This window comes from Chiloscyllium plagiosum, unplaced genomic scaffold, assembly GCF_037043375.1.
Source record: "Chiloscyllium plagiosum isolate Xiang-an unplaced genomic scaffold, Cpla_swu_hap1 HiC_scaffold_11, whole genome shotgun sequence".
Classification (NCBI taxonomy): Eukaryota; Metazoa; Chordata; class Chondrichthyes; order Orectolobiformes; family Hemiscylliidae; genus Chiloscyllium; species Chiloscyllium plagiosum.
In genome coordinates, this window is record NW_028270149.1 from 13,643,770 (window position 1) to 13,787,948 (window position 144,179).

Genomic DNA, 144,179 nt, shown 5'->3' on the forward strand with positions numbered 1-144,179 from the left:
AAATATTCATTTAGTATCTCTTCTATCTCCTGCGTTCCATACATGGATAACCTTATTGATTTTTAAGGGGCCCTATTATCTCCATAGTTACTCTTTTGCTCTTAATGTTCAATCTATTTGGATTTTCCTTGACCTTATCTGCCAAGGCTATCTGCTATCCCCCTTTTGCTCTCCTGGTTTCCTCTTAAGAATAGTCCTGCACCACATATACTCTTCAAGAGATTCACTTGATCCCAGTTGTCTATACCTAATATATGTCTCCTTCTTAGTTTTGACCAGAGCCTCAATATTTTTATTCATCCATTGTTCCTTATTGTTACTGGTCTTACTTTTCACTCTAACAGGAACACACTGCCTCTGAACTCTCGTTATCTCACTTTTGAAAGCCTCACACTTGCCAGTTGTCCCTTTACCTGTGAACAGTCTACCTCAATCAATTTTTGAAAGCTCCTGTCTCAAACCATCAAAATTTGTCTTACTCCAATTAAGAGCTTTAACTTTTAAACAATGCATATCATTTTCCATAACTATTTTAAAAGTAATAGAATTATGACCACTGGTGCCAAAGTACTTCCCCTGCAACACTTCAGTCACTTGCCCTGCCTTATTTCCCAAGAGAAGCTTAACATTTGCTCCTTCTCTGGTGGGTACATGTACGTATTGATAAAGAAAAAATTTGTGAACACTTACAACAAATTCCTCACCATTCAAGCATTTAAAATTATGGTAGTCCCAGTCTGCTTTTGGAAAGTTAAAGTTCCCTACTAGTACAACCCTATTACTCTTACAGACATCTGAGATCTATTGACATATTTGCTCCTCGGTTTTCCCCTGACCATTGGGAGGGGGGCTATTATACAATCCCATCAAGGTGAGCATCTCCTCCTTATTTCTGAGTTTCACCCATATGGCTTTACTGGACCATCCCTCGGAAATAATCTCTCTAAGTACAGCAGTAATGTTTTCCCTCATCAAAAACACAATACAGCCTCCTCTCTTGTCTCCCTTTCTATCCTTCCTCTAGCATTGAAACTCCAGAACATTGAGCTGCCAGTCCTGTCCCTCCCTCAGCCATGTTTCTAAAATAGTCATGCTGTCCCATGTACCCATACATGCTCTGAGTTCATCTGCCTTACCTGGAAGACTCCTTACATTGAAGTAATGCAATTGAATTCTTCAGCGTTACCTTGTTCTCTGACTTGCTCTTTCCTGTCTTTTCTAATTAACTTGCTCTCTTGAACTTTTCTAATTAACTTGCTCTCTTTAACTTCAGAATCACCCTTGTCTATCTGTCTATTTCCATGACGACTAAGATTCCCTCTCCACCACTCCAACTCCCACTACTACTTTAAAGGCTCCTGAATGGAACCAGCAAATCTCCTGCAGGGTATTAGTCCCCCTCCAGTTCAGGTGAAACTTGTCCCTTTTGAACAGGCAACTTCTGCCTCAGAAGAGATCCTGATCATCTAAAAAAAACATTAATTTCTTATGGAATAATTATTGTGCCTTTGTTGCTGCTGCTACAGTTGGATTCATGCTGGTTTACTCAGAAGTAAGGTTCACTGAAAGAGTCAGAGAGTCTACAGCATGGAAACAGACCCTTTATCCAACCAGTCCATACTGACGATGCTCCCAAACTAAACTTGAACCACCTGCTTGCATTTGGCCCATATCCCTCCAAACCTTTCCTATTCATGTACTTATCCAATGTCTTTTAAATGTTGTAACTGTACCTGCATCCATCACTTTTTCTGGCAGCTTATTCCACACACAAGTCACCTTCTGTGCAAAAAAATGTAGTCCCTCACGTCCTTTTTTAAATCTTTTTCCTCTCAGCTTAAAATATGCCTGCTATTTTTGAACTTGCCCACCCTACTTAAAACACCCTTGTCATTCACCTTATCTGAGCCCGTCATGATTTTATAAACCTCAATAAGGTTACCCCTCAACCTCCTACACTCCAGTTAAAAAATACCCAGCCTTTCCAGGCTATTTTTGTATCTCAAACCCTTCATTCCTGGCAACATCTTGATAATCTTTTCTGAATCCTTTCCAATTTTGCCTCATCTTTGCACATTCATATTGTAGTGGCATGTCTCATATTATGAGGGTTGAATCATTCAAAAGGTTTCTTAAATCCTTTGATTTTCCCTTGTGGATTATCTCAAAATTATTGTTGACCATTCATTCCTGGTTCTAATTCCTAAGTGGTGTGATTTCCACAAATGTTACCATGTTTATCCTTTGAAAATCTTGGTTTCCATTCTGTTATGTCATGGCTCCCAGCTAATTTAACCAGCAACACAGAAAAGATTTATCCCGTGCAGTAATCTGTGAAAATTCAAGAGGCCAAGAACTCTTTAAAGTAAAAATTAACAACTTTATTTCTTAAAGTATAGCAGAAAATAATTAACTAACAACTATTTACAACTCCTTCCTCGAACCTATCTTTTACCTTCCCCTTTTACAACATTCGTCTGATAAAACCACCGATTAAGATTTACCAAAAAATTCATATTTCAAAACCAGGCAGCTGTTGAATCTTCCTCTGTAGATTTTCTTCTTCTTAGGGATTTTTGCTTCACAGGTCACTGATCGATAAAGGTACCTTTAAGAGAGCTATTCTCTGGACATTTTGCAGATGTTGGAGGCTTAGCAGTTGTCTCTCAACTGTTCAACACTTTCTGGGTCTTATACCCCCAAAGGATTGTGTCATTGGTTTTTAATATTGCCAATATACTAAATTCAAACTTGGTTGGAGTTTGTTTTTTTTTGGGTTATAATTTAAACTGATTGACCTAATTCGAATTTGCTTTTTTTTTGTCTCCAGGCAACCAGCTACACTAGCTGCTGGACCTAAAGTTTACGTTTTATCTTGTTCAGAACACTTGGCGCTGTCAGGTAGCTCTGCTAGCTTCTAACTTACGTAAAGATACAGTACACTTCTACACCTTTGTAACAATTCTGCCAGGCAGAAGATACAGAAGATGAACACGTCAGAAGATCCTAGAACAGCTTCTTCCCTGCCATTATTAGATTGCTGAATGGATTCTCTAACTTCAAATAACACTGATCTTGTTAATGATGATCTTGCCGAGTGCACATCCTGTGTGGTGTAACCTGTAAGCCTAACTCTGTCCAAATGCTTTTTCACCATGATCTGTATGTCGATGCATACAATGATCTGGCTGTACTGCTTGTAAGCAAAGGTTTTCACTGTACCTAATAAGGTACACGTGACAAAAAAATCAAATCAATCAATCAATCAACGATTCATAAGCTTAGATGACTATTGATGATGGAAAGTTTCTATTGTTTGTTACAACTTTATTGAACCTTCTCTGATTTAACAACATATTCTCAGATGCAGTTGTCCTTACTCGCTAACATTCCTTATTTCAATTACAGGAACACTGATAATTCTTAAGCAATTAACCTGGCAATAAGAGGTTGTTATAGTAGTGCCCCTCCCTCTAAGTCTCGTGACATGGGTTCAAATAACACCTGCTCTAAATTAGCATGTAAGTATATGTAATTAAATTGAACAGATTATGCACGATTGTCTACCTTTATAGCACAGAGAACACTTAAGTATTTATACGTAACCCAAAACAGTATACTGAAGCTGTTTTCTTTTATATAAATTATGCAAAATTCAAATGAATGGCCAAATGCAACCCATTAGAGTTCAGGATACTGAATATAATATGACAAATAAATTGCTTGAATAATGTAGGGATTTGAAGATAAATTCAGTGACTGTGTGGTTCCAGTTTAGGATCCAATCCAACAGGAGTCTAGGTCAGAGGATCGACTGGACAATTTGAAATCCCTAATCATCTTAAACTCCTTTTAGTTTCCCTGCTGGAAGGATGAATTAGGGGGCTAAAATTCTGATCGCGGTTTGACATCTGAAATGTAACTTGTATGTTCTTTTGACAGATGCTGCCAGTCTTTCTATTTTCAATGTTTTTGAATTCACCTGATTGGGCACAATATCTGATGGACTGAGAAGTAGCAGATGGAGTTTAATTTAGATAAATGTGAGGTGCTGCATTTTGGGAAAGCAAATCTTAGCAGGACTTATACACTTCATGGTAAGGTCCTAGGGAGTGTTGCTGAACAAAGAAACCTTGAAATGCAGGTTCATAGCTCCTTGAAAGTGGAGTTGCAGGTAGATAGGATAGTGAAGAAGGTGTTTGGTATGCTTTCCTTTATTGATCAGAGTATTAAGTACAGGAGTTGGGAGGTCATGTTGCGGCTGTACAGGTCATTGGTTAGGCCATTGTTGAAAAATTGTGTGCATTTCTGGTCTCCTTCCTATCAGAATGATGTTGTGAAACTTGAAAGGGTTCAGAAAAGATTTACAAGGATGTTGCCAGGGTTGGAGGATTTGAGCTATCGGGAGAGGTTGAATAGGCTGGGGCTGTTTTCCCTGGAAAGTAGAAGGCTGAGGGATGACCTTATAGAGGTTTATAAAATTATAAGGGGCCTGGATAGGATAAATAGACAAAGTCTTTTCCCTGGGGTGGGTGAGTGCAGAACGAGAGGGCATAGGTTTAGGGTGAGAGGGGAAAGATATAAAAGAGACCTAAGGGGCAACTTTTAAACGCAGAGGGTGGTGCATGTATGGAATGAGCTGCCAGAGGAACTGGTGCAGGCTGGTACTATTGCAATATTTAAAAAGCATCTGGTTGGGTATATGAATAGGAAGGGTTTGGAGGGATATGGACCGGATGCTGGCAGGTGGGACTAGATTGGGTTGGGATATCTAGTCGGCATGGACGAGTTGGACCGAAGGGTCTGTTTCCATGCTGTACATCTCTATGACTCTCTGACTGTATCTACAGCAATCTTTTTGTGATTTTAATGCATTTCCAATTTAAGAGTCAATTTCCTGTCTGCAGTTTTTACATTTTCTTTTCCATTACATCGATTGGAATAAATTACATCCTTAACCTGTCACACATTGACCTAATTATGGCCTAATTATGGCCATATTGCAGGAAACACATGCTGTCAATACCCATCAAGTCTGTGCGGGTCAAAATCAACCATCTATCTTAATCTCTTGTGATATACGTTATTGGAATTTTAAAGAGATATTTTCCATGCAGGAACTTTAGTACCAGTACCTTCAAGGGACTGTGAAGATTCTTCCTATTATTTCATTAATATTTTAATAAATCTGGTTATAGTGAATGGCAGGAAAATAACCTGCTGCATGCAATTACCACCAGCACCCACTCCACCGTCTCTGCCCTCAATAGTCTTATAATCATTTGGGAGAAGCATAAGAGTGCCATAAGATCTTCTCTTCCCAGTGAGAGGAGAGCTGTCATCAAATACTGACGGAGCAAAAAGTGGCTAACTCTTTCTTTCGAGTGAGTCTTCAACCAGTGACTAACTTACTCCAGATTGTTTGCAAATGGCCAACATGCAAATTTGGTGCTATTGCTGAATCGTTATGGCTATAGCACAGGACCTCGAATCTTGCTGTGCTATTGGCTGCTGTTGTACCAAGTACAATCATTTCTTCTTTAGCGTGATAGTTGCAACCCTGCGCTATACAAGCATTGTACAATACAAGTAGCACTTAAAGTGTCGGTGATGCAGTCACGTTACAGCCAACACATTTTTTAAGAGTTCATGCTTCAGAAACAGCATCCCCTATTCGTCAATTGCGTTACAGTAAAGGAAACACACGTTATAGCAGAATGAGCTGTATTGTGATTAAGAGCATACAGTGCAGCCAACCTTCTGTGCCTCACAAAGAGGAACTTCATTGAATAAGAGAATGTTTCTGGGGTCTACTATTTCTGCAATTTTTAAAATAGGGCCGTGCAGCATCAAAGATCATGGCTAATCTAATTACTCCAAATACCTCTCTTTGCTTATCAAAGAATTGAATTTTTCAAGATTAGATTTGATTACTTACAGTGTGGAAACAGGCCCTTCGGCCAAACAAGTCCACACCGAACCGTCGAAACACAAACCACCCACACCCATTTACCCCTTCGCCTAACACTACGGGCAATTTAGCATGGCCAATTCACCTAACCTGCACAACTTTGTGACAGGGGGAGGAAACCGGAGCACCCGGAGGAAACCCAGGCAGACACAGGGAGAATGTGCAAACTCCACACAGTCAGTTACCTGAGGCGGGAATTGAACCCAGGTCACTGGCACTGTGAGGCAGCAGTGCTAACCACTGTGCCACCGTGCTGCCCACAAGATAGTGCCAACATTTTGTGAGCTGTCTACAGCAGATCTTATTCTTATATCTCTGATAATCCTTCTGCTTTTCGAGACCACAGTTTTCGGACAATCAAAATTGCTAACAATGTTCTCTTAAAGTTACTTTCAGGTTTAAAGAGTCTACAACCAATGAAGCTCGACTACTGACGTTGGAACTGCAAGTGCGGGTGAATGAAGGGCTTCCCGCAAGCTTGACCTCCTCACAGAAACGCAGAACTGAGGCCTGTGCTTAAACAAGGAAGACTACAATAGGATGAGAGAGGAGTTGGCTGAAGTAAACTGGAAACAAATTCTTTATGGTGGGACAGTTGATGAGCAGTGGACAACCTTCAAAGCAATTTTTCAAAGTGCTCAGCATAAGTGTATTCCAGTGAAAAGGAAGGACTGTAGGAAAATGGGGTAATCTGCCCTGGGTGTCTAAGGAAGTAAGGGAGGCTATCAATTTGAAAGAGAAGCCGTACAAAGTGACCAAGATCGGTGGGAAACTAGAAGGTTGGGACAGCTTTAAAGGTCAATAGAAAGTCACAAAACCAGATATAAAGAAAAGTAAGATAAACATGAGAAAAAAATTATGACAGAATATAAGGTCAGATAGCAAAAGTTTCTATAAATATATAAAATGAAAAAGAGGGCTAAAGTAAACGTTGGCCCTTCAGAGGATGAGAAAGGGCATTTAGTCATGGGATATGATGAAATAGCTGAGGCATTGAATAGGTATTTTGTGTCAGTAATCACAGTGGAGGACATGCTAGTAGTTGACAAAGAGACGAAGGCAGGTGAGGACCTGGAAAAAAACTACATAGGAGGTAGCGTTGAGTAATCTAATGGAGCTCAGGATAGACAAGTCTCCTGGCCCAGATGGAATGCATCCCAGGGTGCTAAAAGAGATGATGGGAGAAATAGCAAGTGCACGTATGGTAATTTTCCAAACTTCAGTGGATTCTGGGGCAGTTCCACAGATTGGATAACAGCAAATGTGATGCCATTGTTTAAAAAGGGCAGTAGAAAAAAGATGGTGAATTATAGGCAAGTTACCTTAACTTCTGTAGTGGGGAAAATGCTTGAGTCTATTATCAAGGAAGAAATTGCAAGACATCTAGGTAGAAATTGTCCTGCTGGGCAGATGCAGCTTAGGGTTGATGGAGGGCAGGTCATGCTTAACTAATCTACTGGAATTCTATGAAGACATTACAAGCATGGTGGACAACAGGGACCCAGAAGATGTGGTGTATCTAGATTTCCAAAAGGCCTTTGACAAGGTGCCATATAAAATGCGGCTGCATAATATAAAGATGCATGGCTTTACGGGTAAAGTATTAACATTGATAGAGGATTGGTTGACGATCAGGAAGCAAAGAGTGGGGATAAATGAATGATATTCTTGTTGGCAATCAGTAACTAGTGGTGTGCCTCAACGTTCAGTGTCGGAATTGTGATTATTCACAATTTACACAGATGATTTGGAATTGGGGATCACGTGTAGTGTGTCAAAGTTTGCAGATGACACTAAGATGAGTGGCAGAGCAAAGTGTGCAGAGGACTGTGAAACTTTATAGAGGAACATAGGTACTTTAAGTGAGTGGGCAAAGGTCTGGCAAATGGAATACAATGTTAATAAATGTGAAGTCAGACATTTTGGTAGGAATAACAGTAAAAAGGATTATTACTTGAAAAAAGTTGAAGCATGCTGCTATGCAGAAGGGCCTTGTGTATGAATCATGGAAGGTACAACAGGGAATTACGAAGGCAAATGAAATTTTGATCTTTCATTGCTAAAGGAATTGAGTTTAAAAGCAGGGAGGTTGTATTGCAGCTGTACAAGGTGTTGGTGAGGCCATATCTGGAGTACTGGCACTGGAGGGGGTGCAGAGAAGTTTCACTAGGTTGATTCTGGAGTTGAGGGGGTTGGCTTATGAGGAGAGTCTGAGTCGACGAGGACTATATTCATTGGAATTTAGAAGAATGGTGGGGGGGGGGGGATCTTATAAAACATATAAAATTATGAAGGAAATAGATAAGATACAAGTAGAGAGGATATTTTCACTGGTGGGTGAAACTAGGACAAGAGGGCATAGCCTCAAAATTAGGGGGAGCAGATTTGGAACAGAATTGAGAAGGAACTTCGCCACCCAGAGAGTTGTGAAACTGTGGAATTCCCTTCCCAGGTGAAGTAGTTGATACTATTTCAGTAAATGGTTTTACAGATAACTTTTTTTTGAACAGTAAAGGAATTAACGATTATGGTGAGAGGGTGGGTAAGTGGAGCTGAGGCTACAAAAAAGATCAGCCATGATCCTATTGAATGGTGGAGCAGGCTCGAAGGGCCAGATGATCTACTCCTGCTCCGAGTTCTTATTGTTCTTATGTTCTTCCTGTCCTGGGTCCTCACACTCCAATTTTTGCCTGAGAGGTGGAGCACAGTGTGGTGGTCTGATTATCCAAAATGCAGACAGGAGATGGAGCATCTTTGATCATTGCTACCCAACTATCAAGTATGCCCACTGCTCCATCCTCTGTCCACTGTCACAATGCTGGTTCCTTTTTTCTAAAAGTGCTCCTTTTCTCAAGGATACTATGTCCTTGGTTTTTTTCTCACAGGGGTTGTAAATGCTCCCGGTGCTGATTAGACTGGTTTGGTACAGAGATTAGAAGGTATTGTGAGGCCTTTTTGTTTATATGTAAACAGGTAAGACTTGAGCAAAGGGGTCATGTTTTAGAAGTGACCTGTCCAATGAAAGGGGAGTGGTCAGCTCTCGAGCTGAGCAGATCAGTTCTTTGTGTTATTTTGTGAATAAATTTGTATGTTTTAAAACTTGGTAGTCACCCTAGCTACCTTACTCCAGGTAATTTTCACTGTACACTTTTTTTTAGATTAGATTCCTGCAGTATGGAACACATTCCACCCTGACCTTAAATTTACCTGGACCATCTCTGCCACCTCCCTCCCCTTCCTGGACCTCTCCATCTCCATTAATGACGACCGACTTGACACTGACATGTTTTACAAACCCACCAACTCCCACAGCTACCTGGATTACACCTCTTCCCACCCTACCTCTTGCAAAAATGCCATCCCGTATTCCCAATTCCTCCGCCTCTGCCGTATCTGCTCCCAGGAGGAGCAGTTCCACCACAGAACACACCAGATGGCCTCCTTCTTTAGAGACCACAATTTCCCTTCCCACGTGGTTAAAGATGCCCTCCAACGCATCTTGTCCACATCCCCCACCCCTCCAACCGTAACAAGGACAGAATGCCCCTGGTGCTCACCTTCCACCCGACCAACCTTCGCATAAACCAAATCATCCGCCGACATTTCTGCCACCTCCAAACAGACCCCACCACCAGGGATATATTTCCCTCCCCACCCCTTTCCGTGTTCTGCAAAGACCGTTCGCTCCGTGACTACCTGGTCATGTCCACACCCCCCTACAACCCACCCTCCCATCCTGGCACCTTCCCCTGCCACCGCAGGAACTGTAAAACCTGTGCCATATCTCCTCCCTCACCTCTATACAAGGCCCTAAAGCAGCCTTCCACATCCATCAAAGTTTTACCAGCACATCCACTAATATCATTTATTGTATCCGTTGCTCCCGATGCGGTCTCCTCTACATTGGGAAGACAGGGCACCTCCTAGCAGAGGGCTTTAGGGAACATCTCTGGACACCCGCACCAATCAACCACACCGCCCCATGGCCCAATATTTCAACTCCCCCTCCCACTCTGCCGAGGACATGGAGGTCCTGGGCCTCCTTCATCACCGCTCTCTCATCACCAGACGCCTGAAGGAAGAACACCTCATCTTCTGCCTTGGAACACTTCAATCCCAGGGCATCAATGTGGACTTCAACAGTTTCCTCATTTCCCCTTCCCCCACCTCACCCTAGTTCCAAACTTCCAGCTCAGCACTGTCCCCATAACTTGTCCTACCTGCTTATCTCCTTTTCCACCTATCCACTCAACCCTCTCCTCCCTGACCTATCACCTTCATCCCCTCCCCACTCACCTATTGTCCTCTATGCTACTTTCTCCCCACCCCCACCCCCACCCTCCTCTAGCTTATCTCTCCATGCTTCAGGCTCTCTGCTTTATTCCTGATGAAGGGCTTTTGCCTGAAACATTGATTTCACTGCTCCTTGGATGCTGCCTGAACTGCTGTGCTCTTCCAGCACCGCTAATCTAGAATCTGGTTTCCAGCATCTGCAGTCATTGTTTTTACCTTTGGCCCAACAAGTCCACACCAACCCTCCGAAGAGTAACCCACTCAGACCCATTCCCTACATTTACCCCTGATTAACGTGCCTAACACTATGGGCAATTTAGTACGGCCAATTCACCTAACCTGCACATCTTTGGAGGAAACCGGAGCACCTGGAGGAAACCCACACAGGCACAGGGAGAATATATAAATTCCACACAGACGGTTGCCCAAGGCTGGAATCGAACCTGGGTCCCTGGTGCTGTGAGGCAGCTGTGCTAATCACTGAGCCACTGGGCCAGATGTAAAGTTGTACATCTGGCTAATTCTAGCTGAAGTACTTCAGCCAAAATATGTGAATTTTGCAGAACACATTTTAATATCTCTGCAAGTTTCCTAACTAACCTGGTTATGATCAAGATATTGGATCTATCTAAGTGGGAACAGCTTTAGCGTGATCAGATTTATCCAGGGAGACATCTTTGCTGACAGAACATGAAACTAGGGCTAGAATGGGTTCAATCCAACGCAGCAGAAAAATTATATTCTTCTGTCTCAGGCCTACTTTGATAGTGAAATTCCAACATGGTATCCACTTGTGCATTCTCCACAGGCCATTGGGCTATTTTTACTTGTAAACACTTTAAGAAAAAAAGTTGACATGAGGAAATATTTTTGTTAAACTCAATGAGTTACTGAAGATCACAAACATAAAGTCACCATAGGGACTGTATATGACTGGAACATCGGGCTGCTCCCTCATTAGAGAGAGACATGACTGGTGGTAGTTTAACCTGAGGCCTCAGAAGAGGGGAGACCCCTTCATGGTAAACTCAGTCATGAACTGAACCCATGCTATTACTGCTACTCAGCATTACAAACCAGGCATCCAGCCAACTGAGCTAACTGACACCCAATATGATAGAGCAACACCAAGGCATTAAGGGAGATGGAAATCAGGTGGGAGTTGAAGACCAGCCATTATCTTGTTGAAAGGCAGAGCGGGTTCGAAGGGTCATTTTGCCTCGTGCTTGCTATTTATTTTACGAAAGGAAAGAAACAAGCAACCCAGGCTTGTGATAGTATGTTCCCAAAGGGCAGAGAAAAACAGGATTTTGGTTTGAATAGGGAGAAAACTGTTTCTAAGGGGGAAGGTTTTGAAAGATGATTGGGGAGGGGAAAGCATGGAGAGTTGGCAGATTCAAGCCTGGGAACTAGCGAGCACAATGGCTGGCAGGAATAGTTGTAAAGTAAGGGTTCAGGTTCAGAGAAGTACCTAGCAGTCTGGAAAGAAGATTCTCTTTTGAACACCCAAAAGAAATAAGACTACCTTGACGAGTCAGTTATAATAAGCTTAGATGTGGCCTACAAATGGGATGAGGTGCTGACATTCTTGGTGCATTAAAGTGAGGGAACCTATACAGCCACTCTATTTAGTTGGTCCAATAGTTGGCTTTGGGAGAGTGTGGGAAATTTTACTAGAGGCCCCTTTAAATCATTTGCAGCACTTCATTAACTTAAAGGAGTCAGATATGTGTGAGGGAGACTGAAAGGTTGCTCAGCGACTAGCCAGCTCAGAGGAAACAATGAACTTTGATTTCACCTACACCGCTAAACATGGTAAACCAGTTCAACTGTGGATCACTTTACATGGAACAATGTTACCTAATGCTTGCCTTTAACTAACATATCAGCAGCAGCTAATCAATGGTGCTTTGGAGCCCATTTGGGACTCTCATCAATCTCCTTGTGCATATATTTCATATCAGCCAGGTTCTTGACAATTCACCCGCTATATTCAGGAAATCAATGATATAAAGAATTAAGCACAAACTAATGAGACTGGTACGTTTATAGCACCTTTTATGACCTCAAGCTATTACTGAGCTCCTTACAACTAAAGAATAATGCAGCAAAAAAACCCTGCACATAGAAAGATCCCATACACCAGCAGAATTGTTTTAGCTGATGCTGAGGACTACAATGCGAGAGAGTTCAGAAACTCCAACTCCTTTCTTGAGTTTGAGCTCTGGGATGTTTCACAGCCAGCTGAGGGGTAGAAATTCCCCACTTGCACCTTAACCCCCTCTTCCCTTCCTTTTTGCCCACCCACTCTCTTTTCCTCACCCCATCCCTGCACAATCTCTCCCTCGCTTCTTCACTCATCATGTACTCTCCCCTCCTCTCCACATCATGTACTCTCCCCTCCTCTCCACATCTTGCTCTCTGTCCCAGTCCCTGCTGCCTCCATCCCTTCTCTGACACCGACCCTCTCCCCTTCCCTACCTGGCTCACCTCTCAATCATCAGTCCCTCTCTTTGTCGGTCTCTTTCCATCCTCGCCTCCCACACTCTTCTAAACTCACTCCCTTATTCCCTATCTGCACTCTCTCCTATTCCACTCTTTCACCTTCCCTCCTCTTTCATTACACTCTGCTACTTTCCCCTTCCACCCCCTCTCTCTTTACACTTTCTCCCATTCTCTTCTCTTGTCCACCCACCACCCCCCTTCCACTCTCTCCTCCCTCTCCCACTCCCCCTCCCTCCCTCACTCCGTCCCCTACAACCCTTTCACTCCCCACTCACTCTCCCCAAACTGCCCTCTAACCCCATCTCTCCCCAACCTCCTAATCCTCCCAACCTCACTCATACTCACTGTCTCTTCACCTCCTCCTCTCTCATCCACCAAACACATCCCTTCTCTCCCCTCCCTACCCACTCACCCACAACTCCATCCTGTACTCCTCACCTCCCTTCATCTCATCTCCTTGTCTGCCTCTCTCTTACCTACACCTATAAACCCCTCCTCTGCATCCTCCCTCTCAACCCCTCCCCTCACTTTCATTCCTTTCTCCACTCACCTGCCCTCCCTCTCCCAAACCTTTTTTCAACTTGTTCCCTCTCTAACCCTAACCCTCTCCTCCTTCCCCTCCCTTCTCCCCTTCTGTCCAACCTCCCAACCTTTATCCCCTCGCTCTCCCCTTCACCTCTTCTGATCACCCTCCCACCCTTTACCGACTTGCTCCCCCACCTTTGCTCACCCAGCCTTGCCTTTTCCCCTCTCCCCACCCATCCCTCTCCACCCTTCTCCACTTCACAAGTTCATCTTTTTCTTCCCTATCCCTCAATGCGCACCCCACCCAGCTGCCCCCAACTCCACCCCTACCGCCTTTACACCCCTTCCCCTCTCTCAACCCCTGTCCCAACCTAAACCCCTCTGACTTCCTATTTCAACCTCACCAGCTCCACCGTTAACACCACCCTTGCCGACCCCACCCTCAACCCCTGCCTCTCTCGACGTCTCCGACCCTCACCCCCTCTCACCCTTTTCACCACCCCACCCTCATACTCCTCCCACCACTTCCCACCCTCAATCCTCCCTCCCCTCTAGCACCCACCCTTCGCCCCCCCACCCTGCCCCCCTCACTCTCAACCCACCTCTCCCTCAAACCTTACCCTCAACGTCTCACCCCCAACCCTCTCCCACCCTCAAACCCCTCTCTCTCCCACACCCATCATCAACCTCCCCCTCACCTCCACTTTTCCCACCCTCCTCTCCTTCTCACACCCTCACCCTCACCTCCTCAACCACCCGCTCCTGCCTCTCTCCCCCTCCCTCTCTCCCTCCCTCTCCTCCACCCCACAAGTGCTCTTTATCTCTCACACTCCCTGATCCCTCTCCCTGTACTGTCCTGCTCTCTGTGGTTTGCATCTATTTTTTGTTTTATTTCTGTTTTACCGAAACAAATTGCAAAGTTATGGTCTGGGCTGCCTGTTTAAAAATGTTTTGAGTGGTCTGGCCTAGTCACCATATTTTGGAAAATCAGATCACAATGTTGTTTTCCTCCTCCCGGCTTACAAGCAGAAACTGAATCATAAGGACCCAGGACAGAAAGTGCAGTGTTTGTCTGAGGCAATGGAAATTCTTCCAAATGAGTGTGCCACTAGTGTTACCGATGTCATTAGTAAGTGTGCAGAAGACTGCATGCTGCATCAGTTCCAGCCTTGATTCTTAGCAATAGATTCACAGCAGACGCCTGCTCCTTGGCCTTACACCCATCTCTGGAACATTTGGATAATAAGGATGCCTACGTCAGACTCTTAATTATTAAGTGCAGTTCTGCCTTCAGCGCCATGATTCCAAACAAATTCATATCTAGACTCTGATGCCCGGATCATGGATTCCTGCCCATCTGTAATTATATCCTCGAACTCCTGACCCAGAGACCACAATCAGCAAGGATAGACGACAATACCTCCTCTACCATAATCCTCAACACTGATGCCCTGCAAAGCTGCATACTCAGGCCCCTGGTATACTCCTTATGCACAACTGTGTGGCCAAATTCCACCCTAACTCCATTTACACATTTGCTCATGCCACCACCATTGTATATCACATCTTGAACAATGATAAGACAGAATGCAAGAAAGAGATTGAGTGCTTACTGGCATGGTATAAAGACAGCCATCTCTCCATCAATATCAGCTAAACAAATGAGCTGGTCTTTGACTTCAGGAAGGGGAGTGGAGGGCACGCCCCTGTCTACATCAGTGATGCTGAGGTGGAGATGCTTGAGGGTGTCGAGTTCCTGTGAGTGACGATCATCAACCATCTGTACCTGCTCCACTCAAGTTGACACGATGGGCAAGAAAATACAATAATGTCTCTACATCTTCAGGTGGCTAAGGAAATTCAACATGTTCACAAGGACTCTTATCAATTTTTAATTGATGCACCATTAAAATAAATCCCATCTGTATGCATCACATTGTGGTATGGCAACAGCTGTTCTCAAGAACGCAAGAAACTACAGAGAGTCATGGGCACAGCCTAGTCCCTCGCGCAAACCAGCCTTCTATTCATTAACTCCATTCCACTGCCTCAGGAAAGCAATCAAAATAATCAAAGACCCCTCCCACCTCGATATACCCTCTTCCACCCTTTTCCGTCGGGCAGAAGATATAATCGTTTGAATACACGAGCAAACAGATTCAAGAACAGCTTTTTCCTTGTTGTTATCAGATTTTTGAACAGACCTCTTTAACGTTAATTCTGATCTTTTTCTGATTCCCATCAATTACTCTGCAACATCCTTGGGCACTCATGCCAAGCATCCTTATACTCATACCTTTTCCTTATAAACCTACCAATGCTGCCAACATCACACACATCCCTGGCTGGCCTGTTTTATCTCCAACTATTCAGTTGTGGCAGTCATACTGCCCATGCACAGCAGTATCCAATTACAGTCATTCCATCCCCTCCCAGAACAGTGAGCACTGTTGGCACTGTCCCTTCACTAGGTGATCACACAGGGGCTGCAACCTCTGATTCTTTACAAATAGATTAATAGTCAATGTCTCCACAATGTTGACATTGCAAGCCGAAAGTATCCATACATCCCTCTAGGCCATTGTCAAGAATGTTATCACATCAGCATTGACCATAAAGGTTAAGAAATCAATTTGTGCGGCACACAGTTTCACAATGTTTGCATCTGTTCCAAAAATCGACCCACAGCATATAAACATGCAACAGTGCTCGTGCAAACATTGTCGTCTTCTTTGAAGCGTTGGCCCAGATTGCCCAGTCTCCAAAAAAATTAGAGACCAGATTTCAAGCTGAAAATGTGCATCAAAATCCTTTGAGATATCACGGGAATGATCAGAGAAGTTTGAACTTCTGACGTGCAATTCCACTGCATCTGTGGTTCTATGGATTTGTGCTGAGTTCTGACAGACAGTGTCAACTCATCTGAATAGTCACCCAGGAAGAATTGGGTAGAAAAATCTTCATCTAACTCTTGGGTAGCTATGGAACTAACCTCACCAATCACTCATACTGATCCTTTCCCTTGATCTGCCAACACCTCTTGACTTCTCGACTATCCCTCTCTTAATGAAGTGTAATAGGACCAGACATTCAAATACTTTAGCTGTCACAACAGATTACGGACTGGGAATTTGATGGTGAGTTTCTCAACTCCTGACTCACCAAAGCCTTTTCTCAATCTAAGTCAGGAGATGGATGGAATATGACCCACGTGTCTGAACGACGACAGCTCCAATATCACTCAGGATGCTCAAAAACATTCACGACAAAGAAACTCACTTGACCAGCAAACCAGTCATCAGCTTAAATGTTTTCCCTCTCACCATACCTGCAGTGTTCACCATCTACATGTTGCACCGTGACAACCACAGCAAGGCTTCATCAACAGTTATATCTAAACTTTTGACCTTTGCCACCTGTTGTATTTTCCCAGTTGCAATTTTTGGCTTCTCATGGTATCTGCCACCTCTTCGAGTATGTGGTACAGGATAAGAATTGTTTGGGAAACTTCACTACATGCCATCAATCTTTCTTTGACTGTTTGTTATTTTTGAGAGGATTTGTAGCTTAGGATGAGGTTCAGATTGTAAGTTTGCTCACTGAGCTGGCAGGTGTGTTTTCAGATGTTTCGTTACCATGCTAAGTAACATCATCAGTGAGCCTCCGGTGAAACACTGGCGTTCTGTCCCATTTGCTATTAATGTGTCTTGATCTGTTAAGGTGGGTGAGATCACTTCCTTTTTTCAGAGGTGAGTAAATGGAGTCCAAATTGATGTGTTTATTGATGAAGTTCTGGTTTGAATGTCAGGTCTCTAGGAATTCCCGTGCATGTCTCTGTTTAGCCTGTCCTAGAATGGATGTTTGTCGCAGTCAAAGTGGTGTCCTTCCAAGTCTGCATGTAACGATACTAAGTGATAGTGGGTCATGTCTTTTGATGGCTAGTTGGTGTTTATATATTCTGATGGCTAGATGGCTAGGTTTCTGCCTGTCTGTCCGATATAGTGTTTGTTCCAGTACTTGTAGGGTTTTTTGTAGATGACATTCTATTTGCTGGTTATTGGTATAGGGTCCTTTAAGTTCATCAGTTGCTGTTTCAGTGTGTTGGTAGATTTGTGGGCTAGGAGAAAGTGAGAACTGCAGATGCTGGAAATCAGAGTCGAGAGTGTGTTGCTGGAAAAGCACAGCAGGTCAGGCAGCATCTGAGGAGCAGAAGAATCGACATTTCGGGCATAAATCCTTAATCAGGAATGAGGCTTGTGTTTCAGGGCTGAGAGATAAATGGGAGGGGGTGGGGTTGTGGGGAAGGTAGCTGGGAAAAATGACAGGTGGATGAAGGGGAGGGAGAAGGTGATAGTCATAGAGAGGTAAAGCATGGAAACAGACCCTTTGGTACAAGTCGTCCATGCCAACCAGATATCTCAACCTAATCTAGTCCCACAGGCCAGCACCTGGCCCATATCCCTCCAAACCCTTCCTATCCATATATCCATCCAGAAGCTTTTTAAATGTTGCAATTGTACCAGCTTCCACCACTTCCTCTGGCAGCTCATTCCATACACGTACCACCCTCTGAGTGAAAAAGTTGCTTCTTAGGTCTCTTTTATATCTTGCTTCTCTCACCCTAAACCTGTGCCCTCTAGTTCTGGACTCCCCCACCCCAGGGAAAAGACTTTGTCTATTTATGCTATCCATGCTCCTCATGATTTTATAAACCTCTATAAGCTCACCCCTCAGCCTCCAACTCTCCAGGGAAAACAGCCCGAGCCTATTCAACCTCTCCCTATATCTCACATTAGATTAGGTTACTTACAGTGTGGAAACAGGCCCTTCGGCCCAACAAGTCCACACCGACCTGCCAAAGTGCAACCCACCCAGACCCATTCCCCTACATTTACTCCTTCGCCTAACACTGTGGGCAATTTAGCATGGCCAATTCACCTAACCTGCACATTTTTGGACTGTGGGAGAAAACCGGAGCACCCGGAGGAAACTCGCACAGACACGGGGAGAATGTGCAAACTCCACACAGTCAGTCGACTGTGGTGGGAATTGAACCGGAGTCTCTGGGACTGTGAGGCAGCAGTGCTAACCACAGTGCCACCATGCCGCCCTAACCCTGGCCTCCAACCCTGGCCTGATTTTCCTGCTCCTCAGATGCTGCTTGATCTGTTGTGCTTTTCCAGCACCACTCTAATCTAAACTCTGGTTTCCAGCACCTGCAGTCCTCACATTCGCCTAACATCCTTGTAAACCTTTTCTGAACCCTTTCAAGTTTCACAACATCCTTCCGATAGGAAGGAGACCAGAATTGCATGCAATATTCCAACAGTGGCCTTAACCAATGTCCTGTACAACCTCAACATGACCTCCCAACTCCTGTACTCAATACTCTGACCAATAAAGGAAAGCATACCAAACGCCTTCTTCACTATCCTATCTACCTGCGACTCCACTTTCAAGGAGCTATGAACCTGCACTCCAAGGTCTCTTTGTTCAACAACACTCCCTAGGACCTGACCATTAAGTGTATAAGTCCTGCTAAGATTTGCTTTCCCAAAATGCAGCACCTCACATTTATCTGAATGAAACTCCATCTGCCACTTCTCAGCCCATTGGCCCATCTTGTCCAGATCCTGTTGTAATCTGAGGTCACCTTCTTCTCTGTCCATCACACCTACAATTTTGGTGTCATCAGCAAACTTACAAACTATACCTCTTATGCTCACATCAAAATCATTTATCTAAATGATGAAAAGTAGAGGACCCAGCACCGATCCTTGTGGCACTCCACTGCTCTCAGGCCTCCAGTCTGAAAAACCACCCTCTGTCTTCTACCTTTGAGAGAGTTCTGTATCGAAATGGCTAGTTCTCCCTGTATTCCATGAGATCTAACCTTGCTAATCAGTCTCCCATGGGGAACCTTGTCGAACGCCTTACTGAAGTCCATATAGATCACATCTACCACTCTGCCCTCATCAATCCTCTTTGTTACTTCTTCAAAAAACTCAATCAAGCTTGTGAGAAATGATTTCCCATGCACAAAGCCATGTTGACTTTCCCTAATCAGTCCTTGCCTTTCCAAATACATGTACATCCTGTCCCTCAGGATTCCCTCCAACAACTTGCCCACCACCAATGTCAGGCTCCCTTGTCTATAGTTCCCTGGCTTGTCCTTATCACCTTTCTTAAACAGTGGCACCATGTTAGCCAACCTCCAGTATTCCGTCACCTCACCTGTGATTTTTGATGATATAAATATCTCAGCAAGGGGCCTAGCAATCACTTCCCTTACTTCCCAAAGAGTTCTAGGGTACACCTGATCAGGTCCTGGGGATTTATCCACTTTTATTGCTTTCAAGACATCCTGCACTTCCTCCTCTGTAATATGGACATTTTGCAAGATGTCACCATCTATTTCCCTACATTCTATATCTTCTATGCACTTTTCCACAGTGAATACTGATGCAAAATACTCGTTTGTATCTCCCCCATTTCCTATGGCTCCACATAAAGGCTGCCTTGCTGACCTTTGAGGGGCCCTATTCTCTCCATAGTTACCCTTTTGTCCTGAATGTATTTGTAAAAACTCTTTGGACTCTCCTTTACTCTATTTACCAAAGCTATCTCATGTCCCTTTTTTGCCCTCCTGATTTCCCTCTTAAGTATACTCCTACTGCTTTTATGCACTTTTGAGGATTCACTCAATCCATTCTGTCAATACCTGACATATGCTTCCTTCTTTTTCTTAACCAAAACCTCAATTTCTCTAGTCATCCAACATTCCTTATACCTACCAGCCTTTCCTTTCACCCTAACAGGAATACACTGTCTCCGTACTCTCATTACCTCATTTCTGAAGGCTTCCCATTTTCCAGCCGTCCCTTTACCTGCGAACATCTACGCCCAATCAGTTCTTGTCTAATACCGTCAAAATTGACCTTCCTTCAATTTAGAACTTCAACTTTTAGATCTGGTCTATCCTTTTCCATCACCATTTTACAACTAATAGAATTATGGTCATTGGCCCCAAAGTGCTCCCCAACTGACACCTCAGTCACCTGCTCTTATTTCCCAAGAGTAGGTCAAGTTTTGCACCTTCTCTAGTAGGTACATCCACATACTGAATCAGAAAATTTTCTTGTACACACTTAACAAATTCCTCCCCATCTAAACCCTTAATGCTGTGGCAGTCCAAATTTGGATAGTTAAACTGTTTGGAAAGTTAAAATCCCCTATCATAACCACCCTGTTATTCTTACAGATAACTGAGATCTCCTTACAGATTTGTTTCTCAATTTCCCTCTGACTATTAGGGGGTCTAATATACAATTTCTGAGGGATATGGAAGGATATCTTGGGGCCTTGGACAGGATGGTTTGGTCCTTGTTACTTTTGGAGGGTTTTTTTGTTGGTCGGGCTGAGAGATAAATGAGAGGGGGTGAGCTTGTGGGGAAGGTAGCTGGGAAAGTGACAGGTGGAAGAAGGTGAGGGCGAAGGTGATAGTTCAGAGGGAGGAGTGATGGGTTTGTGGGCCACCATGATGCCAAGGGGTCAGAGTAGTCTGGTAGTCATCTCTGAGATGTCTTTGATGTCTGGTAGTGTGGCTAAAGTTTCCGGGTGTGTCATGTCGATTTTTTTGAGTTTATTATTTAAGAATCGGCGGACTGTGTTTATCGGGTACTCGTTCTTCCTGAATACGCTATATAGGCATTTTTCTTCCAATGCTCATAGTTCCTGGATGCTATAGTGTGTTGTGGCCTGTTTAAATAATGTGCTGATGCAGGTCCATTTGTTGGTGTTGCGATGGTTGCTTCTGTAGTTAAGTAGCTGGTCTATGTGTGCTGCTTTCCTGTAGACCTGGTCTGCAGTTCTCCATTAACTTTTTGTTCCACGGTGACGTCTAGGAAGGGGAGTCTGTTGTTGTTCTCCTTTGTGAAATTTATGCCAGTCAGGATGTTGTAGTTTTCTCTAAGTTGTTTTCTTTTGTGATGACAATGGTGTCATCCAAGTAGCAGACCTAAGGTCTGGGAAGGATTGTGTGGAGGGCTGTTCGTTCCAGTCTCTGCATAACTGCTTCTGCTAAGAATTCTGATATTGGTGATCCCTTGGGTGTTCTGTTGATTTGTTTGTAGGCCTTCTCATTGAAAAAAACCCCCAGCTTCTACAGGAAAGCAACACACACAGACCAGCTACTTAACTACAGAAGCAACCATCGCAACAAATGGAGCTGCATCAGCACATTATGTAAATGGGCCACAACACACTGCAGCACTCAGGGACTACAAGCAGCAGAAGAAAAATACCTATACAGTGCATTTAAAAGAATGGGTACCCGATAAACACAGCCTGCCAATCCTTAAAAAGCAAACCCAAACAAGTAGACACAACGTGCCCAGAAACTCTAGCCACATGACCATACATCAAAGACATCTTAAAGATGACTACCAGACTACTTCAATGCCTTGGCATCATGGTAGCCCACAAACCTATCAACACACTGAAACAGTAACTGATGAACTTAAAGGACTCTTTTTCAACAATCAGCAAATTTAATGTCATTTACAAAATACCCTGCAAGGACTGTCACAAACACTACATCAGACAGACAGCAGGAATCTAACCACCAGGATACATGAGCACCAACTAACCATCAAAAGGCATGACCCACTATCACAAGTATCCTCACGTTCAGATAAAGAAGGACACCCCTTCGACTGGAACAACACACCCATCCTGGGACAGGCTAAACAGAGACACACATGGGAATTCATAGAGGCCTGGCATTCAAACCGGAACTCCATCAATAAACACATTGATTTAGATCCCATTTACCAACGTCTGAGAAAAAGAACCGGAATTCAATAGCAAACTGGACAGTACATCAGTGCTTCACTGGAGGCTCACTGATGACGTTACCTAGCATGGTGACGCAATGTCTCAGTGAGCAAACTTACAAACTTCTTTTGCCTACATTGTGTCTAGGGACTTGTCTAATTATTAGCTGTAGATGTAGACCACAGATGAGTTGAAACAGATGATGCACTAATCTTAGTTACTGAGATGGCTTATTGCATGATAGCAGTAGGTGTAGGTTATATCTACAATTTTGAAGAATCGGAAAATTATCAAATGCACAGAAATTAAGGCATAGATTAAGTCATAGATTTTGTCTTGTACCTTGAAGCTGTTTTCTATACAGCTCCCATGTCCTTAGTAAAACACCTGCTCAATTTGAATTATATTGAAAAATTCAAAGACTGTGTATGATATCATCAGATTGGGTAGAATTAATGTAACTTCAATATTTACTATCAAAATTAACACCTGATACAATGTTTTCCCGAGCATATTTTCCATTTTTAACTTATACACAATCACAGATGTAATTGTGTCACCTATATTCTTGTCTCATCGCACTCCCCCTGCTCCAAAGTCTATGACTTAACTTCTGCACATTTCATAATTTTCCCAAAGTTCAAAATTTTTGATTTTGAAGCATGTTAAGTCATCTGCTTGAGAACCAGTGATCTTCGGTCAGATCCATATACCATTTCTCCATTGGAGATCCTTTGTAAGTCAAATATCTTTTCTAGAGGGTATCGTTTCTTATAACCTTTGTCATTGATCCTTTTGAGTATTCAGAGGATCTTTAATTACTCAGTTTTCCTGAAGTGGAACTCTTTTAGTGCTAACTTAGTAGGTGCCCCATAAGATCACCTGGACGCAGCTTTAAACCCATGCATGTCCATCATGGAAAGCAAAGCTGTCCTGTCAAATCACATTTTATTTCTTGCTGGAGTTCTGGAGTTTTCTGGATGGAAGAAGAATCCTGCTTTCGCAGTATTCTGGAAGGCAATTTCGTTGCTTTGACCCTATCTTGTACCTTTAGACACCAGTCTGGCTAATATGGAATCACATGCACCTCATTTCTCTCAATTTGTTGATCAGGTTGAATATCTTCAGTTGCTCTCTTGTTGTGTTTGACCAGTTGTTCAGACTCTCAGTTGTGTTATCAATTGCTGCCCGTTCAGCGCTACATCTATCATTGGAACCGACTCTCTATTGCAGAAGACAAGAGACTGAATATTTCTACTAATTCTATGAAGTCTGTGACTTCATCTACATTGACAATATGAAACCTCTCACTAGTCCCACTGGATCCTTCCTCTTGTTTAGGTTCTGCTATGGCTCTAGGAAACCCAATGAATTCTCCTGGTTATCCCCTGACTGGTTAGAGGAACATAGTTTGCTCTGGGACCACCTATTCTCTGGGAGATTATTGGCCTCCTTCCACTCATCTGTTGAATTTGAGGTTGACACATGCATATTATCTCAAAAGTGAAGATTTAGATTGGAAATAATTTACAGGCTCAGTTCTCTTCTAAGTAATGCATTGCACTGTACCTTGCAACATTTTAGTGCTCTTGACAGTCAAGTCACCTACAACATATAGTCTCAATCCTGTCGTCAATAATGTCTGCTTCTTCAGACATGGTAATGGGGATAGGGTAATAATTTCTTTGCCTGCATCAAGTTTAAACTTCATAGGATGTACATTTACACAGATAGGTTCAGTGTCTTCCAGTTTGTCACTTGCCCTTTCACTGCCCCTTACAGGTTTGCCTTGTGGAGCCTATTCTCAATAGTGGCGAAGCATGTTGTAGATGTGACACTTTTACATTTATTTGCTTTCCCCTTCTAGTCTTTATGCCATCTTCATAAAGTTGTCATCTTTTCACCTCGGAAAAATCCAACTAATTCCAAGAACTTTCTCTCATCCTTTACATTAGAGTCTTTACCTGCTCCTTTCAGAGTCCTCTTTGCTCTGGCCTCTGTTGTTTCCAAAGTGTGACATTCCTATACTCTCTTCCCTTAATCTCTCCTACCCTTGTATCTTTTTCCACTTCTTGCTGATGGTTTATCTTTGGAGTGCTGAGCTTGCTCTATTGATGCTTCCACACTGCAGTTGTCCCTTTCAATAGCCACATTTCAGCTGCTAACTGTGTTATAATCTTAAATACAGCAGTGTTTTTACAGAGGTAAATTCGCTTTTTTTCAAACAGTTCTTGCTTATGGCTCCTCTGGAAAGTTACCCACATAGTGGTGGTCACTTCATAGAATTTATATTACCCTGATTACCACTGCTAGTAACTTATACCATTTCCCATCTCTTTAAGCATATGACACAGGGTCAGAATTATTTAAGGTATTTTCTGCCACCAATTCTCATTTGTCTATACTGTGTCAAGGATCTGTCTAATTATCAGTGGTACAGAATGGATCACTGGTGAGTTTAAACATAAAAGGCACTTGCCTTAGTTCACAAGACAGTTTATTGCATTAGAACAGCAAGTACAACTTATAACACTGGTCAGACATAGTAACTAAGGACTCTCAGGAGCTGTGCAGAATACATTTGCTCTTTATGAAATCCCTAGAACTCTTTGTTACCACCAAAAGATTATGCGTGATATTTGTGCGGTTTTAATGAAATTAATCACCAAGCCTTTCAGAACCAATAGCTTAAAAAACACCACCTAGAAACTGAAATAACTCTATAGGGGCGAGCATCATGTCACCAAGTCACCCTTTATGTACAAGTGGAGAATCCTTGACACTGACCCAGCTTCCTCAAAGCCAGCTGTCAGAATGAACAGAACCTCTGACACTTCTGCTTATATCTGTCAGCCAGGGCTCCCTGATAGGACCAGGTTAACAGTCCCAGTAAGCGAACTCATATCCTTTGAGGTCCACCTGGCTCACCTCAATACAATCTCTAGAGAGACCAGTGGCAGGGACAAACATTATGGGGATTCCAGGGATGCCCCTGACCCACAAATATCAGCCCCACCCTGACCTAACAACATTGGGACCACTAGAGCCCTGTTATTAGTGATTGATACATCCCTTTGTCTGGGCCCTACTGAAACAACAGGGACAGCAGATGCATGGGAACACTACCATCTGCAAGTTTTGCTCCAAATATCTTGACATGAAACTCGCTCGCTGTACTTTTGCTATCTCCTGATCAAAGTTCTGGAACTCCCTTCTGACAAATGTGATGGTGTAGCTGCACCAGATGGCCAATAGTGGTCCTAGAAGGGGGTACGTCACCCAGAGACAGTCAGATGAAGGAATTAAAAATAATTATAATCAGTATATTCATAATTTTCATTTGTAATTCATAAACATGACGATAGTTGAGATGATCTGACTCAGCGATATAAAACAATAAAAAGCATTGACAGCATATCAATGAAGTTGGGGGATGTGCTTTAAGTGCCATAATTAAGTCAGTCTGTGACATGTTTAGAATGTGATTTATTCTGATCAATGGAAATGTAGATCAGTATAATGTAAAAGAAAATTTTATTACTGACTCTCAAATGAGAGATGCAGTAATATAGAAAGACCACTGTAGCTATTAAGTTCCAACCCGATAAATTGAAAATGTTGAAAATACACAGAAAGACCATCAACATCTGTCAAAAGAACATACTTGTTACATTTCAGATGTCAAATCTCTATCAGAACTTTAATCCAATTGTTGTGTTAAACAATGTCAGAATAAATTCATCCTTCCAGCAAGGAAATTAAAAGGAGTTTAAGATGGTTAGGGACGGCAAAATTGTCTGGTTGATCCTCTGACCTGGACTCCTATTGAATTGGATCCTCATCTGGAACCAGTAGTTCCTGAATTTATCCTGAAATTCCCACCTTATTCAAGCATTTTATTTGTGATTTTTAATTCAATATCCTGAACTCAAATGGTTAATACCGTTATTAAAAGTTCTGCATGGAAAATATCTCTTCAAAATTCCAATAAAGTGTAACAAAAGTCATTAAAATAGTTAGCTGCTTGTTGTTGACAGCATAGACTCGATGTGCTGAAGGGCCTTTTTTCTGCGCTGTAGACCTCTATGACACAAAGTAATTCTCCTGCCTACTATGTTGGTAACATTTACAAAGAAGTTAAGGAAATTTGCCACATAAAACCCTCTCTTTTGAATCTATTCTGCCTGTTTCTTGTAATGCTATTGTTGATTCAAATTAGCATCGGGCCTACTACTGGCAGTGTTTCTTTTTGTATTCTTTAAAGGAATGTCACTGATGATCTTTATCCATCTCTAATTGCCTTTGAGTAGTCGATGTTGGGTCTTTATGTTTCATTCTTGGGCTGTGAGAGTTGTTGGGAGCAGAGATGTTTTCGCATAATTTGGACAGGCAGAGTGAGTGGTCAAATACATTGCAAATGCATTATAACGGATCAAAAAGGGTGGAGCTAGAAAAGCACAGCAGGTCAGGCAGCATCCGAGGAGCAGGAGAGTCAACGTTTCGGTCATTAGCCCTTCAACCGGAATGTGAAGGGGGGAGGGGTTTGGGAAGGTAAATGGGGGCTGGGGATGGGCCTGGGGGAAGGTAGCTGGGAAGTCTATAGGTGGGTACAGGTGGAGGGTAATTGTGATAGGTTGCAAGTGAGGGTGGAGCGGATAGGTAGGAAGGAAGACAGGGGCAACAGGTCAAGAGGGTGGTGCTGAGTTGGAAGGTTGGATCTGGGATGAGGTGATGGGAAGGGAGATTTGGAAACTCAGCCCCAGCCCACTATTTATTATCTCTCAGTCTGTTTCCACCTCCACATTCCTGCTGAAGGGCTTATGCCCAAAATGTCAACTCTCCTGGTCCTCGGACGTTGCCTGACCAGCTGTGCTCTTCCAGCACCACACTTTTCGACTCTGACTCTCCAGCAACTGCATTCCTCACTCTTTCCTAACTGCATTATAATGTGGATAAATGTGAGGATATCCAGGTTGGTAGCAAAAACAGGTTATTAGTTGAATGAAAGTGAATTGAGAAAGGAGAATGTTCAATGACTCCTGGGTGCCCTGGTGCACCAATCATTGAAAGAAAGCATGGGAGGGTGGAGTAGGTAGTGAATACAGTCTCTCCTCATAGGTTAGTCCTGCCATCTCAGGAATCAATTTGGTTAACCTTTGCTGAACTCTCTCTGTAGCAAGAACATCCTTCCTCAGATGAAGAGACCAAAACTGCTACACAACATTCCAAATGTGGCCTTACCAATGTCCTGAATGATTGCAGCAAGATATCTTAATTCCTGTACTCAAATTCTCTCGCTATGAAGGCCAACACACTCCTTTACTGCCTGCTGCATCTACACGCTTACTTTCAGTGACTGTTGAAGGGAACATCCAGCTCTTGTTGAAAATTCTCCTTTCTCAATTTACAGCAATTCAACAAATAATCTGCTTCTCTATTTTTGCTACCAAACTGGATAATTTCAAATTTATCCTCATTTATTCACTGCGTCTGCCATGCATTTGCCCCCTCACTCTGCCTAATCGTGTTCAACATTTCTGCGTCCTCCTCATAGATCACCCTTTCACCCAGCTTTGTGTCTTTGCCAAATTTTGAGATATTTTCCACTGAATCATGCAGCATAGAAACAGACCCTTCGGCCCGCCATATGTCCAAGGTTCGATTCCAGTCTCGGGTGACTGTGTGGAGTTTGCACATTCGCCCCGTGTCTGTGTGGGTTTCCTCTGGGCGCTCTGGTTTCCTCCCACAGTCCAAAGATGTGCAGGTCAGGTGAATTGGCCAGGCTAAATTGTCCATAATGTTAGGTGCATTAGTCAGAGGGAAACGGGTGTGGGTGTGTTACTCTTCTGAGGGTCGGTGTGGAATGGTTGGGCTGAAGGGCTTGTTTTCACACTGTAGGGAATCTAATCTAATCTATGGCAAAAAACAAAAACCAACCTACAAAAATCCCACTTAACTGCATTTGGTCTATTGTCTACTATGTCCTGGCATTTTACGTGCTCATTCTGTGACGATGCTGCACATTTAACAACGTTATGCTGTCCTTGGCTTTTTTTTCTGAGAGATTGTGAAAGTCACAGGCTCTGAAAAGTCTGGGGTTGAAGTGTTTTAGGGTCAGTTTTATTACAGCGAACAGATACTGCCTCAGGCAAAAGGCTTTTAAATAAAAAAAAAACACTTGCATAATCAAAGGAAAGTGGCCTGTTCTCCCAGCTCAGTTTTTCTCTGGTCTGGCTATTCACTGAAAGCAGTCAGGCAGTTGTAAAAGCTGCTGGATCCAAAGAAGCAGGTCCATGTTGATCCTCCTCTCTTTCAGAACTCTCTTGTAAGTCTCAGGATTTGATTTTACCTTTTGCACCAAGGAGTGTTTGTGGAGTTTGTTGTAAATATTGGGAACAGCATCATTAAGTTGATATAGTCTGTTGGGTTTTCAGATAGGTTAAGTTATTTGGCATTCTCTTCCCTTTTGTTTGTGTTTCATTTGGTAACCTCATAAATTCTGTTTTAGAGTCACCGAGTCATAGAGAGGTACAGCACGGAAACAGACCCTTCAGTCCAACTCATTCATGCAACTAGATATCCCAAACCAATCTAGTCCCACCTGCCAGCACCTGACCCATATCCCTCCAAACCCTTCCTATTCATATACCCATCCAGATGTCTTTTAAATGTTGCAATTGTACCAGCCTCCACCACTTCCGCTAGCAGCATATTCCACTTAAGCACCACCCTCTGAATGAAAAAGCTGCCCCTTAGGTCTCTTTTATATCTTTCCCCTCTCACCCTAAACCTATGTCCTCTAGTTCTGGACACCCCCATCCCAGGAAAAATACCTTATCTACTTACCCTATTCATGTCCCTCATGATTTTATAAACCTCTACAAGGTCACCCCTCAGCCTCTGATGATCCAGAGAAAACAACCCTAGTCTATTCAGCCTCTCTCTATAGCTCAAATCCTCCAACCCTGGCAACATCCTTGTAAATATTTTCTGAACCCTTTCAAGTTTCACAACATCCTACCGATAGGAAAGAAACCAGAATTGCATGCAAAATTCCAACATTGGCCTAACCAATGTCCTGTACAGCCGCAACATGACCTCCCAACTCCTGTACTCAATACTCTGACCAATAATGGAAAGCACACCAAACGCCTTCTTCACTATCCTATCTAACTGCCACTTTACTTCCAAGGAATGATGAACCTGCACTCCAAGTTCTCTTTGCGAGAGTACTTCCTTGGATCCCATGGACTTACTTTTGGACCAGCCTTCCATATGGGACCTTGTCAAAGGCCTTACTGAAGTCCACATCAACTGCACTACGTTCATCAACATATTTAGTCAGCTTTTAAAAAACTCATTTAATTTAGACAGGATCTCCCTTTAACAAATCAATTGATATTTAACTCAATTTAAATAAATACATTTTATCCTCTTATCTAAATCATTAACATATATTGTGAATAGATTGCTTCCTAGTATGATTCTTGCAATGCCCCAGTAGCCACTGTCTGATATTCGGAAAAAGACCCCATTGCTCCTATGTTTTGTTTCCAGTCTGCTAAGCAATTTTCTCTCCATCTCAATGCACTGCCCTGAATGAAATGGGCTTTATTTTTACACAGTAGTCTCTTGTGTGAGACATTGTCAAAAACCTTCTGAAAGCCCAAATCAACAGCATCCATTAGCTCCCCATTACCAACTCTACGAGTTACATCTATGAAGAATTCCAGTAGATTTGTCAAGCATGATGTCCTTTTTGTAAATCCACGTTGATTGTATTTGATTCGACTATTGCTTTCTAAGTCCCCTTTTATAAAAGTCTTGATAATGGACTCCAGCAGCTTCTCGGGGAGAAAGTGAGGTCTGCAGATGCTGGAGATCAAAGTTGAAACTTTATTGCTGGAACAGCACAGCAGGTCAGGCAGCATCCAGGGAACAGGAGATTCGACGTTTCGGGCACAGGCCCTTCCTCAGGAATCTCTGAGGAAGGGCCTGTGCCCGAAACGTCGAATCTCCTGTTCCCTGGATGCTGCCTGACCTGCTGTGCTGTTCCAGCAATAAAGTTTCAACTCCAGCAGCTTCTCCACTACCAATGTCAGGCTGAGTGCTCTATACTTCCTTGTTTTCTCTCTACTTTCCTTTCTAAATAGTGGGGTTATGTTAGCTACCCTGCAATCCACATTGTTTGAGCAGGTAACTCAAGCTGACACTCCAATACAGTACTGAGGGACATGTCTTCTTTTAGCAAAAACTTTAAGCTGATACTGTATCTGTCTGCTGAGGTGCAGATAAAAGATCCCAAGATCTTGAAGAAAAACAGTGGAGCTGTTCCCGATGTTCCGTGCAATATTTATCCCTCAATCAAAACTTCAAAGAAGTTATCTAGTAGAATCATAGGTTAGAATCCCAACAGTAGTCTTTATTAGATTGTTGTTTGTGGAGGTTTTCTGAGAGCATATTGTCTGCCATATTGTTTGGCAGAATACGAAATATCTATTTTGCATGTAACAACAGTGATTACATTTCTGAAGTACTTCATTAGCTGTTAGAAAGGTTGGTACCTGTGAAAAGTGTTCAATCAATGAAAGTCCATTATTTTTAGTATGCAGAAACAAAATTGTGAAATGTCAGGCAGTCTTAATTACTTATTAACAGAAAGTGAAAAACGTCAGTAAAAATGAACAGTAGAAATTGAGAAGGGGTCTAGGATGGCCACTGATCTAAAATAAATAAATTCACAGAATAACAGAATTGTTACAATTCGGAAGGAGGCCACTCAGCCCACATCACAGGTACCAACTCTTTGGTCATTTTGACTTAGTGCCAATCTCCTGCGTTTTCCCTTATCTTTGCACTTTAAATAATTGTCCACTGCCTTCTTGAATGACTCAGGTCAATCTGCCTTAACCTCATTTCCAGGCACTGCATTCCATACCCTGTCTACACCATGTCTGAAAATGTTTTCCTCACCTCACATTTGTTTCTTTTACAAAACACTTTAAAACTGCACCCACCGGTCTTCAATCCTTTTATGAATGGGCACAGTTTCTCCCCATTCACTCTATCCACACCCCTCACAGTCTTCGCCTATACAAGGAAATAGTTCAAATTTGCCAATCTTCTGTCTTAACACGAGTGTTTCGGCTTTGGAATTGTTCTCCAAAGATGTGCAGGTTATATGGATTGGCCACGGTAAATTGCCTATAGTGTCAAGGGATGTATAGGCTGGGTTGATTGGCCATGTAAATCCTGGGTTACAGGGATGGAGTGGGATCTGTATGCTTTATTAGCAGCTCTTTCTACGTGTTCTTTAATGACTTGTGTACATAAACACCCCATTCTGTACCCTTGCACACCCTTTAGAATAGCCTGGACTGCCTTTCCATATTTTTTGTACACATTGAACTTCTCCTGCCACTTGTCTGCCTACTCTAACTTGTCAAAGTCCTTATGATATCCTACATGCTCTCCTCACAATGTGCAATTCATCCAATTTGTCTGCAAAATTTGAAGCTGTTCCTTGTAAACCAAGCTTAAGATCATTTATATATAAAACAGGAAAAACAAGATTCCCAATACTGATCCCTGAAGGAACTCCACAACCAGCCTTTTGCACAGGGGTGATGGTGGTGTTGTGGTTATATCACTGAGTTTGTATTCCAAGATCACAGGCTAGTTGTGTAAGAGCATGGATTCAAGCCCCAACATAACCTGGGTTCTCCTCTTAAAGAAAACTGACCAAATGGTAACCCCGTGCCACTGCTTTTTTTTGTTGCTAAAAACCCATCTGGCTTACTCATTTGCCTGAGGAAAGGAAACTGCCTTTCCTCACCTGGTTTGGCCTACATGTAACTACAGACCGACAGCAATGTGGTTCAATGTTAACTGCTCTCTAGGCAACTAGGGATAAACAATACATGCTGACCTAGCCATTGATGTTCACATTTCATTAATGAATAAAAAAAACCTCTGACAAATATCAATTAACCATTACTCTGCTTGATCAACCCCCAGACAGTTTTGTATCCATGTTTCTATTTTCACTTAGAGAAAGTGTTCAGGTGGTTAAAAGGAATTAGTTTCAAATCAACCATGTTTGAGCAGAGTGGCAGATAATCTTGTTGAGCTGTTTGGCCTATTCCTGTTCCTATAGTGCTCCTGTAATCATCTGCCACTTCTTTGGAACAATGCATCAATCACACAGTGTAAGTACACAAGGCTGCCGGGTTGATACTTTCAAGATCACCTTTTAGTACCTGAACACTCTGGTAGTAAAATAATTGATGACTGTCCCGTGGCTGTGAAGGTAAAGATACATTATTATTCCCAGGTTTTACAGTTTGGTTATAACTGCCATCTGACCTTGAATTTATCAACTTTCTGAGCCCCAGGTACTGACAGAGTTCATAAAGCCTTTCTGGGCTCACACTCAACCTCGTTCCAGTTACTCTGCCTTATCTTTTGTTTAAAATCCTTTTGTGGGATATGGTGCAACAAAAAATATGTGATATATATAAAATCAGAAACTTTAGAGTTTGGATTTCAAACCAGTGGCATATGCATGTTTTTTTTTGGGAGGCGCTTAACAATGAATTAATTATGTCTTTTTGATTTGATTTGAGTTATTATTGTTATATGTATCTTGATACAGTGAAAAGTATTGTTTTGTGAGTTAACCAGACAAATTATACCTCACATAAGTATGTCCAAGTAATCAAACAGAATGCAGTATATAGGGTTACAGCTACAGAGAAGGTGTAGGGAAAGATCAACTCTCATTTATGAGAGGTCCATTCGTAAGTCTGGTAACAGCAAGGAGGAAGCAGTTCTTAAATCTGCTGGTGAGGTTGACAATCCTTCACCCAAAATCCTGAAATCTGAAAAGCTCCAAAATCCAAAGTTTTTTTCCTGAACTTTTTTCTCAATAGCCGTATTGTTGGATGTGCAAACAGTTAACTCAACTCCACACCCACTCGACCCACGACATTCAGATGTGACGTAGCAGTGTGGTCCAGCATTGGCAGGCATCAATTCTGTCTCAGTGCTCGTAGTAATCATAGGTGCGTCTGCTGTTCGGTAGTTTTAAAAACGTTTTTACACTATGAAAATGTCATTTTATCCTTAATCCAAAAAATTCCAAAATCTGAAACAGAGCTGGTCCTGTGGGTTTCAGATAAAGGATTGTCTACCTGGACCTGTTTTCAAACTCTTGCATCTTTTACCAGATGGAAGAGGGTGAAAGAGAATATAACCAGGGTGGGAGGGGTCTTCAATTATGTTGGTTGCTTTTCTGAGACAGCAGGAAATATGGACAGAGTTAATGAATGGAAGACCAGACCTGACCGGATTTGATCAGGGACCTCGAAGTAAAAGAGCCATTAGGAGGTAGTGACCACAATACAATAAGCTTTAATCTGCAGTTTGAAAAGGAGAGGGTAGAATCGGAAGTGACAATATTTCAGTTGAATAAAGGGAACTATGGAGCTATGAGGAAGGAGCTGGCCAAAGTTCAATGGTGCAATATCCTAGCAGGGATGGCAGTGGAGCAACAATGGCAAGTATTTCTGGGTAAAATGCAAAAGATGCAGGATCAGTTCATTCCAAAAAGGAAGAAAGATCCTAAGGGGAGGCAGGGGTGGCCATGGCTGACGAGGGAAATTATGGACCATATAAAGACAAAAGGGAAGAAGTATAACATAGAAAAGATGAGTGGGAAATCGGAGGTCTGGGAACCTTTTAAAGAACAACAGAGGATAACTAAAAAGGAAATACGCAAAGAAAAAATAAGGTACGAAGGTAAACTGGCCAAAAATATAAAGGAGGATAGTAAAGGCTTTTTTAGATATGTGAAAAGAAAAAGAATGGTTAAGACTAAAATTGGGCCCTTGAAGACAGAAACGGGTGAATTTATTATGGGGAACAAAGAAATGGCAGAAGAGTTGAATTGGTACTTCAGATCTGTGTTCACTGGGGAAGACACAAGCAACCTCCCAGAGGTAATAGTGGCTGAAGGACCTAAACTGATGGGAATTTATATTTGCCAGGAACTGGTGTTGGAAAGACTGTTAGGTCTGTACGCAGATAAGTCCACTGGACCTGATGTCGGCATTCCAGGGTACTGAAGGAGGTGGCTCTAGAAATCGTGGACACATTGGTGATCATTTTCCAATGTTCTATAGATTCTGGATCAGTTCCTGCGGATTGGAGGGTGGCTAATGTTGTCCCACTTTTTAAGAAAGGAGGGAGAGAGAAAACAGAAAATTATAGACCAGTTAGTCTGACCTCAGTGATGGGAAAATGCTGGAGTCAATTATAAAGGACTAAATTATGACACATCTGGATAACAGTAACAGGATAGGATTTATGAAGGGGAAATCATGCTTGACTAATCTTCTGGAACTTTTTGAGGATGTAACTCTGAAGATGGACAAGGGAGATCCAATGGATGTAGTATACCTGGACTTTCAGAAAGCCTTTGATGAAGTCCCACATAGAGGTTAGTGAGCAAAATTAGGGCACATGGTATTAGAGGCAAACTACTGACATGGATTGAAAATTGATTGGCTGACAGGAAACAAAGAGTAGTGATAAATGGCTCCCTTTCGGAATGGCAGTCGGTGACCAGTGGTGTGCCGCAGGGATCAGTGCTGGGACCGCAGCTTTTTACAATGTACATTAATGATATAGATGAAGGTATTAAAAGTAATATTAGCAAATTTGCTGATGACACAAAGCTGGGTGGCAGGGTGAAATGTGAAGAGGATGTTAGGAGAATACAGGGTGACTTGGACAGGCTAGGTGAGTGGACGGATGCATGGCAGATGCAGTTTAATGTGGATAAATGTGTGATTATCCACTTTGGTGGCAAGAATAGGAAGGCAGGTTACTACCTACATGGAATCAAGTTAGGTAAAGGGGCAGTACAACGAGATCTAGGTGTTCTTGTACATCAGTCAATGAAGGGAAAAAGTGAGGTCTGCAGATGCTGGAGATCAAAGTTGAAACTTTATTGCTGGAACAGCACAGCAGGTCAGGCAGCATCCAGGGAACAGGAGATTCGACGTTTCGGACACAGGCCCTTCTTCAGGAATGAGCAGAGAGTGTTCAGCAGGAGAAGATAAAAGGTAGGGAGGAGGGACTTGGAGGAGGGGCGTTGGAAATGTGATAGGTGGAAAGAGGTCAAGGTGAGGGTGATAGGTCGGAGTAGGATGGAGGCGGAGAGATCAAGAAGAAGACTGCAGGTCAGGAAGGCGGTGCCTGGCTGGAGGGATTCGGCTGAGACAAGGTGGGGGGAGGGGGGATGAAGAAACTGGTGAAGTCCAAGTTCATCCCCTGTGGTTGGAGGGTTCTCAGTCGGAAGATAAGACGCTCCTCCTCCGACCGTCGCGTTGTTGTGGTTTGGCGGTGGATGAGTCCAATGACCTGCATATCCTCGGTGGAGTGGGAGGGGGAGTTGAAATGCTGTGCTACAGGGTGGTTGGGTTGGTTCGTCCGGGTGGCCCAGAGGTGCTCTCTGAATCGCTCCACAAGTAGGCGGCCTGTCTCCCCAATATAGAGGAGGCCACACCGGCTGCAGCGGATGCAGTAGATCATCTACTGCATCCGCTGCAGCCGTGTGGCCTCCTCTATATTGGGGAGACAGGCCGCCTACTTGCGGAGCGATTCAGAGAGCACCTCTGGGCCACCCGGACGAACCAACCCAACCACCCTGTAGCACAGCATTTCAACTCCCCCTCCCACTCCACCGAGGATATGCAGGTCATTGGACTCATCCACCGCCAAACCACAACAACGCGACGGTCGGAGGAGGAGCGTCTTATCTTCCGACTGGGAACCCTCCAACCACAGGGGATGAACTTGGACTTCACCAGTTTCTTCATCCCCCCTCCCCCCACCTTGTCTCAGCCGAATCCCTCCAGCCAGGCACCGCCTTCCTGACCTGCAGTCTTCTTCTTGACCTCTCCGCCTCCATCCTACTCCGACCTATCACCCTCACCTTGACCTCTTTCCACCTATCACATTTCCAACGCCCCTCCTCCAAGTCCCTCCTCCCTACCTTTTATCTTCTCCTGCTGAACACTCTCTGCTCATTCCTGAAGAAGGGCCTGTGCCCGAAACGTCGAATCTCCTGTTCCCTGGATGCTGCCTGACCTGCTGTGCTGTTCCAGCAATAAAGTTTCAACATCAGTCAATGAAAGCAAGCATGCAGGTACAGCAGGCAGTGAAGAAAACTAATAGCATGCTGGCCTTGATAACAAGTGGAATTGAGTGTAGAAGCAAAGAGGTCCTTCTGCAGCTGTACAGGGCCCTGGTGAGACCATACCTGGAGTATTGTGCGCAGTTTTAGTCTCCAAATTTAAGGAAAGACATTCTGGCTATTGAGGGAGTGCAGCGTAGGTTCACGAGGTCAATTCTGGAATGGTGGTACTATCTTATGCTGAAAGATTGGAGCGTCTGGGCTTGTATACGCTTGAGTTTTGAAGGCTGAGAGGGGATCTGATTGAGTCGTATAAGATTATTAAAGGATTGAACACTCTGGAGGCAGGAAGCGTGTTTCCGCTGATGGGTGAGTCCAGAATTAGAGGACACAGTTTAAAAATAAGGGGTAGTCCACTTAGAACAGAGTTGAGGAGAAACTTCTTCACCCAGAGAGTGGTGAGTGTGTGGAATGCTCTGCCCCAGAAGGCTGTAGAGGCCAAGTCTCTGGATACTTTCAAGGAAGAGTTGGATAGAGCTCTTAAGGATAGTGGAATCAAGGGTTATGGGGATAAGGCAGGAACAGGATACTGTTTGAGGATGATCAGCCATGATCATAATGAATGGTGGTGCTGGCTCGAAGGGTAGAATGGCCTACTCCTGCACCTATTCTCTATTGTCTATTGTCTATTGTCTATTCATGATGGACTGGGATGTAGTCACAACTCGGTAATTTCTTGAAATCTTGGGCAGAGCAGTTGCCATACCAAGCTGTGATGCACCTGGATAGGATGCTTTCTATGCTGCGCCTATAAAGATTGTTAAGAACCATTGTGGACATGCCGAATGTTAGATACCTTCTGAGGAAGTAGAGGCATTGATGTGTTCTCTTGACTGTAGCATTGATGTAGATGGAACAAATATTGTTGGTGATATTTACTCTGAGGAACTTGAAGCTCTTGACCCCCTCCACCTCAGCACCATTGATACAGACAGAGGTGTGCCCTCAACTCCACTTCCTGAAGTAAATGAAAGGGATTGACTGCATTGCTTATTTAAAGCTGAGAAAATCTAAGATCTCACTTGTGTGAGTCAAAAGAAAAGGCTTCATAGCTCACAAGACTGGAACTGGAAAGAAACAGTTAAGTCAATCTGTAGATACGATGCAGACAGAAATGTTCCCTGGATCATGATTAATTCTAAAGTGATTGTCAGAAGTAAGTTGGATTTTTGTTTGTCATGGGTTTTTAAATCATGAAATTGTGTTTATGTAGATAGCTTATTTAGTTTTATTTTAATAAAAGAGGGGAAATTATGAGCATTCCTGCGAAATGTAACAAAACCTGCATTTTCTCCAACCATGGCTAATGCACCACCAGCTACGATGGAAACCAGTTTCTTGACTGAAATGTTTTTCTGAAGTATATAAATTCTGAATTAAGGGAATTGTCTTTAAGGGGAAAAAGGGGTGCAGCAATCCTTCAGTCCTTAAAAACCATGCACACCAAAACAGTCAGCTGGACTGTATCTGTCATTAAACTGCAATGAGAAGCATTCACAGTCCTTCAGTTCCTGCTGTAATTATTCAAAGACATTTTTGAAATAGATCCACAGAGGCTGATATCCTGTCACCATGTCACCCTTTATTTACAAAAATTGGCTAACTGTAAGAAGACAGAAGGCAGTGATTGATGGGAAATGTTCATCCTGGAGTTCAGTTACCATCGGTCTACCGTAAGGATCTGTTTTGGAGCCAACGCTGTTTGTCATTTTTTTCAATGACCTGGATGAGGGTGTACAAGGATGGGTTAGTAAATTTGCGGATGACACTAAAGTTGGTGGAGTTGTGGACAGCGTGGAAGGATGTTGCATGTCACAGAGGGACACAGATAAGCTGCAGAGCTCGGTTGAGAAGTGGCAAATAGAGTTTAATGTGGAAAAGTGTGAGGTGATTCACTTTGGAAGGAGTTAAAGGAATATGGAGTATTGGGCTAATGGTAAGATTCTTAGTAGTGTGGGTGAGCAGAGAGATCTTGGTGTCCATGTGCACAGATCCTTGAAAGCCACCCAGATTGGTAGGGTCGTTAAGAAGGTGTACGGTGTGTTAGCTTTTATTCATAGAGAGATTGAGATTCAGAGGCATGAGGTCATGCTGCAGCTGTACAAAACTCTGGTGCGGCCCCACTTATGTATTACATCCAGTTTTGGTTGCCACATTATAGAAAGGATGTAAAAACATTAGAAAGAGTTCAGAGGACATTTACCAGGATGTTGACTGGCATGGAGGGAAGGTCTTATGAGGAAAGGTTGAGGGACTTGAGATTGTTTTCATTAGAGAGAAGAAGGTTAAGAGGTGACTTAATAGAGGCATACAAGATCAGAGGATTAGATAGGATGGACAGTGACAGCCTTTTTCCTCAGATGGTGATGGCTAACATGAGGGGACATAACTTCAAATTGAGGGGTGATAGATATAGGACATATGTCAGAGGTAGGTTCTTTATTCAGAGAGTAATAAAGGCGTGGAATGCTCTGCCTGCAACAGTAGTGGACTCACCAACATTAAGAGAATTAAAATGGTCATTGGATAAACATATGGATGATAATGGAATAGTGTAAATTAGATGGGCTTGAGATTGGTTTCACAGGGTAGCGCAATATTGAGGGCCAAAGGGCCTGTACTGCGCTTAATGTTCTATGTTCTGCACGTAAATGGTCTTGACTTGAATGCTGCCTATTTCTGAGTCAGCTATATGAGAATCTCCATTTTTATGTTGGCCAGGGCTCCCTGATTAGACCAGATTAACAGCTTAACTCTATGAGGTCTAGCTGTCTGACCTCATTACAATCACCAAATCCACATAGCCTGGTACTTTCTCTTGGAGAGCCTCCTGGGGCATTTTAACACCGAGTCAGATTCCTCCAACTTGACGTCCAATATAGGTAGTGTGTAACACATGGGAACCCGCCTCTTGTGCCAGGAGAACCTCAATAAAACTCTTCTTCCAGTGGCAAAGGCATTGAGGTAGTTGCATCCATCATGTCCATCTCTGCTTTTGAGGACTGATAGAATCCCTACAGTGTGGAAACAGGCCCTTCGACCCAATGAGTCCACATTGACCCTGCGAAGAGTATCCCACCCAAACCCATTCCCTTACCCTGTTACTCTACTTTTACCTCTGACTAATGCACCTAACCTACACATTCCTGAGCACTATCAGCAATTTATCATGGCCATCTTACCTAATCTGCACATCTTTGGACTGTGGGAAGAAACCGGAGCACCCAGAGGAAACCCATGCAGACATGGGGAGAATGTGCAAACTCCACACAGACAGTTGCCTGAGTCTGGAATTGAACCTGGATCCCTGGTGCTGTGAGGCCACAGTACTAACCACTGAGCCACCCTGCCCTCAGTCCTGATGAAGGGCTTTTGCCCAAAACATTGATTTTCCTGCTCCTCAGATGCTGCCTGACCTGCTGTGCTTTTCCAGCACCACTCTAATCTTGACCTCTTCAGGATCATGCTTTAGATTAGATTACTTACAGTGTGGAAACAGGCCCTTCGGCCCCACAAGTGCACACCGACCCTCCGAAGATCAGCCCACCCAGACCCATTCCCCTACATTTACCCCTTCACCTAACACTACAGGCAATTTAGCATGGCCAATTCACCTAACTTGCACATTTTTGGACTGTGGGAGGAAACCGGAGCATCTGGTGGAAACCCACACAGACACGGGGAGAATGTGCAAACTCCACACAGACCGTTGCCTGAGGCTGGAATTGAACCCGGGTCTCTGGCACTGAGGCAGCAGTGCTAACCACTGTGCCACCGTGCCACCCATCATGACAGAAGTACTTTCATCATGACAGAAATAACTGCACAGAGGCCAGTGTCCCATCACCAAGTCACCCTTTATTTACACACGACCAGTCCTTGACTTCAGGTCTGCCTCTTCAGAGTCAGCTACCAGAGTGGCAGTATCTCTGACACTCCCCTTTTTATCTGTCGGCCAGGGCTCCCTGATTGGGCCAGATTAACAGCAACAATCAGAGAACTCATATTCTATGATGTCCAGGTGGCTGATCTCATTAAATCCTTACACATTGGACAAAGATTCCACTCGTCTTGCTATTGTGGAAGGACCAAGTGACAGGGTTTGATTGCTGCTATTATGTTTGCTTTTTTCTTAAAGTCTTCGAGGAACGCTTCAGTGCCACAGTTGTTGTTTCTTTATTCACTTCACTATCTGTGAATAATTTCTTGTGTTTTACCAGAAAATAGCAAATCCAAAAGTGTGTCTTAGCATTAATTTTTGCTGCTGGCTTAGAAAAAAAGCTTTTGAAATGGACTTCAACTCATCTACTTTTAATTGTCTGAAGCATGCTTTTCAAGGGAAATCCCTCCTTGAATATATATCAGGTTACCCCCTCTAAAGGACATGAGTTGAAACAATTGAATTTTTGCAATGCTTTCAGGTCAACAAAGTGCTAATAGTCTAATTTAATCTGAATTGCAATCTTCAAATGGGTTGGTAGAATTTTGTTGCAATTGCATATTGGATGGGATTACTTGTTATTTTTAAATTTTAATGTTAAGTGTTGCACAGATTATGAAAGGTTGCTTTGGATAAATGTATCAGATAGGCCTGGAATTGTAGATCAAAGGAGAAATCCCGTTGTATTGTTGGGATGGTGGAGAATGCTATTTCGACATATGACCGTAGTGAGCTGCCTGAATACCTCTCGAAGAGGGAGGTTAGTTTTAGCTCCTCTTGACATTGTCACAATATTATTCCAGGGTTATAAAGCCCTCCAACAACAGCCCTCAATCTTAGGATAAGTTCTAAAGTTAGAGCAAACCAGGGAGGTTTAAATTATTTGGGTAATTTCTCAGATAATAGAGAGATTTAAGGAAAAATGGAACAAGTGTCAAACAAGTATAATGAATGTGATAAACAAATAAAGGAATATACTTAATAGATCAATGGATAAGTTTAAAATAAGGGATAATAAATTTGCATTTCTATCTAAGAAAAGGCCATGGGTATCACATGGTTTCAGTAATGGATTGTGAGACAGAAGAAGCTTTTTCTTGTTGGGTTATGGGCTAAATGCTGACAAATGGGGTGAGATTTTTTGTGATATCTGGTCAGCATGGACAAGTTGGACTGAAGGGTCTGTTTCCATTCTGCATATCTCTATGACTCTATGACTCAATGGTGTATTTCTACCAGATGGTGGAGCTGCCAAGACCACGTCAAGGGGCAGGGGGCCATTGGGAATCAAAGATGTGAAGATTGTGAGTGAGGACCATGCTCAGCCTAGGTTAATCCAAATTCATGAGGTTCTTAACTAGGATTGGAGGATTTACCTAGCCAGATTTACCTAGCTAGTGGGACAAACGTCAAGGCCCTACCACCCCCTCCCCCACACTTCCACTTTGGAAAATTGAAAAAAAAACACAGTAAATCCTTGTGAGCTAAAACACACATTGATTAGATTCCAGGTGTTCTGAATGGCGACGCAAGAAAATAAAAAAGCAGCAAACCTCTCGTGGTGCAGTGGTAGTTTCCCTATCCCTGGACCAAGAGACCCAGACTCAAGTCCCACATGCTTCAGAGATGTGTAATAACATCTTGTGACAACAGGTTTTTATTTACATTAGATTCCCTACAGTCTGGAAACAAGCCCTTCCACCCAACAAATCTACACCGACCTTCCAAAGAGTAACCCACCCAGACGTGTTTTCCTCTGACTAATGTACCTATCACTATGGGCAATTTAGCATGGCCAATTCACCTAATCTACATCTCTTTGGACTGTGAGAGGAAACCAGAGCACCCAGAGGAAACTCACGCAGACACAGGGAGAATGTGCAAATTCCACACAGACAGTCGTCTGAGGCTGGAATTGAACCTGGGTCCCTGGTGCTGTGAAGCAGTAGTGCTAACTTAAGCATACTGTGAAAATAACCTGTCAGTTAAAATTCAAAATCAAACAGGAAATCTTACGTCACACATTCTGCCTTAAAATGTAAGTGCTTGCAGGATATAATTTGGAGGTGCTGGTGTTGGACTGGGGTGTACACAGTTAATAATCACACAACACCAGGTTATAGTCCAACAGCTTTATTTGGAAGCACTAGCTTTCAGAGCGCTGCTCCTTCATCAGGTGATTGTGGACATCCACCTGAAAAAAGAGCAGAGCTCCAAAAGCTAGTGCTTACAGGATATGATGCAAAATTAATAACGCTTGATTTTTTTTCCTTTTTCCAATTCCCCGTTAAGACATAAAATCTTGTTGTGTGGTCTTTGCAATTAATTGATGGACGTTTAAATTAGTTTTTAGAACTGACCACTTTCCACCATGGCTGTAACAAGTTGAGTTGAAGACATTGGTCCAGTCACATGATTATTAGACTACTATTCACCTCATCATTCCTTTCCAGCACCTCCTCCACTTCAACTGCACAGTTGACCAAACTGGGACTTAGTTCCAAATGATGTTAAACACACCATCAACCAAACACTTACCTAATAAAAAATAATAAATTGTCTGCTATTTTCTGATTGGCACCCATGTTGGTATAAAATTACTGACATTTGAAAAATGGCTCCAAATAAAAAGAAATTGCCTGGATAAGTGCATACTGCATGAAATATCATAAACTAGACTGTCCATTATGATTTCTCGCTTCAATGTAATTTGAATTTTTCGTTTTGACTTTTGACAGAGAGCCTGACAGTGACTGAATTGCTGTTACCTCATTCTGTCAAATTAGATCCCTGAATGTTCTTAAATAAGAAAAGCTAAGATTATATAATTGGAGCCCGCATTCAATTTAACTTACTTGCTCTGATCCTGCTAAGCAATTTTTTTGCGAGGCTGCCCAGTGTGCCTGTAGGTTATCAGTATTCATTATACTTGTTTGACACTTGTTCCATTTTTCCTTTGTCAGCTAAAGCAGTTAGGTTGTCTCTGCTGGCTAGTTAAAATGGGCTTCTTTAATTGATGGTATCTACTTCAGAAGCATGTAGAGAAGTAATTGGTCAAACTATGCTGTGTTTCTTAGATCATCGGATAAATGGGAAAAATCCAGAGTACATGCATGTTTGTGACAAGAAGGCCCAGTGGAATAAAGCATCTGGTAAGTCATGCAAGTATCAGGAGAAGTCAGGGAAACAGTTACACATTCCAAGTTGACAGCTTAAAGTCAAAGAAAAGATTGCCACAGTCCCATTCCTATGTGATAGTGACATGTGACTGGTGGTGAGTTTAAATTGAGGGCTACCACACCCCAGGCAAGATAGAGAAGGGAGGGCTTACAATTTCACCTGAGAAACTTTCAGGAATTGAGCCTGTACTGTTGGCAACACTCTGACTCACAAAACAGCTATCCAGGCAACTGAGCTAACAGCTCGGCATGTCTGTGAACCTCAGCTCACCTAAAATTCCATTATCTGTACCTGACTTCACACAAAGTCGCGATCATTCATCACCCTTGTGTGCGATAAACTACAGCGATTCTTGCTCTGTCAGTTTTGTAATTCTCAGTTGTGGTTTCAATTCCTCCTAGACCTTGACCCAGCCTTACAGGTCTATGAGATCTCTGTGTTGATTTAATCTTCTTGCCCATATACAATATTACTCAACCAGTAGTGACTGTACTTTCAGTTACCCAGGTCCTACATTTATGGGGGACATGGTGACTCAGTGGTCAGCACCAATGTTTCATAGCACTAGGGTCCCAGATTTGATTCCACCCATGGGCAACTGACTACGTGGGAGTTGCAAATCCTCCTGTATCACTTTGGTTTCCTCCAGTTGATCTAGTTTCCTCCCACGGTCCAAAGACATGCAGATTAGGTCGATTGGCCACGTGAAATGCAGGATTACAGGGATAGGACGGGATGAGGGGGTGTGTGTGAGTGGGATGCTCTTCGGAGGGTCGGTGTAGACTCAATGGGCCGAATAGCCTGCTTCCGCACTGTAGGGATTCTAAATGCTGCAACTCATCCTCTAAACATCTGCTCCTCCAATAAAAAGCTGTTTAGAATCTGCCTCTTTGACCAACCGGTTGCTCACCTAAGCTAATATCTCTTTATGTAGCTCTGTGTCAAATCTTCTTTCCTGACATTCCCACCAAGAGCCTTGGGGCATTATATTTCATTAAAGATGCAAACTGCTGCTGCTATTTGAGTATTGCCACTTTGTGATAGTGAGAACAAAGCAAACTAAATCCAGTTACTCAAATTGCTGGTACCTCAGAACAAGTTGGGTTTGTCTTTTCAGACTTTTGTTTGTGTAAATATTAAATCCTTCACAACAGCTTGTGAAACTTGTGGTTACTAAAAGACTGCTGTAACAAAATGTAACTGCTGTAACACAATCTAATTTCGATAAGCTGCAGTATTTCTTGTGGCAATTCAAATTATTACATGGCTAAAAGTTAAAATTTCCCAGCCAGCGTCTTTGCGAGTGGACAATGCAATGTTGATCAAAGCTTACTCATTTTGTTTTCCTATGCTCATGCTGTCAAGTAAAAGGATGGTCTAGGATGGAAACCTTCCCCCACTGTCTCATGAGTTACCACCTGCATAGGGAGAATCAAGGCTCCCTAAAATTTGGCCTCAGATCTTAACTCCATCTTCAATCCCTTCTTGGTTCTGAAGAAGGGTCACTGGGCCTGAAACGATAATTTGCTTTCTCTCCACAGATGCTGCCAGACCTGCTGAATGTTTCCAGCAGCTTCTGGTTTAGTATCTGTCCAGGTATCTGCTCATCTTTCTTTGCAAGTTTCTGTGCAAATCCTAAATCAGCAGACTATAAATCACAGCTCAACACTGTTCAAATACTGTACCTTATCTCTATCTTGTCTGCAAGGCAAACAGAAAAGAGATGTTCATCTGGAAGGATAGACAAAGAAAATAAGAAAAAGTGGAAGTGTAATCTATTGTTTTAGATCTCATGGCTAGTAGTATTTTAATGTATCTTTTAGCGATATGCTCATGATATTGTCATTGCAGCATAGCATGTGGCCTGACAGCATAAAGATCTCAGTCTCCATTTTATCTCAGACTGCTTGAAGCATGACACTCTACTGGATACATGTCCTTCCACTATAATATAATAGCTTAATGTTAGTCCAGACACTATGTACTTGAGGGATGAAATGTTTGTCCATCATAGTTAGCTATGATAAATGTCTTTTGGATTTGTCAATACCATGATATTAACATCCTGCTTCTTATGTTATGAGTTAATATGACCATTGCCATATCAGGTAAACCACTCTGCTGGAGATAAACTCATTCCAAAAACAAGTCAAAGGGTGAAAGTGTTATGCATGAAGAAAATATAAAAGAGCAAGGAGTACAGAAGTGAGAGAAATGAAAGAGAGAGTACTCTGAAAGTTTCTTATGGTTCAACGAAGTGAGTTACGTACGTGTCGATCAAAATAAGCACATCCCCTATTAAGATAATGAGATGGGATTTACCAGTTCTCTCATTCTCTTTTGGGAATGTAATGGTTAGCAGACTTGTTGGGTTTCCTATGCCACAATTGAGGCTACTAAGGACCAACTGGTTGTGGGATCCTGCTACCTTACTACACCTATTCGGAAGCAAAATCAGAAATTGCTGAAAAAGGCTCAGCAAGTCAGACAGCATCTGTGGAGATAAAGTTGCATTAACATTTCAGATCCAGTGATCCCTATTCAGAATATATTCTGAATGGCTGGTTGGGATTGTTACAATAGCCATTCCCAATTACCATGTGGTTGGTTTGGTCATCAGTTAAATGATACCAATGTTGATCACCTCCTCAAGTTGCTTCTGCTCTTGTTTTGAGAAGGGAAGTGGAATTTTCCTGTATGTGTAGAGACACAATAGTTTAATTTCCTACTTTACGTTATATTTTGCATTAAATTTCCCTAATAATGTGAAAAATTTATTTTACCTCTTCTCAGAGGAACATTTACTTCTGTGTTGTTCCACTTTGACCATTTTAAGAAAAATGTTAAGGACAAAACATGCATCGTTGTTCAACGGTGAAGTTTCTTGATTATAAATGACATTTGTAATCTCTTCTTTCTTACACCCTTTGTGTTGCACAATGCATTAGACATACTTTTATTAGAGTCATAGAGTCATAGAGATGTACAGCATGGAAACAGACCCTTCGGTCCAACCTGTCCATGCCAACCAGTATCCCAACCCAATCTAGTCCCACCTGCCAGCACCCGGCCCACATCCCTCCAAACCCTTCCTATTCATATACCCATTCAGATAGCTTTTAAATGTTGCAATTGTACTAGCCTTCACCACTTATTGAGCATTGTTTCATCAGGACCATGCAATTTAGTCTCTGTAATCTGTAATTTCTATTTCATCATTCATGGTATTCCAAGCAAAAAGACAAAGATACTTGGCGCTGCGTTAACTATAAAAGTAACAAAATGTTCATTGACATAACAGGTTTTGTCAAATCTGAGTTGGTAGAATGTCCAATTTTGATTAGGAATACATTTGGTTATCTTTACTGATGCCAAGGTACTATCATGTTAAAATCTGTGAGTATCTCTTGATAGTATTCTGTTCTGTAACTATGTCTGCACATCTTCTGGAAGTGACCTATAGTTTTACAGAAGTGGTACTTTTTGAATAAAATAGACACTACTTGTACCTGTGAAGCTTTGTTTCTCCACAGCATTGACTTGGTATTAGCTGTCTGCCTTACTGTTTGTGTTTGCTTGTCACATTCCTGATGAAAGGCTTATGCTCGAAATGCTGACTCTCCTGCTCCCCCAATGCTGCATGCTCTGCTTTTTCCGGTGCCACGCTTTTCAACTCTGACTTTCCGGCACCTACAGTCCTGACTTTCTCCTTTGCTTGTCACATGCCTCCTTAGAGCTTAAAAATGTGTTGCTGGAAAAGCGCAGCAGGTCAGGCAGCATCGAAGGAGCAGGAGAATTGACGTTTCGGGCATAAGCCCTTCTTCAGGAAGGCTTATGCCCGAAACATCGATTCTCCTGCTCCTTGGATGCTGCCTGACCTGCTGCACTTTTCCAGCAACACATTTTTAAGCTCTGATCTCCAGCATCTGCAGTCCTCACTTTCTCCTACATGCCTCCTTAGACCCTACAATATCCTAAGATCATCTGCCATATTAAAGGCGAAACAGTTTGGGACTTTACTCAGTGCAGTTTAGAAGAATGAGGTGAGTTCTAATTGAGAAATATGGGACTCTTAAAGGGTGTGACAGGGCTAATGCTGAGAAGATGTTTTCCTTCATGGGAGCTTAGCCTCAAAATAAAGAGGCACAAATTTAAGACTGAGAGGAGGAGGAATTTCTTCTCTCAAGGGGTTGTGAGTCTTTGCAACACCTCACCACAGAGAGCTGCGGGGGCAGAGTCCTTATGTATATTTAAGGCTGGGATAGAGAGATTCTTGATCAGTCGGGGAATCAAGGCTTATGGAGAAAGGGCAGGAAAGTGAATGGGAAAAGGTGATGAAGGCGCAGCGCTCTGAAAGCTGGTGATTTCAAATAAACCTATTGGACTATAACCTGGTGTCATGTCACTTTTGACCTTGTCCACCCCAGTCCGACACCAGCATCTCCACATCACAGCTCTGATGACATAGCTTTATCATCTTGTCTAGTGTAATAATAAATAAAGATTCTAAGAAGTCTGGCTTGAGATTGTATCTAAACCTCAAGAGCATAAGCCGCAGCATCAAAAATAGAGGATCACTATATTTGGAATGTTTGTGTAGTTTACGTACTTCTAAATCCCAGAGCCATGTCTTTCAGCTTTGATGTGAAGCCTAAGTTTCCTATCCATTCATCACAGTCTCCATCACATTGAATGACAAGTGACAAATAATCAATTCACTTTATTTCCTGGTCTGCTGCCTGTAAGCGTGCTTCACTCTGACTGGCTGCTAACTGGGATGTCATCACTACTGCTGGGCACTTAGAGAGCCCTTGATTTTATCTCCGAATTAAGTTGATGTCCAGGAAGGGGAAATCTATGCTATGGAGACATGTGAATCGTTGTGAGCACCTATCCCTGGAGGTCAGCAATGAACACAGTCAATTCGCCACTAATTCTAAATCTTAATAATGTTTGGAATTGTTCAAGTCTGTTTAGGTTCCATCGTGTCAATATTTCAACGTTAATTCAGGATATTAATTTATGCGTGGTTTGAAATACAAACTATGTTGACTCAAACAGTGTCCTGTGTAATGGCGGAATAAACGCAAAACCTTGGCTTACTTTAATTATTCTTATTTATTCCCAAGCGACTTTCTGAGCAATTCTTATTGGTTATTTTACTGACGTCAAAATTTTGCTACAAAGCAAAAACTGCTAAAGAAAGTAGAATAATGAAGCTAACAAAGCATCTCTGTGGGACCCATGGCCCCATGGCCAAGATAACAGCCAGATTCATTCCAATGTACAAAAGCAGAATTTGCTGGAAAAGCTCAGCAGGTCTGGCAGTATCTGTATAGAGAAATCGCATCAACTTTTCAGGTCCAGGTTCTGTGGAAGGGTCACGGGACCCAAAAGGTTAATTCTGACTTCTCTCTGCAGTTACTGCCAGAGCTGCTGAGCTTTTCCAGTAGTATTTGGTTCTGTTTCTAATGTACAGCATCCGAGGTTCTTTCAGTATTGATTCCAATGTATCCCCTCTCCCTTCATCGTCACTTCCCCTTCCCTCTCTCCCCTGATTACTTGCCACACACTTTCCTAATTAATTCCCCGCAATCTGATTGTACATTTCCTCTCATTCTCCCCGTCACAACCCCCACCCCGATCACTGTCAGCTGTCCTTGTTGGAATGTAGAAGATGCAGCAACCAATTTCCACACAGCAATTGTGAGCAGCATTGTGACCCAGAGCAAGTCGATAACGACCAGATGATGTGTTAATTGCAGGAGAATGATTGACAAGGACACCGGGGAGGTCTCCTTTACACTTCATCAAAATAGTGCCATGGATCATTTACATCCAGATTGATTGATTGATTTTCATGTGTACTGAAGTACATTGAAAAGTTTTGTTTATGACCAGTACAGGTAGATCACAGTGAGCAAGCATGTACAGAGCAAAAACATTTAGACAGAGGTGTACAGGTTACATTGCACAGTGCGTACAAGAGAAATCAATGTTAGCAAGGTCAGCATTATTTGAAGTTCGAGAGTCCATTCATCGGTCTAATCGTGGCCAAAAAGAGGCCGTTCCTGAACCTGCTGGTATGTGTTTTCAGGTTTCTGTTCCTTCAGTCTGACGGAAGAGGTTATGAGGAGAGCATTACCGGGATGCGATGGGTCTTTGGTAATTGGAGCTGAATCTACATAAAGATCAACCATGAGCTTACTGAATGGGGGAGCAGGCTTGCTGGGACAGATGGCCTACTCCTGCTCCTATATTTTAATGTTCTTCAAATTCAAATGATTTACGCTTGCAGGCATACACAAACACGAGCAAATGGAATCCTCTGCAAAGATCCATTTTGAAAGTAAAGGTAATTTTGTCCAATAACTGTCAGTTCTTGAAGGCAACAACATGAGGCGTATAATGGTCTGATGTTACCAGATTGATGTTATCAGATTGGTGCTCTTGCACATGTAGACAGGTCACTAGACAATGTAGGGGTCTCTGGGATTGTTGCAGATTCAATCGTTCAGGAAATAACAAGGCAAACTCTTTGAAACAATTCTTGGGGCAACAGGAATGTGCTCCAGGGACTATAATGGACTAGCAATGAGGAGTATTTTCAAAAACAGCAAAGGTGATCTCCAGCAAGCAAGTCCAGAAATTAACTGAAACCAAATGGTTTCCAAGAAATAAAAATCAAAAGAACCGCACATGCTGTAAATCAGAAACAAAAGCAGAAATTGCTGGAAAAGCTCAGCAGGTCTGGCAGCATCTGTGGGGAGAAATCAGAGATAATGTTCCACGTTCAGTGACCCTTCCTCAGAACAGGTTTCCAAGAAATGCTGTGTTAAAAATGAGTTCAAAAGTCCTTGTGACCTTTACAAAGAAAAGGCCAGTTAAACTCAAAAATTGAAATAAATCCAATTTTCCACAATCCTTCAATTTTAAGTCCAACCTGATACAAAAATATTAAAAATGAAGATTTGATAACAACAGTACCAATAATTGGGATGGTAAAATACTTCAAACAGTGCTTCATTTGCATCTTGAGAATTTTTCTAATTCATCCATAGGATGTCTCGGCCAGCATTTATTGCCCATTCCTAATTGCCCAGAGGGCAGTTAATAGTCAACCACATTGCTGTGGGTCTGGAGTCACATGTAGGCCAGACTAGGTAAAGATGGCAGTTTCCTTCCCTAAAGGACCTCAGTGAAACAGATGGGATTTTCCTGACAATTGTCAATGGATTCATGGCCATCATTTGACGCTTAAGTTTTTAAATTGAATTCAAATTTCACCATCTAATATGGCAGGGTTCAAACCCAGGTCCCCAGAACATTTTCTTGTTTTCTGGATTAACCGTCCAGCATTAATTCCACTCGGCCATCACCTCTCTATGTTCATCAAAAGCACAATGGAAATGCAGTTTTTTTTTTCTCTGTTCGTCTAACCAGCAGAACTACGGAGGTTTTGTGGTGCAATAGGAAGTGACCCTGTCACTGAGCTGGAAGTTCCAGGTTCAGTTCCTCTCTGGATGGGTATATGAATAGGAAGGGTTTAGAGCGAGATGGGCCAAATGCTAGCAAATAGGACTAGATTAATTTAGGATATCTAGTTGTCATAGACGAGTTGAACCGAGGGTTTGATTCTGTGCTGTACATCATCAAAGACTTGTAATTTGACAGACAATTTGATAGACAGACAAGAGCACCAAATAGGTTGAGTATCAATTTGCAAATACTTCCAATGTAGCCTCATGGTCTATAGCAAGAGCAAGATTCTTTCCTGGTCATTCATGAAATGGAAGGAATGATGGAACCTTTACCATCACTCTCCATTACTACAGATATACATCATGCATTCGAAAGTGCCTGTTGACCACGAAACGTACTCTCCCTGCGTAAACTGTCACACACCAATAGCACCCAAATCCCCTTTGCTAACAGCACTGTGGGTGTTCCTAAACTCTTCTCTAGAGCAGTCAGGGAGAGGTGACAAACGCTGACTCAGCCAGTGACTACCTGCATGTCATGAATGAATAGGGGAACTGAAGATTTCAGCTGCAACATTTTTTGTGAACCACAAGGTGGCAGTATGTGCACATATTGCTGACAATGTAGACAGAGATGTTCTCCATTTAACTGGTGAGTGCAGTGGTCTCATTCTGAAATGTTGAACAATCTCCAAACAAATGCTGTGATTTTAAGACCCGTCACGAAAATATGGTCATGCCACAATCCATGCTGACTCTTCATTTATTTAAGTGATTTTTCCAAATGCATTGAAATTAAGTTCCTCAATTTTACACTTTGTATATGAATATGACAGTTTAGCTCTGCACTGTGGTTTGAAGCAATGGGGTGTTAGAGGCTCAGTTAGCTGAGTCTGTTGGATGAATGATGTTGAATTATACCAACGGTTTGGATTCCATTCCTGCACTGGCTGAAGTTCCCTTGAAGGATTGTCTTTCTCAACTTGTCCCCTTCTCTGAGGCATGGTCACCCTCAGGTTAATTTCACCACCAGTCATCTCCCTCTCTAACGAGAGAGCAGTCCCACTGACTAGTAAGATGATGGTGAGTGTACCTTTTTACTAATGTGATGTACAACAGTAAAAACCAATACAAGGTTTCTTTCCTACAGGTTTTAATTTAGTGGCATAATAGAGTCATGGAGATGTCCAGCATGGAAACAGATTCTTCAATCCCACTTGTCCAGGCTGACCAGTATCCTAAATTAATCTAGTCCCGTTTGCCAGCGGTTGGCCCATATCCCTCTAAACCCTTCCTATTCATGTACCCATCTAGATGCCTTTAAATGTTGTAATTGTACCAGCCTCCACTACTTCTTTTGGCAGCTCATTCCATGCACACACCACCCTCTGCATGAAAAATATGTCCCTTAAGTTCCTTTTAAACTCTTCCCCTCTCATCTTAAACCTGTGCCTTCCAGTTCTGAACTCCTCCAACCCAGGGAAAAGACCTTGTCTCTTCACCCTACCTAGGCCCCTCATGATTTTATAAATCTCTATTAGCGTCCGACACTCCAGGGAAAACAGCTCCAGCCTATTCAGCCTCTCCCTGTAGCTCAAACCTTCTGACCTTGGCAACATCTTTGTCAATCTTTTCTGAACCCTTTCAAGTTTCACAACATCCTTCACATTAGCAGGGAGAACGAGAATAGTAATAGACATTTAGCTTTACTTTTGAGCTGCAAATGATACATTCAGTCTCACCTCCACACACTGTCATTACCTGCTGTAAATCTGTCCTGTATCTAAGCTGCTTGGTGTCCCACTCAAACATTTCGGCATGTCGTCCAGCCTGGAATTTTAGTGCAGGACTGTCGTCAGAGGCTTGCACTTTCAGAGCAGCTGCATGAGGTAGCCAGTGGGTGCCCACACCTGTCATTTAAGTGAGTTGAGGGGAAGGACGTAGTCATTGTGTCCTGGCCATCACTGTCCTCCAATTAACTCATAATGATCTCAGTGCAATCTGTCAGGTTTTGTGTCCAAATTGGTCGCTCCATAACACTGATGAAGTTTCAAAGTAAACAAGGAAACCTTTTGACATGTTGAGAAGTGAAAACAAATTTTATTGCTGCATTTATTTTTCTGCTAATGCTGTGTAAAATAATGAAAAAAGCATTAGGGTTAGGGTTAGGTTAGGGTCAAGGTTACATTTCAATTCTCCAGGAACTGTCTCTTTCTACACGATTGGAATTCTATTCTATAATATCACTGGCTCTGACTAATGCTCTGAGGACAGGGGTTCAAATAGAATCTGGTGGAAATTATATTTAATTTGTAAAATCTGGAATTGAAAGTAAATCCCATTGTGCTAGTCATAAAAATGCATTTGGTCCATTAATGCAACACTTACCTATTCTCTCCTACATGTGGTTGTGGCAGTGTGGTTGGTTCTTAACTGACCTCCACAATGTCCTCAAAAGCCACTCAGATCAAGAGCAAGAGAACAACTCAGCACTGTGACTGAGTACTCCCCACTTGCATGGATGGGTGCAGTTCCAACTCAGGAAGCTTGACGCTATCCAGGACAGAGCAGCCGCTTGGTTGACACCATAGCTATAAACATCCACTCTCTCCACCATACTCTCCATACTGAGTAGCTGCAGTGTACCATCTATAAAATACACTGCAAAAATTCACCAAGTCTCCTCAGACAGCACCTTCCAAACCCATAACCACTTCCATCTGGAAGGGCAAGGGCAGAGGAACACCATCACCTGCACGTCCCCCTTCAATCGACTCACCATCCTGACTTGGAAAAGTATTGCTGTTCCTTTAGTGTCACTGGGTCAAAATCCTGGAATTCCTTCCTAATGGCATTATGGATCAACCCACAGCACGTAGACTGCAGTAAGTCAAGAAGGCAGCTCACCCTCACCTCCTCAGGGGCAACTCGGAATGGGCAATAAAAGCTGGCCCAGTCAGAGACATCCATATCCCATCAGTGAATAAACTAGAATGAAATGGGCAACATATGCAGGCCTCACCAGTGCTGCCCACATTCCATAAAAAAGATTAAAGAGGAAAAAACCCATTCTACCTGATACATCATGAAATGCATTAAAACAGCTCAGAGTTTATTTGGAACTGCGAACAAAAAGCAGTGTGTGCATCGAGGAGCTCTTTCATTTTATGACCTAATAGTATCAGAAACCATTTCACTTCATGATGCATAAGATTTGCAAACACCACTAATAAATCACTCCCAAAAGGGGTCAGGCACAGTGGAGCAGAAACTAACAAAATGTTATGAATGATGAGCGGGCTAATATGATGGGTTTTCTCCGGACTGCATGTACTTTAGTTAAATTACAGACATTTTTAGAGCTCAAGGCAATCTTCTGACTGTGTTTTTGCACTTTGTGGCTGCACAATGGATCTTTTTTGTCTGATTCTTCTCTTAATGCACTCCAACAGCATGAGTGTTGCTGCCAAATTATTTCCTGTCCAGAATTGTCCTTGAGAAGGTGGTCAAGATTAGAGTGGCGCTGGAAAAGCACAGCAGCATCTGAGGAGCAGGAAAATCAACATTTCGGGAAAAAGCCCTTCATCAGGAATTAACGAAGCACTTTTGCCCGAAACATCGATTTTCCTGCTCCTCGGATGCTGTCTGACCTGCTGTGCTTTTCCAGCACCATTCTAATCTTGACTCTAATCTCCAGAATCTGCCATACCCACATCCGCCTTGAGACGGTGGTGTTGAGCTGCCCTTTTTGAAGCACCGCAGATGATATGGTGAAGGTCGATGTAAAGGTTTTGATAAGACTGAGTGGCTTCCATATCACTGGCCAGTTAAGAGCTACCTGTAAGGAGCAGTGCTCCAAAAGCTCATGATTCCAAATAAACCTGTTGGACTATAACCTGGTGTTGTCTGATTTTTAACTTTGTCCACCCCAGTCTAGTACTGCTCCTCCACTTTGAGTTAGGCACATTGGGGTGTTGATTTGTAGAGTGGAAACTTTGCATTGACTTTTCCATGTTCTCAAAAGAACCTTCCATTGAAATACTGATGTTGACAATAAAGAGTCCAGTAAATAAAAGATAACTGCTGAACTAATTTTGTCGTCCAGACTTACTCATGTCAAAGAGGTCTAATATAAGAAGCAAAATACGCTTGAGGAGAGTAAATTACCAGCACAGATCTGGCACATGCCCTCAATCTGTTGAGCCCTTCAGAATGTCAGTGTCACTCTCTATGCCATCAGAGGGGGCAGATGATTTTCTAAATAATTCTCTGTATTTGATAAAGCAAAAATGTAAGATTCAGTGTTTCTGGTGTGGGGTATCACACTTCCCTGTCCTTTGAGTTCGATGTTTTCTCCTCACCTTGCAGCTGGAAAAATATTCAAGCCACAAAGTTGCTGGAACTGCGAGATGATTATAGAGCGGTGAGGCTGACAGGAAAAAAGGTAATTATAAGATCCGAAGAAATAGGAGCAGGAGCAGGCTGTTCGGCCCCTTGAGCCCAGTCCACCATTCAATGGGATCATGGCTGATTGGACATTCCTTCTTCCAGTTTGCTACCCTTTCCTCATAACCCTTGATTCCTCAATTGATCAAGAATCTATCTATCTCAGCCTTGAAATATACACAAGTACTCTGCCCCTGCAGCTCTCTATGGCAAGCAGAACTAAAAATTCTCAACTCTCTGAGAGAAGAAGTTCCTTTTCATCTCAGTCTAGAATTGATGCCCCTTTATTCTGAGACCATGGCCTCTGATCCCAGATTCTCCCACGAGGGGAAACAACTTCTCAGCATTTACACTGTCAAGCCCCTTAAGGGTCTTTATACTTAAATTAGATCGCCTCTCATTCTCCGAAACTCCAGTGAGTAGAGTTTCAGCTCGTTTAGCCTTTGCCCATAAGACAATCCCTCTATGGCAGGGATCATCCGAGTGAACCTTTTCTGAACTGCCTCCAATGAAATAATATCTTTCATTGAAGTAAGGAAATCAAAACTGATTACAATACTCCATATGTGGTCTCATGAGCACTGTATACAGTTGCAGGTGGCTAGTTTTCTGCTGTCTGTCTGATGTAATGCTTGTTACAGTTCTTGCAATGTATTTATAAATGACATTCTTTTTGTTGGTTGTTGGTATAGGGTCTTTTAGGTGTATCATTAGCTGTTTCAGTGTGTTGGTAGGTTTGTGCACTACCGTGATACCAAGGGGTTGGAGTAATCTATGTTCCTATATGGTTATAATAACAATCAATCAGATGGACAGATTAATGGTAGATGGAATTTATCCCTGATAAATGTGAGGTAATACACTTTGGAAGAAGGAACAAGTCAAGGGAGTACTCAATGAATGGCAAGACACTAGGAAGCTCAGAGGAACAGAGAGATTTTGGGGTACTTGTCTATAAATTCCTGAAGGTGGCAGGAGAGGTTAAAAGGGTAGTTAAGAAGTAATATGGGACACTTGTCTTTATCAGTGATGGTCTTAGATTATAACAGCAGGGAGTTATGTTCGAGCTGTACAGAACTTTGATAAGGCCACAGCTGGAGTACTGTGTACAGTTCTGCTCATTGGGCCATAGGAAGGATGTAATTACACTGGAGGGAATGCAGAGGAGCTTCACCAGGATATTTGCCAGATTCAATGGGCTGCGAGGTCTCATCTGTACTATATGGTTGTATAATGGAAAAGCTATTTTCTAGAATGGACCCTACTCTGAGCCATTATAAATTTAATTCTGTCATTGATTACTGCTGTGTTTAGTCATTGAACATATTCACAAGAGGTTGCTAATGGTCTTTAGCAAAAGAACACAAGGTTATTACAAAAAATAAAGATAACAAGCAAACAAAACAACATCTGACAATTCAGAAAGATCTCAACATAAACAGCGAAACAAAGTTTCAATCTTTTTTTCCAGCTAGTGATCATCTTCTATTTTCTCTTCATGTCATAAAAGGTCAACTTTGTATGTTTCATCAGATGAGGACTAGAGGTTGGCTTATGTGGTGCCATTATTTAAGGAAGGTTGTACGGTGAAGTCAGGGAACTATAGATGGGTGAGCCTTACATCAGTAGTGGGTAAGTTGTTGTAGGGGATTCTGAAGGATAGATTTACATGTATCTGGAAAGGCAAGGACTGATTAGGAATAATCAACATGGCTTTGTGCGTGGGAAATTGTGTCTCACTACCTTGAATGAGTTTTTTTTTGAAGAGGTGACAAAGAAGATTGATGAAGGCTGTGCACTAGATGCTGTCTGTATGAATTTCAGCAAAGTGTTGGACAACGTTCCATAAAGTAGACTGGCTCATAAGGAGAGATTACATGGGATCCTGGAGGAGCTAGCCAATTGGATACAAAATTGGCTTGAAGGTAGAAGTAAGAGGGTAGTGATTGAGGGTTGCTTTTCAGATTGGAGGACCATGATAGCAGTATGCCACAAGGATCGGGCTAGGTCCAATGTTGCTTGTCATTTATACAAATGATTTGGATGTCACTGCAGGAGGAATGGTTAGTAAGTTTACAGATGACACCAAAATAGGTGGTATAGTGCACAGTGAAAAAGATTATCTCAGAGTACACTGGGACTCTGACCAGATCGGCTAATGGGCCTAGAAGTGGCAGATGGAGTTTAATTTGGATAAATATGAGATGTTGCATTTTGGTAAGGCAAGGCAGGATAGGACTTAATGGTTGGGCTCTGGGTCATTTTGCTGAACAAAGAGATTTAGGGGTGCAGGTGCACAGTTTCTTGACAGTGGAATTGCAGGGAGACAGGGTGGTGAAGCAGCTGTTTGGTATGCTTGCTTTCATTGGCTAGAACGTTGAGTATAGGAGTTAGTCTGTCGCATTGTGGCTGTACAGGACATTGGTAAGGCCACTTTTAGAATACTGGGGAACCTTGATTATCCGAATACCGACAACCTGAAAATAGGATTATATAAAGGAGATCTCGAGGTCCCAACAGAAACATTACATTAAAGATGTGTGTCCAACACTGATAGCGTCTTTTGTTTCCAGTGATTAAAAGTGCTCCCGAGAGCAGTCCTGGACTGATGGGAGTGCAGTCACCGTCTCTAAATGACTGACTTCACACCCTTTCTCACTCTCTCTTTCCACACACTTTCCCTGGAGTTCTAGACAGGGGTGTACCCTAAATCCCCCTTCCCAGATAATCTGTCCAACAGAGATGGAACCTGTAAAAAGTTACTCTAAAAAGTTGTGTGTGTGTGTGCTATTTGGAAACTCACCCCCCAAAAGGCAGTAGCAGCAGCAGCAGTCTTGTTGGTGGTGTTGGATGGGGTTTGAGGGCAGGTGGATGGGTGTTGTTGGATGGGATTCGAGAGCAGGTGAGTGGACAGTATTGGACGGGGTTTGAGAGGCAGTGTTGGGAGTGAATGGAGGGTGAGCGGGGGCGGTGGGCGGATGGGGGGTGGAGTTGGGTGGGTTTTGGGGGCCAGCAGGGGGCGGTGTTGGATGGGTTTGGTGGGTGGGCGGGTGGTGGTATTGGATAAGGTTTGGTGAGCGGGCGGGGGGTGGTATTGGATGGGGTTTAGTGGGTCAGTGGAGGGCGGTGTTGGATGGAATTGGGGAGTGGGTGGGGGGCGGTGATTGATGGGGTTAGGGGGATGGATGGGGGCAGTGATGGATGGGGTTATGGAGCGGGCAGGGGGTGGTGATGGACTGGGTTTCAAAGTGGGTAGGGGGATGGTGATGGACTGGTTTCCGGAGTGGGCAGGGGGACGATGATGGGCTAGGTTTCGGAGTGGGCAGGGGGACGGTGATGGACTGGGTTTGGAGTGGACAGGGGCAGTGAAGGACTGGGTTTCAGGGACGGGCAGGGGGAGGCAGTGTTGGGGGCAAGAGCACGCGTACTGCTGCTGGTCTCCTGAATAGGGAGCAGGCTTAATAGAAAACTCTGAGCCCCAGCGGAAAGACACTGAATCAAATAACTGAGTAATCAATTGTCTGAATGAAATAGTGCCTGCCCATCTCATTCAGATAATCGAGGTTCCCTGCATATGATTGTTGTTGCCCTTCTATAAGAAGGATGGTGTTAAGCTTGAGAAGGGGCAGAAAAGATTTACGAGGATGATGCAAGACTGGAGGGCTTGAATCATTGGGAGAGGCTGAATTGCCTGGTGCTTTTTTCCCTGCAGCATCGGAGACTGAGGGGTTACTTTATAGAGATTTATAACATCATGAGGAGCATGGACAGGGTGAATAGCCAAGATATTTTTCTGAGGGTAAGGGAGTACAAGATGAGAAAGCATTGGTTTAAGTAAAATAGGAAAGATTTAAAAAGGACCTGAGGAGTAATTTTTCCAGTGGGTGGTGCATGTGTGGAATGAGCTGCCAGAGGAAGTGGTGGAGGCTGGTACGATTACAATATTTAAAAGGCATTTAAAAGTACATGAAAGGAACGGTTTAGAGAGATATGGACCAAATGCTGGCAAATGGGATTTGGTCAGCTTGGGATGGGTGGTCAGCGCAGATGAGTTGAACTGAAGAGTCTGTTTCTGTGCTGTATGACCAAATGACTCTATGACTTGGACTCTCTCCACCTCTCCCTATTGATGGGAGCTGTCTTCCTGACAATCCCAGCTCTGTAGTTCTGTCTTAAGCTAAAATGTTGCATTTCTTTCTTGGAGGATTTGGGTAATGATTAGTCTTTACAGGTGTCAGTGTGGTGTTGCTATCGCAGGTGATTTCTTTTTCTTTTCAATGTCTTGGATATTTGTAGCTTGTTAGTCTTTTTTTTGTGGTGTCTTCTGTGGAATTACACGCACATGTCCTCAATTTACGTCAGTGGAATGTTTTTTCCCATTCCACATCTCTCTACTAGCCTGCAAAGATCTCTACTGAAATTATCTATGCGTTAATCTAGATGCTAAACTTTTTGTTAAATCTTGCCCTTTGAAAACTTGCATTAATTTTGAGGTTGAAGTAATTGCTAAAGGCTTTGGGACCTTTGTGGGCTAGCATGCCTTTGCTATACTGCTAGTTAGATACAAAGAGTACTTACTTGTTCAGCTTCTGTCTCATTATTCAGTGTAAAACTAATCTATGTCTTAACAAATGTCTTCTTCATGATTTCCAATGTTGAGTTTTATTTGTCTTGTCTCTGAAACTAAAGCTTCCCCACAATATTATTGTGGTGCTATAGTTTCCTTGTGAGGTGAGGTATTTTATCTTTCAAGATTATTATCTGGTGGTGGCTCTCCCAGGCTTCACTGATGTTCTGGAGGGTTTCTGTTCTGTATTTCCTTTGAGTCCTCAAAATATTTTGTTTAACCAGATTTGCAAATTTCTTTAAATTGCCCGATGCTTATGTGCTATAATTAGTTCTGTTGGTGAGCTCGCCAACTATCCACTCTTGGAATACAATGTTTCTCTCATGGTTCTCTCAATTCAGTTTTTCTAGCTCTGTCTGATGGTCTATGGGAGCAATGTTTTATCAGAGCTGCAATAAAATTATTGCTTGTTGTGGTTCTGTTCGCCGAGCTGGAAGTTTCTGTTGCAAACGTTTCGTCCCCTGGCTAGGCGACATCATCAGTGCTTGGAGCCTCCTGCGAAGCGCTTCCTTGATGTTTCCTCCGGTGTTTATAGTGGTCTGTCCCTGCCGCTTCCGGTTGTCAGTTTCAGCTGTCCGCTGTAGTGGTTGGTATATTGGGTCCAGGTCGATGTGTTTGTTGATGGAGTTTGTGGATGAATGAGATCATCCTGAGTCCATTCTGCTTGGCTGTTTCCCTGGCTTGTGGATTGTTGACTGGCGGTCTGTCCACAAACTCTATCAACAAACACGTCGACCTGGACCCAATATACCAACCACTACAGCGGACAGCTGAAACTGACAACCGGAAGCGGCAGGGACAGACCACTATAAACACCGGAGGAAACATCAAAGAAGCGCTTCGCAGGAGGCTCCCAAGCACTGATGATGTCGCTTAGCCAGGGGACAAAATGTTTGCAACAGAAACTTCCAGCTCGGCGAACAGAACCACAACAACGAGCACCCGAGCTACAAATCTTCGCACAAAATTATTGCTTTCTAAGCTTGAATTACCGCATAGCTCAACCTATCCCTTTCTTTGCATTAGGGAATGTTTGGTTAGCTCCATCAGCTCACGTTGGGGTCAGGACCACTTCACAGACCACCACTTTATAAGGCACTCAGTCTTGAATTTGGAGATTTCTTCTGTCAGGTCAAAAAATGCTTTTTGAGCTGTTATGCACCAGGCCAGACCCCCTCAAAACATTTCAAGAAATTATACTAGACACTAACTTTGCTAGTTGTTTTAAGCAGGTGTAAGTGGATAATTCAGGAGGGATGCAGCAGACCTAACCACTTAATTTTAAACATATCAGAATTTATTTGCAAGATTACTGAACAAAACACAAACAAAAGAGATCAGAATGCAAAATGACTTAACCTATACAAAAATCCAACAGATTATCCCAACTTAATGATGCTGTTCCAAATTTCTGTCACAATCCCCATAAACACTCCTTGGCAAAAACACAGGGTCTTCCAGGAGAAAGAGAAATGGCAGAGAGATTGAGCATCAAACACCTTCTTCCATGTAGCTGTTTATTTAACCTGCAGCCTCAAAAAAACTGCCTGCTTGCTAAGACCAGACCAAACCAGAGAAAAACTGATTTGAGAGAACTGGCCACTTCCAATACATTGTGCGAGTGCTTTTTTTTAATATGGAAGCCTACTGCCTGAGGCAGTACCTGTTAGCTATAATCAAATTGGCCCTAAAGCCCGTACTAACCGGACACATTGGATTCTATGTGTTCACAACCTGTCTGAAAGAAAACAAGGACAATATAACCTTGTTAAAACAGTAGCATAATCACAGAGCTGTTCTCTGAAGTAATTTAATCTGTTGAGTGTTACCATGAGTTTTGTGTGGTTCACTGTCTTCAGCAATCTGCATTAGTTGCTTCTCTTCAAGTCTTCTGGGTTTTATTTTATTTATCCTATCTTTTACTGAAGCCCTAACTTATAATTTCTCTTAGAGAGCATGTGTTCTGATATGCAGAATGATATCTGGCTTTAATAGCCATAAGCTTGACTTTTGCAACTTGGTTACAAGTTCTGGATGTAGCTTTGTTTGCTGAGCTGAGAGGTTCATGTTCAGACGTTTTGTCACCATACCAGGTAAAACTTCAGTGCGACTTTGGGTGAAGCATTGCTGATGATTCCTCTGTCTATTTATATGCTTGGGTTTCTTTGGGTTGATGATGTCATTTCCAGTGGCGATGTCATTTCCTGTTCTTTTTCTCAGTGGGTGGTAAATCAGGTCCAAGTAAATGTGTTTGTTGTTAGAGTTCCAACTGGAATACCATGCTTCTAGGAATTCTTGTGCATGTCTCTGTTTGGAATGCCCTAGGATGGATGTGTTGTCCCAGTCGAAGTGGTGTCTGTATGTAAGGACATTAGTGAGAGAGGGTCATGTCTCTTTCACTTAGGCAGCATTAGTGTATTAATACCAAACACAAAGATTTTCATAACAATCATAATCCACCCCACTTTGATGATCAAGATATTCAGTTTCCTCTAAATTTACTCTTGACACCTTGACATAAAATATTGTCTTACTGTCATAGAGTCATAAAGTCATACAGCACGGAATCAGATCCTTTGGTCCAACCAATCCTAAACTAAACTAATCCCACCTGCCTGCTCCTGGCCCATATCCCTCTAAACCTTTCCTATTCATTTACTTATCCAAATGTCTTTTAAATGTTATAATTGTACCCATATCCACCACTTCCTCAGGAAATTCATTCCACTTGTGAACCACCCTTTGGGTAAAACATTTGCCCCTCATGTCCTTTTTAAATCTCTCTCTTCTCACCTTTAAAATGTGCCCCCTAGTCTTGAAATCCCCCATTCTAGGGAAGAGATAACTACCATTAACCCTATTTAAACCCCTCATTATTTTATAAACTTTTATAAGGTCGTCTCTCAACCTCCTACTCTCCAGTGAAAGAAGTCTCAGTCTGTTCAGCTTTTTTTTAACGGCTCAAATTTTTCATACCTGACAACATCCTGGCAAATCTCTTCTGAAACCTCTCCACCTTAGTAATGTTCTTCCTATAGCTGTGCAACCTGCATGAGTGATTTTCAAATTTCACAGTTCTAGCATTAAACTCCAACAGATCAGACTCAGATTTTGTTGTGAAATCACTCAAGGTATGTTAAAGGATTATAGACCTTATAAATAAGAGTCTGTCTGGAGTTGTTGGATATTGTAAATACTGCAGAGTAAACAAAAGTGCGAGTTTCTCTTTCTTCACAATTGAGTAATTCTTTTGCCATGATTGCAATTTTCTAGGAAAATAATTAATCAATCACTCGATCCCCAACTTGTCATTGTGTTCTGAACCAAAACCAAGTCACTGAAATCAACAAGCTGTTAAAAATGGACTTTCATAATTTGGTGATTTTCTTATCTAATAAATATAGTCATGGAATCAGATTCACCTTTGTTACAATGTTAACTTTGCAATAATTGATATACAACCATTGTGGTCCATCTGGTTATGACACCATCTTAAAAGGTGAGCTCCAGCTACTATGACTCAATTTAATAACGTTATTGCCCATCGTGAATCTGACATCTTCCCTGACATGAGCTAACTTCTCTGGATTGAATCTCTAAGGATTTTGTTTCATGGATAATGTATCCCTTACATTATTAAAATAGATTGCAAAAGGCATTTTTCTTCGTCCATTCATAAAAAAATGATTTGTAAGTTAGTCATAGCTTAAAAATATCACTTGAATAGCCTTGGAACGTTATATTCCATCTAACTTTTAAGCACCTTTGTAGCATGCAATCTCATTATTTAAGTACCAGTTGAATTTTCAAGTTCTGATTCATTCTCAATTTGTTCTGATAGTTTTATTTCACTCCCTATTTTTTCATCACTGCAAGTACACTCCCTGCCATAGTATCACTTCAATAGATTAAAATTATATACTTGCTCATTTTTCACTTGTCTGAGATACTCACTCCATAATTACCGTCATTGAGTTTCTTTTCAATTTGGCAAAGGCCAGTGAACTTTGTTTTTAATGGTTCCCCAGAGATAGCTAACAGTATTAACACCTTCTCTCCAGTTAAGTTTGGAGCTTATTCTTTTCTTTCTGCTTTACTTTTCATTGTGCGTTGAGTGCTTTTCTAATGCTTTTTGTCAAATTATACACTTTGGCTAGTTTTATCAATAATCAAGGAAGCACTTACTTAACTGCCTTGAACCATCTCTCCCTTGCTAGAGGGAACATAATCCACCTGCACCACTGCTGTAGTTTTAATACCCTGATGTAACATTTTCTGAGGATCCCCTAGGTATTTCTACAACTGCTATAGTTATCCCATTTACCTACCAGTGATCAGATTTAATATGTCCAGTTTTATTATAATGGATTCACATTCATATTATTTTCTTTACATCATTTTAACTTCTAGACGTTCCCCTAATAATTTTGGTGTCCTTCTGTTTATTCCCAAAAACTAATATCTATTTCATCCCCAGATTTTTTATTCCTTCGATTTCATTGTGGATTCCCATATGGCCATGTATTTATATGTAGCTGTCTGCGTGAAATATCATGGATGTCTTCCAGAAGTGCTGCTTCCACAAATTTTGATACATGACACTCAACTAAATAAGATGCAAAGATTTCCAGAATACTATTTTAGAGTTCTTCCACAAACAGCATTTTCCCTCAAATTTCTAGAATTGCTTAAGTTTGGTGATCATTTCTCCCTGCAAAATTCCGCAAATGTCTGATTGGATTTATTTCTTGTAGCCCTAAATTTCAATTGGTAAGATTCAGGGGAAACTCACAAACGTTACAGTATTGACTTTTAACAGTTTCGTGGTTTGCAGATGATCCTTTTGACAACCAGCAGACAAGTTCAAAGCTGTACTTATCAGGACACACCTTTAGTAAAATCTCTTTTAGCTGCTTCAATTTCCCAGGCATCTTTTCAAATGAGGTGAAATGTATGTCACCCTCTGTAAATTGAAGCACTGAACATAGATTTCTATTTAAGTTTTATTGGATTCAGAATAATTATTTTGCTACAATTTTCTTTCCTACTCTAAACTTTTCTTTAACTAAGTCATGTTGTCTGAATTTCTATTGCCTTTCGAACTCAAGCTTGTTACATTCTATTCTCCTTTCCTTTTCTTTCTTCCGTCTTTCCATTTCTTTTTGCTTGATGTTTGCAATTTGGTCACCATAGTGATTCAGTCACTGATCACATTCATATGAGGTTGTCAATATATTGATACCAAACAAATATGAGTTGTACACAAAATAAAGGAACAAAAGACAAGCCTATAACAATTTGTAAATAATTTATCATAAACCGCTGCGGAAAGGTTCAACCATTTTCCCAGCAATATCATTAAATAACCTGCACCCCAAGTGAAGCATTACTCTTCGCTGCACTCTTTAACTTCTTACTCCAATGAAAAGTTCACAAACGTTTCCTCTCAGAGCATTTCTGCACATTCTGCAAGACACCCAGACATGAACTAACCACTAATTTTTCTCAGTGAGCTTGGAGGAAAGATATGGTGCTCTTTCCAGTTACTTTGACAGCTTTGAAGAGGCTAAGTAGCACACCGGCTGGCAGAGATGTTTTCTTCTGAACTGAACCTGCTTCTAGTCTTTAGCTTTCCATCTTTTTGTCTCTCTGGGCACTTCAGCAATTTTTTTATTAGGTAGCTTGCAGACTCATACTCATTCAGATTAAGTTTCTTCACAATCCTGTTTTGATGCACTGCTAAAAAAAAAAGCTCTGACCCTTAAAAAAAGTCACCTTCATAGAGCCAAAAGCTAACACCCCAGTAGGTTGAATGATCTAAACCTCCTTGTGTCTTTAATAAAAGTGTCTTTCTGCTGTAGCATACCAGCCGTAACTTTATGTGCTGTGTTTAATTGCTAATGGAAATGCATACCCAGCAATTCCTTGATATTGACTGGATTGGGAAGGTCATGGGAAGGTTAAGCTGCGAAGGTTAACGAAGAGCAGGCTGGTCAAAATTCTCTAGAACCCTGTGGTGCTTTGCAAATTCAAGGTTATATCCTGCCTTCAGTTGCCATTTATAGTCGATCTATTATTGGTAGCAAATTCTGGATCACTTGTCATTTTGATTAGATTAGATTAGATTACTTACATTAGATTAGATTAGATTAGATTAGATTACTTACAGTGTGGAAACAGGCCCTTCGGCCCAACAAGTCCACACCGACCCGCCGAAGCGAAACCCACCCATACCCCTACATTTACCCCCTACCTAACACTATGGGCAATTTAGCATGGCCAATTCACCTGACCTGCACATTTTTGTGACTGTGGGAGGAAACCGGAGCACCCGGAGGAAACCCACGCAGACACGGGGAGAACGTGCAAACTCCACACAGTCAGTCGCCTGAGGCGGGAATTGAACCCGGGTCTCTGGCGCTGTGAGGCAGCAGTGCTAACCACTGTGCCACCGTGCCGCCCACATACCAGCCGGCTGGTATGACTGGTAACAAGGTCTTTGCAGTCATTAATGGCAATGCCGCTGTTCTTCAGGGAGAACTTCCGAGTGTTGTTGGTGCATTCACTTTGTAGTTCCTTGGATTGCTGACTATAGGTAGAGCAAATGGAGAGGAAAGCCACTTTAATTCCTAGAAAACGCTGTATATTTAACATGGGAATTGCTTTCACTTTTATACATCTCAGACTATGTTCAGGATAAATTATGCAATATGATGTCAAACTTCATTTTAACACAAAAACAAGCACAAAGACTATGTGAGGATGGGAATTCCATTTACACCGAAAATTCTATTGAGCATGTCAAAATGAAAACACACATCGTATTAAACATTGTTCAATAAGTGCAACTTGTCCATCAAACTGCAACATGTTCTGAGTCCAAATGTTGTTATGATGAAGCAAGATGGTGGCAAGGAAGTAAGAAAAAGGAAACAAGCCCTGATCCCTGGGTCCCAGTATGGGGACAGCATGCCTCATGTTCCTAAATATCTGTGGATCGAGAATTGGCGTATTCAGTCACATGAAGATTTAATGTAGCACCTTACATCCCCAAATCAACTTCCAATCAAGGGACAGCCAATAGTTCCACCTTAATTCCATGTTGTTAATTAATTTGTATACATAATATTTAGAATAGAAGTATAGAAGCCCTACAGTGCAGAAGCTGACCATTTGGCCCATCAGATTCATACCGATCCTTCGAAGGGCATCCCACCCAGACCCAGCCCCCCCACTCTATCCCTATAATCCGACATTTCCCATGGCTAACCCATCTAGACTGCACATCCTTGGACACTGTGAACAATTTCTTATAGCTAATCCATCTAACCTGCACATCTTTGGACTGTGGGAGGTAACCAGAGCACCTGAAAGAAACCCACGCAGACACAGTGAGAATATGCAAACTCCACACTGATAGTTGTTCGAGGGAGGAATTGAGCCTGGATCCTTGGTGCTCTGAGGCAGCAGTGCTAAACAGTGAGTCACCATGCCAATTGTATAATGTAAGTGCTGTTGGCTAGGCCTCATGTTTTTGCTCAGGCATAAATGCTCTTGAACAGGAGATGATAAGCTGTGTATGCAACTTAGTAATTTCCTTGGTGAGTTCAGAGGGCAGTTAAGAGTCAATGGCAGTGTATGATTGAATGTTGGCCAGAATTTGCAGGACAGTGGATTTCTACCTCTGAAGAATATTTGTGAACCGAGTATGTTTTTAACAGCACTTTGGTAGTTTCATGATCATCATAACTAGGCCAGCTTTTCATTCCATGTGTAGAAATTGAATTTAAATTCCCTCAGCTGCCATCATGAGATTTGAACTCGTCTTTGCAATATTAGTCTAAGCCTCTGGATTAGTCATTCATTTGCATTATCACTGTGTTGCTGTTCTCCCTAATGTACAATTAATGCCATATTCCATAATATGCCATAAAGGAGTTAAAATTACACTGTATAAGCAGTCTGAGCAGTTTATACTTTGGGATATGCACCAGAGAGCAACATATAATCATACAATAGTATAATATAAGGCTGTAATTAAAGTATCCTCTGGTAGTCATAAGGTATTCATTCAATTTTCAGAGGGGCTCCTTCAAAGATATAGAGTGAAGAAGTGTTCGTAAAAATGGCCGGATATGACTCCACAAACTGATGAATTGCAGAGCTCAGAAACATATAGAACAGTATTTCTGATCAGATTCAGAGTTACAGGAGTATAGGAACAGGTGTAGAGCATTTAGCCCCTTGAGCCTGTTCGGCCATTCACTGAAATGGTGGCTGATCTGTGGCTGAGCTCCATGTATCTGCCTTTGGCCCATATCCATTAATACTTTTGGCCAGCAATATTTATTTCTCTCACATCTAAAACTAACAATTGATCCAACATCCACTGGTTCTGATGGAAAAGAATTCCAAACATCGACCATCTATGTGTTTTAAAGTGCTTCTTAACATCTCAGCTGAACTGGGGGTCTGACCCTAATATTTAGACTGCTCCACCTTGTTCTAGAATCCTCAACCAGTGGAAATAATTTATCTTTATCTACTGGCTTTTCCTATTAATATCTTGAAGACTTGGATTAGATCACTCTTTAACCTGTTAAATTCTGGAGAATTTAGGCCTAATTTTGTATAATCTTGCTTTGTAACTCAAACCCTGAGGTTCAGGTATCATTTTTGTAAATCTATGTTCCAAGGTCAGTATATCCTTTAGAAGGTGTGGTGCCTAGATCCACTGACAGTACTCCAAGTGAAGTCTGACCAGGGTTTTATATATCTGCAGCCTGGTTAGCCTTCAAGACTTCTGAATTCTTGTACTCCAGTCCTGTAGATCTGAAGGCCAGCATTCCATCAGGTTTCTTGATTATTTTCTGTGTCTGTTTGTGACATTTTAAAGATCCATGTACCTGACCCCCCAAGTCTCTTTGGACATCAGTATTGCTTCTCTAATCTTCATGTAATATCGTAAAATCATGAACATACTCTGCTTCCCTATTCTGGTAGTCCATCTTGATTAAATTATGTCAAGTAGAATGTCACTGGCCTCCTATCTTGTCCTATTGAGCCTGGATTATGTTGATATCCATAGGTTTATTTTGAAGACTAAACTTGGATGATCTGCGGGGATGATTTATGCTTTAGGTAAAGGTTGGTGGGTGAAGTGTGTTTGATACGTGTGTGTGATTTGAAGCCTGCCCTCATAACCTCAAGAGGGGGCGGCACGGTGGCACAGTGGTTAGCACTGCTGCCTCACAGCGCCAGAGACCCGGGTTCAATTCCCGCCTCAGGCGACTGACTGTGTGGAGTTTGCACGTTCTCCCCGTGTCTGCGTGGGTTTCCTCCGGGTGCTCTGGTTTCCTCCCACAGTCCTAGTCCTAAAGATGTGCAGGTCAGGTGAATTGGCCATGCTAAATTGCCCGTAGTGTTAGTTAAGGGGTAGATGTAGGGCTATGGGTGGGTTGCGCTTCGGCGGGGCGGTGTGGACTTGTTGGGCCGAAGGGCCTGTTTCCACACTGTAAGTAATCTAATCTAATCTAAACCTTGCAGCTGGAGAGATGCTCAGTGAAGACTGGAAATGTATATGGAGTCAGCTGAGGGGTGGATGGTGGGAGGGTGCATGTGTTGAGGGGGAAAGAATCCGTGTGGGAGGATTTACACAAACCTTCAGTGGACTGAAGACCAACGATATTCCTCCGAGCAATGCATGGCGTGATGATACTGCCTCTTGAACAAGGTTATGTCGTCCTTGGCTTTTTTTCAAGAGGGGTTGTAAAGGCAGGGATGCCAATTTGTCTGAAAATGGTTACTTTGAACAGTGCCGGGGCGTGGCAAGTTCTCTCAGTTCACGTTGTTGTTCTAGTTTTGTTTAGTTTTAGCAGGCAGTCAGAAAACTGTTGGGAACCTGGAGAAGCAGATACATTGAAAAGAGATCCCATGCTTCAACAGAGGTCTTTCTCTCTGAAAACTCCTGCCTGTCAGAACCTCTGCCTTTGAATTTACCTTTTGACAAGAGTTGTGTTTATGGGATGTTTGCAGTGATTAGGTTTGATTAGAATCCCTACAGTATGGAAACTGGCCCTTCGGCCCAATAGGTCCACACCGACACTCGAAGAATAACCCACCCAGATCAATTCCCCGACCCTATATTTACGCCTGACTAATGCACCTAACAGTATGGGCAATTTAGTGTGGCCAATTAACCTAACCTGCACATCTTTGGATTTGGATTGTGGGAGGACACCGGAGCACCTGGAGAAAACCACACAGACACGGGAAGAATGTGCAAACTCCACACAGTGGTTGGAACAGCTTTGTTAAATTGCGATATCAATTCGGTTGGGTTATCAAATAGGTTATTATTCTAAATTCTGTTTTCTTTCGTTTGTATTTCATCCATAACATTTAAATAAATTCTGCTTTGTTTAAAGCTGAATGGTTTGACTAACTGCATCATTCCTTGAATATACACTTTACATCTGCCTAAAAGAAATTAAAAGTTAGAGTCTGGGCTACCTTCTTAAAACATTTTGAGGGGGTTTGGCCTGGTCCATAAAAATAGACATACAGGAAGTGGTGGAGGCTGGTGCAATTACAACATTTAAAAGACATCTGGATGGGTGTATGAATAGGTAGAGTTTAGAGGGATATGGACCTAATGTTGGCAAATAGAACTAGATTAGTTTAGGATATCTGGTATGGATGAGTTGGACTGAAGGGTCTGTTTCCATGCTGTACATCTCTATGACTCTATTGTCTGCTTTCTGAAAGGTGTTCTTAAAGAACCACTGGCCAGATTACTTGACATTGGGACAAACGCATGTAGCTTTAGTGATGTTTGATGTTCCCATTTAAAATTGCTACTGGCTTTGCAGGAACCTGTGTTTACTTATTATGGGATGTCTTCTGGATAAAACAGGCAGATGCTCTGAATCCCAGCTATCCCAACATATCAGGTGTTAATGGTGGCAGAATTATGTAGGTAATCATTTACTTTTGTTTTGTCCGGATGTTAACTCCACTAAGAGCAACACATTACGCCGGTTTGATCAATGTGAAAATGAAACATTTAAGGCCACTCTATCCCATTTATGGCAGGTGAAACTACTTTAAATTGGCCCCTATGCCTCTGATTTTTTTTAACATGGCATTTTTGTTAAAAAGTCATATTTTAAATATTTAATATATTCAATATTTAATGCAGTGTTTGTTTTTGTTGAGGGTTAATTCTCTGAAGGCTATGTACACTGTAGATTGTCAGAAGTAGTTTTGCGTTACTGCCAACTTATACTGGCAAACCATGACATAATGCCATTGAGTCTTAGCTAATAAGCATGATTGTAATTGGAAATCCGTCATGAAGCATGCTTAAGGGTGCCAACTGTGATAATGCCACAGAATAACATCATTACCACACTGAGCAGTTAACATGTTTAATTTTAATGTGCAAAATTGCCATGATAAATAAATGTAGCTGCCAGAGTGGATCAAATGAACGCTCCACTGAGATGAGTGTAGCATTACTTGGAAAGGTAGCTCTGAGTCTCAACAAGAATGATTTATCAAAGAAGATTCAACACTCCAGCTGAAACCAGTAATGCATTTTGAATTTTCGATCGAACCATATGGATTTTTGGTTGCAGGAGAAATGGGCTGCAATGGGAAGTCCTGTGTTCTAATTTGCTGCAGATACCTGAGCGTATTTTGAGATTTTATGGCATGCAATTGTTTTCAGCAAAAATAAAAGAATATCACCCACAATTAAGGTGCTGTACCGCATGTATTTTGAGAGTCTATATTGAATTAATAACATAAATGTGTAAATTCTGGCACCACAGAGAGGTAGAGACTATGATGTTAAGTATATTTTTTTGGCTGAGGCAGACGGATTTTTTAGTCAGTAAGGGAATCACGTGTTATGGGAAAAAGGCAGAAAGGATTCAATCACCCTCAGGCCTTCCCAGTTTTGGGGGGTGAGTGCAGTCTAAGGTACCATCAGCAGAAATCCCATCCACTAGGCCAATCAAAGGTCAATAGCGCTCCATTGCCAATGAATACACTGGGAATTCCTATGGGAATGTAACCAGGGACTCACTGGGCTCAGGAATGTGGATCACAGGAGTGGGCAGAGCTGGAGGTGTGGCTTTCAGCAGTTCCCCCACCTCCACCTCCACTTTCGATTGCGAAAGCAGAAATAGGCCATTCAGCCCATCCAGTTTTTCTCTGCCATTCAACGGGATCATGGCTGATCTAATAATCCTTAATGCCACTTTTCTTCCTTTTCCCCCATAATCCTTTATTCCCTTATTGATTAAAAATCTGTTTTCTCAGCCAAAAATGGACTTACTATCTCAGTCCTTACTGCCCTCTGCGGTAATGAATTTCACAGATTCACTACTCCTGAGAGAAAAAAAATTCCTCCTCACCGCTGCCTTGTATGGGTGACCCCTTCCCTGAGATTACATCCTCTGGTCCGGGACACTCCCATTTATGCTGTCAAATACCCAAAGAGTCTTAAATGTTTCACTATGATACGCTAACGAAAATAGGCCCAATCTATCCCAGGGGTGGCACAGTAGCTAGCACTGTTGCCTCACAGAGCCAGGGACCTGGGTTCAATTTCAGCCTGAGGCAACTGTCTGTGTGGAGTTTGCACATTCTCTCCATGTCTATGTGCGTTTCCTCCGTGTATTCCGTTTCCTCCTACAGTTCAAAGATGTGCAAGTTAGGTAGATTGGCTAAACTAAATTGCCCTTCATATCCAAGGTAAGTGGGTTAGCCATGGGATCTGCAGGGTGACAGGGATAGGTGGCTGGTGTGGGTCTGGGTAGGATGTTCTTCAGAGGGTTAGTGTGAACTCAATGGGATGAATGCACTGCTTCCTCACTGAAGGGATTCTATACTCAACCTCTCCTTATAAGATAGTCCCTCCACACCTGTCATCTGCCTTTAATGCCACTACATCTCCCTCTATACAAAAAGACCAAAACCGGACATCATATCCCAACTGTGGTCTGATCAATGCCTTTTACACTTTTATATTCCATTCCATTCAAACATAAAGGTCAACATTGCCAAGTTTCAGATTTATGCACAAGGACTCCCAAATCCCTTGGTGATAAATCTTTCGATTGTGTTACTCCTTCTAAATAATGTTCAGCTCCTCTACTCTTCCTGTCAAAGTGCATAAACTCCCACATTATAGTCCATCTGTCAAGATTTTGCCCAATCACATAGCCTGTCTACAACTCTCTGCAGTCTCTTGATGCCATCCTCATCACCTGTAATCTCACCTGTAGTACATTCACTTACCTTACCCAAGTCATTGATACATAGGTAAATTGATATATGCAAATAATTGTTTCCTCAGCACTAATCCCAGCAGCTCTATGCAATTCTCAGATTGGCATTCTGAGAGTGCTCTCCCATCCCCTTATCCCAATCACAAACAAAAACAGGAATTATTGGAAAAGCTCAGCAGGTCTGGCAGCATCTATGGAAAGAAATCAGACTGAATGTTTTGGATCAAGGGACCCTTTCCCCGCATCCGCCCCTCCAACCCCAACCCCCAATCCTCGCCAAAAGACATTTCTTTTATCCCAATGCCCTGTCTTCCATTAGTTTGCCAATTCTCTATCCAGACTAATGTACCACAACTAACACAATCTTCCGTTATATTACTAAGTAGCTTAATAAAGGGTTATTAGGTAGCCTTAAAAAATCCAAATATTTTTTATTCACTTTTCCCCCTTTATCTGTTTTGCTTGTTCACTCTCAAAGATTAGGCAGGTATGATTTCCCCCGTGTGAATCCATGCTGACTATAGAATCCCTGCAGCGCAGAAATAGGTCATTCAGCTCATCAAACCTGCACAGACCTTACAAAGGACATTCCACTTGGACATAGCCATCCACATTAACAGTGAACCCTGTATTTACCATGGCTAACCCACCTAGCCTGCACATCCCTGGACACTACAGGGCAATTTAATATGACCAATCCACCTAACTTGCTCATCTTTGGACTGCAAGAAGAAACTAGAGCACCCAGGAGAAACCCACACAGACACAGGGAGAATGTGGCAACTCTCCTACACATTGGTCCAAGTCTGGAATTGAATCTGGTTCCCTGGCATTGTGAGGCAGCAGTCCTAACCACTGAGCCACTGTGGTATGACATTGCTTGTAGTAGTCTCTAATATTTTCTCAGTAACAGATGTTAAGCTAAGTAGCCTATATTTAATTACATTTATTGTTTCCTTCCCTTTTAAATAAAGGCATGTGTAGTTTTTTTCAATCCTCTGGGATTTTTCAAGAAACGAAGAATTCCTGGAAAATTACTACTAGTGCAGCCATCAAGTCTGTAGTTACTTCTTTTAATATGGTTAGATGCATCCTATCAGTCCAGGGGACTGATCTGTCTTTAGTCCCATTTGTTTATAAGATACATTTCCTCTAGTGGTAAGAAATGTATTTATTTCCTGTCCTCATTTTCCCCCTTGATTATTTAGTATGCAATTATGTCTTCCATCCTGAAGACTGATGCTGCACTGAAATCAAACAAGGCCCTTAAGAAATATAATGCAAGCAGAAAAGGACTTAAGCAAGAAATTAGGATGGCTGGAAGGCACATGAAATGTCCTTGACAACTAGGGTTAAAGAGAATACTAAGGCATTTTCTATCTATGTTAGGAGCAAGTGTGTAACTAGAAAGGGTAGATTCATCAAGGCCGAAGGAAAGAATTTGTGCATGGAGCCAGAGAAAGTGGGTGAGATCCATAATGAGTACTTTGCATCTGTATTCATTAAGGAGAAGGACATAGAGTCATAGAGTGATAGAGATGTACAGCATGGAAACAGACCCTTCGGTTCAACCCGTCCATTCCGACCTGATATCCCAACCCAATCTAGTCCCACCTGCCAGCACCCAGCCCATATCCTTCCAAACCCTTCCTATTCATATGTCCATCCAAATGCCTCTTAAATGTTGCAATTGGACCAGCCTCCACCACATCCTCTGGCAGCTCATTCCATACGTGTACCACCCTCTGCATGAAACGGTTTCCCCTTAGGTCTCTTTTATATCTTTCCCCTCTCACCCTAAACCTATGCCCTCTAGTTCTGGACTCCCCGACCCCAGGGAAAAGACTTTGTCTATTTATCCTATCCATGCCCCTCACAATTTTGTAAACCTCTATAAGGTCACCCCTCAGCCTCCGACGCTCCAGGGAAAACAGCCACAGCCTGTTCAACCTCTCCCTGTAGCTCAGATCCTCCAATCCTGAAAACATCCTTGTAACTCTTTTCTGAACCCTTTCAAGTTTCACAACATCTTTCTGATAGGAAGGAGACCAGATTTGCACGCAATATTCCAATAGTGGCCTAACCAATGTCCTGTACAGCCACAACATGACCTCCCAAATCCTGTAATCAATACACTGATCAATAAAGGAAAGCATACCAAATGCCTTCTTCACTATCCTATCAACCTGCGAATCCATTTTCAAGGAGCTATGAACCTGCACTCCAAGGTCTCTTTATTCAGCAACACTCCCTAGGACCTTACCATTAAGTGTATAAGTCCTGCTAAGATTTGCTTTCCCAAAATGCAGCACCTTGCATTTATCTGAATTAAATTCTCTCTGCCACTTCTCATCCCATTGGCCCATCTGGTCCAGATCCTGTTGTAATCTGAGGTAACCCTCTTCGCTGTCCACTACACCTCCAATTTTGGTGTCATCTGCAAAGTTACTAACTGTACCTCTTACGCTCGCATCCAAATCATTCATGTAAATGACAAAAAGTAGAGGGCCCAGCACTGATCCTTGTGGCACTCCACTGGTCACAGGCCTCCAGTCTGAAAAACAACCCTCCACCACCACCCTCTGCCTTCTACCTTTCAGCCAGTTCTGTATCCAAATGACATAGAGAATAGTAGGATGAGAGATATTTTGGGACTTGTCAATATTAAGAAGGGTGAGGTTTTGGATGTCTTGAAAAACACAAAGGTACAGAAGTTCCCATGGCCTGATAGGATCTATCCCAGGATACTGAGGGAAGCAAAGGAGGATACTGCCTTTGCCCTGACAAACATCTTCATATTCTCTTTAGCCACAAGTGAGGTCCCAGATGACTGGAGAATAGCCAATGTTTTTCCTTTGTTTAAAAAGGACAACAGGGATAATCTGGGAAATCTAGAAAAGTTAGGGGTGGAAAATTATAGCTGAATGTTCTTAGGAAGAGGATTTGTTTGCTTTTGGAGCAAAATAGACTTTTTAGGGATAATCAGCATAGTTTTATACGGGGGAGGTCTTGTCTCACAAACTTGATTGAATTTTTTGAAGAAATGATGAAGGTGATTGATAAAGATATGGCAGTGGTTCTTGTCTACATGCACTTTACTAAAAGGGTCCAAGGCAATAGCTCCCTGGAAGTGGTAACACAAGTGGAAAAGGTGGTAGCAGCATGCTTGTCTTCATTAGTTGGGGCATTGAGTATAAAAGTTGGAAAGTCATATTGCAGCACTATAAGACTTTAATTAGGTCACATTTGTAATATGGTGTGCAGTTTTGGTCGCCACAGTGTCGCAAAGATATGGAGGCTTCAGACAGGGTGCTGAAGAGATTTACCAGGTTGTTGCCCGGTATTACCCATCAAAAGAGGTTGGACAAACTTGAAATGTTTTTGCTAGAGCATAGAATATAGAACATAGAAGAATACAGCGCAGTACAGGCCCTTTGGCCCTCGATGTTGCGCCGATCCAAGCCCACCTAACCTACACTAGCCCACTATCCTCCATATGCCTATCCAATGCCCGCTTAAATGCCCATAAAGAGGGAGAGTCCACCACTGCTACTGGCAAGGCATTCCATGAACTCACGACTCGCTGAGTAAAGAACCTACCCCTAATATCTGTCCTATACCTACCACCCCTTAATTTAAAGCTATGCCCCCTCGTAATAACTGACTCCATACGTGGAAAAAGGTTCTCACGGTCAACCCTATCTAAACCCCTAATCATCTTGTACACCTCTATCAAGTCACCCTTAAACCTTCTTTTCTCCAATGAAAACAACCCCAAGTGCCTCAGCCTTTCCTCATACGATCTTCCTACCATACCAGGCAACATCCTGGTAAACCTCCTCTGCACCCGTTCCAGTGCCTCCACATCCTTCCTATAGTATGGCGACCAAAACTGCACACAATACTCCAGATGCGGCCGCACCAGAGTCTTATACAACTGCAACATGATCTCAGGACTCCGGAACTCAATTCCTCTACCAATAAAAGCCAGTACGCCATATGCCTTCTTCACGGCACTATTTACCTGGGTGGCAACTTTCAAAGATCTGTGTACATAGACACCAAGATCCCTCTGCTCATCCACACTACCAAGTATCCGACCATTAGCCCAGTACTCCATCTTTTTGTTACTCTTACCAAAGTGAATCACCTCACACTTAGCTACATTGAACTCCATTTGCCACCTTTCTGCCCAGCTCTGCAGCTTATCTATATCCCGCTGTAACCTGCCACATCCTTCCTCACTGTCAACAACTCCTCCGACTTTCGTATCATCCGCAAACTTGCTCACCAACCTTTTAGCCCCTCCTCCAGGTCATTTATAAAAATGACAAACAGCAATGGTCCCAACACAGATCCTTGTGGAACACCGCTAGTAACTGCACTCCAAGGTGAACCTTTACCATCAACTACTACCCTCTGTCTTCTTCCAGCCAGCCAATTCCTAATCCAAACCTCCAACTCACCCTCAATGCCATACCTCCGTATTTTTGAAGAAGCCTACCATGGGGAAACTTATCAAATGCCTTACTAAAATCCATATACACCACATCTACCTTTTTAACCTCATCCACCTCCTTAGTCACCTTCTCAAAGAATTCAATAAGGTTTGTGAGGCACGACCTGCCCTTCACAAAACCATGCTGACTATCCTTGATCACATTATTCCTATCCAGATGTTCATAAATCCTATCCTTTACAATTCTCTCTTAGACTTTGCCCACAACAGAAGTGAGACTCACCGGCCTATAGTTACTAGGGTTATCCCTACTCCCCTTCTTGAATAAGGGAACCACATTTGCTAGCCTCCAGTCTTCTGGCATTACTCCTGTAGACAACGAGGACATAAAAATCAAGGCCAATGGCTCTGCAATCTCCTCCCTTGCTTCCCAGAGAATCCTAGGATAAATGCCATCAGGCCCAGGGGACTTATCTATTTTCACCCTTTCCAGAATTTCTAACACGTCTTCCCTACATACCTCAAAGCCATTCATTCTACTTAATTGTGACTCAGTATTCACATCGGCAACAATGTCCTGTTCCTGAGTGAATACTGACGAAAAGTATTCATTCAGTGTCTCCCCAATCTTTTCAGCCTCCACACGCAACTTCCTACTACTATCCTTGACTGAACCTATTCCTACCCTAGTCATTCTTTTATTCCTGACATACCTATAGAAAGCCTTAGGGTTTTCCCTAATCCTACCAACTAAGGACTTTCATGTCCCCTCCTTGCTGCTCTTAGCTCTCTCTTCAGGCCCTTCCTGGCTACCTTATACCTCTCAATCGCCCCAATTGAACCTTCACGCCTCATCTTTACATAGGCCGCCCTCTTCCATTTAACAAGGGATTCCAATTCCTTATTAAACCACGGCTCACTCACACGACCCTTTCCTCCCTGCCTGACAGGTACATACTTATCAAGGACACTCAATAGTTGCTCCTTGAACAAGCTCTACATATCAATTACGCCCTTGCCTTGAAGCCTACTTTTCCAAGCCACGCATCCTAAGTCATGCCTCATCGCATCATAATTTCCCTGCTCCCAGCTATAACTCTTGCCCTGCAGTGCACACTTATCCCTCTCCATCACTAGAGTAAAAGTCACCGAATTGTGGTCACTGTCCCCAAAGTGCTCACCTACCTCTAATTCTAACACCTGGCCTGGTTCGTTACCCAGAACCAAATCCAGTATGGCCTCACCTCTTGTTGGCCTATCTACATATTGTGTCAGGAAACCCTCCTGCACACATTGGACAAACACCAACCCATCTAACGAACTGGAGCTATAGCTTTCCCAATCAATATCAGGAAAGTTAAAGTCCCCCATAACAACCACCCTATTACTTTCACTCTTCTCCTGAATCATCCTCGCAATCCTTTTTTCTATGTTTCTAGGACTATTAGGAGGCTTGTAAAAAACTCCTAACAGGGTGACCTCACCTTTCCTATTCCTAACCTCAGCCCAAACTACCTCAGATGGCGAGTCTTCATCCATCGTCCTTTCCACCGCTGTAATACGATCTTTGACAAGCAATGCCACACCTCCCCCTCTTTTACCCCCACCTCTGACCCTACTAAAACATTTAAACCCTGGAACCTGCAACAACCAATCCTGTCCCTGTTCTCCCCATGTCTCCGCAATAGCCACAACATCGAAGTGCCAGGTACCAACCCACGCTGCAAGTTCACCTACCTTATTTCGTATACTTCTTGCATTGAAGTATACACACTTCAAGCCACTTTCCTGTTTACAGGCACCCTCCTTTGAGATTGATGCCATGTTCCTAACCTCCCTACACTCCACGTCCTGCACCCTAAAGCTACAGTCTAGGTTCCCATGCCCCTGCAGAGTTAGTTTAACCCCCCCCCAAGAGCACTAGCAAACCTCCCGCCAAGGATACTGGTGCCCCTCAGGTTCAGGTGTAGACCATCCTGTTTATAGAGGTCCCACCTTCCCCAGAAAGAACCCCAGTTATCCAAATACCGGAATCCCTCCCTCCTGCACCATCCCTGTAGCCATGCATTTAACTGTTCTCTCTCCCTATTCCTCAACTCTGTATCACGTGGCATGGGTAACAAACCAGAGACAACAACTCTGTTCGTTCTAACTCTGAGCTTCCAACCTAGCTCCCTGAAAGCCTGCCTAACATCCTCAGCCCTCCTCCTACCTATGTCATTGGTGCCAATGTGGACTACGACTTCGGGCTGCTCCCCCTCCCCCTTAAGGACCCGGAAAACACGATCAGAGACATCATGTACCCCTGCACCTGGGAGGCAACATACCAAACGTGAGTCTCTCTCGCCCCCACAAAACCGCCTACCTGTGCTCCGAACTATTGAGTCCCCAATTACTATTGCTCTGCTCTTCTCCACCCTTCCCTTCTGAGCAACAGGGACAGGCTCCGTGCCAGAGGCCTGAGCCCTATTACTTACCCCTGGTAAGTCGTCCCCCCCACAAGTATCCAAAATGGTATACTTGTTCTTGAGGGGAACGGTCGCAGGGGGTCCCTGCACTGGCTGCTTCCTCCCAGTCCCCCTCACTGTCACCCATCTGTCTGCAATCTTTGGAGTTACTACTTCCCTAAAGCTCCGATCTATGACCCCCTCTGCCTCCCGAATGATCCTAAGTTCATCCAACTCCAGCTCCAGTTCCCTAACACGGTCTTGGAGGAGCTGGAGATGGGTGCACTTCCTGCAAGTGTAATCAGCAGGGACGTCCATGGCATCCCTCACCTCAAACATGTTGCAAGAGGAACATTGCACTGCCTTCACTGCCATCCCTCTAAAAGTAACCCTTTTTTTTAAAAAAACTGGGTCTAAAGAATAGAACAAGCAAAATGCAGCACTTACCTACTTACCACAACGGGTCTTATTATTAGGTTAGAGGAGGAGGGAGGGTGGGAGGCACTACCTCTGTAGTGCCTCGGGTTCTTCTCCTCCGCGCTTTTATAGGGAATAAAATCTACCCGGCTGCCCCTCTGGTCTTCGTCACTTCCCCCTGCTGCTCCAGCTCTTTCTGTGAAGAGAAAAGAAAAAAAACACCGCTGCCCGCTACCGGTAAGTAATTTTAAACAAACTGTCTCACCTTAGCTGTAGCCTTCCGGGTTCCTTTAAACTCTGCTGCTGCTCGCACTCAAAATCAGATTGGAGGCTGTGGGGGTGACCTGATGTAAGTAAAATTATGAGAGGCATGGAGAGGTTGGATAATTGGAGCCTTTCTCATATTGTGGAAATGTCAAATACAAGGGGGTATAGGTTGAAGGTGAGGAGGGTGAATTCAAAGGTGATGTCCAAGGAAAGTTTTTTACATAAATGGTGATAGGTGTTTGGGTGGCACTGCCAGGGGAGGTGGTAGAAGCAGATGCGCTAGCAAAGTTTAAGAGGCATTTGGACTGACACGTGAGCAGACAGGGAATAGAGGAATATGGACCAGGTGCAGGCAGATGGGATTAGTTTAGAATTGTAGAGCTATTTTTCACACAGAGGGTAGTACGTGTATGGAATGAGCTGCCAGAGGATGTGGTGGAGGCTGGTACAATTGCAACATTTAAGAGGCATTTGGATGGGTATATGAATAGGAAGGATTTGGATGGATATGGGCCGGGTGCTGGCAGGTGTGACTAGATTGGGTTGGGATATCTGGTCGGCATGGACGGGTTGGACCAAAGGGTCTGTTTCCATGCTGCACATCTCTTTGACTCTATGACTCTAAGCAGCCCCACAATCAAGAGGTGAAATATAAGCTCTGCAGTCTTGGCACATCCAGTCATGAATGACGGTAGATAATTAAACAGCTCACTGGAGGAGGTAGCTTTACAAATACCCAAATCTGAATGATGAATGAGCCCAGCACATCAGTGCAAAAGATAAAACTGAAGCACTTGCAACAATCTTCAGACATAAGTGCCAAGTGGACAATCCATCTTGGCCTCCTCCAGTGGTCTCCAGCGCTACAGATGCCAATCGTCAGCCAATTCAATTCACTCCAATTGAAATCAAGAAATGGTTAGAGGTACTGGATATTGCAAAAGCTATGGGCCCTGATAACATTCTGGCAATAGGACTGAAGACATGTGCCCTGAGACTTGCTGTTCCTCCAGTTAAGCTGTTCCATTATGACATTGGCATCTACCCAACAAAGTGGAAAATTGCCCAGGTATGGCCTGTACACAAAAAGCTGGACAAATCCAACTTGGCCAATTACTGTCCTATTGGTCTGCTCTCAATCATTCGTAAAGTGATGGAAGGTATCATTAACTGTGCTATCAATAGCACCTGCTCAGCAATGACCTGCTCGGTGATGCCCAGTTTGGGCTCCGCCAGGATCCCTCAGCTCCTGAACTCATTACAGCCTTGGTTCAAATATGAACAAAAGAGCTGAATTTCAGAGGTAAGGTGAAAGTGACATTCCTTGATACCAGGCCACGTTCAACTGAGTGGAGCATCAAGGAACCCTCGCAAACCTGGAATCAATGGGCATCAGTGGGCAAACTCTCCACTAGCTCGAGTCATACCTGGCACATAGAAAGATGGTTGGGGTTGTTGGAGGTCAGTCATCTCAGCTCCAGGACACCTCTGCAGGAGTTCCTCAGGGTAGTATCCTAGCTCCAACTATCTTCAGCTGTTTCGTCAATGACCTTCCCTTCATCATAAGATCAGAAGTGGGGATGGTCGCCAATGATTGCACATTGTTCAACACCATTCAAGACTCCTGAGATACTCAAGCACTCCATGTTCAAATACAACAGAGCTATCAAGTGACAAGTAACATTCACATCACAAAAATGCCAGGCATTGGCAATCTCCAATGAGAGAGAGAGAATCTAATCACTGCCATTTGACATTCAATGTTGTTATCAGCCCTGACTCCCCCACTATAAACATCCTGGGGGTTATTGTTGACCAGAAACTCAACGGGACTTACCATATAAATACTGTGGCTGTAAGACCAGGTCAGAGACTCAGGATACTGTTCTGAGTAACTCACCTCCTGACTCCCCAAAGCGTGTCCATCATCTGCAAGGCACAAGTGTTTCCTACTTTCCTGGATGGCTGTAGCTCCAACAACACTCAAGAAGCTTGATACCATCCAGGCCAAAGCAGCCCATTTGATTGGCACCACAACTACAAACATCCATTCCCACCACCACTGCTGCACAGTAGCAGCAGTGTGTACAATCTACAAGATGCACTGTAGAATCTGCAAGGATCTTTTAGACAGCAACTTCCAAACACACAACCACTTCCATCTGGAAGGACAAGTGCAGCAGATACATAGAAGCACCACCCCCTGCAAGTTCCCCTCCAATTCACTCTTTACTGTGACTTGGATACATATCTTCATTCTTTCATTGCTGTTGTATCAAAATCCTAGAATTCTGTCCCTAATGACATTGTGGGTCAACTTACAGTACTTGGACTGCAGTGGTTTAAGAAGGCAGCTCACCACCACCTTCTCAAGAGCAACTAGGGATGGGAAATAAATGCCAGTCCAGCCAATATACCCCATCTCCAGCTTGAATATTTTTTAAAAAAAAGTACCGCTCAGTCTGTATAAGACTGACCAGATCACATTTGGAATATTGTGAGCAGTTTCGGACCCCATATCTTGGGAAGGATAATCTGGCCTTGGAAGTAGTCTAGAGTAGGTTGATAAGAATGACGACAAGGATGAAAGGCTTGCCACATGAGGTGTGATTGAGGACTCTGCCTCAGTGGAGTCTACAAGGATGATGGAGGGATCATTGGAAGCATCAATATCCATTGAATGATAGTCCTGATTGTTCCCATTCCTGATTTTAAGTAGTAGTTCAGCACAACCCTGCTAAACAGAAGTTCAAAAGCTAATATTAGAATTTTGTTGTAGATTTCATTGAAGGTTGGAGTTTTTCCCAGACTTGACATGTATGACAAAGTCTGACAGAATCTGATGCCATCTTGATGTAAACCTGGCTCATAAACACATTTAGCTTGCATTTTCGTAATACCTCAGTAACCTGCCATTGGAATTTTATGATGTACTCATAACATTTCTGGAACTAACATCTAATGATCCACTGTCCATTTCTTAATGGCTGGTATTTGTGAAGTAGTTACCATTTTCTCAGCAAATCTCTAGTTTTTACAAACAATAACACCCAGGTACAGTTTTTGATTCAATTTCTATGTAGGCTGTTTGCTACAGTTCTTTCAATTCCAAATCTGTTTACCGTGTTTCTATTAAAGAATATAGATAAACATAACCATTTTCAGTCTCTTTAGCTTCTTCCATTTGAATTGTGAAGCAATGTGTCTTGACAATTGAAATTCCAAAGTATCTCCCTGTGTCATAGGAGCTTTCTCTTAATGTTGAATTTTAGCCTAAGATCTATTCACGACGCAATCAGAAAACAATCCAGGATGGTCTTTCTGTATCATTTCAGTTTCTTTTACTTCCATAGGCCCCTCTCTATTCCTGATGAAGGGCTTTTGCCCGAAACGTCGATTTCCCTGCTCCTCAGATGCTGCCTGAACTGCTGTGCTTTTCCAGCACTACTCTAATCTAGAATCCCTCCACCATCCTTGGTGAAGCCAATATTCTTGAACCTTTCAGGTCATTTCCCAAAATAAAATTAATTGCCTTTGCAGGAATTTGTCTTAATACTCCAACTATCACTCTTCCATTGATCAAGCCACTCTCAACTCTATGCATTAAGACCAGTTTGTAACCACTATCAATGCCACCAATTAATATTTTCTCCTTCATCAACACCTCTGGAAGAGAATTCACATCATCAGCCAGCATCAGTGACTGACTTGTTATAGCATCTCTCAATAATTTTGTTGGTTTATCTTCTTAGAGTCATACGGCACAGAAACAGACCCTTTGGTCTGACCATAATCCAAAACTGCATTTGTCTCACCAGCCTGTGCTTGGCCCATATCCCTCCAAACCTTTCTTCATCAAGTACTTATCTAAATTTTTTTTTAATGTTGTAACTGTCCCCTCATCTAGCATATCCTCTGGAAGTTCATTCCACACAATAACCACTCTCTGTATGAAAACACTTACCCCTCATGTCTTTTTAAATCTTTCTGCTTGCACCTTAAAAATATAGCCCCTCGCCTTGAACTCCCCCACCCTATGGAAAAGCCACCTACCATTCACTTTATCTGTACCGCTCGTGATTTTATAAACCTCTACAAGGTCACCCCTCAACCTTGTTTGGAAAATGCTTTCCTCTTTGAGGTCAATACTCCAAAACATCAGCAGTCTGTTTTTCCCTGTCAATATTTGGAAAAAGATCATTCATGTCTGTCCTGAGCCTACTCTGTAGTATAGTACAAGGATATATATTTTATACTACTGTTACAGTTTTGGTATCTCCTTTCCTCCTGCTTATCTGAAGCAGTCAGTCTTCCATTTCATTTTCAGCAATTTAATTTTCATATGTCCAATTTTATTACAAATAACTCATTTTAATTTCTTCACATAATGTTTTGGTTCTAATCTTTTTCTTGTATTACTTTGATTTTCTCCTGTCTGTTCCCAAAACCTAATACTTCTTCCATCCACAGATTTTTTTTGAAACCTACAGTTTCCTAGCGGATTTCTATATTACTGTTTCCCTGTTTGTAATTGTCTATGGATTTTATTATTGGTGCTTGCCAGAATTGCTGCTTCCTGAATTGTATACTCACCAATTTATGGGAATGCTATTTCGGATTCTTTCATGACCATAATTTCCCTTACATTCTCAACATTTTTCTCCATTTTATGTGAACTTAAACACTGATCCCATAACATTTCTTTCTCCCTCCTGAATTCCACAATGTCTGATTTGGATTCTTTTTTGTAATCCTCAATTTCACTTGATAAGCTTCAGCCATAAGCTCATAAGCATTCAGTATTGCTTCTTTGACAGTTTAAATCTCTGATGATTGTTTTTTTCTGAAAAACCGATTCTTACTGTCATATCTGTACTGTCAAACATAAAGGTCCAAATCTCTTTTGGCTATTTCCTTTGTCTAGCTACCTTCTAAAATTAGGTAAAATACCTTAAGTTTCCATCCTTTTTGGGTAGGTTCCTTTGTAAATCAAGTCCCTCATTAGAATCAAAGTGATCCTTCAAACTATTATCTCTGTTTTCCACTTTTATTCAAAGTTTGTCCTTGTTTAACTCAGCTTCTCTAACTTCTTTTTCCCTTTGGAGTTCAAGTTTTTAAAATTCCATCACAGTTTTCATTACTTTCTATTCTTAGCTCTCCTCAATTTCAAGTCTTGTCATTTCTCTTTGTCTCTCTAAGTTCAGTCTTTTCATTTCTAACTATATCTCAGCTAATTCCAGTTGTAATATCCATTTTTCAGGTTTCCATCCTACCAATTCTAAATGTGATACAATCACTTGAAGTATGTGGTCCTTGGGAGCTCCTGCTATGACATCCATCTTCAATGTATTACATGTATCTGCTAAATTCCTCAGTTTAACATTAGTCAAAAATGTTAAATATTCCACTATTAATACCATACACTTCACAACCACTGCCAAAATCTTCACCACAATACAGCTGCTTTCAGCCTGGAGTCAGTTTATCACCTTTAGTTTACAAGAAAGACCAAATCCTTCTTCAATACATTGCATTCAAGATCCTGGACAAGCCCCCACTTTGTTATGATCTCGATAACTTTGCAAGTCAGAGCCCAGACAAGAACCAGCTTGATAGACCATAATTTTATTTGTTTTAGCTTTAACAAAATGGTCTGTCACTAAACCACAAAAATGCAATCTGCAGATTTTGCTTCAATAATAAAACAGAAGCTTAATAAAAGAGGAACAAAGATAAAATGGAATAATCCAAACTATCTACGATAATACATATTCAAAGATTTCAAACACACAATAAAAGTGTAATTCCATTAATCACAAAATCCTCTTCAGGATTCTGAAGCCATGTTGCAGGTATACTAAAACCTAGTCAGACCTTACTTGGAGTAATCTGAAGAGAGCTAGCCACTACACCTTAGGAAGGGTATAGCCTTATCGAGAGTATAATGTGGGTTTATAAAAATGATACATGGACATCAAGGATTGAATCTCTGAGAACTGGGGCCAAACCTTTCAGGAAAGATGTCAGGAAGCACTTCTACACACGAAGGGTGGAATGTTTGGAAGTGGATGCTGGATCAGTTGTTAATTTTACATCTGAGATAGATAACATTTCTTAAACCAAGATCTCATTAAATGGCAGAAGGTTTGAAGAGCTGAATGGCCCACTCCAGTTGCTATGTTCCAATGAAAAGAAACAAAATGGCTTTTGTATAATGCCTGATACAGTTTTCAGAGTACCACTCCTGTCTAGCAGCTCAGTTAAATTTAGGTCACCTTGGATTCAATGATGAAAATGAAACTGCAATAGCTTCTTTCTGGAATGATCATACACTTGAGCTTCACTGTATTTAGCTTGCACAGGCACTTTTGAGATTATAATTGATCTGGAACCAACACAAGTCTTCACTTTGAGGACTAAACCACAATATCCTTGTTTTCTCAGAGGTACTGTTCTGTTCAACAATCTTGTTTCAAGGTCTTTATAGGACTGGAACAATTATTAATGAAATGGATGAGGAAAGTTAACATTTTGTAGTCAACTTTGCGAATTATTCAAAAATAAATGGAAAGGCAAGTGTTGAGGATGGTATCAAGAGTCAGAAGAGAGATACGGGAAGGATAAGTAAGTGGACAAAGGCTCAGCAGATGGAATGTAATGTGGGAGTTTATACCCATTGACAGAAAAAATAGAGGAGTTGAATATTATTAAAGCAGAGAAAGATTGCAGAAAGGTACAGCACAGAGGGATTTACAAGTCCTTGTGCAGAAATCATAAAATGCAAGTTCAGCAGATAATTGAGAAGACAAATTTAATTTTTCTTTTATTTTAGCTTTTATTTCAAAGGGAATTGATTATTGAAATAGGAATTATTGAAATTACTGGAGATGCTGGAATATCTACTGAAAACAAAAAAAAATGCTGGCGATCACAGCGAGTCAGACAGCATCTATGGAGAGAAAGCAAGCAATGTTTTGAATCTAGATGACTCATCAGAACTCATTGAGACTTGAAACATTAGCTTGCTCTCTCTCCGCAGATGCTGCCTAACCCATTGTGATCGCAAGCATTTTTTGTTTTCAATAAAACTAAAGATGTCTTAGAAAACCGTAGAAAGTATTAGTCAGAGCTCAGTTAGGATACTGTGAAGAGTTTGAGTCCCCTTATGTCAGTAAAGGTATACTGGGATTGGAGGCAGTCCATAGAAGGTTCAAGAAGCTGACCTTGGGTAGGGAGAGATTATTTTCTGAGGAGTGGTTGGGTCTGTTGGACTTGTACTCATTAGAGTTCAGAAGAATGAGAGGTGACCTTATTGTAACAGGTATGAGACAAGCTGGATATGAGAAGGTTGTTTCCCATTATGGGAATGTCTAGAACCAGAAGGTATAGTCTCAGAGTAAGGGGTTGCTGTTCTAGCATAGAGATACAGAGGAATTCCTTCTGTCAAAAGGTATTGATTCTGTGAAGCTGTGTAGGCTTCACAGACTCAAAAGCTGAATGATTTACTACTGGTCCTGCGTTTTATTGTCTTATGATCTTACCTCCCTTTGACATTCGATGTCATTACTATTGCTGTCTTCCCCTTTATAAACATTATGGGAACTACCATTGACTTGGAGATTATCTGGACCAGCCATTTCAATACTATGGCTAGAGATAGGGTTAAGAGGTTATAAATCCTGCAGCAAGTAATTCACTTCCTAACTCTTTGCATCGTGTTCATCATCCACACGTCACAAGTCAGGATTGTGGTGAATTCTCTCCTCTTTTCTGGATGAGTGCAACCCCAATAATACTTGAGAAGCTTGACATCATCTAAGACAAAGCTGGTTATTTGGCTTTTACCCCATCCAACACCTTCCCATATTCACTTTCTTCACCAATGATGCACAGTGGCAGCAGTTTGTACCAGCACCTTCCAAACCTATAACCAACCAGGAAGACAAGGTTGGCACATGCATGGGAAGTTCTCCACCAAATCACCATCCTGACTTGAAGTTATATTGCCATCTCTTTATTGTCACTGAGTCAAAAATGATAAAACACAGAAGCAGAAGTAAGCCATTCAGCCCATCAGTCTACTTCCCCATTCAGTGAGATCAAAGCTGATCTGATAATCCACAACTGCACTTTTCTACCTTTTCCCTGTAATCATAGATTTCCTTACTGATTCAAAATCTGTCTGTCTCAGCCAAAAAATGTAGCTAATATCACAGACTCTATGGTTCATAGAATAAATACACTTTGAAAAAATTCCTCTTCATCTCTATTTTACGAATGCATCTGCTTAAATGCTGTCCCTGGTCATTTATGGTGAATTACAGCTAGTTTATTGCCATGGGCTACTGTTGGCTGGGAACTGAATTGACATTGCAAGAATGCATCTCACCGTTGAGTTAAAATCTGCCTTCATTGTAGCACTGTGGATGTACTTTGCCTCCTGCCACCAACCCCTTCCATGGACTGCAGCTGCTCAATAACACAGCTCATCTCCATTATGTCAAGGCCAAATTAGCAATGACTAGCCAATGATACCAGCATTGTGTGAACCTCCTGAAAGAAACACTTCCAAGAGTATATTATACCTACAAGAACCTCCTTTTTAAATTCAGTTTCTTCTGGAGCTGGAGTGGGGAATGGTAGGACAAGTGTGATAAGCATAGAGTCAAAGAGTCATGGTGATGTGTAGCCAAGAGGCCCTTTGATCTATTTGAATCTAAGATGACTTATCTACGCTAACCTCACTTTCCAGCTCTTGACCTATAGCCTTGAATATTATGACATTTCAAATGTCATCTACCTAAATGGTGGCACAGTGGCTCAGTGGTTAGCACTGCAGCCTCACAGCGCCAGGGACCCAGGTTTTATTCCAACCTTGGGTGACTGCCTGTGTGAAGTTTACACATTCTCTCCGTGTCTGCGTGGGTTTCCTCCCACAATCAAAAGATGTGCAGGCCTGGTGGATTGTCTGTGCTTAATTGCCCCTAGTGTTAGATGTGTCATTCAGAGGGAACTGGGTCTGGGTGGGTTACTCTTCGGAGGGTTAGTGTGGACTTGTTGGGCCAAATGGCCTGTTTCCACACAGTAGGAAATCTAATCAAATCACGCACTTCTTAAAGTTTGTGAAGTTTCCTGCCTCAACTCCCCTCCCAGGCAATGCATGCCAGATTCCCACCACCCTCTGGGTCAAACAATTTTTCCTCAAATCCCGTCTAAACATCTTTTGACCTTAAAATTGCTATTGGTCCTTCAACTAAGAGTAATAGCTGCTTTGCATCTACCCTGTCCATGCTCTCATAATCCTATCAACCGCAATCAGGTCTCCTCTCAGTTTTCTCTGTTCCCAAAGAGGTAACCTGAGCCTATCCAGCCTCCTTTCATCGCAAAAGCAATACACAAAGGAGAATAATCCTTTGCAAACTTCAGCCAAAATCACTCAGAGTAACATTAAGCAATGATTCTTAGTATTGTTCTTACTCCCCTTGATATCTTTGGATATAGGCAAAAGTGAGGACTGCAGATGCTGGAAACCAGAGTTTAGATCAGAGTGGTGCTGGAAAAGCACAGCAGGTCAGGCAGCATCCGAGGAGCAAGAGAATTGAGAAAAGCTTGAAACGTCGATTTTCCTGCTCCTTGGATGCTGCCTGACCTGTTGTGCTTTTCCAGCACCACACTCTCGACTCTGATCTCCAGCATCTGCAGTCCTCACTTTCTCCCTGTTTTTTTAACATTGTCCACCCCAGTCCAACACCGGCACCTCAACATCATACTAACATAGCGCCAGTGCGATTATATCCAAAGATTAGATCAGAGTGGTGCTGGAAAAGCACAGCAGGTCAGGCAGCATCTGAGGAGCAGGAAAATCAACGTTTTAGGCAAAAGCCCTTCATCAGGAATATTCCTGATTTTCCTGCTCCTCAGATGTTGCCTGACCTGCTGTGCTTTTCCAGCACCACTCTGATCTAATCTTTGGATATAATTGCACTGGCGCTATGTTAGTATGATGTTGAGGTGCGGGTGTTGGACTGGGGTGGACAATGTTAAAAAAACAGGGAGAAAGTGAGGACTGCAGATGCTGGAGATCAGAGTCGAGAGTGTGGTGCTGGAAAAGCACAACAGGTCAGGCAGCATCCAAGGAGCAGGAGAATCGACGTTTCAGGCTTTTCTCAATTCTCCTGCTCCTCGGATGCTGCCTGACCTGCTGTGCTTTTCCAGTTACCACACTCGTGAATGTTAAAAAAGCACATGACACCAGGTTATAGTCCAAGAAATTTATTTGGAAGCACAATCTTTCGGAGCACTGCTCCTTCGCCAGGTAGCTAGTTGATGAAGGAACAGTGGTCTGAAAGCTCGTGCTTCGAAATAAACCTGTTGGACCACAACCTGGTTCTGTGTGATTTTTAACATTTATGTTAGTACAACATTTGGAGTCTGGATAGTTCATAGAGAGATAAAAGTTCTTGCTAATAATACCATAAAGCATCCCAGCATTGTAGGTACTGTGGGCTTGAGGCACCTATTATAAATGTGTCTCAACATGTATTCCCTGGTGCTTTGAATTTCAGCACATTGGTAATAGGTTATTGACTAGTTTGGCATTTACAACTGGAGATGATTCATGATCCCAAAGCCCAACAGTGGTGATACTCCCTCCTCCCCTTTTTCAACTTGCTTCTAGCTACATAATATTATACTACTCACAAACGTCTAACCAATGCATCTGCTTAATGCTGTTACTGGTCATTTGTGATGAATTACAGCTTGTTTAGTGCTGTGGGCTACTGTTGGCTGGGAGCTGAATCGACACTGCAAGAATGCATCTCACTGTTGCCCCTTCATATATATCAAAGACAGAAGATTTCATCTATCTGAACTGGGCTGGTTTTAAATGCAGATTCCAAAGCTGATGGGAAAATTATGCATCACCCTCCTGTGAATTTGCATTGATCACTACATTGCTCTCAATTTGTTTCCTCCACTTAAAAGATTCCCTAATGTTAATAATGTTTTACTGCCTGTCCATTATTGACTTAGAAGATATAGAATGGTATACATAATTTGCTATACTGTACATACTGCAGTTATGAGAGCTTGTGATAGCGTGACAGCAATGAACTTTCATCCAATTCTACAGCAACTTATTATAATCTGGAAAGCATCCTTGATACTTAACAGTAATTGAAATTGCATGGAATTGCAAATATTCCTTCTCATTATATTTCATTCGGTGAGAGCTTTTAAAAAAGCAGGTTTTATATATATATATATATATATATATATATATCGATGTAGAATCAATGGACAAAAGTACCTGCACTTCTTGTTTTCAAAACTTTATTCATGCAGCTAATTACTTCAATGGATGTAGTACCTGCCAACATAGGATCAGCAAGAGGCTATTCAGCCCCTCCAACCTATTCTGTCATTCAATGAATTCATAGTTAATCTGTATCTTGGCACAATCGACACACTGGAGGTCTGTAACCTTTAATGGATTTACCTGACAAGGGACAATAAAGTCTCCAGAGTAAGAAAATCACTAGACCATTCATCTTATTGACCTAACTAACATTTTTTTTTGTGATAACATTTGCAATGGTTTCATATGGAGACTTAAAGAACTGGCAGACTTCCAGTTCATCATAGATTGGTGACTGTAAAAATCACATAAGAATGCTTATGGGATACTAACAAAATAAATATTGTTCCTATTTCACTGATGCCTTAGGAGATGTGGTCTTATAAGCATACGTTTACGATAAAAACAGCAAATTATCTTAATTTTGTAGAGTTCACATTCATAATACATTTGGGTTAATTTCTTGTTGCTTTCACTTATTGATTATACTTTGCACAGATTGCATTTTAAAAACTTTGGAATTTAATTTACAATTTAGAATTTAATTTAAGGAGCTTGGTGTGAAAGGTAGTTTGAAATACCCCAGCAAGATATCAGTTTATGAAATAGTTTACAAGAATCCCATTGTTTATCATGGGAACAGGTTGTCATGCATATTAATAAAGGCCCAGGTGTTGATGGCATGCTGTGTCTATTTCTGGCAGTAGGTCTTGGTGTTCTAATGCTCCTAGTTACATCTTTTTGCGACAGGAATTACTGGAGAACAAGGGTCCAGCTCTTTGAAGGATATAATCCAAAGGAACAGGGTCAGGTTTTCACATCCGGCTACTATTCAGTATACAGACCGTTACACATTCCCATCTTACTTTGCCCACAAAAATCAATCTGAAGTCATCACAAGAAGGCTTAATGAGAGCAAACTTAGAGACTTTTTTTTACTTTGGGCATTTAATTATATGTTTCATTTCTTTTGGAGCATGCAAAGGTTGCTTAATAATAGAGCCAGTGATAGCCAACTACCTGTCCAGCACCAGTTTGATGGACCAAATTACACTGTTCTGTGCTACATGGTTCCATGAAGTGTTACACAGTAACTTTACAACATATAAAATAATTAAGGAAGGAAAAAGTAACTCATTAAATTGAGCTCTCAGATCCATAGTTGTCACCTTTTCATAAGAAGCCAATTTACTTGTGAATATCATGCATAACGTATTTTGTATTACATTGCTCAACGCATGTTAATTGATGAGTCAAGCCATGGAGGCAGTAGTGGGATATTAACAGAAAATCTTACTTCAGGCAGGATTACTTTTTCCATCTGTAATCCTGCTCCCTCTTTTTGACAGCAGCACAAGAAAGACACAGTCACAAAGCTTCTGCATGCGTCACTCGGCAATAAAAATAGATTTTATTAAAAATACTTCCTATTGCACATCTATGTCACTTTCGGAAATCACTTTCACAAGAATGGGACGTCCGGTGCTCTTTTTCAAAAGATAAAGAAACTGGCCTAGATCTTGTTGTACAAAAAACTCTGTAAATAGTGCACACTGTTATTAATGTACAAGTTCAGAAGACAGAGAGATATGCTATGAGTTGCCAGTCTCAAGAACCTGCTGGCTGATTTACAACAGTCCTCACAGATGGCTTCTCACCCTCACCCTTAATTTCAAGGATGTGTGGATTTCACATTAACTCTTCCTTAAACTCACCACATAAAATGAAGTCTAGAAATTAACAGTCTGAGGACCTATTTAACAACTGTTAATAACTAACAATTATCCTCCCTGGCACTGAAAGAGAATGAATTGAGTTTTGGAATCTTCACATTTTTTGCGGAAGTGAATTGTTGTTGAAGAGTTTAAAAAATGTCATTTTGTTTACATACTATCGTTGCAACTCATTTAGGAAAGGGCATTGGTACATGAGTCCTCCTAATTCTGGGGTCATGAAAGAAGTGATAGATTTAATCAAAGTAATCAAAGTCCCCAATTTAACTTTCTGATGGACTCAAGTTAACAGAAAGCACTGCCCAGGTTTCTGTATTTAATAATAATAATTTTTGGTTCTTTGCCAAAGATACATAAGGGGGATGTGGCTAACAATGACCTTAATGTTGCAGGCAATTGCTGTAATACGGAATTTATAAATATGCTCTAAGATGGCTGAGAGACATGACGTGGAGATGCTGATGTTGGAATTGGTTGCACAAAGTCAAAAATCACACAACATCAGATTATATTCCGATGGGTTTATTTGAAAACACGAGCTTTCAGAACGTTAACACGTGATGAAGGAGCAGCGCTCCAAAAGCTTGTGTTTTCAAATAAAGCCATTAGACTATAACCTGGCGCTGTATAATTTTTGACCATGGCTGGGAGAGACTGAGTTAGAGACAAAAAAACTGTAGATGCTGGAATCCAGTCTTGAAGAAAGGTTATACTCAAAACTTTGACAAGATTTATTCAGGATGTCTGGTCGGCATGGACCTGATGCTGCCTGGTTTGCCTCCTGTTTGTGTACTTGAGAGAGAGTGAAGGTCTGGTGGAAACTGTTTCCAAGGACCTCTCCCTTGCTGCACTTGTAAGGAGCTCTGAATAAAGGCCAGTTTTTGCTGCAAAATACAAGACTCCTCTTTGACATCTCTCCCCTTTCAATTACATTGCACAATTTTTTTTTTGAACAGTAGGTCAGGAGGAAACGTATAATTAGGAAGACACTCTGGGAGTACTTTGTATTTTGCATCAGTGTTCATCGAGGAGAGGGACATGGTGGATGTTGAAGTTAGGGATAGATCTTTAATTTCTCCAGGTCAAGTCAGCATAAGGAGGGAGGAGGTGTTGTGTATTCTAAAAGTCATTAAGGTGGACAAGTCCCCAGATCCGGATGAAATCTACCCCAGGTTGCTGAGGGAAGCGAGAGAGGAAATAGCTGGGGTTTTTACAGATATCTTTGCAGCATCATTGAACACAGGGGAGGTCCCAGGGGACTGGAGAATTACTAATGTTGTGCCCTTGTTTAAGAAGAGTAGCAGGGATAATCCAGATAATTACAGACCTTTCAGCCTGATGCCAGTAGTAGGGAAGCTACTGGAGAAGATATTAAGGGATAGGATATATACACAGTTGGAAGAAAATGGGCTTACCAGTGATAGGCAGCATGGTTTTGTGCAGGGAAGGTCATGTCTTACAAATCTATTGGATTCTTTGAAGAGGTAACAAAGTTGATTGATGAGGGAAGGGCTGTACATGTCATATGCATGGACTTTAGTAAGGAGTTTGATAAGGTTCCCTGTAGTAGGCTGATGAAGAAAGTGAAGTTGCATGGGGCCTAGAATGTTTGAGCCAGATGTATAGAAAACTGGTGGGGAAAAGGAGACAGAGAGAAGGAGTGGAAGGGAGCTTCTCAAAATGGAGACCTAAGACTAGTGGTGTCCCACAGGGATCAGTGTTGGGACCACTCTTGTTTGTGATATACATAAATGATTAGGAGGAAGATGTAGGTGCCTCATTATCAAGTTCGCTGATGACACTAAGATTGACAGAGTAGCAGACAGTGAAGGGGACTGTCAGAGAATACAGAAGAATATAGATAGATTGGAGAGTTGGGCAGAGAAATAGCAGATGGAGTTCAATCCGGGCAAGTGCGAGGTGATGATTTTGGAAGAGGCAATTCAAGAGCGAACTATACAGTAAATGGAAAAGTCCTGGGGAAAATTGATCTACAGAGAGGTCTGAGTGTTCAGGTCCATTGTTCCCTGGAGGCGGCCATGCAGGTCAGTACAGTGGTCAACAAGGCATAAGGCTTGCTTTCCTTCATCGGAGGGACATTAAGTACAAGAGTTAGCAGGTCATATTACAGCTGAATAAGACTTTCGTTTGGTCACTTTTGGAAAACTGCATACAGTTCTAGTCGCAACATTACTAAAAGTATGTGGTTTTTTGGAGAGGGTGCAAAGGAGGTTCACCAGAATGTTGCCTGGTTGGAGGGTGCTAGCTATGAAGAGAGGTTGAGTAGATTAGGATTATTTTCATTGGAAAGAAGGAGATTGAGGGGGAATCTGATTGAGGCCTACAAAATCATGAGAGATGTGGTAGGTTGGATAGCAAGAAACCTTTTCCCAGAGCAGACGACTCCATTACTAGGGGTCACAAATTCAAAGTGAGAGGGGAAAAGTTTAGGGGAGATATTGGTGGAAGGTTCTTCACGCAGAGGGTGGTTGGTGCCTGGAATGCATTGCCAGCGGAGGTGGTATAAGTGGGAATGATTGCGTCATTTAAGATGCATCTAGACAGATACATGAAGAGGCAGGGAGCAAAGACTTTTGGAAAATAGGTGGCAGATTTAGATAGATTTGGATTGGTGCAGGCTTGGAGGGCCAAAGGGCCTGTTCCTGTGCTGTAAATTTCTTTGTTCTTTGTTGCCTCAGTAGCAGCACCCCAGCAAATTCATCACATTGTCAGATTTACTATGATTCAGACTTTCATAGTTTCTATGGACACCTTGCATTCTTGTTCTGTGGTCTAAATTATGCCTCAGAATCCTAAAACCCTATCAGATTTGAATTTATTGTTTTTGCCAACCTCGAACCAATGAGACGATCATGTGATGGGGATATAAAAAAGCAGGCATTTTGAAAGTTAGACAGAAACCAGTTGCCATCAACAGAGTAACTGCCAGCAAAACACTGTCTATCAAAGGTACCTATTTCGTATGAAACATCTTTACATAAAAAGACAGAAGACGACCCAGGGAGATCTTCAGCTGAAAGAAGAAGGACACTGGAAACGACAGCCACTGTGTGGTTTTGGAATTAAGTTAATGTAATTTTAATATGGGTTTTTATTGGAACAGTATATTATTGTAGAGTTGGAGGTAAACAACAAGCATTTCCAGAGAAAGGACACTTAGAGTTGCAAATAGTTGTTGCTTAATGTTCACTTCTAGAGTTAAGGAATATTGATATTATTTTCTTTAAATAGTTGAATTTGGGAGTTTTTTGTCACTCATATTATAACAGATTATGAGGCAAGGTGAGCCTTTCTGGATGTCTGTTTTAATTAATAGGAGGGTTCACCATCATGTCATAACATTAAGGTGTGAGGAGAGAGATTTAAAAAAGACATGAGGGGTGAATTCTTTACACTGAAGGTGGTTCATGTGTGGAATGAACTTCCTGAGGAAGTGATGGATGTGGGTACAGTCACAATGTTTAAAAGATATTTAGATAAGTACACAAATAGGAAAGGTTTAGAGGGATGTTGTGAATTTGAAAGGGTTCAGAAATGATTTACAAGGATGTTGCCAGGGTTGGAGGGTTTGAGCCATAGGGAGAGGCTAAATAGGCTGGGGGGGCTGTTTTCCCTGGAGTATCAGAGGTTGAGATGCTTATAGAGATTTATATAATCATGAGGGGAATGGATAGGGTAAATAGACAAACTGTTTTCCCTGGGGTGGGGAGTCCAAAACTAGAAAGCACATATTTAGGGTGGGAGGGGAAAGATATAAAAGGGATCTAAGAGGCAACTTTTTCTTGCAGAGAATGGTGCATGTATGGAATGAGTTGCCAGAGGAAATGGTGGAGGCTGGTAAAATCACAGCATTTAAAAACATCTGATTGTATATGAATAGGAAGTGTTTGGATGGATATGGGTCAAATGCTGGCAAATGGGATTAGATTTATTTCGGATATCTGGTCGACATGCACAAAGGGTGTGTTTCTGAGCTGAATATCTTCATGACTCCATGACTTTAAGGTATGGGTCGTGATCAGGCAGGTGGGACTAGTTTAGTTTACGATTATGTTTGGCATGGACTGGTTGGACAAAAGCATCTGTTTCCATGCTAGTTGAATCTATGAGATTTCACATTTTTTTTTTGTGAATAAGTGTTTTGTGATATCGCACTTGAATGGACTAATTATAAATGGTTCTGAAACTGCTGTTTGTGGACATTGTTTTTCCATAAAAAGCCTGTCAAATCTTTTAATCAAATCTTTTTTTTTCCACAATTTATTGGTGTGCAATGAGAAGGGTAACATTAAACACTCACAAAGTATGAATGTATCAGTACTAATTTCTGACGATAGAATAAACTGATATCAACTGGACATAAACCAAACTAAATTTATGGAGTGTGTACTCAGATAAGGACGAAGACTTTCAAGGTTGGGATTATAAATTCTTAACCAGACTGTGTTCAGATGTTAGCTATATTCCATGTTGTAAGTTGTCACTTAAAATGAGCAAGAATAACTACGACTTCTGATAGCTTTCTTAAATTATTTAAAGTTTTCCTCCATGCTCCAACACTTGCCAGTGAAGTTCAAAGAAATCTACTCCTGGGGTGATTAAAAAAAATCTTGCTGCATTGGAAGATTTCCAATATTATTTTAAGATATCTTTCTGAGTGCAGTGATTTCTGCCCCTCTTACAACAGTCTGGGCTAAGTTTGAGAATGCCACTTCCTTAAGATAAATAGAAGACACCTAGAGCGATTCTTTTTTGTTCATTTGTGGAATGTGGGCAATGCTGACTGGTCAGCATTTATTACCCACCCCCAGTTGTCTGTGAGAAAGTGGTCCTGCCTTCTTGAGCTGCTGCAGTCCACCGGCTGTGGATTGACCAGCAATGTCCTTAGGGAGGGAATTCCAGGATTTTGACCAAGCCATAGCGAAGGAACAGCAATAAATTTCCAAGTCAGATTGATGAGTGACTTGAAGGGGAACCTGAAGGTGGTGGTGCTCCCATGTATCTGCAAACCTCCTTCTTCTAGATGAAAGTATTAATGGGTTTGGAAGGTGCTGTCTAAAGATCTTTGGTGAATTTCTGCAGTGCATCTTGTAGAGACTATACATTACTGCTGCAGAGTGAAGGTGATGGAAGGAGTGGATGTTTGTGGATGTGGTGGCAATCAGGAGGGCTGCTTTGTCCTACATGGTGTTCAGCTTCTTGAGTGCTTTTGTAGCTGCACCCATCCAGATAAGTGGGCAGTATTCCATCACACTCCTGACTTGTGCCATGCAGATAATGGGCATGTTTTGGAGAGTCAGGAGGCGAATTACTGGCCGCAGTACGCGAGCCACTGATCATGTAGCATCTGTGTTTTGGTGATGAAACTGTGGAGTTTCTGGTCAATGGTAGCCCCTGGATGTTGACTGTGGCGAGGTCAATGATGGGAAAACCATTGAATGTCAAGGGGCAGTAATTTGATTGTCTTTTATCAGTGATGGTCATAACCTGGCATTTGTGTGGCATGAGTATTACTTGCTACTTGTCAGTCTAAGTTTGGATACTATCCACACTTTTTGCATTTGAATACGGACAGCTTCAGTGTCTGAGGAGTCATGAATAGTATTGCACATAGTTCAGTCATCAGTGACTATTCCAAACTTTTGACGCTATGATGGAGGGAAGTTCACTGATGAAGCAGCTGAAGATGGTTGAGACTATGAATCTATCCTGAGGACCTATTGCAGAGATGCCCTGGAGCTGAGCTGACTGACGTGCAACAACGACAACCATCTTCCTACCTGCCAGGTATGATGCCAACCAGTGGAGAGCTGGTCCCCAATACCCATTGATTCCAGTTTTGCTCGGGTTCCTTGATGCCACACTCAGTTGAATGCAGCTCTGATGTCAAGGGCTGTCACTCTCACCTCACCTCTTTAAAGTGAATTAATTGGATTAAATGTCAAACCAACATTGTAGCTAATTCCTTTTACAGGTAGGTCCTGATATTTACTGTGATTGCATCGTACATTTCCAAGTGAAGTCAAGGTGAAGTGAGAATTCAGGTGAGAAGCCATGGTTTCCTCCAGTGTTGAGTGTAGAACACAGAGTCTGAATGTTTTTTGCTCAACAAACACAAACAAAGAGAAAGTGACCCAGAAATCAGGGTTTTTGCTCTGGCTTATTCAGGTACCTGGGAATGAAGTCACCATAACCCTGGAGGGCTATTCACTCAAGGGAAAGAGATAGTGGTGAGTTTAAAGCTCATCACGCCTCAGGTGAGGTGGGAGGTATTGACTTTCATTGTACTCTCAGCCAATACTGTTCTTCTATCAACAAGGTATACGTCAGGTGTGTGATGGAATATTCTCCAGATGCATGGATGAGTGTAGCTCAAACAATACTCAGGAAGGTGACATTGTACAGAAAAAGGTAGACAAGCAGGAGGATAGAAGAAGATAGTAAGCCAAGCAGCATCAGGAGGTGGAGAAGCCAATGTTTCGGGTGTAACCCTTCTTCAGGACTGGGGGCAGGTGTAAGTGGAGGTGTAGATAAAGGAGGGGGAGTTGGGGAGGGTTTTGGGTGGGGAGAGGAGCAAGGTGGTGAGGTATGGATAGGTGAACACAGGTAGAGGGTACAACATGGTTGGTCAATGGGAGGAATGGATCAGTCAGAGGAATGGAAGGGAGGGGGAGGGGTAGGGAAGGGAGTTGGGGATGGGAAAGGAGGTTATTTGAAATTGGAGAACTCAATGTTGAATACCCTGGGCTGTCGGCTGGCCCTAATTTTGCAGAATAAAACACTTTACTTGATTGGAATTCCATCTGTCACGTTCAATATTAATTCTGACTCGTTTCACCACTGGCACACAGTGGGAGTAGTGTGTACTATCTACAAGATGCACAAAAGTAGCCCACCAAAGTTACTTTGACAACATCTTCCAAATCTATGACCTCAACCACCTAGAAGGAGAAGAGTAGCAGATGCATGTCAGCACCACAACCTGCAACCTCTTCTCCAAGTCACATAGCAGCCTGGTTGAAACTTAACATCAGTGTTCCTTCACTGTTGCTGTGTCAATCTCCTGAAGTTCCTATCCTAAACATTGTAAGTCTCCCTGCACCCCAAGAACTGCAGCAGTTCAAGAAAGCAACTCAACACCACCTTCTCCGTGGCATTTACAGAACAGGCAATAAATTCTGGTTGAGCTAGAATTATTCACATTCAGTAAACAAATAGCAAAAAAAACAATAAATCATAGGGCTGGTACAGATTGTGAACTAAATGGGATCTATAAAAAGTACTGTGACCTGGTTGGTATGGATTATATGAGGTGTTATGCGGGTGGACAAAGGGCCACAGGTTGGTATGAAGGGTATGAGGAGTGGATATAGAACATGAGGCAGCATGAGTTGGCATGGATGGAGCATGGTGAATGTGTGACCATAAGACCATAAGATATAGGAGCAGAATTGGGCCATTCAGCCCATTGAATCTGCTCTGCCATTCCATCGTGGCTGAGATGTGGGAAGAGTTCTAGGCGATATTTAGTTTTTGAAACTTGAACATACACTGTTACAGAAAGATAAGTTTTTTGCCTGGTTAAACTTTGCTTCTGGAATCTCCTGCTCTCAGTCTAGATTGACTAAGCCTATGTCCCAGGGTAAGTTAGCTCAGGTGGTTGGATGGCTGGTTTGTGATGCAGAATGACACCAACAGTGTGTGCTCAATCCCTACATGGGTTGAAGGCCCCTCCTTCTCAACTCTCCTCTCACTCGAGGTGTGGTAACCCTCAGGTTAAACCACCACCAGTTGACTCTCTCTCAAGTGGGATTCTGGAGACTTGTTTTTAATCCATATTTTTACTGAATTCAAATTTCGCCATCTGCTGTGATAGGATTCAAACCCATATGTCCAGAACATTAGGCTGGTGTTCTGGATTATTAACCCAATGACATTACCAGTAAATAATTGCCTCCCTTTTCAGTAGCAGATTGCTGAAGCAAGGAGGAACTCAATCGAAATGGCAGTGGGCTGTTTTCTCCAACAGGAGTTTCCTGCTCCGCGGATGCTGCCTGAACTGCTGTGCTTTTCCTGCACCACTCTAAACTAGAATCTGTTTTCTCAAACATATGCAATACAAAACAGTATTGCACAGAACAGGCCCGCCAAGCCTGCCCAATTTCTAATCCTTATTTAGACCTGCTACTTATTGCTCATACATGGTTTCTGTCCCTCTGTTTGCCTATGTTTCATGGGTCTATCAAGACATGCTTTAAACGTTGTTAATGTGCCTGCTTCAATCACTTCCACTGCCAGTGTGTTCCAGGCACACACCACCCTCTATGTGAAAAAGTTTCCCTGCACTTTTCCCCTCAAATTTTCCTCTCTCATGTTGAACCTGTTCCCTCTTGAAGTTGACCCTTTCACAATGGGAAAAAGCCTCTGATTATCCACCAAATCAATGCCTCTGATAACCTTGTAGACTTCTGTCATGTCTCCCTTCAGTCTCCGTCCTTCCTGTGAAAACAATCTGAGATTATCCAACCTATCTTCATAATTAAAACGCTCCAGACTAGTTAATATCCTGGTGAACCTCCTCTGCACCTTTTCCAAAGTATCCATGTCCTTCTGGTAGTGTGGCAACCAGAACTACATGCAATTTTCCAAATGTGGCATTAGTAAGGTTTTGTACATCTGTAACATAATTTGCCAACTTTTATATTCAATGTCTTGGCTGATGAACGCAAAATCGCTGCATGCCTTCTTGACCACCTTATCCACCTGTGTTGCCATTTTCAGAGATCTTTGGACCTGTACGCTCAGATCCCTCTGTATGTTAGTGCTCCAAAGGATTCTGCCCTTTACTGTTTAACTCACACCTGAATTTAATCTTCCAAAGTGCATCACCTCACATTTGTCTGGATTAAACCCCATCTGCCATTTCTCTACTCAAATCTGCAATCTATCTATATCCCACTGTATCCTTTGACAATCCTCACTATCTGCAACTCTATCAATTTTGGTGTCATCCACAAACTTACTAATTAGACAACCCACATTATCCTCCAGATTATTTACATATATATTAAAACAACAAAGGTCCCAGCACTGTTGGCTGCGGATATAATTAGTTACTGAAGATTATTTGGTCCGAAATTAATAGAAGAACATACTACTTTTGAGTATAACTGAAGCAGTTTTGTAAAATTGAAGCAACTAATTCAAATTCTGACAAAGATTTAAAAATGTACAAATATTTACTTGAATGAGACGTAAGACATATAACTTCAGCTGCAATTTAACTACAATCAATGATGTTGTTCAGGTTGTAAGTTTTCTTCGAGGAGAAAGTGAGGTCTGCAGATGCTGGAGATCAAAGTTGAAACTTTATTGCTGGAACAGCACAGCAGGTCAGGCAGCATCCAGGGAACAGGAGATTCGACGTTTCGGGCACAGGCCCTTCTTTAGGAATGAGCAGAGAGTGTTCAGCAGGAGAAGATAAAAGGTAGGGAGGAGGGACTTGGAGGAGGGGCGTTGGAAATGTGATAGGTGGAAAGAGGTCAAGGTGAGGGTGATAGGTCGGAGTAGGATGGAGGCGGAGAGGTCAAGAAGAAGACTGCAGGTCAGGAAGGCGGTGCCGGGCTGGAGGGATCCGGCTGAGACAAGGTGGGGGGAAAGGGGATGAAGAAACTGGTGAAGTCCAAGTTCATCCCCTGCGGTTGGAGGGTTCCCAGTCGGAAGATAAGACGCTCCTCCTCCGACCGTCGGGTTGTTGTGGTTTGGCGGTGGATGAGTCCAATGACCTGCATATCCTCGGTGGAGTGGGAGGGGGAGTTGAAATGCTGTGCTACAGGTTGGTTGGGTTGGTTCGTCCGGGTGGCCCAGAGGTGCTCTCTGAATCGCTCCGCAAGTAGGCGGCCTGTCTCCCCAATATAGAGGAGGCCACACCGGCTGCAGCGGATGCAGTAGATGATGTGGGTGGAGGTGCAGGTGAATCTGTGGCGGATATGGAAGTTTCCTTTGGGGCCTTGGAGAGAAGTGAGGGGGGAGGTGTGGGCGCAAGTGTTGCACCTCCTGCGGTTGCAAGGGAAGGTGCCGGGAGTGGAGGTTGGGTCGGTGGGGGGTGTGGATCTGACAAGGGAGTCGCGGAGGGAGTGGTCTCTACGGAAAGCTGATAGGGGAGGGGAGGGAAATATATCCTTGGTGCTGGGGTCTGTTTGGAGGTGGCGGAAGTGACGGCGGATGATGCGCTGTACATGGAGATTGGTGGGGTGGTAGGTGAGGACCAGTGGGGTTCTGTCCTGGTGGTGGTTGGAGGGGCGGGGCTCAAGGGCGGAGGAGCGGGAAGTGGAGGAGATGCGGTGGAGGGCACCGTCGACCACGTCGGGGGGGAAATTGTGGTCCTTGAAGAAGGAGGCCATCTGTGTTGTACGTATTTTGAACTGGTCCTCCTGGGAGCAGATGCGGCGGAGACGAAGGAATTGGGAGAATGGGATGGCGTTTTTACAGGGGGCAGGATGGGAGGAGGTGTAGTCCAGGTAGCTGTGGGAGTCGGTTGGTTTGTAGTAGATGTCCGTGTTGATTCGGTCGCCTGAGATAGAAACAGAAAGGTCTAGGAAGGGGAGGGAGGAGTCCGAGACTGTCCAGGTGAATTTGAGGTTGGGGTGGAAGGTGTTAGTGTAGTGGATGAACTGTTCAACCTCCTCGTGGGAGCACGAGGTAGCGCCGATACAGTCATCAATGTAGCGAAGGAAAAGATGGGGGGTGGGGCCAGTGTAGTTGCGGAAGATGGATTGTTCCACATACCCTACGAAGAGGCAGGCATAGCTGGGGCCCATGCGGGTGCCCATGGCTACTCCTTTTGTTTGGAGAAAGTGGGAGGATTGGAAAGAAAAGTTGTTCAGGGTGAGGACCAGTTCGGTCAGTCGAAGGAGGGTGTCGGTGGAAGGGTACTGGGTGGTACGGCGGGAAAGGAAGAAGCGGAGTGCTTTGAGTCCTTTGTGATGGGGGATGGAGGTGTACAGGGACTGGATGTCCATGGTGAAGATGAGGCGTTGGGGACCGGGGAAGCGGAAATCCTGGAGGAGGTGGAGGGCGTGGGTGGTGTCACGAACGTAGGTGGGGAGTTCTTGGACTAATGGGGACAGGACCGTGTCGAGGTTGTAAGTTTGCTCACTGAGCTGGCAGGTTAGTTTTCAGATGTTTCATCACCATGCTAGGTAACATCATCAGCGAGCCTCTGGTGAAGCTCTGGTATACAGTCCTGCTTTCTGTTTATGTGTCTTGGTCTGTTAAGGTGGGTGATATCATTTCCAGTGGGTTAACTACAGTAAATGTGGAGTTACAGAGATAGGATAGGATGCTCTTCAGAGGTCGATGCAGACTCAAACAGCCTCTATGTGCATTGCAGGGATTCTATGAGTAAAATTTTGACATACGTTTGAAGTACGAACAAAATTCAAGGCTGTGGCAAAATATCTGCAATTGGGAAGAATTAGAATTCTCTTTCAAAGGGATGGAAGGCCAAATCGGATTTTGTCCTGCATCATTCTATGATTTTACAAACCTGTCAGTTTACTGTGATTGAATAGCTCACATCAGCTTTCAGGCTCCTGGTCCGGATATAGGATATGGGTGACCATGACAACTATCACTGAGTGTTGTAAAATCCTAGCCAGGCTCACTTGTGTCCTCTAGAGAGAGATATCTGCCATTCTCACATGGTCAGGCCTATGTGTGACTCCAGATCGCAATAAAGGTTATTAACTGCCTTCCTCTGAAAATCCTCTCAGTTCAAGGATAACTTGGGATTGATAACAAATAGTGCTCACAATCTACAAAAAAAGTTAAAAATCACACAACACCAGGTTATAGTCCAATAAGTTTATTTGGAAGCACTCTGAAAGCTAGTGCTTCCAAATAAACCTGTTGGACTATAATCTGGTGTTGTGTGATTTTTAACTTTGTACACCCCAGTCCAACACCAGCATCTCCAAATCATAAAAAAAAGTTTGATTTCTGAAAATGATTATTGTCCAGCAATGATTACTGAAAGAATTTTCAAAGCTGTGTATTATCATATATTTTGTTTTCTCCATTATTATTATGTTAATCGAATCTGCAGTGAGTTGAAACTTTATTGCTGGAACAGCACAGCAGGTCAGGCAGCATCCAGGGAACAGGAGATTCGACGTTTCGGGCACAGGCCCTTCTTCTTCATTTCCTGAAGAAGGGCCTGTGCCCGAAATGTCGAATCTCCTGTTCCCTGGATGCTGCCTGACCTGCTGTGCTGTTCCAGCAATAAAGTTTCAACTTTGATCTCCAGCATCTGCAGACCTCACTTTCTCCTCGAATCTGCAGTGAAAATTGAAGATTCCTAACTAGTTATTTCAAGGTTTTATTAAACATAAGTCCTATAATTTCTGAAAATAAAATCAGAAAATTCAATTTTATTAAATACAGGTCCTTGTAATCAAACTTCCTTTTCGCTTTCAAGTCTTAAATTCAATAAAATCTTTGTGACGTTGTTTTGGCAAATTGCAACAGCGCTGGAAGGTTTTACAATAGAGGAAGTGGTTTCTCAAAGAGACAGCACAAGCAAGGTGGGTTATATTTCCTCCTTCAGTCCTAAATTACTCTTACTTTCATAAAGGTAAATAAACTGTTAAAACAGAGATAAGGTTCTGCATTTTAACATGACAGAATGTATTCCAGGTACACTATATCAAAGTTTATACATAGAAATGTTGTAAGAGCCAAGTCTTCACTGTTGGCACCACATTATAATCCCAAGTCATATCAAGCTTCTGTAGCTGCTAAACTAGTGTTCCTTGTTTCACTGATATTGTTTTTTGGTTTATCTCCTGGATGTTATATCCAGCTCAGATCATATAACCAGAGCCAAAAGTTAAGCAGTTAGCTTTTGCTTTCCATGTAGCAGTTCCAATGCCAAGATTTGGAGAGCTATCTCCTGCCCAGCTTGAACCACTCCTGTCCACTTAGACCACTGCCTGTGGTTCTGAAGATTTGCTTGAGGATAATGCACAGTGCAAATTTTTGCATGATTGGCTTGAACCTCCTGTCCATAAATATTTGTGCAGAGAATTGAAGTGGCAGCTGCTATTCGCTCAAAACACTTGACAGTTGATCAGGAAAGCCCGTGCTAAGCTATCATGTCTTGACAGCTTCCAAAGCTTTCCCCATGGGATGCGGAGAGGGAGACTGCCCAAGGTATTAGGAAGATTAGTCCGAGTACTGCTCCTTCTGCTTTGAATACCTGACTGGAGCTGAATGAATGGCGAACGCCAGCTAGTTAATTATACTGCCTTCCTTGTAAAAAAGACAGTTGTAATTCCTATTGGTTGTCTCGAGATGAGATCCTGGATACAAATACAGAAGACAGAATTCAAAAACACAATCCATGTACATTTTCATCATTAGAGTTCTTGTTCTTAGTGATGTTAGACGTTTGCACAGTATGGCACACAGCTAGCAAATTACTTGCAAATGTTCTATATTTAGGACGTTTCAGAATACTTCTAATGGTGAGATATGGCTTTTTAAAAAAACTTATTCCTTAACTTTGTTCCCATTTCTAATTAAGTACACAATACAGAAAGAATTATCTGATTAAAAATTAATTCTGCTCACATTCTTAAGAATTTTATGCCAGTTATTTTGCCAGGGAAGATTGATGTTCAGTTGCCTCTGGAAAGCAAGGTTTGGTGATCACAAATATTGGCATCTTCGTCAGTAATGCAATGAGACAAAAATAAGCTGGGGGGAGATAGGGAGAGATTGAGAGAGGCATTCAAAATTAGGAGGTGTTCAGGTAAAGTGACTAAGGAGGAATAGTTTCCAATTATTTGAAATTTGATAACTAGAGGACAGTCTCAAGATATTTACCATTAGGGCCAGCAGGAAGACGAAAGTAGTTCTTTCGCTATGCTTGGAGTTGCTGAGATCAGTGGCACACAGCCTGAAAATATATTAGAAGTCTATTCAATAATAACACTCCATAGTGGAACTTGGCTAAATATTTGAAATACAAAAATCCCTGAAAGAACTGCCGATGCTGTAAATCAGAAACAAAAACAGAACCTGCTGGAAAAGCTCAGCAAGTCTGGCAGCACCTGTGAAAAGAAATCACAGTTAATGTTTCAGGTCTGGTGGCCCTTCCTCAGAACTGATGGTAACTTTGATGCTGCCAGACCTGCTGAGCTTTTCCAGCAATTTCTGTTTTTGTTTCTGATTTACAGCATTCACAGTTCTTTCGGTTTTTATTTAGTGTTTAACTCACTGCCACATCTCTACAATGATATGGAGGAGCTGGTGTTGGACTGGGGTGGACAAAGTTAAAAATCACACAACATCAAGTTATAACCTACTGGTCTATAACCTGGTGTTGTGTGATTTTTAACATCTCTACTAGGCATGCCCACCTTGAAGAAGTTCTGCTCCTCTCTCTGACAGCATTTCCGTTCCAATCATTTTTCTTGCTCAATGACACAAATTTACCCTCCTGGACAGATTGTTAACCACTCCTTTGTCTGTCCAACTGTTTTTCTCTCTCTTTGGGCTCTATCCCCACCTATTGATTACTCCTTACCCCTTCCCTCCACCCCAACTTCTGCACATAAACCAACATTTTTCTAGCTACCATCAGTTCTGAGGAAGGGTCACCAGATACGAAACATTAACTCTGACCTCTCTTCACATTTGAAATAGAAAACTTGGCAAGGCTATATGAAGAAAGATCAGGGAATGAAATTATTAAAGAATTGGCTTTGCAAAGTGGAATGAATGTTCTCGTTCTATGAAACTATGATGAGCAATTGGGATTACAACAATACTATGTCAATTGACTTTGTTTGACTGCAATATTGTCTATTATTGGTATATGATCTGATAAGAGTTACAGGGAGAAAGTGAGAGAATGAAGTTGAGAAATTTGTCAGTCATGATTGAATGGCAGAGCAGACTCAATGGGCAGAATGGCCTAATTTCTGCTCTTATGATAATCAGGCATTGTTTTAATCAAAGACCTCCAGTTGCACAGTTCAGTAAGTAAGAGAGAAACTAAAATTATTGTCAAAAGAAGCAATAATTCAATGGGTACTCTCTATCACAGATCATCACCATCTTTCAGAATTTCCACTCTGCTACACCAGCCAAGCACCTCAATGAAGTCTGCAGAGATAAATCTCAGACAGCTCACAATCTGCTCACTCCAGTGCTATGGAATAGATGCACTATTAGGGAATCACATTTACATGGTGTCCCCTCATACAGGAGCTGCCATATGGTACTCTGTCAAGGAGGTTTGTACGTAGAATTAAAATGAGGGTAAAGTTCAGTTGCTGCTTGAAAAGAACCAGTTTATGTACAATGGATTTGTATTGCTTCTACAGACCAGTACAATTGCCTATGTTTAAACATATAGAATGATGGATACCTGCAACTAATTACAAGGCTGCAATTTAATTGTAGAGACCAGCTATTTTTAAAATCCATAAAAAGGAAGTTTGAAAGGTTTATTAACCATTCTCGAAAACACAATACCAGATATGAGCCTGAAAACACTTAATGGAATTTATTCATTAAGATAATATATGTGCATGCATTGTATTATTTTCCAGTAATCAACAAGAGAGTATGGCTGAGTAAATTTTGAACAATTAATCAAGCACAGAGAGCATTGGGCACTGCAACTGATCTGGTAGTTGCTGCTGTTGGGACTTAAGGAGAGTGAAATTACCTTATTAATTGTACAATGTAGTTAGGATGAGAACAATTTGAAGATTTGATTTTTGCTCCACAGTGTACCATGTAACACTGCTGATTGATGAAAAAATTCAAATGAATTCAGATTATATCGATCAGTTATTCAAATTTCAATCTCAATTTTTGATGCTATCTGAACCACTTGATTATCTTACTGGCTTGGAAGCATTACCATATATACAATACTGTCTACATTCACATATTCTGTTTTGTACTTGCATGCATGTATGCATGTCTGGGTGTGTTTTTAATAATTCCATCATTAGAACCCATGTCTTTAACCTCCTGGATTCCCATCTTTGGAATTTCACTCTCTGTTTGATCTGTGTGCCTCTCTTCACTGCTTTAAGATGCCCAAAAACTGCTTCGAGGGACCAAAGGTTCGGGCATCAGTGCTATCATCTCCTCTGCGAATCCTATAACTCTCACTGGATTGGAAACATGTTATGCACAATCAATTAAAGGACTTTGCCATGTGTAAGTCCAATGCTTTTGAGACAATGAATTCATGGACAATTTTAACGTTAAGTGAATGCATTTTGAGTGAACTGAAACCTTGCCCTCTGTACTAACATTTAATATAAATGTATCTCTAATTTTAACTGTTACTTTTAACTTAAATTTAACTATTCAACCATAGCAGTAAACAATATACATTCTAGCTTTGCACTTGCAATTATGATGAAGCTACCAATGTCTGTCAATGCAACTATCAAATTGACAATAGCTTCTGGCATCTGCAGTTTAACTCAGGAACAAAGGGATATTTATATCTGTCATTCTCTGCTGTTCCACCGATGCACTTTTGGATTCCTCACAGCCACCAGGCTTCAGAAATCACTGAACTGATGAGAAATTACTGTTAAATTCTTGATAAATGTATGCCTGATTAATGCAGTTTTATCAGTGCACTCAGTCATAATTAGCACCAAACAGCAATTTATTTCTCAAAAATTCATTACATTGCTGAAAAAAGAAGCATTTTATTGAAACTTTTCATCTTGCATTAGGATAATTTGCAAGAAACACTAATTCAAGAGGAAAACCAGCATGAAGTGGACTCTGATTGGTAAAGGCATTGTCATGGAGAATGTTGATTGACAGTTAACTGCTGCACTTTGTTTACATTTTAAACAGGGAGGTTAACTCTGGTCAGTCAGGGATGTTACCTTCCAAAATTAACCAATGAATTATTGTCGCCTAATCTGTTGTATTGGCCAAGGTGCACTGTATATGCATGTTCTTTCCGCCTGTAAAGAACAGGACCTTGTGTATCGTCCAACACACACATGCATCACACTACAAGCCTGACCAACAGCCCTATATTGACCGCCAGCATAATTTTTCACACATTTAGGATTATACAGAAAATGTTATCTAATTTCAGAACCACACCTAATGTTAGATATAATGTTGTGGGTTTTGCAAGAGTTGTCTGATAAGGTACAGTCAGTACCTTGCTTGCTTTGAACTTTCGAAAGGATATGCTGTTTGATGTGATCTTTGGGATGTATGGCCTACACAAGTGACACCACATTGACACTGGAATTCAGATGCCTTGCAATTCACCTGTGTGATAGGCAGAACATCTTTTTGCCTTGAAGGCAACATCCTTTTAGAGTAAACACCACTCTTGTTATTGCAGTGGCAGCTAACAGCTAGCTCACCTGTAGCTCAAACCTCCAAGACAACTTATCCTTCTGGGGTAATCTGAGGTAAGAAGCCTATACATTCAGGCGAGTGATTGAATTCATGTCCCGTACATGTGGAATCCAATCTTACCAGGATGTGATTCTTAATTATTATTGCAGCTGCATAGCATTACCAGATGCTTTCAAGTGCAATTTACAATTATATTATTTGTTAATCGAATGGTCTTTCAACAACAAGAAAGTTCAGTCTCTTTATTTCCCTATATCGTATTAAAGTAGCTCCATTGAGTTGATGCAGTACATTGCAACATCTTGTGCCCAAGCTATTTTTGAGGAACAGCTTGATCCTGAAACCTCTTGAGTGACACATATCATGCTATCTTTGGGTTCCAGCCATCTGTTCTGTTGGTGAAAGTCTTTGGAAGTGACTGCCAATCAAGTTTTGCAGAATTTTGCATTCAATGCTCAGTAAATATTTTCGGAGCACTTATAATGCAGGATCATCAAATTGCAATAAAGAGACATTTTAAAGCAAAGCTTGCACTTGCATAATGTTATTCAGAACCTCAGAGTGCCTGAAAGTGGTGGATGGCCAATCAAGTACTTCTGAAGGGTGGTCACTGTTGCAATGAGGGAAACATGTCAATTTGAGCACAGCAGGATTCCATGAGCAGTCATGGGATAATGATGGGACAGTCTATTTTGGAGATGTTGAGTTGGTGATAAATATACTTTAGAGAGCTGCATTCCTCTTCTTCAAAATGGCGTCACAAGATGCCTTACTTATACCTGAAAGGACATACTCACCTTTGGTTCAATATCTCAAGTAAAAGGTAGCATTCTCTGAGAGGCTATTGCATACTGAGGTCTCCACCTTGAATTTTGTGGCCAGATTTTGGAATGGGTCATAAACTTGACTCAGGAAGGCTGTGTTACTGATTGAACTGCAGTGTGTGATAGCTCTGCAGTATCATGAGACACATAAGTATTTTGTACACATGAAGTGATAGAGTCTCACAGCACAAAGGAGGCTTCTTGGTCCATCGATTTTGTGCTGACCTACTTACACTAATTCCACTTTCCATCACAAGGCCCATAGTCTTGAATGTTATGGCATTTCAAGTGCTCATCGTGTAATTTTTAAAAATTATGATGTTTCAACAGTTGGTGTTGCAGGAACCATTTCAACTCATTTCTCAGGGGAATTGGGACCTAAGGGATAACACAATTGGAAGAAAACAAAGTCCTAGCATCCTCCCCCAGATAGCACATTCCAGATTCTCACTAGCCTCTGGGGTCTTCAACTCCTCTTGAACACTCCTGCCTTTCCCCTTCAAGTTACTTTCCCTTGTTATTGACCTTTCAACTAAGAGAAAAGCTGCTTTCTATCCACCCTGGCTATGCCCCTCATAATCTTATCCATGTTAATTTACATCTCTGCTGTAAAGAAAACAACCCGAGCTTTTCCAGCCTCTCTTCATCGCTGAAATACTCCATCCCAGGCAGCATCCTGTTGAATCTCCTCTGCACCCTATCCAGTGAAATGACATACCCCAGTCACATAGTGTGGCAACAAGAAATGAACAGAGTACTCCAGCTGTGGCCAGCGATAAGTTCTGTATAGCTCCAGCATAGCCTCCTGGCACTTATAATCAATGCCATTACTGATAAAGACAAGTGTCCTGTATACCTTCTTAACCAGGTAAAAACAATGACTGCAGATGCTGGAAACCAGATTCTGGATCAGTGGTGCTGGAAGAGCACAGCAATTCAGGCAGCATCCGAGGACAGGCAAAATCGACGTTTCGGGCAAAAGCCCTTCATCAGGAATAAAGGCAGAGAGCCTGAAGCGTGGAGAGATAAGCTAGAGGAGGGTGGGGGTGGGGAGAGAGTGGCATAGAGTACAATAGGTCAGTGGGGAAGGAGATGAAGGTGATAGGTCAGGGAGGAGAGGGTGGAGTGGATAGGTGGAAAAGGCTGGATAGGCTCAACATTTCAACTCCCCCTCCCACTCTGCCGAGGATATGGAGGTGCTGGGCCTCCTCCACCGCCGCTCCCTCACCACCAGACGCCTGGAGGAAGAACGCCTCATCTTCCGCCTCGGAACACTTCAACCCCAGGGCATCAATGTGGATTTCAACAGTTTCCTCATTTCCCCTTCCCCCACCTCATCCTAGCTTCTAACCTCCAGCAACTCGATCCCCTGACCTGTCCGGACTTGTCCGACCTGCCCAGCTCCTTTTCCACCTATCCACTCCACCCTCTCCTCCCTGACCTATCACCTTCATCTCCTTCCCCACTGACCTATTGTACTCTATGCCACTCTCTCCCCACCCCCACCCTCCTCTAGCTTATCTCTCCACGCTTCAGGCTCTCTGCCTTTATTCCTGATGAAGGGCTTTTGCCCGAAACGTCGATTTTGCCTGTCCTCGGATGCTGCCTGAATTGCTGTGCTCTTCCAGCACCACTGATCCAGAATACCTTCTTAACCACCCTATTAACCTATTCTGCCACTTTCAGGGATTTGTGGACCAGCACCCCAAGCTCCCTCGGTTTCTCTGACTAATGGGTGGCACGGTGCCTCAGTGGTTAGCACTGCTGCCTCACAACACCAAGGACATGGGTTCAACTCCACCCTTGGACGACTGTCTGTGTGAAGTTTGCCTGTTCTCCCCTTGTCTGTCTGGGTTTCCTATGGGTTCTCTGCTTTCTTCCCACAGTCCAAAGATGTGCAAGTTAGGTGATTTGGCCGTGTTAAATTGCCCATAGTTTTCAGGGATGTGCAGGCTTGGTGGAAATGAAGGGCTACAGGAATAGGGTAGGGGTGACAATGCTCTTCAGAGGGTCGGTGTGGCTTCAGCAGCTGGTGCTGTGGACAGGGTTTCAACTTGTTTGTCAGGGAATGGAAATCAAAGGGATAAAACAAATTGAGGAAAAATATATGTTTGGGAGAAAGTGAAGACTGGAGATGCTGGAAATCAGAGTCAAAAAGTGTGGGGCTGGAAAAGCACAGCTGTAAAAGGAAATAGGAAAATGGCAAGTGAAATTAGAAGGAAGTGAAAATGAAGAACATCAACAAAGCTTAGAATAATATCAAAAACGTAAAGTAAAGGCACAACAAGGCACATCATTTAAAGGCACAAGTAAAAGTAAATGGTTATAATATAATGATTAGATTCCCTACAGTGTAGAAACAGGCCCTTCAGCCCAACCAGTCCATACCGACCCTCCAAAGAGTAACCCAACCAGACCCACTTCTCTCTGACTAATGCACCTAACACTATGGGCAATTCACCTGATCTGCACATCTTTGGACTGTGGGAGGAAATCGGAACACCCAGAGGAAACCCATGCAGACACAGGGAGAATGTGAAAACTCCACACAAACAGACAGTAGACAATAGACAATAGGTGCAGGAGTAGGCCATTCTGCCCTTAGAGTCAGAACCACCATTCATTATGATCATGGCTGATCATCCTCAATCAGTATCCTGTTCTTTTCTTACCCCCATAACCCTTGATTCCACTCTCCTTAAGAGCTCTATCCAACTCTTTCTTGAAAGTAACCAGAGACTTGGCCTCTACTGCCCTCTGGGGCAGAGCATTCCAGACACTCACCACTCTCTGGGTGAAGAAGTTTCTCCTCAACTCTGTTCTAAATGGCCTTATTTTTAAACTGTGTCCTCTGGTTCGGGACTCACCCATCAGCGGAAACACGCTTCCTGCCTCCAGAGTGTCCAATTCATTAATAATCTTATACGTCTCAATCAGATCCCCTCTCAGCCTTCTAAACTCAAGGGTATACAAGCCCAGTCGCTCCAATCTTTCAATTTAAGATAGTCCCGCCATTCCGGGAATTGACCTCATGAACCTACGCTGCACTCCCTCAATAGCAGAATGTCTTTCCTCAAATTTGGAGACCAAAACTGCACACAATATTCCTGGTGCGTTCTCACCAGGGCCCTATACAGCTGCAGAAGAACCTCTTTGCTTCTATACTCAATTCCTCTGGTTATGAAGGCCAGCATGCTTTTAGCTTTCTTCACTGCCTGCTGTACCTGCATGCTTGCTTTTATTGACTGATGTTCAAGAACACCTAGGTCTCATTGTACTGCCCTTTTACCTAACCTGACTCCATTTAGGTAGTAATCTGCCTTCCTGTTCCTGCCACCAAAGTGGATAACCACACATTTATCCATATTAAACTGCATCTGCCATACATCTGTCCACTCACCTAGCCTGTTCAGGTCACCCTGTAATCTCCTAACAGCCTCCTCACATTTCACCCTGCCACCCAGCTTTGTATTATCAGCAAATTTGCTAATATTACTTTTAATACCATCATATATATTGTAAAAAGCTGCGGTCCCAGCACTGATCCCTGCACTACCCCACTGGTCACCGCCTGCCATTCTGAAAGGGAGCCGTTTATCACTACTCTTTGTTTCCTGTCAGCCAACCAATTTTCAATCCAAGTCAGTATTTTTCCCCCAATACCATGCGCCCTAATTTTGCTCACTAACCTCCTATGTGGGACTTTATCAAAGGCTTTCTGAAAGTCCAGGTACACTACATCCCTTGTCCATCTTCAGAGTTACATCCTCAAAAAATTCCTGAAGATTAGTCAAGCATGATTTCCCATTCATAAATCCATGCTGACTCTGACCTATCCTGTTACTACTATCCAGATGTGTCGTAATTTCATCCTTTATGATTGACTCCAGCATCTTTCCCACCACTGAGGTCAGACTAACTGGTCTATAATTCCCTGCTTTCTCTCTCACACCTTTCTTAAAAAGTGGGACAACATTAGTCACCCTCCAATCTGCAGGAACTGATCCTGAATCTATAGAACATTGGAAACTGATCTCCAATGCATCCACGATTTCTAGAGCCACCTCCTTCAGTACCCTGGGATGCAGACCATCAGGTCCCAGGGATTTATCAGCCTTCAGACCTAACAGTCTCTCCAACATCAGTTCCTGGCAAATATAAATTCCCATCAGTTTAGGTCCTTCAGCCACTATTACCTCTGGGAGATTGCTTGTGTCTTCCCCAGTGAACACAGATCTGAAGTACCAATTCAACTCTTCTGCCATTTCTTTGTTCCCCATAATATATTCACCCGTTTCTGTCTTCAAGGGCCCAATTTTAGTCTTAACCATTTTTTTTCCTTTCACATACCTAAAAAAGCTTTTACTATCCTCCTTTATATTTTTGGCCAATTTACCTTCGTACCTCATTTTTTCTCTGCGTATTTCCTTCTTAGTTATCCTCTGTTGTTCTTTAAAAGCTTCCCAATCCTCAGTTTTCCCACTCATCTTTGTATGTTATACTTTTTCTCTTTTGTCTTTATATGTTTCTTAACTTCTCTCGTCAGCCACGGCCACCCCTGCCTCCTCTTAGGATCATTCTTCCTTTTTGGAATGAACTGATCCTGCACCTTCTGCATTATACCCAGAAATACCTGCCATTGTTGCTCCACTGCCATCCCTGCTAGGGTATTGTACTTTGGCCAGCTCCTCCCTCATAGCTCCATAGCTCCCTTTATTCAACTGAAATATTGTCACTTCCGATTGTACCCTCTCCCTTTCAAATTGCAGATTAAAGCTTATTGTATTGTGGTCACTACCTCCTAATGGCTCCTTTACTTCGAGGTCCCTGACAGTTGCCCAAGATTGGAATCAAACCTGGGACCCTGGTGCTATGAGGCAGCAGTGCTAACCACTGAGTCACCATGCTGCCCATAATTACCATTATAGAAACATTGTTGCAGTGGGATCAACGAAGAATTCAGGAGCTTATGTCAGTGGCAGCACTAGGCATATTTAAACATGAAGTGCCAACCAGATGAAAATACAAAACTACTTGCCTTCCAGTCATTGTGGTATCATGAGCAGACATCCCCACTTCTGACCTTATGGTGGAGGGAAGGCCATTGATGAAGCAGCTGAAGGTGCTTTGGTCTCGGGCACTACCCTGAGGAACCCCTGCAGAGATGTCTTGGAGCTGAGATGACTGACCCCCAAAAAACACAACTATCGTAATCTGTGCTTGGACGCTCAGTTTCAGGAGGCAGTCAGAACTCTTACGTTAACTACCTTGAATTTGGTCAGTAGTCAGTGACGGGAGGGTGTGACTACCATAAAGGCATGTAGAGGGATCCAGGAGGTAGTGCTGTAGGAGTCCCAGCCCAAGAGTTTGTGTTATAGGTTTAAGACTCTCGCTCCCACCGTGGACGAGAAAAGGGTTGTAGGGAGAATGAGCAACTGACCATTGCACTGTGGTAAAGGGAGCCATTCAAGAGGCGGGAGAACAGAGAACTGTTGTTGTACACAGGGATAGTCAGGGAAATAAAAACTGTTGTCTGTGGCCAGGATCGAGAGTCAAAGGCTGCCTGGTGCCTAGGTTCAGGATATCTCATCTGGGCTGCAGAGGTAACTTGGAGTGGGAGGGGAAAGATCTAGTTTTTAAAAGATTCATTCACAGGATGAGGACATCACTGGCTAGACTGCCCATCCCGAATTGCCCAGGGGACAGTTAGAAGTCAACCACATTGCTGAGAGTCTGGAGTCACATGTTGGCCAGATCAGGCCTGGGAAGGATGGCAATTTCCTTTCCTAAAGGACATTAGTGTATGAGCTATTCCTGACAATCAACAATAGTTTTATGGCCATCATTAGACTCTTAAGTCCAGATTTTTATCTATTCTACCATCTGGGATTCAAACCCAAGTCCCTAGAACATTACCTGGGTATCTGGATTAATAGTTTGATGATAAAAATCACAGGCTATTTTCTCTCCGGCTGTTGTAGTCCATGTAAGTATCAATGAATAAGATGGAAAGAAGAAAGCTGTACTGCTGAACAGCAAGGGGGTAAATTGAAAAGCAGAACTAGAAAGCATACCCATATTGTCCTATTCCAGCTTCTTAACAACACTGAGCTCCATTGAATTGAATCTGTACTTGGATTTTGTCTGATCTCTAATCTGGTTTAATTGTCAAAGGAAATACTCTGTGGGTTTCCTTCACCCTTCCCATAGCTTCACTGAACTATTAGTGAAGGCATCTGCTCCACAGTTCCCAGGACTTTTTCTGACCTTGAATATGTGATAGTTCTGCCCCTTTACCAAGGTTAAAGATTTTATTTTCAAGAAAGGTTGTAAAGGCAGTGGTGCTGAAATGACTAACAGAAACTGCCTAAAATCAACAATCAAAGGAGGCCTTTAGGTTTTTTTTTAAAACAGTTGTACAAAGAAAGGGGAGTGGCCAGTTCTTCCAATTCAGATTTTTCCAGTTTGTTTTAATTTTAGCAGGCAGTTAAAAACTGCTGGGGACCTAGAGAAGCAGCTACAGTGAAAAGGTATTCCATGTTTCAAGAGGTCTTGCCTGAACTTTCTCTCTGAAATCTCTCCTGCCTGTAAGAACCTGTGTTTGAATTTACCTTTTACCAAATGGTGTGTAGAGCATAGAACATAGAACATTATAGCGCAGTGAAGACCCTTCAGCCCTCGATGTTGCACTGACCTGTGAAACCAATCTGAAGCCCATCTATCCTACAGTATTTCATTTTCATCCATATGTCTAAAAATGACCATTTAAATGTCCTTAAAGTTGGCAAGTCTACTACTGTTCCAGGCAGTGCATTCAATGCCCCTACTACTCTCTGAGTAAAGAATCTACCTCTGACATTTGTCCTATATCTATCACCCCTCAACTTAAAGTTATGCCCCCTCATGCCAGCCATCACCATCTGAGGAAAAAGGCTCTCACTGTCCACCCTCTCTAACCCTCTGATTATCTTATATGTCTCAATTAAGTTGCCTCTCAACCTTCTCTCTCCAATGAAAGCAGCCTCAAGTCCCTCAGCCTTTCCTCTTAAGACCTTCCCTTCATACCAGGCAACATCATGGTAAGTCTCCTCTGAACCCTTTTCAAAATTTACACATCCTTCCGATAATGTAGTGACCAGAACTGTACGCAATACTCCAAGTGCTGCCGCACCTGAGCTTTGTACAGCTGCAGCATGACCTCATGGTTCCGAAACCCAACTCCTCTACTAATAAAAGCTAACACACCGTATGCTTCTTAACAACCTATTAACCTGGGTGGCAACTTTCAGGGATCTATATGCACGGACACTGAGATCTCTCTGTTCATCTACACTACCAAGAACTTTACCATTTGCCCAGTATTTTATATTCCTGTTGCTCCTTCCAAAATAGTAGGCGGCACGGTGGCACAGTGGTTAGCACTGCTGCCTCACAGCGCCAGAGACCCGGGTTCAATTCCCGACTCAGGCGACTGACTGTGTGGAGTTTGCACATTCTCCCCGTGTCTGCGTGGGTTTCCTACCGGTGCTCCGGTTTCCTCCCACAGTCCAAAGGATGTGCAGGTCAGGTGAATTGGCCAGGCTAAATTGCCCGTAGTGTTAGTAAGAAGGGGTAAATGTAGGGCTTCGGCGGGTCAGTGTGGACTTGTTGGGCCGAAGGGCCTGTTTCCATACTGTAAGTAATCTAAAAAAAAATGAATCACCTCACACCTTTCCACATTAAGCTCCATTTGCCACCTCTCAGCCCAGCTTTGTAGCTTAGCTATGTCCCTCTGTAACCTGTAACATCCTTCTGCACTACCTACAACTCCATCGACCTTTGTGTTTGTGGAATGTTGCAGGGGTTGGAACAGCTCCTTCGTTAAGTTGCGATAGAGTTGGTTGGGTTATCAAATAAGTTAATTTATGCTAAATTCTGTTTTCTTTTGTTTGTGTTTCATTTGTAATGTTTAAATAAATTCTGTTTTGCTTAAAGCTGAGTGGTTTGACCAGCTGCATCTCACCTGCAATATCCACTCTACATCTGTCTTCAAAATAAAATATTTTGAGGGGCCTGGCCTGGCCTGGTCCATAACAAATCTAACAGCTAGCTACCTACTAACTCCTTTTCCTTAACCTGAGTTCGAACAGAGACATCCAACTGCTCTTGGCTTTTCATTGAGACCCCTCCAGAGAACCCATGTGGTTCTGATTAACTCTGTTTCTCTCTGCACAGATGCTTCCAGACCTGCTGAGTTTCTCCAGCTTTCTCTTGTTTGTTGTAGTCTTCCATCATCTACAAGATTGTTTTATATATTCCTGTAGTTCAGTTGCATTCCCATGAGTCCAGCTGAAAGTGACACTTTCTAATGTATTCTACATTTCTCTCTCTCCAGTACTTAGTGCCTATAACCTGTGAATTGCTCAGTATTCTTTATCATTGTGCACTTTGAAGAATTAACTGATGATTTATTACATGGAGACCATTTTTATGTGGGCACTCACATGCACAACACTTTTACATCTGAAACAAAAGCAACACACGTAACAAGTAGGATTAGCAGCTTTAAATATCTCTGTATTAACATAACTTAGTGCACCCTTTCTCTCAACTGTAAAGGGCATTAAGAAGTATAAATACGTCCTTGTGATGCTTGCTCTCTTAAGTTGTGCTGGAGCATGGTGACTCTAAACCTCAATTCTAAGTCTATCAGAACTATGAACAATGATGTCTGAAATTTACTTTCAGATTTGAAGATTCTCCGATCAAGGAGATCCAAATATAAGTACAGGAACAAGGCCTGAGCCCACGGTGACCTGATATCGAGGAGGTCCAGCTGGACGGACTGCAAGACTCCTGGAGCTCTCGTTAAAGTGACTAGTGCCCAGGATCCCACTGGACTCACCTACTTAACTTGCTGAGTCCAGAACTGTTCGCCCAGAGGGATCAGAAGTCTTCCAGTCTCTTGCAGACCTGAACTCTCCAACCTTGTGGAAACCCAGAACTGAGGCCTGGCCAGAGGACCTGGCCCCACAGTGACCTGATATTGAGGAGGTCCAACTGAACTGACCACAAGACCCCTCCACCTGAAATGCTCAAGGCGGTGACTGGTGCTCAGGCCCTCATCGGGAGCACACGCTTACCTCTTGGAGCAGCAGATGACCCTCATCAACGCCTGGATCCAGCTTGGAGCAGTGATCTACCCAGGAAATGTGGGAAACCTGCTGGACCTTGGGTGAGGGTGAAACTTTGGGGTTTCAAGTCCCCCCTCCCCACTATACTCCTGGCAAAGGTCCAAAATATTAAGAACAAAACAAATGACCTTAAAGCTAGACTCAAGGAGTTGAGAGACTGCACTGTTTTGCATAATTAAAAATCACACAACACCAGGTTATAGTCCAACAAGTTTAATTGGAAGCACACTGAGCTTCCAGAGTGCCGCTCCTTCATCAGGCAATTGTGGACTGCACAACCACCTGATGAAGGAGCGGCACTCTGAAAGCTAGTGTGCTTCCAATTAAACCTGTTAGACTATAACCTGGTGTTGTGTGATTTTTAATTTTGTACATCCCAGTCCAACACCGGCATCTCCAAATCATGACTGTTTTATAGAGACATGGCTCACTCCTGCTCCACCTGACTGTACCTTACAACGTGAGGGTTTCTGAGTTCACCAAGAGGACCGCTCAGTGTCCTCTGGCAAGGCAGGGGGCGGTGGGGTCTGCCCCATCACCAATATCTCTTGGTGTTCAGATGTGGTGAAGTAGGGAATTACTGCTCCCCAGACTGAGAATATCTTGTAGTGAAGTGCCGTCCCTGTTACCTTCCGTGTGAGTTCATCTCAGCTATCCTGACAGCGGCTACATCCCACCCGATACGGAAGTGAAGAGAACACTTGAAGTAGCAGACACTGCTACAAACAGTCTTGAATCACAATACCCCGAGTTCCTATTCATCGTATTGACTTCACCTAGGCCACCCTCAATAATATGCTACCAAAATGCCATCAAGGTGTCATCTGTCCCACCAGAGGTCTGAACGTCCTTGACCATTGCTATACTATCATCAAAGGTGCCCACTGCTCCATCCCCTTTCCACATTTTGGAAAATCAGATCACAATGCTGTTTTCCTCCTCCCGGCTTACAGGCAGAAATTGAAGCATGAGGGGCAGTAAGTAGTGCAGTGTTTGTCTGATGTAGAGGAACCAGTGCTGGGATCAGGAATGGCTTATGCCCGAAACATTAATTCTCCTGCTTCTCCGATACTGCCTGATTGGCTGTGCTTTTCCAGCACAGCACTCTTGACTCTGGTCTCCAGCATCTGCAGTCCTCACTTTCTACTCAGACTGGGGTGGATAAAGTTAAAAATCACACAAGTCCAGGTTATAGTCCAGCAGGTTTGTTTGGAAGCACTAGCTCCTTCATCAGGTAGTTACCTTCATCAAGTTACCTGATGAAGGACCAGCGCTCCAAAAGCTAGTGCTTCCAAATAAACCTGTTGGACTATATCCTGGTCTTGTGTGATTTTTAACAGTGTTTGTCTGACGTAATGAAAAGGCTTCGACAAGACTACTTAGATTTGGTGGACTGGTCCATATTCAAGAAATTAGGGACCAACCTGAATGAGTATGCCACTACTGTCACAGACTTTGGTAATGAGTGTATACAAGAAGAAGAAGTTAATCTGAATGTTCCCAAAACAGAAGCTATGGATGGATTGAGATATCCATTCCCAACTGAAGTCCAGCTCTGAGGCACACAAGTTAGGTGACCCTGATCTGTACAGGAAATCAAGGTACAACCTTTGGAAGGCCATCAGGGATGCCATGAGGCTGTACCAAACTAATTTTGAGACTCAGACCAACTCATGGACATTGTTGTTTATGGCAAGGCTTAGACGACACAATGGGCTACAAAGCGAAATCAAACAGAATCACAGTCAACCATACATTGCTACCCAATTTGCTCAATGCATTCTATGCTTGCTTTGTAGAGAAGGTCAGTGAAACAATGTCACCTATCCCAGCAGCCTCTGGTGTACCGGTACCCCATGGTCACTACCACAGTCATGAGATTGGCCTTCTTGAGAGTGAACCCTTGGAAAGCGACTGGCCCGAATGGAGTCACTGGCCATGCACTCAGATCTTGCTTGGACCAGTTGGCGGGAGTATTCACAGACACCTTTAACCTCTCCTTGCCTTGACTTGAAGTCCCCACCTGCTTCAAGAAGACCACCATCATCCCAGTGGCAAAGAAAAATCACGCAGCGTGCCTCAATGACAACCACCTGGTGGCTCTGACCTCCGTAATAATGAAGTGCGTCAAGCCGTTAGTCCTGCGTCACATCAACTCCAGCCTCCCACATTGCTTTGATCCTTTGCAATTTGCCTAATGTAGCAACCAAGTCCACAGCAGGCATCATCTCCCTGGCCTACACTCATCCCTGGAACATCTGGATTACAAGGATACCTCTGTCAGGCTCCTACATATTGACTGCAGTTCCACCTTCAACACTATAATTCTCAGCAATCTCATCTCGAACTCTGAAGATGGACGAGGGAGATCCAGTAGATGCAGTGTACCTGGACTTTCAGAAAGCTTTTGATAAAGTCCCACATAGGAGGTTAGTGAGCAAAATTAGGGCTCATGATATTGGGGTTGAAAATGTGTTGCTGGAAAAGTGCAGCGGGTCAGGCAGCATCCAAGGAGCAGGAGAATCGACGTTTCAGGCATGAGCCCTTCTTCAGGAGCCTGAAGGGCTCATGCCCGAAATGTCGATTCTCCTGCTCCTTGGATGCTGCCTGGCCTGCTGCGCTTTTCCAGCAACACATTTTCAGCTCTGATCTTCAGCATCTGCAGTCCTCACTTTCTCCCATACGGTATTGGGGGCAAAGTACTAACTTGGATTGAAAGTTGGTTGGCTGACAGGAAACAAAGAGTAGTGATAAATGGCTCCATTTCAGAATGGCAGGCAGTGACCAGTGGGGTACCGCAGGGATCAGTGCTGGGACCGCAGCTTTTTACAATATATATTAATGATATAGAAGATGGTATTAGTAATAACATTAGCAAATTTACTGATGATACTAAGCTGGGTGGCAGGGTGAAATGTGAGGAGGATGTTAGGAGATTACAGGGTGACCTGGACAGGTTACGTGAGTGGTCAGATGCATGGCAGATGCAGTTTAATGTGGATAAATGTATGGTTATCCACTTTGGTGGCAAGAACAGGAAGGCAGATTACTACCTAAATGAAATCAATTTAGGTAAAGGGGCAGTACAAAGAGATCTGGGTGTTCTTGTACGTCAGTCAATGAAAGTAAGCATGCAGGTACAGCAGGTAGTGAAGAAGGCTAATAGCATGCTGGCCTTCATAACAAGAGGGATTGAGTATAGAAGCAAAGAGGTTCTTCTGCAGCTGTACAGGGCCCTGGTGAGACCACACCTGGAGTATTGTATGCAGTTCTGGTCTCCAAATTTGAGAAAGACATGCTGGCTATTGAGGGAGTGCAGCTTAGGTTCACGAGGTCAATTCCTGGAATGGCGGGACTACCTTACGCTGAAAGACTGGAGCGACTGGGCTTGTATACCCTTGAGTTTAGAAGGCTGAGAGGGGATCTGATTTAGACATATAAGATTATTAAAAGATTGAACACTCTGGAGGCAGAAAACATGTTTCCGTTGATGGGTGAGTGACGAACCAGAGGACACAGCTTAAAGATACAGGGTAGACCATTTAGGACAGAGATGAGGAGAAACTTCTTCACCCAGAGAGCGGTGGCTGTGTGGAATGCTCTGCCCCAGAGGGCAATGGAGGCCAAGTCTCTGGATTCATTTAAGAAAGAGTTGGATAGAGCTCTCAAGGATAGTGGAATCAAGGGTTATGGAGATAAGGCAGGAACAGGATACTGATTAAGGATGATCAGTCATGATCATATTGAATGGTGGTGCAGGCTCGAAGGGCAGAATGGCCTACTCCTGCACCTATTGTCTATTGTCTATTGAAAGTCCGAGACCTAGGTCTTGGCTCTCCATTCTGTAATTGGATCCTTCACTTCCTGACCCATAGACCACAATCAGTAAGAACAGTGACAACACATCCTCCACCACAATTCTCTGCACCAATGCCCCGCAAGGCTGCATGCTCAGTCCCTTACTACACTCTTTATGCACTTATAACTGTGTGACAGAATTCTACCCAAATCCATTTACAAGTTTGCTGAAGACATCACCACGGCATGCCAGATCTCAAACAATGATGAGACAGAGTGCAGGAAAGAGAAGGAGTGTTTAGCAGCACTATGTAAATACAACAACCTGTCCCTCAACGTCAGCAAAATGAAAGAGCTAGTCATTGACTTCAGGAAGTGGAGTGGGGGGGCAGGCTCCTCTCTATATCAGTGGTGCTGAGGTGGAGATGGTTGTGCATTCTATCTGGATACATTACAGTGTGGTTTGGCAAATGCTCTTCCCAAGATCACAAGAGTCATTCATCGAACAAACCAACCTTTCATCCATTGAGTCTGTCTATCCTGCCTCAGGAAAACAACAAACATAATCAAAGACCCTTCCCACCCTGGTTATATTCTCTTCCACCATCTTCCATCAGGTAGATGATATAAAAGTTTGAGTACACATATGAACAGATTCAAGAACAGATTCTTCCCCGCTGTTATCAGACTTCTGAATGGACCTTTCAAATGTTAATGTTGATCTCTTTCTCTTCACCTTCCCTGCGACTGTAACCCAGTATTCTGCACTCTGTTCTGCTACTCTGGTGCACTTTGTACGGTATGATCTGCCTGTTCACAAATCTATGTATTCTCTTCTTGGTTGCCCACCCAGTCAAACCCAGCAGCTTTGATCTTCCCTGCATTCCCATCCAAATCAATTATTTAGCTGAACATCTCCCCTCTTTACCCACTTTACTCATTCTGTGTCCTCATGCCAGACGCACGGCCTCACACAAGAACAGAATGGTAGTCACTGTTGATGACCCCACTTCTTACATTGATCCTTAGCTTTGATGCTCTGAAGTCCACTCCCTTAGTTAGAGTCATAGAGTCATAGAGATGCACAGCATGAAAACAAACCCTTCGGTTCAAACCATCCATGCCGACCAGATATCCCAACCCAATCTAGTCCCACCTGCCAGCACCTGGCCCCTACCCTTCCAAACCCTTCCTATTCATATACCCATCTAGATGCCTCTTAAATGTTGCAATTGTACTAGCCTCCACCACTTCCTCTGGCAGCTCATTCCATACACGTACCGCCCTCTCTGTGAAAGAGTTGCCCCTTAGGTCTCTTTTATATCTTTCCCATGTCACTCTAAACCTATGGCCTCTAGTTCTGGACTCCCTGACCCCGGGGAAAGACTTTGTCTATTTATCCTATCCATGCCCCTCATAATTTTGTAAAGCTCTATAAGGTCACCCCTCAGCCTCCGATGTTAGATTAGATTTTAGATTACATTAGATTAGATTACATTACAGTGTGGAAACAGGCCCTTCGGCCCAACAAGTCCACACCGACCCGCCGAAGCGAAATCCATACCCCTACATTTACCCCTTACCTAACACTACGGGCAATTTAGCATGGCCAATTCACCTGACCCTGCACATCTTTGGACTGTGGGAGGAAACCGGAGCACCCGGAGGAAACCCACGCAGACACGGGGAGAACGTGCAAACTCCACACAGTCAGTCGCCTGAGGCGGGAACTGAACCCGGGTCTCAGGCGCTGTGAGGCAGCAGTGCTAACCACTGTGCCACCATGCCGCCCACAGTCAGTCGCCTGAGGCGGGAAAACAGCCCCGTCTGTTCAGCCTTTCCTTGTAGCTCAAATCCTCCAACTCTGGCAACATCCTTGTAAATCTTTTCTGAACCCTTTCATGTTTCACAACATCTTTCCGATAGGAAGGAGACCAGAATTGCATGCAATATTCCAACAGTGGCCTAACCAATGTCTTGTACAGCCGCAACATGACCTCCCAACTCCTGTACTCAATACTCTGACCAATAAAGGAAAGCATACCAAATGCCTTCTTCACTATCCTATCTACCTGCGACTCCACTTTCAAGGAGCTATGGACCTGCACTCCAAGATCTCTTTGTTCAGTAACACTCCCTAGGACCTTAACATTCAGTGTATAAGTCCTGCTAAGATTAGCTTTCCTAAAATGCAACACCTCACATTTATCTGAATTAAACTCCATCTGCTACTTCTCAACCCAGTTGATCCTCTTCACAATTGTTAATCCCACTGCCCCTCAGCATGCTGCCTCAAATCCCCACGGGTGAGTTTCCCTTCTGCAGTAAATACCCTCTTGACCAGATGGATCCTCAGAGTTATGGACTATTTCTTTGCAATCAGTATGGACAAATCTCTTGATTTGGATGGTCAGCCCCAATGGATGAGTGACCGGATCCCTGATTGATTTCCATGCGCTTCCTTTACTAACTAACTATGACTTCCTGGACTGTTTGTTCTGGGCCTACAGGATTGTTGTGGCCCACCCTCCCTAGAAAGTAGTGATATGGACATTCAGAGCCTGACCACTACAAGTGACTGACAGGCTGTGTCCATGTCTCTGGATGACGATGGATGCTACCCGTGACTTACAGTGTCTAGTTGCCCTGACTTAAGGCTATCTCTCTCAAATTCACTGAAGACTATTTTCCTTAAACTTTGAGACCATTTGTTTGAAGCACCTGCAGCATGCTTGTTATGGAGCTGCTGGGCTTTGGTGAGCTAGAGTGGTCAGATAACTGGGTTGAATTTCATATTGAGAATTCTCACCGTCTGGTGTCTATCCAGCAAGTGAGAGAAATGAAAACTGAATATTGATGAGGCGAGATTAGGAAATGATGGAATGCTAATGCATGCAAATAGATGCAAGTTGGTCTCTTGCCAGTTACCAGTGAGATTCTTGTTTCACCATTCAAAACTTTGTTGGATTTTGAATTGGACTTTTTTCTCTTGATGTCGAAAGTTTCCTTTCTGCTCATCATGCCCTGTTCTCCAACTGACTCACTAATGTACATATCATTCAGGTGCCAAGAAGATTCTGCCCACTGTCTATTATTGCGTGAAGGATTGAAATCTCAAATGGGCGAATAAATATTCTGTGAGCGTAGTCTTACATGCTAAGAGTTTAAATTGTATCAAGTAAATAAAATACCCTCAGTCTGTTGAGGAAGGAGTTCCAGAATTTTGACCCGTCAACTAATTTTTGCTTTTGATCTCTGACTGATTTGGATAAGACAAAAGTTCCATCAGGCTTAGCAAAATTTCAATACCTATCAATAGACTGAAGACTTTGAAATCTAATTTTATGGCCAGACATCTTTCAGCCTTTATAAAACAGACTTAACAATTGTTGAATTGTTATAAGTTGCACTTATCAGCTCCTGCTTTTACTCTTCTGTTTACTTGTGTAATTAAATAAAATCTTATACTAAATGCTGAACTTAACACTATTTCTCTGTCTGTAGTTTTTACAATGAATATTAAGTATGGACTGCTTATCTGCATACAAATAGCCATGGTGTGTTACAGTCATGGAACAGTCATCCCCAAAGGATTCCAGTGTAAGTAGATAATACTTTACCTGGTAAATTTATTTTTTAACTATCTTTGTCCCCCAGAGAGTTAACAATTATAATTACTCAACATGACTCTGACATCTTTTTCCAGATGTTTCTCCTTGGCAAAAAGCTTTGAGTCCCTTTTCAGAAACTCCACTGCAATCTTTTTTTTCCAAGTCAGCCATTTCTAGGCTACATTGATCTTTATTGTAGTGTTTTCCCAGGATTCCCCTCTGTTTTCTTATATGTATAAATATATATACACATCAACCATTGAAGATGTTGGAAGTGGTATGTTATTTCAATATGCTTCACTTTATTGCCAAATTAACCCACAGCCATGACCATTTGGAGAACAAAGGCATCAAGTACATGAGACCACCACTACCTGTAAAGTTGCACTCCAAGATATTCACCATTGTGGAAACACAGCAATGTTCCTTTAATATTGCTGGGCCAAAATCCTGGAATCCCCTTCCTAACAGCACTGTGGGTCTACCTGCAGCATATGGACTTCAGTGGTTCAAGAATGTCACTCAGCAGCACCTTCTCAAGGGCAACAGGATATACGTAAATGCTGGCCAAGCCAGCAATATCCACATACCTGGAATGAATGTAACAAACACCTGTTGTTTTAGTTCAATGATTCTTTGTAGTGTCTATGTTTGATAGGCATGCAAGGCCTTAATTTACCAATAGACTAAAAGTAAATTAGATGGCATTGTGGCTATGATGTCTCATTGGAACAGTAGGTTTCTCTTTTCAAAACAGAATTGAGACACATTCATGTGGCAGAGTAGAGGCAACCTCACCCTGTATCTTGGCTAATTATATATTTGATATTTATTCTTTATGTTTGCAATGAAGAGATTAAAAAGTAGTTGAAATCAGAATGAAGAAAAGTGGCTGGAATACTATTAATAAAAAAGGAATGCGGAAAGATGGAAAATAGAACAGTTCCGTGGAAGGGTAACTTGACCTGAAATGTTAACTCTAATATCTCTCCACAGATGTGCCAGACCTGCTAAGCTTTTTCCAGCAATTTCTGTTTTTGTTTGTGAGTTGGAAAAAAAAATGTTGGAGATAGTCATCCAAGACCACCAGAGGCTGATTGTACATATACAAACTGTAAACTCCTTTGGTTTCACTCTATTATCTGCAGGGGGTAAAGTAGGATATTGGATAACTTATTGGTCTCTCAGCTGGATTGAAAGTCAGATCAGACAACCTGGGAAATTCTGAGGATCTTGCTTGTTTCCATGGTGGGCTGGTTGGCAATTTTGCTTTGGGTCACCATCATTCTGTCCATCTGGGGCTCGTTGCAACAAAACATAATCTTTCAGTTTGGCAAGGTACTTCATTGGGAATATCCCAACTCAAGGGAACAAGAGTCTTTCTAATTTCATTGTACTTATGTCTACAAAAAGATTAAAGCTTTGAGGGTAATGTATTCGATGTAAAATACAAGTGGAGCAGAATTTACAAAGATTCAATTTACATTAAAGTCTATTGACTCAGCAAATTGCAAGCAGAATCTACTCAAATGATGTACAAGAAGGTAAAAGGACTCATGACTCTGCAAATAGGGTCTCTTTAAACAAAGGATCTGTAAGCTACAGCAAAAAAGTTATGACTAAAGCAATGTCAGCTTCTCCTGATAAGGTAGAGTGAGTTTCGTCCACAAAAGGTAGTGAGTAGATGATAGTTTTATGACGTAAAGTATATGTGTGAACTCATTTTCAGCAGTGCAGTCTGCATGGGGGTAATTGCTTCACTGACTTGACTTGGCTGGGACTTGGGAAGCCATAAAATTTTAAGTAATATTAGTTTTAAAATTGTCCAACAGCAGACAGTGTAAATAATGAGAATGAAATGCAAATAAATGGATTTTAAAAGAATTTGGCTCATTAGGTAGCTAAGGTACTCATATAAATATATTTTCATGTGGCAAAATAAAAATAATTAGCATTAGAGTATGAACCTAATGAAGCAAGATGTGGCAGAATTGCCTCTGAGTCCAGGGAATATGGATTTAAATCACACTCATAACCCATGCTGATATTCCCAGCGCAGTGCTGAGACAGAGTTGTACTGTCAGAATTAATGCCTTTTGGATGGTGTGTAAAAGACCCCACAGTGAAATCTTGAAGAAGATTGGGGACCTCGTCCTGATCTCCTGGTCACAAACTCTCCCTTAACCAACACCGTTAACAACGATGATCTGCTTATTCATGCTTTGCTATTTTTCTGAATAATTCATTCACAGGTTTGTCATCATGAACTATGTAGTAAGTTCGCTGTGACTGTGAGTTGGCAACAAGGGTGACATTTTTAAAGAAGAAGTTGTTCATGCAATGTCATTGGCCAAGCCAGCATTTATTGTGGCTCGGAGTCAGTCACGTTGTTGGAGGTCTGGAGTCACATCTCCGGTAATGACAGCAGTTTTCTGCCCTAAAGGAGGTTATTGAACTAGACAGGGTTTCCCCAACAATCAGCAAAAGTTTCAGGGTCATCGTTAGATTCGTAATATCAGTTTTTTAAAAAAAAGTTATATTCAAACTCCACTGCTTGCCACAGCAGGGTGTGAACTCAGCTCTTTGGAACACTACTTGGGTCACAGGCTTAGTATATCTCAACACCACCTACCTATCTTCTAAAGATATCCTTCAATCTCTGCTTTCTGGAGAAACACACCTTCTTGTCTCTTGATGCAATTTATTTCATTCAATTCAAATGGCCTTTGTTAAAGTGACTCAATGAGGATGCAGGGCCTTTTGAATAAGAACAACCTTCCCCAACAGCAATTTCAATGTAATGATTTTTAGCCTTGGCATTGAACCCTCCTCTGTGGTAAACACATTCTGTCAGTCCTATTCATAACCTTGAAACATACAATTATGCTGTTTCAAATTCCAAGAAACACAACTTACGTTTCTTAAATCTTCCTGCTGATTTCACCTTGGTTTTGCTCTAGGCCAACACCTTTCCTTAATTGTAAGAGTTATTTGTGGGATCTTTCTGTGCACAAATGGGTTGCCACAATTCCTACTTGGCAACAAATGCTACAAATTAGAACAACACTCCATTGTCCATAACATACTTGGGAGCTTCCTGAAATTGTGAAAGATGGTCAATGACTTACAAAAACCTTTCTTTTTAAAATGGAATCAACATTCAAGGATGCTGATCAGGAAAGCTCAGGAGTTATTTTGAACAGATCAGTCAACCTTGATTTAGCCTCAATATCATGTGTTTTATAAGTGCAGGGATAGAATACAAGTTTGTTTTTCTAAAGATAGGCATTCTGAGGATAAACCTCTGGTCAGGTAGTACTGCATGCTTTCCTAGTCACCACGTAGATACTACTGGTCCTAAGGTGCTGGGAAGCGAAACCAAGATGAAATCGGCAGAAAGATTTAAGAAATGTAAGTTGTGTTTCTTGGAATTTGAAACAGCATAATTGTATGTTTCAAGGTTATGAATAGGACTGACAGAATGTGTTTACCACAGAGGAGGGTTCAATGCCAAGACACACAGGCTAAAAATCATTACATTAAAATTGCTGTTGGGGAAGGTTGTTCTTATTCAAAAGGCCCTGCATCCTCATTGAGTCACTTTAACAAAGGCCATTTGAGTTGAATGAAATAAATTGCATCAAGAGACAAGGTGTGTTTCTCCAGAAAGCAGAGATTGAAGGATATCTTTAGAAGATAGGTAGGTGGTGTTGAGATGTATAAATAGCTGAAGCTTAATTTGTAAAATAAGTGTGAAAAATGCAGTTAGCGCAAGGACTGGAAGTGATACTTTCATCGTGCGTACAATTTGTATCTTATCGGTGCGAAAAACTCTTGGAAGTTTGTGAAAATAGCACCAAGTGTGTGTCAGGTAAGCAGCCATAACTTCCCAGTACATTCAAAAAGTTATTAAGCATTTTGTGATCCTGGCCTAATCTTCAAATCTGTTAAAACATTATGTGAGACTAGTAACCTAATCGTTGTGAGGAAGCAAGCCAGCACACTCCACAATTGTGTAGATATATCCTGCAAGGGTTTTAGCAATTTTCCAGGGATTAGCAAAACATATGGGCAGTTAGCTAGCTTTGGCACTGATTTATGCCAAATGAATAATACAAGCTGGGAAGATTCAGCTTCAGTGAACTTTTCTGACTTTGTTCAGCTTGATCATAGAACTATCTCCCTCAGAGCGTTCAACAGATATATTTCAGGGCCAATTAAGCAGATATGAGGCTGAATATCTGTTCACATCTACATATCCAACCCAGCCTCATAAAGCATATTTTTGCTCAAATATATATATATATATATATATTTATAAACATTGCATATCGAAGTTACGGCTAAAAGGGGAACTGTCCTGCGAAACCCTATCTAATGCTTGCTTGGAAGGATGAAAATATTATTTTGAAGAGGTGAATCTGAAATTATAGTTTTAAGTTAGTAAGCATTAATTCAGTATTCTTTCAGTTTAGCTGTATTTCCCATGATGTACTGCCAAAGTTATAGAGCTCGTCATTTCAGCATTTTGCACATAAAGCAGGAGGAAGGCAATTGACAATGGGGACTATCACAGCAGATGTAACCATTCATGTTTTATAAGCATCAGTTGGCAGCAGCATATCGTGTGTCTGCCCATGGTGTATCTTATATGGCACCAGGAGACTGTTCTTGCTTTCTGAACTATTGATAGCAACCTGAACTGAGTAACTGAAAAACCCAGAAAATTTCAGCAGTTCCCAGGCAAATTGAACATCACTATCATCTGTTCTACTTTGTGGTGTACAAAGAGCTGATGACAAAGGACTCTTTCTGAAGGACAGATTGCTAATCAGGTTGTGGATAAGCGATGCTATGCACTCATGTTGTGTATTTGCTGAGGAGATATCTGGTCCCCTTCCATAGTTTATGGGCTGGGGCTAACTCTATCTGGCATGGAAGGCAGGTTATTTTCTCCAAGGATGGGATAAAAGGGGACTGGCATTGCTTGCACGTGAAATATGTGGATAATTTATTTCTGCATGCAGGCTATTGCTGGCTTTCTGCCCACTCACGACAGAATTACAGATATCTACAGCAGAGTCATTTACACCATCATACCTACACCTTTAGGCATGATATACAAGGTGCTACTTGGACTAATGATCCAATTATTTGTTAATTTGTTCCTGAAATGAGGGTGCCATTGGGTGGCCAGCATTTATTGTCCATGCTTATTTGCCCAGAGAGCAGTTAAAAACCAGCAACACTGCTACGGATTTGGAGTCACATATAGGTCAGGGAGAAAGTGAGGACTGTAGATGCTGGAGACCAGGGTAGAAAGTGTGGTGCTGGAAATCACAGCAGGTCAGGCAGCATGTGAGGAGCAGGAGAATCGATGTTTTGGGAAAGAGCCCTTCATCAGGAAAGGCTGATGAAGGGCTTTTGCCTGAAATGTCGACTCTCCTGCTCCCCGGATGCTGCCTGACCTGCTGTGCTTTTCCAGCACCACACTGTCTACTCACATATAGGTTAGACCAAGTAAGGATAAATTTCCTTCCATAAAGAACACCAGTAACCCAGATGGGTTTTTATGGCAATCAATGGTGGTCATACAGTCACTATTAGGGCAATTGTTTATTAAAGTCAAATTTCCGACGTCTGATATGGTGGGATTGAAAATAATGTCACCAACCTGCAATTCTGGATTACGAATCCAGTGACCTTATGATGTGCCACCAACTCCCTCTATTTGCGAAACATCAGGTTGGACATCAAAGCTTGCTCAAGTTCTGATTGAGTGCAGTATTTGAATCTCGATAAATAAAGTAGACTCCTTCATCTCTGAGGCCTCTCCAGAGTCCTGGTGCACATGCTAGCTCCTTCTGAGCAACACATTTTAGACAGCATGTTAATTGGCAAGGGTATGGAGGAGATTTAGGGACTTGTTATATGCACAAAAGCCAAAGAAGCTGGGATAACTGTCTTTACACCAAAGAAGGTTGAGACAGAGGTGTTTGAAACTAATCCTCATTCCTGATGAAGGGCTTATGCCCGAAACGTCGATTCTCCTGCTCCTTGGGTGCTGCCTGACCTGCTATGCTTTTCCAGCATCACACTCCAGTGCTTGAAATTATGAACTGCTTTGATCAGCTAGAGATTGGAATGCCATTTTCACTGGTGGGAGGCTTATTAACTAAAGACACAAATTTAAATAAACTGAAAGAAACTTGCAGTGCAGGAGATTTGGGCCTAGGTGAATCAGTACATTTCACCTTTAGTAAATGTGGGTTTGGATTTTCCCTCCAGGTTTTGGAAATTGGACATTCGGATATTTTGGAGGTTGTTGGAGATGGTAGGGTTAGGGTGGGGTTGCGGGAGGGAATGAAGTTGGCGTAGGATGTAAACAGTCTGCAATTTTTCAACATGGGCGAGCTCCTAACTTGCTGGGGATGGGTTTACACAACCAATTAATGCTGCCGATGCATGGTTCTTCAAGTGTGGTCCCATTTGAAGTCACCATGGCAATCCATGCTGTAGCTACCACTTGAAAGGAAAAATGCACAAAATCAGGAGAGTCAGGAGGAGTAGCGGATGCTTCCTAATGTGAAAGGGCTGCCCTTCAATGACCTTAGTGTCCCTCTCTCTACAGTCTGCTAATAAAAGGCCACCCAGTGAATATACACTGACATTGTTGGAGGTTGCTGACTCCACTTGACCGGCTCTTGTGCTGGAAATGTTCAATGGCATTCTTCAATCTGAAAAAATGTATGTAACACCAACCCCCTGCTGTGGGAATTGAGCCAGAGGATCATTAGATGTATCCCTACTATATACCACTCCAGTCAGTTAAAAGAATTGGGAATCGTTTTCCATGCTGCCTGTCCCTAATTGTCCTTAAACATTTCAGGCAGCGATAAAGAGTCAACCACATTTCTGTGGGCCTGGAATCACTTGCAATTGCTGTGGTAAATTATTTTACAAAATAATCTCAAAAGCTTCAAGGTACAGATTTATGATCATATTTTTAGACTGCAGTTGGGACAGCCTACCCCAGAAAACATTCTGAGGTAGCACTTTAATGTAATGAACTTAGTACTAATATCCATATACCATATAGACAGAATATACTTGAATTCCAAAATGATTTATTTAAGATAATTAATTTGCTTTTGAGCATTATGAAAGTGGCAACATGTCTATTACCCTTGGTTTCTCCACCCTCTATCTTTCCGAATGCCACATAATCTCCTCTCTGAAGCCTGCGCTTCATCTCCATCCTTGATGAAACCCCATTGCTTTGCATAAGAGAGTTCCCCTCAGTGTGGAACAGGGTCACCCTCATATGCCATCTCCGAATAAGAGTCATGATTTGGAGATGCCGGTGTTGGACTGGGGTGTACAAAGTTAAAAATCACACGACACCAGGTTATAGTCCAACAGGTTTAATTGGAAGCACACTAGCTTCCGGAGCGCCACAATCACCTGATGAAGGAGCGCCGCTCTGAAAGCTTGTGTGCTTCCAATTAAACCTGTTGGATTATAACCTGGTGTTGTGTGATTTTTAACTCCAAATAAGAGTGCACAGTCAATGCTGGCAAACTTCTGTCCAACTGTTATTTTAACATTCTGAGTGAGCATGCTTGTGTGAGATTATTTATTTCTAACCTGATCACTTCTCTTGAATAAGAATAAATGAGAAATGAGTCTTAAATGAATGAACTGTACACATTACCACATTACCAAAAGGATGTGGACACTTTGGAGTGGGTGCAGAGATGGTTTACGAGCATGTTGCCTGGTATGGAAAGTGCTAGCTATGAAGAGAGGATGAGTAGGTTAGGTTTATTTTCACTAGAAAAAAGGAGATTGAGGGGGGACCTGATTGAGGTTTACAAAATCATGAAGAGTATAGACAGGGTGGATAGAGACAAGCTTTTTCCCAGGGTGAAGGATTCAATAACGAGAAGTCATGCTTTCAAGGTGAGAGGTGGAAAGTTTAAGCGGGATACACGCAGCAAGTACTTCACACAGAGGGTGGTAGGCGTTTGGAACGCGTTGCCAGCAGAGGTGGTAGAGGCAGGCTCGGTAGATTCATTTAAGATGTGTCTGGACAGATGCATGGGTAGGTGGGGAGCAGAGGGATACAGATGCTTAGGAATTGACTGACAGTTTTAGACAGTACATTTGGATCGGCTCAGGCTTGGAGGGCTGAAGGGGCTGTTCCTGGGCTGTAAATTTACTTTGTTCTTTGTTCTTTGAAATGATTGTTCCTTTATGAAGTTAACTAAAACTCTTGACCTCATTCTAATCCCAGCTGGAGATTCATGTGGAATACAGTGTAGCAAAATGTGAGGTTGTACATTTTGGTAGGAAGAATACAGCATAGACTATTTCATAAATGGGTAATACTTTTAGAAACCTGAAGCGCAAAGGGACTTGGGAGTCCTAGATCAATCTTCTCTTTACGTTAACATGCAGATTCAGTTGTTAATTAGGAAGGCAAATGCAATGTTCACATTCATTTTGAGAGGGCTAAAAAACAACAGCAATTGACTGCTGAGGCTGTATAAGGCTCTGATCAGATCACATTTAGAATATTTGAGCGGTTTTGGGCCCTTTATCTAAGGAAGGATGTGCTGGCATTGGAGGGGGGTCCAGAGGGGGTTTATCATAGAATCCCTACTGTGTGGAAACAGGCCATTTGGCCCAACAAGTCTACACCAACCCTTCAAAGAGTAACCTTCCCAAAACCATTCCCCTACCCTATTACTCTACATTTAACCTGGACTAATGCACCTAACCGACACATCCCTGAGCAATTTAGCACGGGCAATTAATCTAACCTGCACATCTTTGGACCGTATGAGGAAAATGGAGTATCTGGAGGGAACCTGCACAAATACAAGGAGGATGTGCAAACTCCACACAGACAGTTACGCAAGGTTAGAATCAAACTCAGGTACCTGGCACTGTGAGGCAACAGTGCTAACCACTGAGCCACCATGCCACCCAACATAGTCTGGAATACAAAGTTAAAAATCACACAACACCAAGTTATAGTCCAACAGGTTTAATTGGAAGCACACTAGCTTTCGGAGCGTCACTCCTTCATCAGGTGGTAGTGGAGGACTCAATCCTTGGAAACAGATCCTTTGGTTCAACTTGTCCATGCCCCTATGATGTCCAAAATAAATCTAGTCCCATTTGCCAGCATTTGGCCCATGTCTCTCTAAACCCTACCCATTACAAGATTGGTCCATGAGATGGAGGGCTTGTCATTAGAGAAGTGGTGAGGGATTCAGGGTCGATCCTCAATGGAGTTTTGAAGGATGAAGGGGCAATCTGATTGACCCTGTTCCACACTGAGGGAAACTCTCTTAGACAAAGCAATAGGGCATCGTCAAGGATGAGGATGAAGTAGACATGATGAAGATGTTTCCATGAGTAGGAGAAACTAGGACCAGAGGGCACAGCCTCAGGGTAAAGGACCAATCCTTCAGAATAGAGATGAGGAGAAATTTCTTTAGTCTGAGGGTGGTTAATCTGCAGAACTCATTATCGCTGAAGACTGTGGAGGCCAAGTCATTGAGTATATTTAGAACAGAGACAGATAGGTTCTTGATTAGTAAGGGGATCAAGGCTTATGGGTAGAAGGAAGGAGAATGGGGCTGAGAAAGATATCAGCAAAGATTGACTGGTGGAGCAGGCTTGATGGACTGAATGGCCGAATTTTACAACTATATCTTATGGTTTTATGGGATTACAGTGGAACTCCTGTCATACTTAAAATTTCCCCTAACATTTCCCCCTCAAAGGGTCAACTACATTGCTGTAGATCAGGAATTATATATAGGCCAGAAAGGAAATGAATGGCAGACGTAATTCCTTAAAGGACATGAGTGAACCAGATGGGTTTTTACATTAATTAATTAATTAGAACATAGAACATAGAACATAGAACATAGAACATAGAACATAGAACAATACAGCACAGAACAGGCCCTTCGGCCCACGATGTTGTGCCGAACATTTGTCCTAGCTTAAGCACCCATCCATGTACCTATCCAATTGCCGCTTAAAGGTCACCAAAGATTCTGACTCTACCACTCCCACAGGCAGCGCATTCCATGCCCCCACCACTCTCTGGGTAAAGAGATGGAAATGTATTGCTGGAAAAGCGCAGCAGGTCAGGCAGCATCTAGGGAACAGGAGAATCGACGTTTCGGGCATTAGCCCTTCTTCAGGAAGAAGGGCTAATGCCCGAAACGTCGATTCTCCTGTTCCCTAGATGCTGCCTGACCTGCTGCGCTTTTCCAGCAATACATTTCCATCTCTGATCTCCAGCATCTGCAGACCTCACTTTCTCCTCTGGGTAAAGAACCCACCCCGACATCTCCCCTATACCTTCCACCCTTCACCTTAAATTTATGTCCCCTTGTAACACTCTGTTGCACCCGGGGAAAAAGTTTCTGACTGTCTACTCTATCTATTCTTCTGATCATCTTATAAACCTTTATCAAGTCACCCCTCATCCTTCGCTGTTCCAACGAGAAAAGGCTTAGCACTCTCAACCTATCCTCGTACGACCTATTCTCCATTCCAGGCAACATTCTGGTAAATTTTCTCTGCACCGTCTCCAAAGCTTCCACATCTTTCCTAAGTGAGGCGACCAGAACTGCACACAGTACTCCAAATGTGGCCTAACCAAAGTCCTGTACAGTTGCAACATCACTTCACGACTCTTGAATTAAATCCCTCTGCTAATGTACGCTAATACACCATAGGCCTTCTTACAAGCTCTATCCACCTGAGTGGCAACTTTCAAAGATCTATGAACATAGACCCCAAGATCCCTCTGTTCCTCCACCTCACTAAGAACCCTGCCGTTAACCCTGTATTCCGCATTCTTATTTGTCTTTCCAAAATGGACAACCTCACACTTGGCAGGGTTGAACTCCATCTGCCACTCCTCAGCCCAGCTCTGCATCATATCTAAGTCTCTTTGCAGCCGACAACAGCCCTCCTCACTAGCCACAACTCCACCAATCTTCGTACCATCTGCAAATTTACTGACCCACCCTTCGACTCCCTCATCCAAGTCATTAATAAAAATTACAAACAGCAGAGGACCCAGAACTGAGCCCTGCGGAACTCCACTTGTAACTGGGCTCTAGGCTGAATATTTGCCATCTACCACCACTCTCTGACTTCAACCGGTTAGCCAGTTTTCTATCCAATTGGCCAAATTTCCCTCTACCCCATGCCTCCTGACTTTCCGCATAAGCCTACCATGGGGAACCTTATCAAATGCCTTACTAAAATCCATGTATACTACATCCACTGCTCTACCCTCATCCACATGCTTGGTCACCTCCTCAAAGAATTCAATCAGACTTGTAAGGCAAGACCTACCCTTCACAAATCCGTGCTGGCTGTCCCTAATCAAGCAGTGTCTTTCCAGATACTCATAAATCCTATCCCTCAGTACCCTTTCCATTACTTTGTCTACCACCGAAGTAAGACTAACTGGCCTGTAATTCCCGGGGTTATCCCTATTCCCTTTTTTGAACAGGAGCACAACATTCGCCACTCTCCAGTCCCCTGGTACCACCCCCGTTGACAGTGAAGACGAAAAGATCATTGCCAACGGTACTGCAATTTTCTCTCTTGCTTCCCACATAATCCTAGGATATATCCCGTTAGGCCCGGGGAACTTGTCTATCCTCAAGTTGTTCAAAATGTCTAACACATCTTCCTTCCTAACAAGTATCTCCTCTAGCTTACCAGTCCATTTCACACTCTCCTCTTCAACAATTAATGATGATAATATGGTTCCAATAGATAGGTTTTTTTCCTTTCATTCTAAATTATCTTATAAGAATTAGACTCAAATATCACCACTTGCTGTTTGGGGATTATCCACAGAAGATTAACTTGGTCTCTACTTAGCCAGTGTGGTAAAACCAATATCATGCCACCACAACCCACCGCATTATAAACTGAAGAGTAATCTGATTGAGGCTCATAAGATGATGAGTGAATGGGAAGATGTTCTATTTGACTGCACCGATTAAATAATTTGGGAAATCCAATGTCATAATTATTATTTGTGCAATGTTTTGCATTGTCTGGGATAGAGTCATAGAGATGTACAACACGGAAACAGACCTTTCAGTGCAACTCATCCATGCCAACCAGATCCAAAATAAATCTAGTCCTATTTGCCAGCATTTAGCCCATATCCCTCTCAACCCTTCCTATTTATATACCTATCCAGATGCCTTTTAAATGATGTAATTGTACCAGCCTCCATCACTTCCTATGGCAGCTCATTCAATATACACACCACTCTCTGTGTGAAAAGGTTGCCTCTTAGATCCTTTTTAAATCTTTCCCCTCTCACCTTAAACCTAATGTCCTCTAGGAATGAATAGGAACAGGTGAGAGGGATATGGGCCAAACACAGGCGAATGGGACGAATTTGTTTAATTTGGGAAACTTGGTCGGTGTGGATGAGTTGGCCCAAAAGCTCTGTTTCAATGCTGGATGACTCTATGACTCTATAACCCCTGTCCCCAGAACATTAATCCAGGCCTTGAGATTTCTAGTCTAATGACATTACTGCAATGGCACTATCTTCCAATGTTTATCTGAATGCAAGCATGATTTTGCAATGGAATTGAATTGAAGTCCATTTTCGACATGGATTTATTATCAAAATTTTGTAATTAAAATGAGAAACTTGTGTTTGAGAAAAATTGATTAAAAGGGATGAGATAGAACTGTCATTTTGGATCTGTGAAAAGCAGGGAATGAATTTAAAGCTTAATAAGGCTATCGAGGCATAAATAATGTAACATTTAAGGAAAGTTAACATGTCAGTCTAATGATATAATCAATAAGAAAACAAGTTTACATTTAAGAAAGTAATAAATAAGAAGAATCTCATTGATTGAAGCAATATAAAATGTTAAGAAAAAGTCATCTGCCTATAGATATTTTAACAATTAAGAACTGAACTGAAGCACACTCTTAGTGGTTTAATTTGAATCTCTAATGTTCTACCTTTTGTAATATTCTTTCAGTTACCAACCTCCTGCAGATGTATACTAGGGAGCGATTTCATTAACATCTAGGATTTCTCTTTATGCCATTCTGATACCAAATACTGTACCAGAGCTGCCCAGATATAACAGCCATTTTGATTTTGCTTTCCTTTCTCAACCATGACTCAGCAAACTTTGGGAAATTAGGAAGAATGGTATAGCTTAGAAGTGGGCTATTTGAATCAACTTGCCCCCTCCAACCTATTTCATTAAATCCTAATATTATATCTTTCTGCTTAATGCACCTACCCAGATAAAGAGACATGCAGTCAAAGTATTTTGCTTTGCACCCATCAGGGTAGGTACAAGAATCCTTCTGAAATTCATCATTCTTGCATTTGTCCTGGTGAGAGCAAGATGAAAAGCTTTGACAAGATTACACTTTTTTTTGTCAGTAATAATCAACTTTGCTTTATTTGTCTGCATGGTCTCATGGGTACTCACCACTCGGTTGTACTGTAAATTTGTGCTATTTTAACTCTTTTGTAACACTGCTGTTTTCATGAATATCATTCTCACAGTTTATTGGAGGAATCTTGTAATTAACTCTATTCCAAACAATTAGACAAAGTGGTGGACGCAGTCCACAGGATTAAAATCGACTTAAAATCATCTTTGAGCTCTGCATTCCACTCAGTTGCAAGCCTCTCGTTTATCTTCCTGTTAAAATATAACGAGTACCCAGTGGATAGCGATTGACAGAGACAACCACAAAAATATATATAACATAGTTTGGGAGTGATTTATAGTGTGGAGAGGACACAATACATTGGAAGCTAACTTGCCTCCTGTCCCCTTAGTCTATGTGTTCCTCATGAAATGGATAATTACATGGCTTCATAGTGATGATATCTATCAAACTAATTAAAACTTGAGCCATATTGAGGGTGCCTCTCTCTAGGCAACCCATTTGCTTTTACATGTTAGCTCAGGGAATTCATGTGAGAATGCTACTACCTAATGCTAAAATTGTTCAGTTGTGTGACCTAGAAAAACAAAATGAAATGAAATAGGTTAAATATTTAAACCACAAAAAAAAGGTTATGGCTTGAATTTGAAAGTTGAAGTCAAATTGCTTATGAGCAATGAATAATGAATCTGATAACCCCTATTAAAGTTGACCTGCCCCCAAGGTTACAGAATCATTGAATACTCAAATTGGTAACTGCAAAAGGTGACCATTCAGAAGGGTTTATGTCCAAAATGTTTCCTGCTCCTTGGATGCTCCCTTACTGGCTGTGCTTTTCCAGCACCACATTCTTCGACTCTGATCTCCAACATCTGCAGTCCTCACCTTCTCCTAGTCCATAATATCTACACTGTCTCTCTGAGCATTTGCCTTATTGACAATGTCCTGTTTTTCCCCAAAACTCTGCACATTGCTTTTATTTAAATAATTATCTAATACTCTCGTGAATTCCTCCATTGAACAAATTGCCTGCTGGAAATTTACTGTACCATTTAAAGAAAAAGAAAATGGAATATTATAAGCTCAGCAATAAAATCATGGTGGCAGTTACTATGAAGAGCTTGCAAATCACCAAGAACTACAAGATCACTCTTTCAAAATCTTATTTTTCTATAATTGAGAGTGAGTACCAAAGCTGTATGATTAAGCAAGTGACAAATCAATGGTGCAATTCTGATAAAACTTCCAATCAGCGATTAAAGGATTAGCCCAGTTGGCTTGATGGTTGATTACCAACAGTGAGGGTTTAGTCCTTGCAGGAGGTGTGATAGTTGATGGAAAACTTGTCTTCTATTATGTTCACAGAGTGATGTCTGTAGTAGTTAATTACTTACTTATTGAGATGAATTGAAAAGGTAGGAAAAAATATTTCATAAATATCTAATGAATTGAGACTTCACAAAAGCTGTCCAATTTAAAATGTTTACTGAACTTGTACATAGCCAAAAACTGGCATTTAGAAATTGGTCATCTAGTTTATGGATCGATAAGTGGTTAGTTTTTGAGCTGAGTTAATGCTTTAGGCAAGTAATAATCTAAAGAAAACAAGGCAGAATTCTATAGCTGTAAAACCTTACCAGCAGAGTGAAAGTACATTGCAATTATGTATATAATACCTTTCACGAACACAAAATGTCCCAAGTGCTTAATTGCTACTTTTGAAATGTTTTTATATAGAAAAGGGCAGCAGACAATTTGAGTGCAGCATGTTCCTACAAACAGCAG